The sequence below is a fragment of the Neodiprion lecontei genome, chromosome 1 (assembly GCF_021901455.1).
Source record: "Neodiprion lecontei isolate iyNeoLeco1 chromosome 1, iyNeoLeco1.1, whole genome shotgun sequence".
Classification (NCBI taxonomy): Eukaryota; Metazoa; Arthropoda; class Insecta; order Hymenoptera; family Diprionidae; genus Neodiprion; species Neodiprion lecontei.
In genome coordinates, this window is record NC_060260.1 from 22,999,409 (window position 1) to 23,142,272 (window position 142,864).

The following is a 142,864-nucleotide window of genomic DNA, read 5'->3' on the forward strand; positions in this document are numbered from 1 at the left end:
TATGCTTGTAGCAAAAAATTCGAAATTTCAAAAATATGAGGCATTCAGAGCCAGTTTATACGATATTGATAGAAAGTATTATAAAAAATCGTATAAAAGGAATAAAATAACGCTGTAGTAAATAATTTTATGAAAAAAAGAATATCAATGATAAAATATTTTGATCATACTTGATCAATTGAATTGGTTTGTTCAGTGATGAAGCGTATCGCAAAAATGACTAGTTTAGTAGCGCTGAAAATATGTATTCCTAGTTGAATGTACACACTGTGGGATACTTACAAATAGACGAACATCTGAGGAGGATCGCTAGTATGGTAGAGTTAGCGATAAAACAAATTTCTGGAACCACCTTTGACATAAAAAATCGGAATATCGAAAAACCCTTGGTACAGAAAAAACTTAAGTGAACATCGCTTTGTGTGTGTATACTTAGACCCAAGAGATCGAAAAAGAACGCAAAAGATTTTAGTGACCATTACAGATTTACCGGCGTGTCTATGCGGACCAGGATCTAGACTGCGGGGATAGATGCATGGGAAGCAAGGCGGAAACTTTGGGATGTAAAGGAAACAATTAGGGCTGAAAAAGGGCATAGGAACGTTACCAACTGCAGCGCGCGGTAAAGATAATAGGTGTTTGTACCTGGACGAGGGTTGCAGCGATGCTTACAAACAGTGAACGTCAGATTTCATTTTTATCTTCTCGGGGCATCTGCGGCCGTCTGCTAGCCGTCAGCCGCTTGTTCAAGATGTATCGTACGTAATCTCACCTAGGTATAGATATACTGCTTGGAGCGGGATAAAGCTGTTAATTTGTTTGTTGTGTCGTGCCCTTACTCCCTCTCCCTTTCGCCGTCGCGGCGCCATCCCTCTTCTTTTCGACCTTATACCTCTACGCGCCTGTGTCTCTTTTTTATTTCCTTATGTATTTGTCCTCGCTGCTGAAGAAGCGAACGCAAACGCGATCCCGGGAGCGTGCAGACGTTATGTGAGAAATCGAGCTGCTCGCGTATGGTATATATACATAAATAGATATATACACCTATATATACACCTATACGCTTGTGTATACCTGCGGACGTAGAGTGGCATCGTCGGCGGGGGAAGTTTTAGGGCTTCGGAAGCCCTGGTTTGAGTATCTTCGTCTTACCAGGCTAGTAATTCTGAGCAATTGTCACCTTAGATCGACCGCCTGCCACTTTCGGCAAATATCTTTATATGTGTAAGCGGAGACATTAGAGTGACTGTATACAGAAATAAAAGGCACCTCACATTTTATTTTTATATTTCAATATTCAATACCGTGACGCCTGTTTCATATTGAAATTTTCTTATTTCTTAGACATTAATTGAACATTTATTTGGGAGCAACATATATATATATCGATCAATACCATGGGACTACCTTTAATTTCTATAACTCTGTAGGCGCTTATTTAGTGATTGAAACTAACGGTTTTTAATCTTACACTTAAACATTGACAATTAATCATATTCACGTTCAATGTTAGAGTATTAACAAATCTTGTAGCTACATTGAAACTCGGTGAGATAAAATCCAGAAATGAATCAAGCCTTTCTTAAATATCAATGTCGTGAATTGAGACTTTTACTCGACTAAAAAATGACATTTCCAAGATCTTGATCATAGGTAAATCATGTATATAAGTGTAGAACGTTGATAAATGTGGCACAATTTTGTCCTTTTAATACCCAAATCGAACTGTTTTCTTCCGTTTCATTCCGGATTTTTTTCCTGGAAGACCTTTTATACCATTCTAGAATCGGAGCTCTAAATTGTCCTGTGATAATGTTAACGTTTGAATCTTAACAAATCTATATACCATTTCTTGACATCTTAACTAATACAAAACAATTTGAATCATTACTAATTAATAATGTTATGCACAGTTGGATCATGTGCAGTTAAGAATTTGGAACCAACTGTCGAGACTGAAACCATAAAAAAATTAGAACGTACTGATTCGAAATTGGTGAATTTTGAATTCGTTGACAGAACGTCATAATGGTATCGCTTATTGAGTTGAGAAAATAGTTGTCACTCGATGAAAAATAATAAAATTGATAGAGTCAAAAGATGCAAAAGATGAACAATGTTCTTAATGTAAACATTAGTAAATCTCATTATATTTGTAATGTATCACGAAACAGACATTGTACGTGACTTATATTAGTTTCTCTATACTAGCATAGCGTATAACCTTCAGCGAAGTAGATCCTTCCAGCCTCCCTAAATTAGACAATGCAGAAACGAGCTCCAGGCGTTTCACCTCCACCCAAAACCCACGAAAATGATACACAACTTCGTAAAAACAGACCCAAAAGCAATAGGAAGAATAAATATCTAATCCAATGTTTCGCATCGACTTGTTAGTTATGTTATGAATTCTAAACATTTTCCTTCGTATGACCAACCTTTTCTCCAAGTTGTCCAAATAGCAGGGTAATAATCAAATATAACGGCCACCTATAATGGCTTTGGAGAAGAAGCTGAAAGAGTGTAATATTTGTTAACAACTGGGCAAGCTATGAGGACGGTTGTGGTAACGTATCTATGTGTGCAGGTACCTACCTTATATCGATCGTGAATGGCCCGCCCACCTTGGGAGCTATCAGGGCCAGCTTTGCTAATGTGCAAAGAGGTAATTGCCTGCAGGGGTGCCAACTCTCCCGAGACCCTTTGTGCGAAGCCTACACGAATGAATTTCAGAATTACAAATGATAAAATACGCGTTATTAAACCTGCACCCGCGAACCTACGCCAATCGATGTGTTTGCGGCTGTAACATGTTACATGCACGGAGACAGAGCTCGCAATCGCTAGGACTTTGCAATTATCGTCGTATGAGGAAAGCATCTATTATACTTCGGATTTACGTATACCTAACAAACGCCGACATTCCTTACGACTCGATTTTCAAACTGCATCCTTTGAAGTGTCCCCGCGGGGGATGGAGTCTGCAAAAACGGAAGTATTAATCCGAGCTTTTTCCCCGCCAACGGCATAAGCCGCCCTCCGAATTCGAAACTCGGCTAAGAGGTTGAGAGAGGGAGTATTATGAGCCTGACCAAACCTGTGTCTCCAATTTCCCTCTTGAGACTCGCACTCCAGAATCCGAGTTTCAAAGAACCAAGTTTTCGCATGGCGAAGCTGCCGAAACGAGGACGCAACGGCCATTTGAACGATTAAAGAAACTTTATGTAATACGCGCAAGGCAAACGACCTGGCTACCCTAATGGACATGATTAAATTAATTACTTACCCTTCTGTGCTCGGCGTACAAAAGTTTCCAAATTGTACGGTGTAGACTCCGAGTTTATATACGTACATACCTGTGCAAAACGGTCGAAATCATCACCCCGCATCGTTTGCTCTTTGATGTCTTTCGTTATAACTCCGCGATTCCTCAGGCGTGAAATTAGACGCCGTCTACCGCCCAAAATGGCCGCCGCTACAGACGGTTGGCAACTCTGAATTCGGAATGAGACGCGAAAAAGACAAGACAGCTCTCGCCTGCGTAGCTGCTGACACCTAAATTGGAACCCATAGACGTGCAGAAGCTAAGCATGTCGCTTTCAGAATTTTTTGTCACCCGACGTGAGGGTCCTAGAAACCCAGGCATATTTCATACGCCAACCACAATAGACTCCCGAAATGTTACAAAATAAGAAAACTTGACTTTCAATAAACACGAATGAATTTATCGTTGTGATTACGAATTCATTTTACAGCCATTTAGGATGGATGCGTACTGCAGTGATCCATGTTTTAAAATTTAATGTCTAGTTGAGCAATTAACATGGTAAACCGATTGAGAACTTGGACTAAACTTCCGATAGTCCTTTCGTAATGACACTTGGGCATCGCGTGGCTTAATATTTTATTTCAGTTTTACCATTCAACCTTAGTTATAGCTAGTACCTTAAAAAAGATAATACTGCAAAGCTGCAGAATGTGCTGAAAAAGTATATTCGGAAAATAAGTATTATGTTTTGTTTCTTCCCTCCTTTTGTTTCCTCATTGATTGTTGTGTCTTTTTTGTCTGTTCTTCTCCATCTTTTCTAATAACCAAGTTTCTTCCTTCGAAAAGCCGCTCTGATCCGGTTACCGTCACCATTCTCGAAACGCTGCCAATTTAAGGCTTTCATAAAGCAATTAGCAGCTCGTTGATAGGTTTTCAAATAGTAATTCGGAAGCATTCAAAAAATCTGTGATTAGGATTAAAAAATTCACATCATGATGCATTGATAATCGAAACAACACTCAAGTAGTTCTGTCGAAACTAAACACGCCGTTCCAAGTACACCTTGACGTAATTTAAGGCCACCAACAAAGACCCTATACACTCAACGATTCTCATCCAATATGTAAGGTATTTTGTCTGGGTGGTAAATATCTCTAACACCTATAATCCGAAATTTACCATACCTGTGTACTTTTGCTCTGGGTATAAACCAGTCTAAAGGATCGGATAGAATTTTCTGTCTTCTCAGACGTCGTCGCGCTCTGTTAGAAACAATAAATCAGGATGTGCTACATTACACTTCCATATTTCAATTGTGCTCTTACCTCCTTGAGTAAACCCCTCTCGCGGAACCGAAACTTGAATACGCAGCTCCGATTAGAGAAAAGTTGTGAGCAGCTGGATCAGCGCTGGTTGCCTGAAATACAAGCATCGTGGAAATAATTGGCATCAAGGCTTGCTATAATTAAACCATTATCGTTTCAGACTGGGGATAATGTCTTCGTTGATAGCTGGCCGCTACCCCGTTGGAATCGGGAGTATTTTCTTCCCGTCGCCTCTCCAGCACCTCCATCAGCATCAGCATCACCCACGTTTAACCACGACGGGAACAAACGTGACTAGTAGTGGCCAGGAAGCCGCGGATGCTGAAAACATTCAAAGAATGCTACCCGCCAGCGGGGGTTGGCCTTTTCACTGGAGACCAAGCCACACGCTACAAACCCTCAACCACCACTCATCGAACGATGGAAATTCCCATCGGCAAAGTCCTTCGGCAACCTTTTTGCAGAGAGGTGAGCCCCTCCAAATACGCAGTCTCGATTAGATTTATCGCACCCCGACATCACCACGCCTCGCTGAGGAACGACCTCCGATATTTCAGAGCTGCACGCGGAGCTTTTATCGCACTTCGTGAGCCCCAAACCTGAGGACTGTTGGAAGCTAGTGAATAAATATTTGCAGTCGAGTTGACAAACCGCTTCTGGGTTTAGAAGGAAATTAAAGTAACGGTAGTCGTCGCATGTTGAAAGTTGACGGCGAAAGTAACTGCAAGGGACAATCAGCCAACCGGGCACTCGAGGATGACCCCTACCATTCCCCGAAGCTATGGCTTCCATGGCTTCCGCAGTGACAAGCCAGCGCCGATCGACTTAGCTATCAATCGCTTACCTATATACCCGCGTGTATACCGTACCCCGTTGTCTACTTAAGTTGAGAACAAGTTACCCCGAGCCCTGTTGTTTGCTCTCATCGGCCATGCCACTTTATTCAAGGGACTCGGACTCCGCACTACGACATCGAGCATACTTGCGTCACAATTGGCCGTTACGCCGCTCGCGGTTTTACCTGCGCCTGTGTGTGAAACTTTAGACGTGTACACTGAAACGTGTTACGTATCGATTCTGAGACTCGCTTATTGTTAACTATGCAACTGGGTACCCAGACCGAGTAGTCTCGAACTTTTAAGCTTGTATTCATTTCTTTATTCTGCAAAGTTTTTTTGCATTTCCCGAAAGAGACCTCAACCCGATAGTTTCTTCTTACGATTAAATTTTGGTTAGATCTTGTTTCTTTACTTTGCTCTCTGAAGATCTACTGAAATATCCGTAATATAAACAATTTTGACATATCGGTAGTGTTTGAGCTAATTTTTCGATAACATGAATTGTGAACTACCTTAACATACATCCTTTCAAGTTCGCATCCTTTAGATTAATTTTATGGTTCGTAATTCTTATTCGATTTTAATCTTACGCATCATTTGTACAACGGGATCACTGATTGAAAAAATAATTTCTGTGTATATGTCAATGATTTCATCAAGACCTCGCAAAAAGATACCCCATTCCTTAAATTTATACACAGTTTACTTCGAATTTTCAATTTTGAAATATGATGAAACTGCGAAGTGATTATTCATTTCCTACGCACACAAATTTGTTTTCAAACATAATAACGGAAGAGTTTGAGAAAATTTACAATCTTGATTTCATCGACATAAACAGCAACTGTTGTAAATCGTACAGAAATCACATCGACAATATGCGTATTCTATCTTTGGTGTACATTCAAAATCCCATATAAATCGTCAGGAGCTGATAATTGAACTAAAACCAAAACAAATAATATAAAGATTTTCTAGAAGACTCAAATGTTTCTCTGACTAGTAATTAATTTTATGTTTGTACAATTCAACAGTTTCCACGAGATCTCGAGAGACAGGATCGTTAAATCTCAACGGCTTTACAACGCCATGCCTCGATACTTTGTCAACTACACGTCGAGTTAATTTGAAATAACTAGTAGCACATAATGAAAGGAAACTGTCGACAATTCCAGTAAATTATATAAAATAATATATTGTTTAACCAAAACAACGCGCAAGCCTTTGAGATTACATACTGTTGGCTCGAATCGTTTTATACCATTTTATACCGATTTGACACTTTACACATGGTAGGGTCCCAACTTGAGAGACATTTACTGATCTCGCATATTGAACTTTCCCGCATTTCATTATCTCGGATTTATTGGTTGACAGACGATGAGGAGGAAGACCACGGAGTGACCATGGCTCGAGAACGGAGTCCATCCTCTGGTGACGACGGTCATGACGATCCGGTTGACGGGGACGGCGATGGCGACGGTGACGGTGACGGTAATTCCACGTTACACTCGTCAGGTAGCGGTCAAATGGGGGTCGGCGTCGACGGGAGGGATTCCGGGAGTATGAAGAGGAAGAAAAAGACACGGACCGTTTTCTCCCGATCGCAAGTTTTTCAGCTGGAAAGTACCTTTGACATGAAACGCTACCTATCGTCCTCGGAAAGAGCCAGCCTAGCAGCGTCTCTACGTTTGACTGAAACGCAGGTGAAAATATGGTTCCAAAATCGAAGAAACAAGTGGAAAAGACAGCTTGCCGCTGAGCTCGAGGCTGCAAACATGGCGCACGCTGCACAGAGGCTCGTCCGCGTGCCAATTCTCTATCACGAAGCCTCCGCAAGCTCGTCCGTGGCTTCTTCGTCGTCGTCAGCACATCCGTCGGGACAACCATCCCTCTCCCACTCTGTGGCGGCTTCCTGCAACCCGCCGCATCCCCAAAATCAGGCCATATTCTATGCCCATCACCACCACCATCATCATCCTGCTCATGTTCAGCACGCTTTGCTGCCGCACCAGGTGCACCCCCAACCCCCACCGCCGCCACCGCCCCCGCCGAATCCTCATCCGCCACCACCGCCACCGCAACCCTCTACGCAATAATACCTTGAATATAGCAAGGAGAGATATTACGATGAAGCATCCTTTTCCTTATCCCCGTCCCGAAAAAGCGAGAGAGAAAGAAAGAACGGAAGAACGAACGAACGAGCAGGAATGAAAAAGAAAACACCATCCCCTCTCTGTAGGTATCACTTACTCACAAAAACGTTCATTGTCTATCGCATACAAAAATTACTATTAACGAATAAAAAAAAATCTAATATATCTATATTACATTGTAAATGCTACATATAACGGAGGCTTTTTATTCCTTACCGCATATTCATACGAGCAAAGATGCTCAGCGTGGATGATACACTCCATCTTTACCCTTATACATACTGAGTCTGTGGCGTGATCCACCCACGCTGGTACCTGAGCCCTGAAGTGAGATACGTATGCTATATGCATGTGAATTGCATACATCTAGATCGGAATGGAACTGCTCGCTATGAACTCGAGGCCACGTGGGACTCGACTCTTGGTGACAATGCGATGCAGTCGGGACACGCGATGCACTTCAATCATCTCACTCGACCCTCTGATCTCTCAACCTTCCATTTAAGTATTGCTCTTGTCTTCTCAGCCTCTGCATATCACACTTTTGACACACATACACGCGTGTGCGCGACGTAAACTGTGTGATCTCTGAACTCCACCACTCCATTCGTCTTCGCGGTTCATCTCCCACACCGTATGCGGAGTACATCTTTGCGCCGCCTTTTTCCTGGATGCTCACTCTCGACGAATGTGCGTATTATTGTTAGTGCTTTATTTTCGTACATATATATATATATATACACATATATTTTTCTCTCCATCGCCTGCTCTTTTCCCTACTTTATATTACGTATGGCATACCGTATATTTTCTACGTGTATAAATCTGGGTATTCGTGACACCGAGTAAACCAACATCTCAACTTTGCACTCCCATTTTGAGCTGCTAGAAGTTTTAGTCACAAATTTCAAATTCCTTACTTGACTGGTTAAGCACGTAAAGGTTGTCCCCTGTGACTGTGGAAACCGAAAATACACTTTCTTTTCCCACCGCGTCTTTCGGGCTGTTCTTTGTCGTTCAAGTCCATCATTTAACAAATGTTTATCAATCTCTCCACATTCTCCTAGTATTCTACTTATAATTAGTTTGCTGAAGTATTCTTTCTTTTCGAATATTCAAACTGAATTACTTGGTTCAAAACCAACCCCATTCCCTAACCCTTTATACAAAAAGGCATTTATACGAACATCCGCGGAGATGCGATCTTGATAGAATATAACTTCTACCCATAATGTGACTACAAGTTCAAAATCATTATGTAGCATACAATATACAAGATCCTGTGGAAGGCTTGGTTTGGCCAAAAAAATGCGCACTGAAACGAAAGTCAATAAAATTGATCAACCGCATGTGAATTCGCTTTTCAGATGCCGGTATAATAACGGCATCAGGGATTTAATGTGTTGGATGTTTACTGTTGGGTATATAAAAACGTGGGTGTATATCACCGAAGTCCCACGTGACGTGTATGAATGGGCTGCAACCACTCCGCTGATGACATCTCAAGTCGGGTGAACAACAGGTGTTCTCCTGTTTTACTTCAGTCATCATCGATCGTTTCGCCCTTGCATTCCGTTTTATTTTTTTTTTTTTCTACTTTATTTTCCTTATGCCTTTGCTAATAAAAAAAGATCTTGTCAAAGGGTGTCATTATGAAGATACTCTAACCGCGACTGTGTAATACCTACAGCCATCTTACGCTTGATGTCCTCTGTGAACTCGGTGGCTAACGCCTATCTATATTCATCATCTACACCGCATTTAAAAGAGATTTATTCACGTGCCAAAATATTTTGTGTACATGTGTGAAGGAATTTCCTGATCAGATCGGTAGCGGATCGAATTTCAACGCCAGTTTGATCAACTCCAATAAGCGTGACAGATTTAAAAAAGCTAATTATTTTTGTGCTCTACTCGGGTTGCAGGAGCTGTTGGTACTCGGAATCATAAATATCCCGTAACTTGAAACATCGTCATTGATCAATGCTGGCTCATTTCAAGATCGTATACACAGGCGGAGCCACAAGATACTATCATAGTCAAATCAGAGCTACAATTCGTATTGCAGCCAACAACAGTTACGTCTTGACTTGTATTAGTGATGAAGTTACATATTACGTCAAGTCATTTACGAGCGATTAAAAACTGCCCCCCCCCCCCCCCCCCCATGGCGCAGAATTCAAACCTACGAGTTAAAAATCATATCTAAGTACATTTTTTGCTGGTCTTATCAAACGAATGCAGTGGTAGAAAAATCAATTTTAATAATTAAATATTCACGATCAGCTAAACATATCCAACCTTTACGAGCTTCTAACAATCAAGTTGGGGAAATTTTTTTACATAGAACAAAGATTTCCTCATCGAAGGAGCTTTCACAAGACACTTTGTTCATGATTGTCGGTAGGCAATGGCTGCACAGGGATGAAAAATCGAAACCAATTTTAAACCCAGCTTAAACGGCGAAGCCCGAAGCATCCAGTTTCAAGTTCTCGCCTTACGCTGTAGTAGAGCTGAAAAGCCTCTTCGTTGTCGCGTGTTACAATACACACACGTACGCAGACATGCGCATTGTTGAAACGCACGCACGAAAAATGTACTTCGTACATTTGTGGACTAGATGTATTCGCGTGCCCCGCTGAGGGGGTGAAGGGAGGGGGCAGTGCCCCGTTAAAAAGATTTAGTCGATTTGTAAGGGCGCGGCAGGTATTGAATTGACGACAGATTGAAAGTTTGTCGGTGTATTGTGCCGCGACACTCGGCGTCGAATTGCAGTCACCGCCTCCATGTTATTTTCTGCTTAACACCCCGCCCGGGGAAAAACCTACGGTACGAATGAGTGAATGCATCCAGTAATTTAACGCGCCTCCAACGAGGTAATGCCTCGCTGCGATTATTATAATAACAGACCCTGCCATAATACACCGTCTAAAAAATAGGTCCTACCTTAGTACGTACCAACCTTCACCGTATACCTATGTATATATATACATACATATATTACTATACGCCTATGGACATGTTTATCCGTATCCGTAGATACGAGCTGGTGTGACCACATGAACACACACACGCATACGTGCAGAGGAGCCGCTGTGAAACTCGACAGCTTCAACGGACTTCGCAGGGATATGCTTGCTGTATTGTAGATGCGCCTAAAGTTTATGAGGCGACTCACGGTACGGGACCATTGAGACGAGACGACCCTTACGACCCCAACAATTCGACCGCCCAACGAACGGTGCAACCAGAAACCATACATTCTTCTGATGCCCGCGTAGGGAACTCAGTTCTCTATTTCGCGGAGGAAATTACAAGGCATCGTGCTGTGCATCACTTTTCTTTTAGGCAGTACATCAGTACAGGTCAGAGTACCGTAGATCATATCTGTAATATGTATATTCATTAGGGTGGTCCTTGTTTAGGGTGTTGACGAATTTTTACCGCCCCATCACTGAAATCAATTTTAAATCATTTAAAAAGAGTCGCCAAATTTTTTCAGATTCTTACAGCAAGTCTGAGATAGCCCGCATTGTGATCGAAGTTTGTTATGGAAATGAGATGAGAAAAACTTTTTTTCGCACTATATATTTTATCGTGAAAGTAATAATGTTCCAAAAAATCTGTAACTGCGAGGTTTTAGTCGGCATTAGTGATAATATATGAAAAAAAAAATACACATCATCGTACGAGGCAATCTATACGAATTGCACTTTCTCTAAACAAAAAAAAAGTCAGGTTTCGAGGTTGTGCAATTCGTCTAGATTGCCTGGTACGATGGTGTGTATTTTTTCCCAGATAGTAGCACTAATTCTCACCAAAACCTCGCGGTTACAGATTATTTGGAACATTATTACTCTTGCAACAAAATATATACTGAGAAAAAGTTTTACCCATGTTAATTTCTATAAGAAACTTCGATCACAATGCGGACTATGTTAGATTCGATGTAAAAATCTGAAAAAATTAGACGAATGTTTTCGAATTATTTGAAGTTGATTTGGGGGATGGTCTGGCAACAATTCGTCAACACCCTGAATAAGGAACACCCTAATATTCATGTACCTACTTGAAGTTTCGATCGATCAAGCTTGATTGAAAATCAGCCGAATAACAAATGAACAGCTCGATACCATATTTCGATATAATCTCACCACTTCGTGTCCTTGGATAACTGGAATAATCAGGTTTTTTATCAGTTTTCCAAAATTTTTATCGTCGACACTTTATAACTATTAGTGACCAGAAGAACTTCGGGTACGCGTGAATATTCAGATTTTATTTTGATTTCTCATTCCACGCACTTTTTTCTGGCCTCTCGTATAAAATAAACGAAAAGTATTACTGATTAATACGATACCTCTAGCTTTGCCTGCAAGAGACCAAAAAGCTTACTGGTTCTTTGAATCTGAATTAGAATTATGAAAATTCTTAATCGAAATTTATACTGTAAACATCGAGAGAATAAATGCTTTTTTCTTGACCTACATACGTTTCAAGCTCTCATAATATTAATACAACAATTGTGAAAAACTGCCCGAAAAAGTATGGGTATTTTATTAAAAACTTGGAGTTTGTCATATTTTGAACAATGAATTAACAAAATGCCCTACTTTATTCATACGTTTATTGAGGGTTAATTACGAATTTTCTCGATCGATCCATAAACAAGAAACTATCAAAAACCAGCTTGTGAAATTGTGAAATTAAAATTTATTGTACCAGGTGATTTTGAAAAAGCACGAAAGGAGTGAACCTTTGAACGTAAACATTTTCCACATTCCAATTTTATTTTACCGTTCAGTTATTTATTTTCGATACAATCGCCAGGAGAATCGATTATTTCAATCCAGCGCAATCGCAAAGCTTGAGTAATTTAGGTAGATGATTTTTCACCTTGCCGAAAGGATCTATTGACTTGGTACTTCAGTCGAGTATTCGTATGGTGGATAAAATGAATCAGCAATGTTCAAAATAGTCGACAAGAAACCGACCTTGTTAAATAGAAAACCAGTTAACAGAGCATTTTTAAACTTCAAGAGCACCCCAATTTCTCAATTCCACTGACAATACATATCTAGTGTGTACCCCAACCGCATGCGAGCCATAAGTACGTACGAGACAAGATCTCGCCACACGCTAGAAATTTGTTGAAACAATTTGGTCGGTAGAGAGCCCATGGGAAGTAAAGAACACCATTTGGTTTAGTCACGATTAAATTTCAGAGCCGGACGAGCGAGGGGTTTTCGGTGAAATAGTATATTATAGGATATTTACACGCAATGGAGAAAAAGTCACGGGGTTGAGATACGAAGAGAGAGTGTAATCGTTGCGTTGGGTAAAATAAATACCTAATCAAATTATACCGAGTTAATTGTACCAGCTGGCGCCGTTTGTGCTTGGGTATAAAATGACTGTTCGTCTACTTGAACGCGGGTGAAAATAGGCGTCTCGACGCCGCAGATGACGCTGGGGCTGCTTAATTTATCGGAGTCGTTATCGGTGAACAGGATCGTGCCGATTATTACCTGCAAGTCGGTCCTCTTAATTAAATAATTACCTTAATGGAAAGCATCGTTGAATCTATCATGCACGGATGACAGAGCCACGCCCAGCAAATCCGCTCGTATTTCGAAGTACGTATACACCGCACGAATCGTCAGGTTATAAAGGAAGCACCCAGGCACCAGGGACCAAAGCGGCAAGCACCGAGAACCATGCATCGCAGGCTGTGGAGCCTAGGAATCGAGCATTTCTCTGACAAAGGGAACCATGGGGTAGCGAATCATCGGTAGATTAAAAAGAGGCTCCCTTTCGCTTGCTCTTTTGTATATTTTGCACCCCCCATATGCCCCATATATTCAACCACCCGCCGCAGCTATATCAACCCAACGATTGAGTGAGTGCCAACTTTAATCCGGCCATCACTCTCCGCTTATGCCTGCCATACACACTGTGGCTTTTCGGCTACGATCATGTCGATGACCAGCGATAGCCAGTCCGAAAACTTTGCAATAATTGATGCAGATATGCATTTAAATTTGTTCGCACTATTGGCTCGTGTGCTGATGACTAGGTAAGAATATTTGCCAAAATCTCAGATTCGAAATAATCGTTATCAAAGGATTCAAGATCAAGAGGGGAAAGTCAAAAGTATAGCATATAGTATACATGCGTAAGATAGGTATACACCGTGGAGTATACATATATATAGAAAACCTTAAGTAAACACGAAAGTGAATTTCAAGGGAAATGTTATTAGGTTTCAAGAAGATCAAGGCGAGGGTGAGGCTGGGGCTAAAGTCCGTTTAAGAGCTAATTCGCGTGATGAAAGGTAAATGGTCGATGCATGGTTTTTACGTTGGAATTTTGTTAATTCTGAAACCTCGAGAATATTATCTCACGCTTGAGGTAACTGCGCCTCGAGGAAAATAATCGTGATAAAATTCGTGAGGTATAAAAAATGAGTCTTATTATATAACTCCAAAGGTGTAGTACGAAGAAATGTTTAAATTCGGTTTTTCCTCAATCTTAAACGCAGTTATTTCATGTTCGTTACCTAAATACCTATTTGATGTCAATTCCTATACTTCATTTTGGAAATAGTATGACATAATGTTTATCACAATATATTACTCTTGCCATTGTAAAGTTTGTTCATTCCAAACCCAACCCGTATAGCGTAGACCCAGTTAATTCGGAATCGATCGTTATTAATCAGCCTCATTAAATTCAATATCCTCGAATGATGCACCGATGCCGTTAATTTTTCAGGTCATAGGCTACGTAGAACCGCGAGTAATTCCATACCCTAAACGCGCAAGCTTGTACAGAGCGCCATCACAGACTGATAAATGGAGGGTTTCAGGCATTCGCGCTTTGCCGTTGTATCGATACAAGCATCGCACATTACTCGGTGTGAGAAAAAGAATCTAGCACAGCCATCCAGAGAACGTAACTTCCAACTAACCGAGAACAAAGAGGAGAAAAAACGAGAACAACATCGCGGCACTCGATCAATTATTCAGGAGGACAGCAGCCCCTTCCCCCTTCACTGGGTTCACTTTTTCTCTAATTGAACGAGTTTGGGTGTTGCGAAATTATTCGTAATAGGTGCTCGGCCCTGTTTGCGCGAATTTGTCCCCCACATGCGCATGCATGGCGTTTACACAGGCGTACGTACACATTCGCGTAACTGCGTATAATACAGATACATATCGGCAGACGGTATGGTGGACGTGAGGTAAAAAGGGTGTTCGAGTTAGCTCATAGCTGTCAGATTAATTAACACAGTGCACGCCTGGGGGCTGCGAGAATGGCAAGGATTTGCGACTCCACAGTAATCCATATACTGTACAGCAATACCTGTGAATTTGATTTAGCCCACGTGGGATGTACACCTACGACATACGCATACCCTCTGGGTAACGCAACGCGAACCACCCTGCCTCGCTAAAAAGCCACAAATTATTCCTCACCAAAAGTTGCCCGTGCTCTTGAATTAGGCAGCTATCCCGAATTCTAAAATACAATTTGCAAGCTCCTTGCTACGAAGTCGGATCGGTTGAAAAATTTTCGATAACTTGCTTCAACGTGCGGTAAACAATCGCTTGATGCCTAGCAGATGGAATTTTATTTCTCATTTTCGTATGGAGACGACTTTTTGTGGCAGCAATTTGGCAAGCTTTGACTTTGACTTGAACAGAAGCTGGGCGAACGGTGAAGATCAGGGGTCGTCGGTCTTTGCCTGATTTCTCGAATACCTTGACTTGACTTTTAACGTTCAAGCATGTGAAAAAGTACAATTGAAAAAGACGCGACTGAGTTTTCCCCGTAATTCACACAACAAAGGAATATAAAAACGAAAAATGAAAGTCAGAGGATTATCCGAAGGTATGGAGACGCGTATTCTTATTCTTTCTTACATGTATTTTTAGGTACATAGACGTATTTACGTATAAAAATCTGCTCGTATCGGTGATCGCAAACAATGAATGAAAGAAAACCATCCACCCTCTTTTTGACATCTGCATACAATTTATTGTTAGTTGTTTCAAGAGAATGCTGTTCCTTTGTGTGTTCTTAAAAATTACAGTTTCCTCGAAATGCATTTTACCATGAGTTGATGAAATCATTTACAAATCTAATTTGTACATCACCATTCATTGATTACAAGCCTTGTAATGATCCAAATAGTAATAATGAGACGACGTAAATCTAATTAGGGGACCTTTTTACATCATGTTACGTGATCTGAAATCAATCGCTAAATATTTTCTACTCAAGCTTTGTGTTAAATCAATGTCGGCTAACAATAAGAGAATCGTCCGCCTTATTATTATTTCATCCATATTCTCAATTTTACCACAACTTTCCCTACTAGCCTATAACTTTTTACGAACACGTATAATACCACAGTATCGATATTAATTTTAGAGTGATCATAGAGTGTAAAATATTTTACAAAATTTTAAGATTTTGTTTTGAAAGATTGCGGCTTACGTTGGGAGAACTAGCTAATCAGAATAAACTTCAGTTCAAAAACCTGTATGAAATCAAAGAATCATGAATTCGTCCTAATAGTGTAACATCGTCAATTCGAACCATTATATCAAATCCAGGTATACGAATTAATCGGTACTTGGATAGAGATCCGAGAACCCTGAAAATGAGGTTCTACATCAATGCTAAGATTCGCATCCTCTTTTACGCCAACTGAGTTAACTTGACATAAATTCAGAAGCAAGTAGGGTTCAGCTCCCTAAGTGAGAGAAATTTCATTTGTTACATTCGTTAAAAGATTTTAGTAGAATCGGTATCGTTACAACAATTTTTTAAATATTGTTGGGATTAAAAGAAAACGAAGTACAAGTAACTATTTTGTACCTCACTACATTTTCTGGTAGTTGCAACGCAAAATCAGTTTTTTTTTTTTTGTTTTCTATACTTTTCTTAGTTAAATAAGGTTTTAACATCAATTTATTGTGGACAAACATCAAATTTTCAATACAATCACAAACAAAAGAACAGAAACAAATACCAGATTTTCTTGTAACAACTACAAAACTAATTTTTGTTTTGTAATTATCGTAAAAAAATGTCAATAATTAAGAACTGTGTAGTAACCGAAACTGAAAATTTCCCTCGGCGCTGCCACAGGTGTTGCTAAGAACAAATTGAAGAGAAAATAACATTTCAAGGTTTTGAATGGCTTTTGAAACTTTTGAAATGACTTTCGTATCGGGGACCATCTGAAACATTCATTTGCTTGACCCTTTCAGTCACGTAACTAAAAGGGTTAATTATTAATATCAAACAAGATTGATGAATATCCGCAAAATCCTATTGCATGCATCAAATACCTTATTGCCCAAACTGAACGGTAAACGAAATCTCGAAAAATGGGTTAGACCCCTCTTGACTGTGGCGGCATTCAGTGGGGGAAATAAATGGACTGCAAAACCCCGAAAGAGAAAGAGACAGAGAGAGAAAGAGAGAGAGAGAGAGAGAGAGAGAGAGAGAGAGAGAGAATTAAATAGCTGAGAGGAAGAGGGTAAGGGAGTAAGTAAGCGCGAGAGACGATCCTAGGCTACGGGCATGGAGGACCATGGGGAGTCGTAACTCGTAAGCGTGATTGATAGATACACGGGTAGATGCTGATGCCTGTGTAAGCCACGAAAAAGTACGAGATGGGGATGGAGGGTGTGACCCAGGCGACGTTTGGCCGAGCACCAGACTGACTCCTAATAGACTCGCGTCCTGCCCGTATAGACATATGAACTCCGCTCTAAACCCACTCCGCCTAAGCTGTGGGGGGTTCCCCTTGCAAACCCTGGCATGATAATTGACCGAAAATAACCCCTAGAGACAATTCGCGGACTCCCCCGACGCCCCTGCATCTGTTCGCCCATTCGTTTGTTCGCTTTACGTTCCCCCACCCCATCCCCTGGCCGCCCGAGGAAAGTCGTCATACGCCGCTTGCGTCCGCTGAGACCTCGTTTCCGAACCGCTGTCAATCGTTTCTAGTCAAAACAAGTGAACCGCGCAATCATTGAGTCATTATCGCCGCCACTCACTACAGCCTATAAATTTTACATACAACGGCGAGAGGAGACGCTTCAATTGAGAAGATTGCGCATGCGTGAGCTTCGTCGTCATTTCACGCAGGCTGACCACCTGAAGCTTCAACTGTCAACCACGGTCTATTGAGGTTGTGTAAGTGATGCGAATTGTTTTAGGTTAAGCACATCTCAAATACTTCACGTAGTAATTCGAAAAAGTTTGGCTAACTTTTATTGTTAATTTAGCGATGACTGACTGTTGGTGAACTGACTACTGCTAGAAATTAGAATAACACCAACTTCATTTCAATTCGCCACTTGACCGCGGTGGGGAGTTCGACATCTCGTACCTTATTTTCAGTAAGTTGGCAAAATGTTGCCGCGGTACGTTCTTCGTTACTCGGCCGTCTAACAATAAGTTTAGTATTTCTTCTCGGTAGACAAGAATTTATGAATAAAGCGAGAAAACATTAGACAATCGGTATACATATTAGGTGTGAGTAAACCAAATGCCGGTGATGTCATGTTTACCGTTAAAAACAATTATAGTGTATGTACAAAAGTTTTGTACAGGCTAATGAAGGTTGATTGAACCATAAGTTTAACAAAAACTCGTCAATTATTAATTACACAGTTAAAGTATCAACACATGTATAATTTTGCAAAATAAAACACTTATCACTGACAGTGAGTTTTCCTTGATAATAAGAATAGTGTATCTTTCAACACCGGCTAGGAAAGTTCGATTTTCAAAGCCTGTGAAAAGTGCGCAAAATGCCCCATGTCCGAACAGTGCGGGAAAACAACATTGGTGCATGCGCATAATTGAAAGGCTATATTTTACACCCTAGGGCTTTCTTTGGCGCATCTGCACTTTCGAATAACTCGATTTTACGCACTATGTCATTGAGCATAAATTATCTATCCTCGATTTTAAGCGCTGTCAGTGGCATGGCACCATAGAGCTTACAAATCAAACTCTCTTTCACAGGTATTGCAGAAAAATAGCGTATCTCACACGAGTGGATGAGCGATATCTGACTCGGTTGATTACCAAACTCCACACTCGTCAGAAATCGCCTACTTCTCGCACTTGTAACCCAATGGTGTTGGCCGTGTGTTATCATTTTAGTACACAATAAAGCTACATGATATATTTCTTACATGTTACAATAATAATTCATGTGTGCCACAGAGCCCTAACCGAACCTTTTGTGTTTCATTGAGCAAGCAGTCGAAATATTAACTTTACGTGCAATTTTCTCCATGCGTCAAATTACCGTAAGCCATTGTTCTATGCTGATACTACGCTGTGTGCCATTGTTCGCGCCTGGTGTGCTCTCTATAGCTTTCAAGGCCAAGCGCTATTTGATTAGTTTTTAATTATAGCACTCGCCGCGAGAGGGCAGGTCTGAAACCTTTTAATAACGACGAGCGCATACGATTAGATCAGATAAGTTTCGACAGCGAGCGAGCACGGACTGGTTCGTCATTAGTTCGCGGTCCATAATTCGCCACATCGTCCCTCGGATGATCCCTTCATTTGAGCCGCTCTCTATTAAGGTAATTCCTGTTATTTTGGCCTCTCTCTATTCTACTAAAATTAATAACGCTCCGACATTTCTAAACAAATAAAATTGTATAATATGAAACGGCGTAAAATCAACGTTTCCATTTCACCCTTTTCGTCCTTCAACAATAATCCGAATGAAAGGAATGGAAGTTAAATTAATCGCTGACCATGTTACATGTAATTTAATTAATGAATGAGGTTAAGGATTTTAGCGGAATCCCACGTAATTAAGGGCACCGCGGTGTCATTAATAACCGTAACCGTATACAAAACGATCGATGGAAGAGATAAAAGCGAGTGACTCTTACAAAGAGCATAAAAAATATAGCATATCCACGTAGCTGTTATTATACATCCACGCGTTACGTTTTACCGCACGAGTTTGAAATTTAAACTTTCCCAACCCCCCGACGATTCGTCGGGTCATCTTTAAACACAAATGTCGCGGCCCCATTAAATCAAACATATTTAACCATTTCGGGGCGCCGCGGGGATGCAAATGAACATATTATGCATATTGCATGACGACGGCCCAACGCTCCTCCTCTCTCCGCTCCGCTCATCTCTTCTTACCCCTGACCTCGTCGCCCTCCCGCGTTTGAGAATTACAGCCCCACAATGGCGTGTCGCGAATCTTCTCATCAATCTAATGACCTCTGTCCACTCGAACTCGCGTTTTACCACCCCTACGAAGAGGTGGAGAGGCTTACTGCTCGACGGTGTGCTTGTCGTGTACACATACACGCATCGTGCAGATACGAATTTCCAGGTGTTTGTGACTTGCATGTATACGTGGACGTGGATTTGTACTCACAGAAGAGATATAGATAAGTACTACAACACGATAGGATAGATAGTCACTCTCACTAATTTCTCTGACGAATAACTATTGGGTACACTTAACAACGAGTACGTGTATAAGTACGAGCCAGACTCGCAGATCAAAGGAAGATAATAAATTATCCCTCTCCACAAACTTATCTCAATGTACGTAGCGTGAAACCTTCATCAAGAGTTTCTTGCTGTGGTTTCTATACAGACCTTATACCTATTTTCATTTTTGACCATTTTCAACATTTTTGTAACTGTTGTGAAATTTCACCGATAAATTTAGCATTTGTAAGCTATGGAAAATATCCATTTCTCTAAAAGGTGGAAGGAGTCATTCGCATCTATCTTGATACAAAAGACATGAAATTTGGTAATGCAGTCACTTTTTTGACGCCACTCCAAGTAATGGTAATATTACCCAAAAAATTGCAACAGTGTAATAACTGCAATGTGCAATGCGCGTAAATCATTAAGAGAAACTTATACATTCGATTCTCGTCCGAAATAGAAAACATTTTTAAGTTTTGTCAAACTTTGAAGTTTTTTCCTACCAGTCTTGCCTTGCATCGCAATAAATTCCGTTTGGATGGTAGCACTAATTGAGAATCAACGATATGGAACAAGTTTTTCAACCGACCCTTGATTCTTTTAGGCGGACTGAAATATAGCTGGATAGCTCAAAAATTATGAAAATAATCATGCATGCGAAGTAAAATTCCAGGCGTGTAAAAAGCAGCTAGATTATGTTTTGAACCCGTTAAAGATGTTACTTCATAATCTGTCAATATTAACATTTAGTCAAGTGTAGTTGTATATTTGAATCTAAGAAATTATTATTGCGTGACAAATTTGAACTAACTTTCAAGAAATCAATTTACCCGACATGGAATGTAAAGTGACAATCTGAATTGGTATTTGCAGCTTTTAACGTTAGTCTCCCAAAAACGTAGAAACCTTAACAAATGACAATATTAGCAATCAATCTATGTAATCCTACTAAACATTGTCCCGAGAAGAATATCGGCAACATCTCGTCGCTCATCATTTCGTAAATACAATGCACTACATTATCAGATTTTGATTGTGCATGCTAACAAGTGTTAATACCACGTACCACATAAGTGAAGTGCTGGGCTAAATTTGTGCAAGGTTGTTTAAACTGGCAAATAGAAAAGTAATAGAAACCACTACTAACGGTGCATTGACTGCGAAGGGGTGGCCTGCAATTACAGATTTTGAGGGACAGATGCTCGCCCGGCAGTCAGAAGATTAAAACAAGTAATCAAAGCTCCGGTACGTAGCGTTTCCCCCTTTTCCCCATCGTCGGGAATCCCCACTCTCGGCACGTCAGTCCCTCCTCGTAGATTATACGACGTCGTTTTCGCTGCTTTCCAGCTACCCCGGCGAAGGATGAACCACCTCGAGAATCGGTCGAGGACGCGCCGCCAACCCTCGGAGAGGGGAAACGGGAACTCGATCAGTCAGTGGCCTTATCGTCTAAGCAGCTATCGCCTGGCCAATAATTAGACGGTCACTTCAGTGGAGCACTAAATTTTACTGTAGAATATTTTTAACGAAAATTCTCAATTGATGTGGTATTTAAAATGGGTTGGTTGAGACGTCATACTATCAGGTGTAGAAACTAATTTCTTGCTCTTTGCTTCCTCGGTCTGGAAAACCATTTTAAATGAGAACATCTACCTTTCTTTGTAATTTTCAAGTTGTCACATTTATCTTTTCAAAGCACTGTATGAATTAATGGAGCGAGTAACATAAGCTTCATATGCACGATGGCCATTAGAAGTATACTCGGCATTGCAAAATACTGCATTTTCTGCGCGTACCAGCTAAAACAGATGGCCCCTAAATTCGGCGAAATGGTTCGCTCTGCTTTTCGTAAAAGTTCAGTGATCGACTCATACGACTTGGAAAAAAAAGCATTGTTTTTTAGCTGGAATAACATGAAAGGAATACAATGCTAAATATGCTCGTCATCAGGGGCTATCATGCATACACCTGTTTTGGAGGTTACGTTACTCGCTGCTCACACAGTGTTTTGAAACCTATCCATCGGCACTTGAAAATCACAAAAGCATCCGTTGATTGTAATCCATAATGGTTTTCAAGATCGGCGAAAAAAAGGTAAACATTGATCCATACGTCTACATAATATATTGTCAAATAGCTATTGGAATGGTTAGGATCTGGATCTATAAGTATCACCGTTGCGGTGATCGAATTGTTATAGCTGATTGGATGAATCTGGGAGGAAGTAACCGTAGATACTCCTACTTTACTTTCGTGAATCTTGGGGTCGGGTGAACGTAGAACGCCTGAGAAAGTCGCATCTTCGCGACCCCACGTAAAAAGTCGAATAAGACGTGAAATAGCTGAGACGCGAGGGGGGCTACAAGGATAAGGATATAAGGATAAGATGAGCCGTTTATCCCTGGTGTCGCTTTTCCGTCCTCGCCTCATCCCCCGGCCATCAAACCAAGACTACCACCGGAGAACGAAAACCGCCTCTCTATTTAGCTCAAGCAAGCCGCCAACCCCATTTCAACTACCCTCGTTTTCTTCGATGTGTATACCTGTGTATCCGTATATAGGCTTTGTTTTTTAAGTTTATTATACGGATCTCGCGTTTAAGGTATGGCCCCAAACTGTCTACACATTCGTTCGTGTATATATAGGTAGGTGACAACGCCTGCAGGCATTGACTGGAAAGTCACATGTCGTATTGATCTTGTGGTTACAGAATCAACGCTGATAACTTTATGCACTTCGTGTATATTGCGAGGGTAAAATTTATATCCATTTCTTGTGAAGAAATGAAGCCAGAATTTGGAAAATTTCACAAAATGCAGGCTTCGCATTTCGACAGCGATGACGCGAAATTGTTTTAACGTTAAATTACGATCGGTCAATTTGCTAGAGCAGCAGTATATCTCTAGATCTATAAGGTCAAACTCGAGTACAGGAAACTGCTTGTATATTCTCGGCAAGCTTGGCGAAAGTATCGACGTGGGGCAATTTATTACGTAGCTTAAGGCGAAATTCCGTTCGACGTAAATCTCGAGAGCATTAAAAGCGCACCTTCTACAAACTAATTTGAAATAACGTTGGAGCCAATATCCTTCTTTTTTTCACGCTTACGTAGAATTGAAGACGACCCCACGTGGTATACATCTTACCCTAGGAATAACAACAATCATGTAAGATTATAATTAGTTTTCACATACAAAACTCCGTGAAACAAAACTCAATCTATTTAGTCTATGGACGACTTTGAAATCGGTAATTTATGAAGTACGATACTGACTTTGTGTTTCATAAGTGTTCGTGTAACAGTTACATTGTCACTCCAAAGACTCGGTATTATGTAAACTCGCACAAATTTCGATTTAAATAAATGAGTAAAAACTATTGTAATAAAATCCATAAGTAACGGAAAGTACTATCCGAAACGCAGATAAAAACAATTCAAGTTCACATTTAATATTTGAGAAAGGGACTTTCTATTTACGGGAACGGCCCAGAATATTATCAGGATAAATAGCAGATGGAATTTTCGAAGAAGCACATATAATAATAAGTTCCAGTAACGGTAAAGATAGACAGTTCGGAGTTGGCTGTAAATTTGCATCGGTGTAAAAAAAAAGCTTGGCGTATCTGAGCATCATCGCCCTTCGGACCACATAAAAGGTATGAAAGTAGCTGGGTGTATAAAAGATTGGGTCATTCGTTGTACTCTACGGGCAAGTAGTCCCTTATGTCGAAAATTTTGAAAATTTGTCTTTGTTAGTTTGAAGTTCATGCGGCGTTCATCTCGCTCGAAGGGGAGATACTGTTCAGGATATACATCTCGGAAGTCGATGGATCAAATCTAAAATTATTACTGATGTTCATAAGTAATAAATTCTGTTCTACCTACGCAAACTAAATCGCGAGATACGACCACCTTGCTCGCCCTGCGTGTCTCTCGGTTAAATAATCGACCCTGCATACACGCGTACGCGATGCCGACGTACGTGAAGAAATGGGCTAGCAAATGCTGCGAAGCCAAAAAATGCCAAGCATCAAAAATGAAGTCCTGCAAATGCCAAATCCTCGGAAGTACGTACGTATGTACATGTATCCAATCCATCCGTGCATTCATCTATCGTATCCATAGGACGACTCACAAACCCGTTGTCTTGTTGAAGCTGCTGCACAACGCACAGCCGAGAAAAGGACGAAACTGCAGTTCAAATAAATCTGGATAGAGACATTAAATTGAGACTGGGCGTTTAAACTCTTCGAATTTCTTCAGCTTTTGATGTCCTTGTAACTTATCAAGCGCTGTACAATCAAGATAATAAATGACGGTTAGATAATAAGTATACATAAGATGGTTTTGGATAACTGCAATTTTTTTTTCTTACTGGAACAAGGTCTAATCGTTATTTGTTACCAAATTGAAAATTCTTCCGCAGTATGGGATTTTTAACTCAAGTCTAAGACATGCCTCGTACCATATATGACTCTTTCCCATATGAATTTCGTGTGAAAAAATATACTCCTTCCAGTTTTAATTACGCTTTTTTATAGGTATAATCCTGTAGGTAATTAATTTATCTTGAAAAATAGTTTTCTTTTACATTGGAGTTACCGGAAATTAGATATTAACAAAATCAAGTCACTTTTATCTTTTGTTGTTTGAAAATGGTGAACTGAAGCCGATTTACATGTTATTTGACTAGGAGAAATTTACATGCTGTGATGCATGTCTTACACTTGAACTGAAAATCCTAATATGCTTCGGAAGTATGTTTTGTACGTTAAAAATTAACGTTCAGACCTTGTTCCAGCAAAGTAAAAAATTTTTCCCCAATTTGAAAGAGTTGTATATACGGCTGGCAGGTAGCGTACATCATATAGACATGTTACATGTAATTACGAAGTGGAAAGAGTGCAGATAATCCAGTCCGGACTCCAGTGACTAAATCCTCTATCGCTCCCATCACCATTCACCACAAAGAATCAAATCAACCGGCGAGAGATTGCTCTCTATTCAACCCATACTTCCCCGCCCTCCATCCCCATCCCCTTGCCCCCCCTGCGCCTGATTGAACCAAACGGGTCGCCCACCCCGCATCCTTCCCCTCATCCCTGCCCCTTTTTCTTCCACCCCCGCAAACCCGCTAGGTGGTCCCAACACGGCGGAACCCCTAAGCTAAGCATGCGTACGTAGGTCTGTACACTCTGTATGGACCTGCAGACATCCCGGGGATTCCGGACGTAATGGGAAGTTAAGCGACTCAAATCTCTGCTAATATGCGGTTGGTTAATGGATAGCGGCGATCGTTTGAAGTGTCAATTGGAGAAACGATGATCCGCCGACTTATCGAAGCCAGCTTCATTCGTTTTATATTATTTCAATTACAATTATAAAACATTATGTTTTATAAGTCGGGTATAAAAATAAAATCTGACTAAAGGGTCCAGTAGGGTGAGTATGCAAAAATTACCCCAAAAGCTTTTATGCCTGAAGTAGGAATAAAATGTTTGGCATCCAGAAAAAGAACATTTTCAAAAAGTTTCAAGCCCGAATTCACTTGACCCCAAGGTAAAATTTGGTGTTATTTAGATCTAATTTAATTTCTTGCATTGGAGCTGTCATATTGAAACGATCACACCAGTGAAATCACTTTGCGCTCATCATGCATACGTTTTTGTTTATTCTAGTCAAGCACCGTTTTTTCGTTTCGATTCGTTTCTTCAAAAAAAGGCGTCTTATACAAGGAGGGTCGGACAACAATGTATATTTCTTTAATTATACCATTCAATATTCGAATAGATCTTGAGGTTGCAAGGTTTGTTGTGTCCCTAACTGAAGACTTAAGCGTCCAACTATCCGCTTATCTTTAATCGCACCCCCAAGAGTTCAGTTAGGGACACAACAGATCCTTCAAGCTTCGGATCTATGTGAATAGTGAAGGTGTAATTTAAAAAAGATGCATTTTGTTTATTGCACTCAAAATGACAAAGAAAAATACGACAAATTTTTAGAGCCGAGATTCTCGAAAGTATCAGAGGCGAAAGGTGCTCACACTGCGAGAAAATTTTAGTTCCGGTTACCGCTCAGTCCTTAACTATTTTCATTTTTTACCACAATCGAAAAATATAGTTCTAGGTACAAAATGAAAATTATTTTTGTAGTTGTTACCAGAAAGTCTAGTATCTGTTACTATTCTTTCTCATTATGATCACTGTTGCTATATTTTCTTGTAAGTGTTGGGAAAATTTAATGCTTGTGTAACAATAAATTGATGTTAAAGCCTTGGTTAAACTAAAAAAGCAGAGTAACCGAACAAACTGATTTTGCATTGCAATTAACAAAAAAAGATCAACAATAGCGCAAAATGGTTACTTGAACCTCGTTTTTCATAATTCCAACAATAATTAAACAGTTTTTTTTTTTAACGAAACCTGTTTTACTGAATTTTTCTAGTTACCATAACAAATAAAATTTACGTCAACAAAATGAAGATATTTCACCAATAAAAAAAAACTGATACTTTATAAACCCAATTACAGCTTCCGTGCGATCCCGTTCGAAGCACCTAAAACTCTGTTATCACTCTTACTAACGTCGGAAAAAGGACGAGCTTTCAAATGGTGAGGTTAAATTGCAATAAAAGTTGGATCGACCGGAAACAAGCTTTTTCTGCGGAAAATCATGTTTGTTCATGGTTCGTGAGGATCTAGCCAAAAATGGACTCTCTAATTGGAAAGGTCAGACTTCTCTGACATCAAAAACATCTCAGACCACATTTGGTATCCGCGATCAGATTAAGATGAAAAATTTTATGTAAACATTAATGTGTTTGATGTTTAAAAATTGATCAGCACATTTTTCCGGAACCGTAAGACCTGGAGGTCTGAAACTTGCAGGATTTTTGCATCTTATCGTTAGTAGGTATACACTACAAGATATTATAGTTTATACATGAAAATTTTAATTCTGGCTTAAAATCATGTCAATAATTGGTGAATATACCCATTTACGCTTATTGCATAGCAATGAGTATGCCCAAAGCATTGAATTGTGTCAGTCAATACATGCTTTAATAACTTTTCATCTTCGAATAAATTCAATCTTTCAATTCTCCGATATTATTTTTCGACATTTTATATCCGTTAGATAACAATAACGGTTCATGCTGAGCCGCTTACTGGGAGGAGTTGACGCGCCTTCACGTTCAACAACCATTTTTTTTAATCCTAAATGAAAAAATACTCTCTATAACCTTTTTCTAGTGTTAACTTCAGAACATATTCTATGTAATAAAATGTAATCGGGAAACCAGGGGTCTTAAAAATAAATTTGAAACATTCAAATTTAGATAAAACAGAACCATTTTCGGGAAAATTTTTTTTGCCGATTTTCGATACACTAGCTTTAAGATTATTGGCCAAACACATTTGGCAGCTCAATTTAAACCATACATGTTAGCAATAAACCAAAATATTTCCCATGGAATTCATTGAATTTGTTAATTTCTATCGAACTTCATCGTTTCTTGTACGCAAATATTCGATTAACGCGATTCGAACCAATAAGAGTTGAGATCCGATTAGATGAAAGAATTTCTACATTGATTTTCAATAGACAACTTACAATTAAACCCTTCCTTAAGACTTTGCGGCACAGCGTCTCACATATGAGACACCTTTTTTGAATTGGTTATTCAAGATATACATTCAATTTTTGAGATATCGTTGTCATTTCTTTGCATACTTGGACTTCTGAGACCTCAATGTTGATGGTTTAATAATATATAATATATATAAATTAACGAATTGTTGGAAACGCCTGTTTTTACAGACTAAATCTAATTGTGGAAAGGCTATGGGGACTATAAAAGTGGAACGCGGTATTCTAGGTTTTTTGGGGTTGCTAAAAACGAATCGGACGTTAAAATTACAAAATTCGAAATAGCGGATGTAATATGGAGGACTGAAAATGTAAAACTTGATCCAATTTGCTCGTTTTAGATCCACCGTTCGGAATTTTGTAAATTTCCCAGATCTGACCCCATTTTTTAAATCAGCGACCACGAGAAACCTCATATACCCAGTTTCAAAGATTTGACTGCAAGGAAAAATGTATGCTTCAAAGGTTTGAGGAGCTTAATAATGCCAGAAGTGAGAACATTGAATATCTGGTATGTGTAGATCTCTTAATATTTATAACTTAAATTCGAAAGACGATTACAAAACGACATACTTGCGTGAAATTCAAATAACGGTTGATGAGGTCTAACTTACTTGTTATCAAACCACAAATAAAATAGGCGAATGTTGAGGATACAGCAAATTTTGTGGTAGGTACCTACATGATTAAAAAGTGTTCCGTGTTTTTTATCACGAAAGTATTATCTTGACTTAAACAGAAGCCGTGGAAGTCATTCAAAATTTGCCTAATTAATATCATCAACCTTGAAAACAGAAAAAAAGGGAAATATGTTGACAAAAAAGGAGTACTGAAATGCTGTGCTATGCTTGTATTTTATTCGTATTTCACAAGTGAGTATAAGAAAACCCAGAGCTCCGATTACCCAGCCATTAAAGTACCAAATGATATAGAAAAATAAATTGAAAATATTTTAAACATGGGGTATCTCTTACATTTTATATCAATTACCATCATTCTCATTTCAATTTAATTTTTTATACATAAATATTGTTTCTTACAGTTCCAATGTCTCAGAACACATATTGTGTGTAAATGCATCAGTTTTGCATTCTTACATGTTGCAAACAGTAATTTATCTGAAACGTAGGATCATCACTTACAACGAAAAATTCTGTCCTTCGGGGAAAAATAGACAAAGAAAAAAACAACCGAAGCCACTACGCAGTATTTCTTGCCATATTAGTCTGTTTCTGTAGTCTGCGTAAGTATGACAAAGTTGATTAATTAACGGATTCAAAGTACTGCTTGCTGTCTTTAGGATTAGGCTTGATAGTTTTCGAATCCGGTTGCCAATTGGCAGGGCAAACTTCTCCGTGTTTTTCAACAAACTGAAATGCTTTTATTAACCGCAGTGTTTCATCAACACTTCTGCCAACAGGTAAATCATTTATACTCAGTTGACGCAATACGCCTTCTTTGTCGATGATGAAGAGTCCTCGCAGGGCAACCCCAGCATCTTCGATGAGAACGTTATATTTTGCTGAAATTTGCTTGCTGAAATCGCTCAATAACGGATAACGAAGTCCGCCGAGCCCCCCCTGCTTTCTAGGAGTATTAATCCAGGCCAAATGACTAAAGTGGGAGTCAGTTGACACTCCGATAACTTCTGTATTGAGCGCTTCAAATTCACTCATTCGGTCGCTGAACGCAACTATTTCCGTTGGGCAAACAAACGTGCTGAAACATTGTGGTCGTACTTTCAGGTAAAAGATATTCTGTCTATATGTAAATACAAATACCGCACAGCGCGATAAAACTAATTTCTAGAGAAACAATGTAACAAATATTTGCATTATGGAAATTAGTTGCCATTAATATCAGCTAAATTCTAGCAAAAATGCCAATACATTATCTTCCTACTTGTAAATTATAAACTACTTACAAGTCCAATGGGTAAAAAAACAAGACGACGTATTTTCCTCGATAATCCTCTAGTTTTATGTCCTTGAAGTCTCCATTGATTACTGCGGTGCCAGTAAATGATGGGGCTGGCTTCTGGATCTGAGGTCCCGACGCATTTAGCAGCCTGGGGCCAACAGTAAAGCTACGGATATTTGCGTTTACTGCGGATTGTGCCAGTCCTTGTTTTACCTGCCAGAGAAAACGTTAGTTTTGACGACACCTTTTAATCACTGATGACTTAGAATAAAATCATTAAACTATACAACAGTATAAATCTAGGTAATTGTTTCCAATTTAACAGCGACTGAAGGATGTTAATATTGTGCAAATTCCCAAATTTGCACAAATCCAAATAACATTTCTCTGAAGTATGACCAACAATTACCAGAAATTAGTTAGCGGTAAGAAATTGAGGCTCCAAAATAAGATGGGACTCTCTAGATGCTTGAAGCAACAATAACGTTTGAAAATTAAAAAAATTTGAAACAAGTGTTAATAGTAGTACAATAAATAGTTGAGCCATGGTCCTTCTTACCAAGTGCTTAGCTTGAAGTGAAAGATTTCTGATTAGTCCAGACATCATGAGATTGTTCTTTGATTTACGCTAACGACGACGTCGATACCGCACGGCAGATTGAAAAGTAACGCATAGGCTGATTGACTAATTTTACTGATCGCACGACCGTCGAAATGAGTTAGCGGTTACCGAAGAGGTTATGTAACCAAATTCATACACATTTTAAGATCGGTCTTACTTCCTTAGGCTGACGTCCTATCCATACAGTAGAAAATGACTGAATTTCTTACAAGCTAGTCATAAATTTGCTCGTATGGTGAGCACGGCATCTCTCCTACTTTTTTACATTCTTAACTTATAATCTGGTTTTGTTGCGTTTCATATTCTAATGCCGCGCCGGCCGAGTCATGGTTGGTAGAGGTGTGCCTTACCAGACGGACGGTACTCAATGAATATCACAATGTCACCAAAGAATTTATAGTTTGTCGATAGGGAAGGAAACTAGGGTAGCCACTGTATTATTTGTTATCGACATCCCAGCAGTGTTCCCTATGCTACCGACGGTATTACGTAAATCAAAGATTCGACGTGTAAATACCGTGGTAAATACCTAAATCTGTTTCTTCAAAAACTAAGTAAGTACATGCTTTTGGCGTCAACATAAGGTAGCGCTGCAGAAGCATCAGTGTTATTGTTTCCCAACATCATTACGACAAACCTGACATAGACAACAAAACTTAAGGAATAAATCATTCGTCTACGTTTGGAATTGATCGTTATTAAGTGCTCACGACTTTTATATCCATTAAGTATTTCACGTTTATGAGGGTACGTAAAGAATTTTTCTTTTTGAAAATAATGCTCGCCCACTGTTCCCGAGTAATTCAGTGTTGATGTTCATAGTCCAAACAATTTATAACCTTACATTCGGGACGGTGATTTGCTGCAATGCCATAGGGCTGGATTTAATTTATTGCACAAAATAGTGAGACAGTAAATAACTTTACAATTTTGTTTGTCAATGTGGAATTTATGTAGAGTAATGCCATAACTGTGGTCTGATTTACAAATCATTGTATTAAAGTTTGCAACGTCAACATTAGCTAAAAAATTTGAGGAAATGGAGCAAACAATTTATAATTAACATAAGTTTGATATTTGTGATTAAAAGTTATCAGTATTAAAATGTAATTATGCCTGCCTTCGTCTGTGATTGAAGTCGTCAAATTTTCACCATACCTTTCATAAACTCTTATTCTATACATAAACTCAGTATTTCACACAAAGTGTATTAACGCATACTATACAACTATTTTCAAACAACGCAGCTATTCTCAAAATGTTATTAAAAAATATGCAATGTTAATATAATGGTTGCTGATTCGTTTCCCCTTTTGCTCCGCACAGGCATTTGTGCCTCCTGGAGACATACCCTATCGGCGGGTGCTGGCAGTAATTATTATTATATTAAGCAGAATTTGGGTTAGTTCCTAGTTTATCTAATGTCGAATAAAAATATCAATACCTTTTAGCCATGTCTCAAAGAAACCATAATACACGCAGTACCGCACAAAGCACTCAGAGTTCTACTAGAAATACCTCATCAGTTAAACGATCTACTAGAAACGCCTCGCAAGCCAGTAAAACAAATACCAAAAACACTTCACCAACCAGCCAGAGAACCCAGCAAAATGATGACGATGAATACATGACACAGTCTCAAGCAACTCAAAGCAAAGATCTGACTGCTGAAGAAGAAAATCAGCTAGTCGGAAGCGTGATAAGATATTTATTAGCAGTTGACAGAACTAAGCATGTCATACAAAGACCACAATTGGTTAAAAATGTTTTTGGAACATATAATAAACATTATCGCAAGATTATGACCATAGTTAAAGCCACTTTGACTCAAGTAAGAATGGAAAGAAAAATTCAACAAGTAATTCAATACAGAATTTAGATATGTTTTGGTGAACATTTTTTTATTCTTGTTCTCATTTTTCTAGGTGTTTGGTTTTAATCTGGTAGAATTTGAAACTGGCAAATACATTTTGACAAATGCTATTACAATGAATCCTCCACATCTTTCGTGTCCGGAGAGCGAAAAACCCTGTCGAATTTTGCTGATTTTGGTTCTTGCTCATATTTTTATGTTGGATGGCATATGCAAGGAAGGTTTGTTTTTACTTGCTTGTTAACGTTACTTTCATTGAGCAATTTAATATAGTCAAATGTGGATCAGTCTGTGTGATAATCATACGCGATCTGTGTGTTTACTGTAATTGATGTTTTAGAATTGTTATGGGACTTTTTAAGAAAATTGACAATAATTCCTGCAGACGGTTTTAAGACTCAGATGTTTGGTGATGTACACAAAATAATCACTGTGGTAAGTATAAGTAATAAAAATAATGAAAAAAAATTTTATTCAACTTCTTATACCAATACCAAAGATTCATTTGAAAGGTGTATAATATGTTTATGCATATCCTCAGAAAGTTTTATCTTATTAGCGGTAATGATATACATTATCTCCATCTAAAGATTATAGTATTTTAAACATTTTTTCCGTCAACTAACTTTTATTCTTCTTCTTTATCTAATGTAAATATTATTTCTATTCAGGAATTTGTGAAACAACAGTATTTAAAAATGCCCAAGATAGGATCATCGGATCCACCTGCATATGAGTTTCATTGGGGTGTGCGTGCCGAGGAAGAGGTTTCGAAACGTCATTTGTTAGAATTCGTTTCAAAGGTAAATTTAAAGACGCCAAAACACAAAAATATACTCGATTTATTTCTAATATTTGTAAAAAGTCTATTGAAGCTTTATGCATATTTAATATTTATATAACATTAGAAGTATTTATTCTAACATTAGACTACGTTTAGTGATGTGAAGATGATTTCATATTTAATTTCGATTTCTAGATGTATAACGATCGCCCGATCAAAAGCTGGCCTAAACAATTCAATGCCTTGAATGAGTCCGAATGCCAAAGCATAGAGAGTGAAGACGATAACTAAGGTGAACCTATTGCAAAGAGTTTAATAAACTGACATGAAAATTAGGAAATAATGAAGCACTGTACTATTTTTGTAACAAGACTTTTAACCGTGTCCGTCTAATTATTTCTGTATTTTATACTACATACATTAGTGTGCTAAATTTTATGTATTATGGACTTTTTTTTTATTAAACATCTATTGAAACTTTTTGTAACATTAATTTCATGCATCATTATATTCACAATCTTAAATATTGAGTAAAACATTCACATAGATGAAAATTATTATCGGCCAATGAATGTTTCCAATATAAAGTATTTCACTTTCAGAACTCAATCTCAGACAACAGAACATATTTAAAGTTTTTAGACGAATACATGCAGCTGATTCTAACATGTGAGAAAAAAGTGGTTGAGATAAAATTCTAATACTTGTATGGAATACTTTGTGCCTTAAAATGTTTATCGCGAGACAGAAACAAAATTTGTGTTTTAAAGAAAACTTAACCACTCATTTTTAACATTTTACAGCACATTTTTTGGTGTATAAAGCAGTGTTGATTATTTTCTGAATATTTGAAAACTAGCTTTATAATTTACTATAAATAAATATCCGTTTGCGGCTGAAACGGATGAACACACTACGTATTCATTATATCTGCAAAAAAATATTTTCTCATTATTATATGCAATTATAATAGATTCGATGGTCTTGCATCGAAATATAGTAATAAAAAGTATGTACCACGTATACTTTTCATATAATGTTTTTTTTTAGTAAAACGCTATTTTTGCTTACTCGTTATAATCAAACACTAATGATAGCAACAATATTTACAAAAGTTATAGATTTTAAAAGTTTAAACATTAAAATCGTCAAAGAATCTATCTTCTAGTATAATTCTCGTTATTTTTTAGTATTCTTTCTTTTTATATCATAGATTGGAGTTTCACAGCGAACGTCTTCTCTTAATTTCTCTTTTCTAACTTCTTTTAATTCACTTTCTATCAGTTCGAACTGGTTTTGTACGTACAGATACTATTTAAATAGATTAAAGTAGTGTAATTGCAAAAACAAAACACAAATTCTGAATTTAAAAAAAAAAAATATGAAATATATACGTGACAGCAAAATATAGAAAGCAGATATATAATCGGCATATTTTTTTAAAGGAGGATTTCGTTGCAGACCTGTGTTACTGAAGTAACAAACAAAAAAGCCTACCACATTTTATCGCATCCAAAGTTCTTGAATATGTAACATGCTGCTCTTTCGTAATACTTTGATACCGATGAGGATATTATTAAAAATTCCCAGCTACCTCGCTAGAAGTCAATATCAAATCAAATATCATCGCAAATTCCAATTTCCGTTGGATAGTTACAGGAATTAAATGAATCTGAGAATTCAGAAGGAGACTCTTATGGTACGTATTTCGAAATTTTCATGTATATTTATGACAAAACTGTACTAATTTAATTTCAAACAGCATATAGGTACATTATATGAAAAAATACTTGATATATATTGAAATGTTAGTGCATGCAATTGTTCGTTTCATTAATCACCACAGAAATAATTACATTTGAAGTCCGATAAACACGGTGCTAAGAAAATGATCGAAAAACGCAAGAAATTAACAGCCGTTAGAGATCCGAAAAATACTCGTCACCCCAATTGATGTTTCTTTTTTGGCAAAATCCTTTGTGCTTTTTCGTATCTCCGAAAAGAAAACAACGTGACTCGCAGAAGCCGTGGGATTAGGCATCCGTGCATGCAGGTGAGATTACCTACGGGACGAAGAAGTATGGTCAAATTTCTCGCAGAGGTCATACGGAACGGGTACGACTAGGAGAGAAGTCTACGACCACGCGGATGACCCAGTTATATTATTAATGCGTCGACTCCAATCTCCCGTTTCAACCGACGTACATTGTGCATACATATGCCGTGAATGGTACATAACATTGAGTCTACGGTAGTCGTAGACAGACGTACATGTGTACTTCTGTACTCGAATCGGAGTGCAAGCTCGCAACAGTAACAAAATGGGAGTGAAATAAGGTATTCTAGGTTTAATTCCGCAGGTGAGCTTGATGCACGAAAAAAATGTCTGTGCATTATTTGACTGCAGCACAAATTACTGTTACATACCCAAATTTGAAACCTGGATTGGATTTATTACGTAATTCATGTGAACTAAAAAGAAACTGACACGATTATCTGAAATTCTTACATTTTAATTTGAAATATGTCGTTTCTTCTTCAAGATGACTTATTGTCCTTTTAATCCAAAATGTCAGAAGTAGATGAATAATGAATTCATTTTCGATTCCAGAGATGTGTATCATGAACGTCATTCAGGTTCAAACAACACAAGTCTGTAGCAGCTAATTGTGGCATAAATTTACGTAGGATTCTCCGCTTATTGTCAGAGTGATCAAAAAATCGAAAATTGTTTCGGTCGTAGAGCCGTAATCGCTATGAGAACCTGAGGAGTGTTATAAATTCGAAAAATGAAATATGAACGTATACTGAACGGATATTCCATTTTGTTAGTACATACACGCTATTGAAAACTCAAAAATTACCCAGTGACGGCATTTTGCAACTATATATCGTTATTTTCAAATCTGTTCTTGTGCGATCTACTTTGATATATTAAGTCTCTCCGAACAGATCCGAAATTATAAGTATTTTTCTTCTCAAGTAGCTTTGGAACAAAAAACATGTTCTCCTTAAAGTACGTAAATGCATTTTTTTTTTAATTATTTCTCAAAAGGATATATTCAACACTGTTGAACCAAACTTGTATAATTTCGCGACAATCAAGCGGCAAGACATTCAAACTATTGAACTGCAGTAGAACCTGGAAAATTGCCTCAGGAAATTTTTTTTTTTTTTTCAATTCCTCCCTAAACATATACGGGAAAATTTGTCGATCAGTGCATACGGCATGCTAAAACTTCTTCAGCTCAGCACCTTGTGGCAGCATAATTTCCTTTAAAACTATTATCATCATCACCACCTGCGACGATTCACCAAAGGTTTTCATGTAGATTTCAAAATAAGTTTGGTACAGTTTAAAAATCTTCGCAAAACTTTTCGAAAAAGCTGTCGAAAGGGATTCCAGAGCTTATTAACAATCCTATTCAAGAATACCAAATAATTACCCATTCGCGTAATGAAACTTGAAAAAATTAACAATTTCAACACCGGTACACGCAACTCTACACCGATCATACTCATATGTGCATGTAAACGATTTGGGTGGAGTTAAAAAACCAGAATAGCTGATCGACAGACGGACCAAAATATCGAATTTGCAAAGACGCGAAAATCTAATTCGTAGAATTATCATAATGTAGAAAGTTCAAGTATAGAAAGTTGAAAATATAGAAACGAGAAGCACAGAAAGACAAAATATAGAAAGTTTAAAACGTGGAACGGCAGAATCTAAAATCTGTATACGGTTCTATATTATCGAAACGAATTCTGACGACTCTACATTTAACATTCTTTATTCTGACCTTTCTATTTTTTCACTATTCGATACCACGAGTTTCCATATCTCTAAATTACACCGAATAACATTTTCGCTTCTTGAAAAATTCGCTATCGCGGCCCTTCCAATTCTCGATCTACCTATATTTTAACCCCCACCCAGCTATTTTCTTTGTCTCTAAACCGCGTGAGGTCAAAGGTCTGCAGCCCCTCGCGTATTTAAGCCGCCAGCGTTACCTTACTTTCAGGCGGGATCGTACAGAAAGGACCTAACACGGCTTCGGAAAGTCCCTTAATCCCGACAAGGAGACAGCTAGCCGCTAGACCGGTGCCGCCAGCTGCTCACTGTTCCACTTTGCAATTGTCGTTTAACGAGCCTGCATGCTGCACCACTCGTAACCCATCTACTTGTTCCCGCAACGGACAGCTTTGAGCTTTCGGTTTGATTCAGATTGGTCCCGGATACCGCGCTGCGGGCCGCAACCACCGGCTGGTAACGCGCCGCCCGCATCCCCCATTCCACCCCCAGCCTCGCCCAGCTCTGCCCTCTGCCCCCGGGGCAGCGAGCCCCTCGCCGAGTGAATCTATGTCACAGTCAGTGCATCCCTCGCGCTCGCTCTGCAAGCTCTGCAAGCTCTGCAGGCTCTGCAAGCTTTGCAGTCCGCCGCCGCCGCCGCCGCCACCCTCCCGGCCTTCCGCTCATTACTTCCGAGCATCTTGTCCCGCCAAGATTTGTCCTCGAGGGCTCCGAGTCGCGTCAGCGATGAAAGTTAACGCTAGTGCAGATAAATCACGAACCTGCACCTTTGCCGAGAATCGTTACTTTGCAAAGTAGAATTTTTTTCATCTCTCGTCAATCATTTCTACCATTTTTAGTAAACAAGTAAGTATAATATTCCTTTGGCGTGCGCTTTTGTTACAAATTTTATACTAATTATAAGTATACGTAATGCTTGAATCATTTTTTCAACTTTGTAGTAATTTTTTTTTTTTCTTCTTGTGAGTACGTATGAATATATTTTTATGTTATCTCACCCTTGCATGTAAATAATACACGTTGAACAAGCGTGAAGGAATTTTTTTCCCAGCAGCAGGTATTTTCCAAGTAAGATCAGTCACGGATATTTGAAATTGGGAAACTCGACCTTCTTTATACCTGTCAAATTCTTGCTATCTGCATCTGTGCTCAATACTTTTCCTACTGGTTTAGAAAATCTTGCGTTCCATTCACCAATTTTATAAATTTATAGCTGAACAATCGTTTCACACCGTGCGCGATTTGAGTGAAACTCAAAATGTACCGAAAACGTTTACTTGTAACCTTTCTTTATATTCATGTGAATCATTACTGTATACAAATATCAAATGAAGTCTCGAGGTATGCCATAAAAATTCTCTGGATAGTTCTCGATATTTTATTCGATCACCCGAGTGCAGGGTAACTAAAAAAAAAATTTAGCTCTTCAAAGTTTAAAGTTAAATGATATCAACTTATGTTGGCCAGTAGGAGAACATGAAAAAATCAACTGTTAAATTATGTTTTGTGGAATTTCACGTATAGCTTTTTGATGATCAGATGTCATTCGGAAATCTCTTGACAAAATTGACATGATTGTACGGTCTAGATTCATAGCTGTGAATAATAGCTTTGACAAGACTGCGTACGCGAAAAAAAACGGACAGTATCAGTAATGCTGATGATCAGCTGATTTTGTTATTCTCAATAGATTTGACACGCATGAACGCGGTATTTAAATTGTAATTATGACCTCTCTTAGTGACATAATTATCTATTCCTTCATTTGTCGTTTATTTTGTCATTAAGTACATATTTTTTATGATTGTATGTTTAACGTTCGTACCTCAACGCAGCGAAATATTTCGCTCAACGCTTGAAAAAATCTTCATAGTCACAATTTACATATCCTGGTACGGTTTTTAATTATCATCTTTATGAGGAAATTACATGTCGGTGCATGTTGTTCTGTTATTGCGGATATTTTTATGGTCCAGCCTAGGTGGTATCCCAGATAACAATTAGGGCAAAAAATATATCAGGGACATCGAAAAATTTATGTTTTTGTAAATGACTTTTTAAACTGAAAGTCTAGTCATTCGAAGTAAATTACAGATTACATAAGCTCAAAGATTTCTATTGCTCTATAACTTGTAATAATTTTGAGACATTGGTCTTTCTTTATACGATTTTTGGTTTACGATTAATTGTTGCCTGAGATTCGGTTTAGGCTTAACGATATAATACTATTGATTATAATTGCTTCTGAGCAAAAAGAGCTAAGTGCTAAGTGCTAAGTGCTACTCAAGTATCGTTCTTTTGTCGAGTGCAACACAATATTCTTTACTTAATACTACGCTTCGCCAAAGATATATTTTTCCGATGTCACAGACTTGGGACCAAATTCGCCGGGTGAAAATGTTCAACTTATATCAAAATATGAACCGGCGAGAAGAGGGTGAAAATCGTCGTGAACCGGATATGACCGGACACGATCGTTTCTGTCAAGTACGGCCAAAGTCACGGCGTAAACGACGGCAAGTAACTCGACGGGCCCAAAGTGCAATCGAATTGGACACTGAGGCTATGCTCTCTGCCAGAGGAGTTCTTGATCGGCGTGGACGAAGCGCAAGCATCGAGGACGACGAAAGTGAAGAAGAAAAAGGCTACCAGCTGACTAACAAAATTGATAGTCTTGCCAAGATTTTATTCAACCGAGTTACAGCAGCGCGTAACAGAGAACAGAATGACATTAGGTAAGTCATTTTTTATTATTTATTCATTCGCACTTGTTGTTGTTCGAATTGTTTCTTTACACCGTTTCAAGTATTTCATAAGCTTGAGAGAAACGAAAGAGAGCTAGAAAAATCGAGCATTGTAATATGCGATAGAGAAATTTTATGCTATAAATTTTGTCTTGATTTATCGAACATATTCACGAATTTTCATTGCAGTACCTAAATATTTAAAAGACGCGAGAAGCTCGCCCTTTATCGTGTTAAATCAAAAATCGATGGGACCACTCGATGGCACTAAAATTTATAAGGAAAGTATTGCTCAAGTGAGAATTCAAAAAAGTTCAAATTTGGATTGAAATGAACTAGAGATATAAAAAAATCAAAAAAACAATTTTCACAAAAAATACAGTAGTAGGGAAAAAGTGTGTTGAAAATATCTACTCTGCGATAAGCAATGATCATTGACAACAGATTGCAAATAGCAAATATAGTGCTTGTTGCAGTCTGAAGAATATACCTAATTTACAATAAGATTCATTGCAAACATATAATTCTAATTTTTATCAGTTTAATACGTGCTGAAGAGCTTAAAACAATTGAATAATTATGTTAGTTTGATTTTACGCTAATACCTATACATATAAATGAGATAAGCCTATAACGATGTCACGTATGAACATGTAAAATAATTCATTTCGTCGAATTACAAATATAATTTAAGGAAACGAGGCACGACGGACTTCGCAAGAAATTTTGACAAATTTTTTTTTTAATATCGAGATATTATTAGACGTTTGTTTAATATGTATTGAGTTAGAGTATGCAACATTCTTTTGAGATAAAAGAAATTGTTTTAAATATTTTTTAAGAATAATATTTTAAATAAAGGCCTTTTGCTCCGAAATATACATTTTTCTTGTCATACATATTGGTAGATAATTAATCAATGATTTTTTTAGTACAGGTAGAGTTAAAGGATGCGGAGTTATTTAAGATGAAGAAATGATTGTCAAATTTTTGGCGAGGCTCCGTCGTGCCCTAGAAATTATTATTATTTTTTTTTTTTAATCATGGCAAAATGATAATGAAAAAAAATTTAGGTCTTCCCTAAACAGGAAATCTTCCAATTATACTACCAATGAAAACGCTGTATCCAATCCATGTGTACCGGTCACCAAAATTGGTGCTGGAAGGTGAAATGAGCAAAGTTCACGAGCACTGTACAATATGTCCTAATTTGTGAGTTATGGTTAATCGTAATTGCTGACATCCGTCGAATTACAGCTTGAGTATCGCCAACTGTAACCGCAAGAACCTAAACTGAACGACAAACAAACTGTACATGTATATCGTATCACAGTGCGGGTGAAGTGAACGTGAAAACCAGACGTATTATGTACGAAAAGACGAATTTACGCATCGATCATTTTTTAATCGTGTATTGATCTATCGCAGTTATAAGAGTTCGGAGTAGTTATTTAAACTCAAGGGATTCGTGATACAAATTCACGCCGTAAATTTACTCGAGAACAAAGCGAGTATACATTTTCTTTTTTTTTTTTTACATGAATGCAATTAGGCCCAGAACCAGACGACCGCAAAGGTACAATAAATCCGAGTTTACAATTCACATTTAATTGCTAAATCTGATGTTATTTGCAAGCATTTGAGTACCCTTTTAAAAGCCTTTGAAATAATTTGTATTCTAACGACGTCACGTTTCATCGCCACGGTGCTCGAGACAATAATTTCAAAGAGCAAATTTGCGTAATTATTTTTACTTGGCTTTGAGAATACGTTTCCTGAAGTGAATTCAATGTTCCGACTCTTAGGAATAAGAATAAAATTACGTATTTCGGTATGATTTTCTGGCATGCCTTTGAATATGTCTCTTCAGTTTGGTAAAAATACGTACATGCAGAGAAACTTGTGTAATATTTACCTTCGAATGTCGTTATTCCTGCTAAGAATAAGGTGGTTAACCAGATTGCAATAATATTATTATGACTGTTGTTTGTTTTTATTGGATGAAACCTTTGCAGTCGTTCGGAATTGTGGCATAATAACAATGATAATGACGATAATCTTCGGGCAACGAAATGTAATCCTTGCTTCTCGCGGTTGGTCCGGTGTTGGTCTCCGCGTTCCACATCTCCTGATCATCATTTAATTAGGCGAAATGTATGCGGTTTACACATGCGTACGAATTATTTAGGTCAAATCAGGTACGAATTACGCAACGCATATACACGTTCCACATACACCTCAAGTGCAATACACTACAATTCGACCCGCAATCAATAACACAGGTCGACACGAATTTTAACTTTGATAAGAAGGCATGAAATTTCGATAGATTTATCGACAGTTAGACGAAAAAAATATATATGCCCTGAATACGTTTGCGTTTGTATTCAGGAGAATGGTTGAACAGTGTTTTAGAAAATCCATAGTTAAAACTTTTTATTTATTGATAACTCAAAACAAATATATTTATATGTAATTTTTTTCAACTTTTACTATCATATCAAATTACAAAATAGTGGAAAAAAGTTTAAAAGTGAACCCTACCACTTTTTCTTTCATGTTCATAAGTACTTTCTCTCACTAAATCCCAAATGTAGTCCCCTATCATATTTTCGTTGTATTGGCCCTGATAACGTTGTTCGAAGTTCATTATATGTTGATGAAAACGTTCTCCTTGTTTTTCTGAGTACGCCCCCATGTTGTTTTCAAATTTATCTAAATGAGCATGCGGCATATGTACTCTTAGAGACACTCTGCAACCCATGGTTTTAAAGTATTTTAACATGTTTTCAACTAGCTGTTGGTAATTTTTAACTTTGTTGTTCCCTAACAATCCAGGGACGACCGCTTTAAAACTATTCAAACTTGTTTTTTCGCGGTATTTTTAATTATACCAGAAATATTTAATATTTCTACGATAACTCGAAAAAATTTATTATTATCAAAACTGTTACAAAGGCAAACTTTATATGGAATATGGGTACTTTTCCTTCATTTTGGAGCATAATGAATAGAAAAATCATGAATTAAATTTCATGACAAAGGGAAAAAAATTTGCTGCATAGTTGTGTAATCGACTAACAATAAGATAAATCTTTATAATTACGAATCTCGCGTCTAAGTATGATGGTATATTTCTTTGGTCTATATTTGCATACATTAATATTCCGTGTAACAAGCAGACGAGTAAATGGTTACAGATTGGAACTCCTGTATATGTATTTAATTGGATAAATTCTAATGTGGATTATAACGCAAAAATCTGCTCAACTTAAAAATTTTTCTTTTCATACGTACCCGAAAACTTTTCGTCCTGCTATTATCGCCATGCAAGGTCATAAAATTAGTCTAAATTTCTAAATACAGAAATTAAGTTCTTTCACTCCTTGACACTCGTTTTGTTTTTTAGTTCTGTTATTTATTTGTCATTAAAAATAAATAAATTATACGAGACTCTGTTTGATAATCACGACGACGCTCTGTGGTCGGACAAAGGAGATGTTGACACTCCGAATTTTCCATTACCATCCAAAAGAAATGATGTATGAAAATAAGAGTAAACATTTTTGTTATTGATTTTAACGTGTTATACCTATAAATGTTATCGCGAAATGTATATACATAGGTACAACATATTTTATGCCTTCATGCATCTATCGTTCAATTAAAAAATACAATCAAGACTCGAAACAAAACCTTCAAATTCAAGATCCTTCGTTGTAGCTGCTAAAGTCAGGTACCTATGTTAAAAACGGTCCCTTTATAGTTGAGGATAAATGGGACCACCTGGATAAAAATTTGGGAAGAGAGTCATGAATTCCATTTAAGAAGTCTCCAGTAATATTATTTGCAATAATGATATCGAACATTCTTCCTATTATCGAAATAAATCTGAGGAAATTCGAATAACACAAGCTAATACAAGATATCAACGATTTGAAAAAAGTTTTTATTCTCGAGTCAACGATAATGTTTACTTTTTTGACCTGACAAATGGGAGAAAAGTAGCATAAAGTTCTCTCACGTACCTTTTCCCTCATCTACGGGGAAAAAATAGCACTATTATTAGTATTGTGAACTTTCAATAATATTCTAGTTTTCAGACCAATAAAATGATTACACTTACACGTAAAAGGTAAAATTACAAGAGTTTTTTTATACAAAAATACTTTTATTCGTTTTTTTTTTTTTCATTAGTTACAATAATTTTTTATCGAAAAATTTCAGTGAAGTTTCCAAATTCAATTGTGGGAATATCAATTGATTATTTACTATTGCGATTTCGTAAAATCCATATTAAAATCCATTTATTTATGCGTCAAATGAAAATGCATTGGAGTGTTTTTGTTCAAAATTGCGTTTAGAATGGGGCTGTTGAGCCCTTTTTCGCGTATCTGATCAGCAAGCAAAATGAACACAAAAACGTTAGCATCGGATCGAAAGTACCAAATTTCAGGTATTTTGAACGTTGAAATTACGAAATCTTGTCTGAAATGATTGACACTTAATTATCTTCTGATACCGGCATGTTCTCAAATTCATTTCTTTTCCAAAGAAGTACGATTCTGCAGCGACAAGACTTTTCAATTTCGGCAGGTACATAGTTGGAATGTCTGTGTTTGAAATTTTTTATTTTTTTTTTATAACGTATCCCATTCACGTGTCATAGAAACGGACGGCATCAGTACACTGCTCTGGATTGCTACGGACCATCCGCTTGTGAGGATGTCGGCGAATGTATGGAGATGGAGAAAAGATCTAGGATTCAAGCACTAACGATTTGCCAATCTCATCTTAAAGGATCAACACGGTACAGTCTGACAAAACAACTAAACAACGTTGGTAAGTTGCAAAGAGTTCCGAGAGTCGTCACTAATTATACCCGATGTTACAAGCAATGCGTACTATTTTCAAATTCAACGACAGGATCTCGCGTCGACAAACATTGGTTTGCGGTGAGAGATACAACGCTGAAAGCCGACAGGCTCTTAACGCTTGCACCGTTGAGCAGAAACTGCCCAATAAACATCTGTTCGTCCATACGAGAGACGCTGAATCATTTATTTCTTGCGTTGCAACACCCATATATTTGCCCTGTGCTTGATCTCGACTTCAAGGAATTCAAAGGGCAGAATTATGTGATTCTTGTGCAACCCATCAATCAAGGAAGTTTGAAGGACCTCATATATGGGGTACGGCTCTTATTATATATTTACTTATTTATCTTATATATTTATCTTATATTTACTAAGAATAAATTGACCATAATTTGGGTTACCGTACGAAGTTACCAAAATCTACAATATATTGTGTCCACAGTGACGGTAGAATATTCAATTTACGAACGGTAGATTTACACGTGCTTAAAAAAAGCGGTACTGTTTTTTACTGGAAAAGTTTGGACCTCTGAATTATTGTAACGTTTCAATTTCTGCTGACAACCTGACACTAATTTTACCACAAAAACCTCGTACACATTTAAAAGTAACAGCCCGATGGGTGAAAATATCCCGTTTATAAAACTTGTTTCATACAATTCTTCATTTTATTTTAAAAGCGTTTACCAAGAAACCTCGAAGTGACATTTTATTAGGAACGCTCTAAATAAACAATTTGACCTTCTTATTGTTAGTCATTCATCTTGAAGTTTAATTAACCGGAAACATAACTTCCCAAAACTTAATACTGGACTAAACAAAACACACGATACACATTACAAAGGTCGGGCAAATAATACAGATTTTCTAAACACTTTGATAAGCATTTTGAAAGATTGTACGAATATGAAGCAAAAAAAACTCTTCTTCAGATCGAAAGGAATTGTTGGAATGAAGATTGGAGTCAAAAATACGTGACTCGTGGCAAGGGTCTACCGCTACCACAGGTGCAGCGATTAGGTCGTCAAATTTTAGAAGCATTGTTATTTCTGAAAGAGCGTGGCTTCCCAACAGTGACACACTTACATTCTGGCAATGTGATTGTTCAAAACGGAGTCGCTCGTTTAGCAGGTTTAGAAAATACTCTGCTCGGTTTCACAAGCCGTATCTATCCCGTTGTCACTTCCCGATCGTCGCATTTAAACTTTATCGACACGATATGTTTCGGTAAGGAGTCTGCTAATTTTATCGAATCTTTCTGCTCTACCAGAACTCATCCATCCCAAATGACATGAATTTAAAATTTACAGTATCTGAATAAAATTCTCATCTTTTATTTCCAGGCCATGTGTTATTCGAGATGTGCGCAGGGTATGAATTGTGTTCATTTAAACCAACAGAAACGCAACTGTCCGATATCAACAAGTACCCTCAGGTTTGTTGATTACTCGATATTAATTGTTCTTTAAATTATTGACTATATTGCGGTAAAAGTTTTCGCGACGATTTCCTTCGATAAAATATAAATCGATTCATCATTCATGTTAGTTATTTATAGTGACATTTGAATAATCTCAATTTCTCATTCATCTAGATTCTTGAAATTTTGGAGCTTATATTTGAACAGCCAGATGCTCGCTATCCCAGCGTGGAGGAGCTGCTGTTACATGATTTATTCCGCAATATTGATCTTCGCGAAATGCGAAGTGCGCCGGTAACGGTAAAAATTTTCTGTAAAATAATTTATAAACAAAGAGATATCTATAACTGTAACATGGATGTGGGGCCACAATTCGGTAAATTTTTCAGCCTATGATCTTAAAAAATTTCTGGAGATTCAGATTATAAAAAATCTAATTAGAAGTGTAAAAAAGACTTGCAAAATTATTTAGAATATACCTAGCGGAATACAGTCTCAACCTATACTTGTTACAGATGTTCCGTCCAACTTTATCACCTCCCGTGGTTAACTTACTAGATGGAATTAAACGAAAACATATCAACAAGAGGTAACCTGGCTATTTTCAAAATGTAACCGTTGTACTAATTTTTATCGCGATTTACAGTTAGTAGTTACTTCCTGCCTAAGTTTTGCTTATTCAGACCACGATGAGCAGAAATACAAGTTTTGTAGCTAAACACTTCAATTCAAGTGAATGAATATTTAGATTGAAAAATAGAAGAAACTAATTGTGGTGTGAATAAATGCGAATTTATTTTTAATTGTAGTCAATTTTGGAATGCTGAGTATTGATTTTTGAATTATTTTAATTCCATTTGCATGCTAGCAGACACAGATCTCATTCCGCAGGCGATGTGCCAGCCGCGAGAAGAATCTACTGGTAATGTGTGAATATTCACATGCTAATCTCAAATGCTATCAGTACAATTTGATTTGCCCTACAGACTGGAGAGTATTGATAGTGAGGACGTTGTATCGCTTGACAATCCTGCACCAGAACATAGAGAAGAAATTGAGGAGTCTTCACTTCTTGCTGAGATATACGACGAGCTTTCGACTACAACTATTTAAAATCCAGACTAGGAGCGATTTAATTGAGTAATTTTTTTTTTTTTTTGTATTTATCAGGGTTTATTTTAATTTTATCGCGTTAAACAATGTTTCTTTATTGCGTTTGAAAAAACAACCATTGTAGATTTTTGTTAGTCACTTATACGATACTGTATACCCACGTATACCTCGTAAATATAAACAGAAAATGAATCAACACTCCAATCAACTTTTCACTGTTTTACTATCAAAAACAATAATTAACGCTGAGAAACTACTCGTACGAGTATGCTCATGCAAACGAACTTTGAACTAATGATATTCCTGAGATACTAAAGACTATGATGAGAATAAATCAAACACCTAATACAAATATAATATAATCGCGGTATTAGAATAGATAATGAAACACAAAATGATTACGTTATTATTTCATTTTAAATTTTCTAGATGAAAAATTTAAACTTCCCGCCAACGGTTACGTACATTATGATGAATTACCAACAATCATAAATCATGTAATCAAAGTTTTTAATCAACACAATAACATAACTCATTACACATTTTTTGTTGCCAGGATACCTTGTAAAACTTTGACAACAGACAAACAGTAGATCTGATATAAAAAACAGTTCAATTCAGATTCTGATCCAGATGACATGACACTGGTACATATAATAGATTGTGAGTTTTGTGAAATTATTTATGTTTATTCATTAATTAATGTCTTAGAAGAATATTTTCACTCGTAGAAAAAGTAATAATGTCAATTCGCTCAGTGATAATATTTATAATTAAGTAAGAGATGACCCATTGAACACATAATTTGCATGAAGTGATTATTCTTACTATCTTTGTATCCATCCGGATTTGTCGATAACCAACAATTTCAATTTTTTGACTTACATATGTTGTGGGCACACATAGAAATTCTTGTTATTCCATAACTGTTGAAAATTACATTTTAGTATGCTCCTAAAACTCTCTGCTCTATGTCGAAAAAAAAAAAACGTGAGAAATTTGGGTATATGTATTACAATATTACAAAGAGATTTTTAGGTATATGAAGACAATTTAACGATCAACATAAATGAACTTGAACAAGAGACATTTTCATCTTACTAATGACATACTAATAAATTCTCTGTATGTGCCCGAAATAAAATGATTGTTAACTGCAGTCAGCCTCATGTGTCCAAGGGATCAACTCGCGTGATCAACAGAACGCTGTACAAAAGTAAAGATAAACGTGGAATAACCTGACTTTAACAAGGATATCTACAAATACCCTGCTTGTTCAGCTCAAAGTGATTTTTCCGAAATCTCGTAAGTAACGTTCAACCAAATGATAAACACCTTATGCAATAAAACTTGTGAAATATGACGATGAACCATTATTATTTGGTACAAGAAGATTAGGTATAAACCATTAGTAATAAATTACTTGCAACAAATTATGACGCTCCACCCTCAAGCTCACTTGCAGGCGTATCTGGTTCTTCGTCATTGTAAATGTTCTCAGCCATTTGCCAAACTTGCATTATGTTGTCTTCTGACACAGAACAAATAACCCATGGCTCATTGGGGTTCCAAGAGAAGTCACTTATTTTGGCTGTATGTCCACCATGAATGAACTAAAACAAAAATATTACGTGATTTTCCAATGGTAATAAAAAAAATTACTTTTTACAAACCCAAGTTTCTACATCTGTTGTTCACTCTCTCTAACCACAAAATACAATAAGGAAATAAAAACAATAAAAGTGATTCTTCTTTTACCAGTGTTATAATAGTACCTAACATACAGAACAACAACGAAACGAGTCAAAATTGGCTGCAAACTGTAGAATTCAGTGAATATTACCAGTAATTCGGGTGGTCCATCTTCAGCATCTTCAGTGGACTGTTCTTCTCCGATCTTACTCAGATCCCAAACATGTAAGCGTCTGTCGGTTCCGCTGCTAGCCAAAATTGTCTCATTGTGCGGTGACCATTGTACTTGGAAAATTTCGTCTTTATGGGACTCGAATGAGTGAAGCTTCAACTTCAAATTTCTCAGATCCCACAGAGCTACCGTCTTGTCAGCACTGCCTGTGGCTAATATAAATTCCGAGTAAGGGTTGAAACTCAGACAGTTTACTTCTGCTGTATGAGCATCCACAGTATGGCTCGGCTTACTTGTGTTATTACATCTGTCCGCAAGCATAAAAACACATTAGAAAAACTCCGGTTATTCAATATATTATTTGAACTAGTTCAGTGTTAGTGAAATGTTTGTAATAGCTAATAATCAGAAAGAAATAAGTGGTAATTAGTAATATTTGTAATTGAAAATTGTCTCAGTAACTATTTTAAAAAAATCAGTGGTCCAAATAGCTTTAACAATAATAATAATTATTATTTTTTAATCACAATTATATTTGCAATCGATGGGAGGAAGTAAGGAGTATAGCAGGGATTTGTGGCAGTTGTAGTAGAAACACCCGCATTTGCACAAGGGACAAGGGAAACTGCCGAAAAGCTTGTTCAGGTGTAGCTGGACCCAAGTCCAAACCATCGACCAGTAATCCGGCACCTGAACGGCGTGAGCATCTTCCATTTTTGCAAATTGCCGTTCAGGACCAAATTGACAAGCCAGGTATTTGAACCAGAGTCCTCCTGCTCCTCAGCCATGAGTGCTAGCACCTGAGCTACTATGGTCGGTGGGTAACTTTATAGAACGCCGGTATATACTCGAATTACCATGCTAGTAAAATGAAAGATAATTTGCTTACATATTCAAATGGCCTAAAGCCTTTAGTATGAGAAATGAATTAAAGCATGAAAAAAGTTGGATTCGTAACACAGCATTATACCTTGTATCCCAAATCATAAGTTTTTGGTCATCAGCTACTGATCCAAACAAGGACTCGTGGAGCAAATGCCAAGCGACATCTTCCACCACAGCTGTGTGACCAGTAAATATAGTCTTGGCATCGATTACTCTATGCTCTTTAGGTGTTGCATTGATGTCCCACAAGCATATAGTGTGATCGTCAGATGCGCTCAACAAGTAGCCGTTCAGGTTTGGATTCCACGACAAGCCGTATCCTTCTTTTTGATGTCCACGCAACCTACGAAAGTGTGATGCATATAATATTGTTATGCAAGGAATTTGACAATGAACGTAATAATTATTCATATTTTTTACCTGAGATCTGGATGGCATTCACCGTTTGGATCGGGTTTGCTGGGATGCTTGGTATAGTCAAATACTAGTACGTCACTGGAGGGAGTTTTTGTAGCAATGACGCATGGATTTTGCGGCATGTAACGTGCCCTGTTGACTTCACCTTCGTGATTGATTTTTATCTCGATTTCAATTTTTCCACTGACAGATCCAAATCCTCCAAACTCTCCTTTCTCATTGTCGTAATGAGAAGCATCGAACTGTGCATCCTCATTGGGTAACTGTACGCTGGCAATTAGCAAGTGGTTTTGTTCATCGGAAGTATGAGTACCCAAAATAAGACGGTGCACAGAATAATCTTTCCCTTCTGGTCTTGTAACATCAGGCAACCATTGAGCTGTAAGGGAGGGCCACTCCAGGGCATGAGTCATTACAAGATCGTACAGAAAGGGAGTATTTTTCTTCCATATTTTGTACTCTTCATTGATGACACGTTCCTCAACCGCATCGTCAAATGTTTCTGAAAAATATTCCTTCATTCGTCAAATGATCGCATAACCAATATGAGGAAATTAATTTTTTATTGTCAACACGAATGACTCGCAAGAAGACTACGCGTTCATATAATGCAATTTTTCCATTGATGATACAAGTTTTGAGCAAATATTTTCTCTGGAGTAAATTTAGCACTACAGATGGTGTAAACATGTCACTGTTCACAACCAAGTTGTCCAGCAACCAAATAAAATTAATTCCTATTCGAAACTCAATGCCGATTGCCGTCGCGGAATCCTTATTTTGTAACTTGTGACCATTACTCTACATCCTACATGTCACCGATAACGTTTATTTGGCGAAATAAGCATCAGGCATGATTGTGTAACAACAGGTAGATTTCTTGCTCATTGACTGCAGTTTGTATTTGAAGTGCGTGAAAGTAAGTTTTCTAGTTTAATCTATGCAATATTTACATTTTTTAAACATTGTCGGAACATGACTGCTGAAAATTTGCAAAAACAAATAACTACCCAAAAAAACTTCTATTCTGTATGAATTTAACACCTTTTAATAATCACTAAACATGGATAGAAAAACTTGTTTGCAATGATTACAAAATAACGAAATAGAATACTCTGATATTTTTTGGCAAGATATAAATATAACTACACATCATACCATGGGTAGCGTCCGGTGTTGGACAACTGTACAAAGTCTTAGTAAATGCAACATTTAAAATTCTTTTTTGTAATACCTGTACCAAAAGCGCTCTTCTATGCACCATCCACAGGTACTTGAAGGAGTCTTTTAGGCACCAGTGCCAGAAAACTTTCTCAAACCGCTAGCGGCCAATAGAGTTGCAGGCAAGTGTTCTTGTACCGCTAGCAGATTAAAAAAAAAATTGTCTCGTGCCCAGGTTTAAAAGACTTCTTCAATGCGGGTGGACGGTGCATAAAAAAATAAAACCAGAATTTTCGTTGCAGATGTAATAAAAAAGTAGCATGGGATACACGATCAAAAGGTGGCGATGTTGAGCTCGTGCTATGCCTTTGCACTCGCTGTGCGGTATTGCTACCTTTACATTCTTGTATCAAAAAATACTGCTAGATTTCCTATGCTTTATCTGAATTTTTCAAGTTTCGACATCAAATCAACAGGTTTCAATAAATCAAACCTGATCAAATATTATGAACAATTCTTCCAACTAATTCTTTAGCCTCATAGTGACATTATTGTAAATCACATTATAATGTTGAGTAAGAGAATAAACACAATAAAACTTTATTTAGACGTTTTTTAAACAGTATGAAAATTATGATCTATAAGTGAGAATAATGTTAAAACGAAAATCCATGATTTCTTATTTAATGCGTTTTACTTGAATTTATGATTTTAAATGGCTTCGGAGTTGGCGTTTTATCATATTATTTACAGTAAACTGAACCAATACCATTGAATAAATATAGGATGCGAGATAAGTAATAAACTTTATGCAGTAATTATTCATTGCAAATTGGTTGCATACATAGTACGGAAAGCTTTAACAATTATACTGATGATGTTTATTTGAAAATCTAGGTGATTGTCAATTCAATGTAATTGTCGTTGATATAGAGAAATGGTGCTAGGGACCAGAATAAATAACACATAAGTGAAAAAGACATATACAAAAATGATATAATGTATAACTGAAATGTTTCAGCATGGTATGTATGCAAAACTACTGGACCAGAAAAAATTGAAAGTATAATGAAAAATAATGCACATGTGCAAAATATAAAATAATGTTTTCCCACGTTAAGGAATTATTTTTCATTGCTTTACATGTATTTTGTCTATGTTATAAAACATTTTTCATGTTAATTGATCTTCTCAAGAATATTATAAACGAAATATACATCCATTTCATCTTAGTTTAAATGAGTGTATGTAAGACTTTTTGGATCAGCCCTTTCCCTACTTTCTATTTTCAAATCCGCATGAGCATTTCCAATGTTTCCAATGTTTAATATAATAAACTACAAACTACAGGTTTGAATGCAAATTTGTAATTCTCTCAATTCGAAAAAATATATATATTTCCAGCTTTTCCTAACTTTTCATGTGGCAAATAGAATTCTATGGGGTTCTAATGCTCAGTTCTCTCTAGCAACTAGACGCCAAGGACTAGTAACGAGTATATTTATCACAGTTAGCGAGCAAAGGGTTTTAAACGTGTAATTTCATTTCGATATAATGACTTTGAAATTTTTAAAGGTTTCCTCACTATTACAACATTCCCAGACCATATGACTATGATCATGTTTCGTTGGGTGAGGCTGCATCTTCGGAAACTCGATTAAAGATTGTTCAGTATCTATAAACATGAAGCAATTGCTTTGTCTAAAGTGGATGTAATGTATGAATTTCTATAGGGTACTTGTGGCATTGGGTTACATTAAAATAATTCAGTAGTTTACTTCATGTTTCAAATCAGCTGATAACCTCATCCATTCAAACAGAAGATGCGAACAATGAAAAATGAGCAAATAGAATTCATAATGGCTCGAACTCAGTGCTATTATCAAATCGCTCAAAGTTGGCATAAAAATGTACGTATGCTCAAAAATATTATCTTATACTGTTATATTGCAGTAAAAAATTACCGGCCTCTACAAATAACTAGTCGAAGAGGGACTCGAACGTTGCGCTCGACTTTGTGCAAAAGTAGATGCTGTGTATGTTCTGAAATATTTGAGAGATGCGTAGAATCGCGATTGCCTAGGAGCTGCGAAATTATAATCTTGCAAATCCGCGGTGTATGTAATACAGGAATAAATTTATTACGCGAGCTGTGAATGCGATTCGGAATGTGAAGCGCGTAAGCTAGTAAAAATACAAGTCTTTCACAAGGGATTTGGGATGTATCAATAACAACTTTAAATTGCTTAAGTGCGTAGAGATAGAAGAAATAATGTTTGATTATGGCTTAAAGTATCGCTCAGCACGCTCACCTCCGTCTTTGTCTCCCATTTGTGTTTGGTTTGAAATAGATATTCTGTACAACCAGCTAGTTTTAGGCTACCTCCAAACACTGCGCCCGCCAAAAAGACGCGAATGCTCCGAAACCGGGAACCGTCAAAGGCCTCAGCCATACATCGTTGAGGACATAGATGATGTACTCACTATAAATTAGAAGCACCTCTAGAGTGTTAGATAAAACGACAAATTTCATAGTGTTTTCTGGTGGCTGCTGTGACGTTGAACAACACTCCACGAAATTTCTTGAATGCTATACACTAGAAACTATCGTATAGGGGCTCTATTCTCGAGTTAAAGACCCTAGATATCGTATGCGAGATGTATGAGGGCAGCCCCCTGACACTCACCACTGCTCGTATACTAAAAAATTGTACGCGTCTTGTCCCCGTTTTTTAATTCCTCTACGTGGCGCTAGTAGACTCCAGGTAGACTTCCGACACGCTTGCTGCCCTCGCTGACCGCGCGCAAGCTCGTCAGGTAACTACTGGCGCCACTAGTGGTGGAACTTGGCGGCAGAATCGAGGGACATTTGGCGAACCACTTTTAGCAGCATGTGTCAGGGGGCTGTCTGAGGGTGTATTCCGACCTCCGTGAAGTTGGCCCCCCGAAGTTGTTATTTTTAAATCTAATTAATGCAATTCGTTTGAGAATCGTTTGAGAGGGTTTGAGAGTATAGAAAAATCGTTTGAGAGTTAATAGTTTTTCCGGAAAATTGATTTTAATTTTGGGTGTGAAGTTGGTGCATTAATTAGATTTAAAGATAATAACTCCGGGGGGCCAACTTCACGGAGGTATATCAATTAAAATATTAACTATCTAACAGTTTTTTTCTACTCTCAAATCCTCTCAAACGATTCTCAAACGATTAAAAAAAAAATTAAACGTCTAAGTCTATTTTTTGAGGAGATAGAAAATATGGGGGCCAACTTCACACCCAAAATTAGGATCAGGTTTCCGAAAAAACTATTAACTCTCAAACGATTTTTCTTTACTCTCAAACCCTCTCAAACGATTCTCAAACGAATTGCATTAATTAGATTTAAAAATAACAACTTCGGGGGGCCAACTTCACGGAGGTTTCCTTTACTCTCTTCTTTACTCTCCATGGTCTGAAATGTCCATAGACTTATAAAGTCTATAGAAATATCGAATTCGATATTATGTAGCTGTATTCGTGAGCTTCCGTTAGGTAATCGTGTACGATAATTATCGTCCACTGTTTATCGACTGCGTAAGACCGTGCAATACTGCAAATCGTATACGACAAAAAACCGATAATTTGAATTATCTTTTGTTTCGAATATAAAAGTTGTAATATGGTTGTTATTAAATGAATAATTAAACGAGGTTGTATATTTCATCTCATTCCATTTATTCATAATCAAATTACAAATGTACCATTAAAATCAGAAGTTTGTTTATCGGCAATAATATTATTTCTGAAGTTACGAAGTAAGTAGCTTATAATTCAGTTATAAATAATTTCAACCTTACATTGGTATCGCATTATAACATTCCAGACTGTAAACCAATAATTGTACCCACTGGAAATTTATTTTTGATCGTATTTATGGTAGGTTGAAGCTAATATAATGGATCTGTCGGACGCTTCACGCTTCCTTGCGATGCGTTGTTGGAAAGAACCGAAGAATAAACGAAGAATCGTTGACTAAAGTATATAAAGACAGTTGCCGTTAATGGGCTTTGGTGTGACAACCGAAAATCGCCGTGCGCTTGCGCTTCTTGAGATGTTCCAACGGTAGAGTTAAGAACTTATTGCAGAACATCAGAGAGTTACCGATTACGACATGATACTGGGTGCATTCACATTCCGAGTAAGGGGCCATTCATTAATTACGTAAAGGTCCCGAGGGGCAGGGGGGGTTAAAAAAATCTCTACATGTCCATATCTTAGGGGAGGGGATGAAACTTATTCTTACGTAATATTTTATATGTCGGAATTAATCATCAGAAATCTACTTCCATTTCGATGCCGACTGGCCTTTTTTCCTTCTATGATATACAATTGGATTTACACCTTATTTTAAAAATTTTTAGTGCTTAATAAAATTTTAAATTCTGAAATGTGTTCATTTTTATCCATTTTCAATCTTGTAAATGAAAATTATAACACATTCTTCCCGTTTATTGATATTATTTTAATTATTCTGAAAAACTAGATAGAATCTTACGTAAGACGGAGGGCGGGGGGGGGGGGGGAGAGTTCGAGAAATCTTATGTGCCCTTACATGAGGGTAGGGGGGGTCAAACATTGCCAAAATCGTCCTTACGTAATTAATGAATAACCCCTAACACAGTCTTCACAATGGTAAGCCCAAGCCAGTACTTAGCTTGTGTGTACTTACCGATTTGTCGGCGATACAAGAAATTGATAATGAGAATAAATTTCTTCCAAATTTCGTAGCAAAACAATGATTCAATTAAAGTATAGGTACCCGAGAGAAGAATTTATACATAGATCGTGAATAATAATAGATCAGATGTAATAATGATGCAGATACCAAGGAGTATTATGCGGTTCACGTACGATATCAATATACGAGTATATGATCTATTTACGATTAATACGTGATGCATACCACAAATTTTATAATTTTCCAGGTGACAAACTAGATTATCTACAATAATACGCCTATAATATGAAAAAAGAAGAAGTATTCATTTCGATATGGGATTCTATTCGATACGCGCTCGATGTATTCCATAACATTAGTATTCATAATTATTCCAACAACTTTTCATTTGCTCTCTCGATCTTGAATTTTCGTAGGCATAGAATCGAAACGCTGATTTAGCTAGTCGCAAGTGAAGTATCTACGTTGGGTAGAGAAGCAGAATTGTTTTTCGAACTGTTCGTATGGCAAAAAATTCAGAGTAACTGTAATACATCACGGATATGCTAATTTTGATCGAGATGAAATGGATGCTCCGTATATGAGACAGTATTTAATGCAGTGTAGTGATTTGAAGACCTATAAAGGTGATAGGGAGAGAAAGAACGGATCTTCTTAAAACTTCGAGTGTATTTTAACAAACATTTGAAAGGTACGAGCAAAATTTTTTATCATCCAACTATCGCAGAACATCAGCGTTATTAGCTGACCCGTTAACTGAAGAATGTATCTTTTGTCAACGGCTAACTATCGAAGGGCCTGGCCGCCTGAGTCTGGAATCGGCAGAAAGGATAAAGTGCGTATTTCTTGTACAAAATGTGAAAACTAAAATCATTATACATCATATCATATCATCATACATCATACATCATACATCATACATCATACATCATACATCATCATGCATAGTATTAAAGGTCGAAACCAAAGTTTGGATGTCGGATGTTCAGAAAGTGACGTCACCAATCGAAAATCAGCTAGCCGAATTCCTCAGTCTGGAAACAACCGCGCAGTAGAGCGGACGGATGAGAGTCGCGCTCCGCAAATTTCGAGTACCGGGTTCTCAACCTCTCGGATCCCGCGCTTCGGGTCCGCTACGTATTTCGAGTACCGGGTTCTCAACCTCCCGGATCCCGCGCTTCGGGTCCGCTACGCGGTGAAACTCGACTTCCAGGATAAGCGCTCCGTGGTTCCTGGTTCACGTTGACAATAAATTATTTCAATTCGTTTTTCGCGCAACCCCAAATTCAGTAGCTGTCACTGCGCTAATAAAATTTCTCGACTTCCAGGATAAGCGCTCCGTGGTTCCTGGTTCACGTTGACAATAAATTATTTCAATTCGTTTTTCGCGCAACCCCAAATTCAGTAGCTGTCACTGCGCTAATAAAATTTCTCGACTTCCAGGATAAGCGCTCCGTGGTTCCTGGTTCACGTTTACAATAAATTATTTCAATTCGTTTTTCGCGCAACCCCAAATTCAGTAGCTGTCACTGCGCTAATAAAATTTCTCGACTTCCAGGATAAGCGCTCCGTGGTTCCTGGTTCACGTTTACAATAAATTATTTCAATTCGTTTTTCGCGCGACCCCAAATTCAGTAGCTGTCACTGCGCTAATAAAATTTCTCGACTTCCAGGATAAGCGCTCCGTGGTTCCTGGTACACGTTTACAATAAATTATTTCAATTCGTTTTTCGCGCGACCCCAAATTCAGTAGCTGTCACTGCGCTAATAAAATTTCTCGACTTCCAGGATAAGCGCTCCGTGGTTCCTGGTTCACGTTTACAATAAATTATTTCAATTCGTTTTTCGCGCAACCCCAAATTCAGTAGCTGTCACTGCGCTAATAAAATTTCTCGACTTCCAGGATAAGCGCTCCGTGGTTCCTGGTTCACGTTTACAATAAATTATTTCAATTCGTTTTTCGCGCGACCCCAAATTCAGTAGCTGTCACTGCGCTAATAAAATTTCTCGACTTCCAGGATAAGCGCTCCGTGGTTCCTGGTTCACGTTTACAATAAATTATTTCAATTCGTTTTTCGCGTAACCCCAAATTCAGTAGCTGTCACTGCGCTAATAAAATTTCTCGACTTCCAGGATAAGCGCTCCGTGGTTCCTGGTTCACGTTTACAATAAATTATTTCAATTCGTTTTTCGCGCAACCCCAAATTCAGTAGCTGTCACTGCGCTACTAAAATTTCTCGACTTCCAGGATAAGCGCTCCGTGGTTCCTGGTTCACGTTTACAATAAATTATTTCAATTCGTTTTTCGCGCGACCCCAAATTCAGTAGCTGTCACTGCGCTACTAAAATTTCTCGACTTCCAGGATAAGCGCTCCGTGGTTCCTGGTTCACGTTTACAATAAATTATTTCAATTCGTTTTTCGCGCAACCCCAAATTCAGTAGCTGTCACTGCGCTAATAAAATTTCTCGACTTCCAGGATAAGCGCTCCGTGGTTCCTGGTTCACGTTTACAATAAATTATTTCAATTCGTTTTTCGCGCAACCCCAAATTCAGTAGCTGTCACTGCGCTAATAAAATTTCTCGACTTCCAGGATAAGCGCTCCGTGGTTCCTGGTTCACGTTTACAATAAATTATTTCAATTCGTTTTTCGCGCAACCCCAAATTCAGTAGCTGTCACTGCGCTAATAAAATTTCTCGACTTCCAGGATAAGCGCTCCGTGGTTCCTGGTTCACGTTTACAATAAATTATTTCAATTCGTTTTTCGCGCAACCCCAAATTCAGTAGCTGTCATTGCGCTAATAAAATTTCTCGACTTCCAGGATAAGCGCTCCGTGGTTCCTGGTTCACGTTTACAATAAATTATTTCAATTCGTTTTTCGCGCAACCCCAAATTCAGTAGCTGTCATTGCGCTAATAAAATTTCTCGACTTCCAGGATAAGCGCTCCGTGGTTCCTGGTTCACGTTTACAATAAATTATTTCAATTCGTTTTTCGCGCAACCCCAAATTCAGTAGCTGTCATTGCGCTAATAAAATTTCTCGACTTCCAGGATAAGCGCTCCGTGGTTCCTGGTTCACGTTTACAATAAATTATTTCAATTCGTTTTTCGCGCAACCCCAAATTCAGTAGCTGTCATTGCGCTAATAAAATTTCTCGACTTCCAGGATAAGCGCTCCGTGGTTCCTGGTTCACGTTTACAATAAATTATTTCAATTCGCTTTTCGCGCAAGCCGAAATTCACTAGCTGTCAGTACGCTAATAAAATTTCTATAACTTTATAATCTTCTCATAATCTTTTTGGTAAAATATGTCGATAAAAAAATTATATTAAACCTTACACATTGTCTTTGATTTGTTCTCATGCTGAAAATATTTATTAGTATTCGAGGTATAACTCGAGGTGGTTGGCGGTGGTCGTTGGGGGTGGTTAGGGGTGGTTGCGGGTAATCAAGGTGATTCCGGAGAAGGGGAACGAGTATTTGTGCTCGGTGAGTTTAACGTTTTTATAATATTCGATGGCAATTGTAATTATATTTCATCTAATCTTTTTCAAACTTGTCATCTTTACGATAAATTATTTCAATTCATTCTTCGCGCAAGCACAAATTCAGTAGCTATGAATGCGCTAGTGAAATTTATTCTACTATCAATTAATTAATTAATTATATTAATTCTTACACAATATTTTTGATGTGTTCTTATACTGAAAATCTTTATTATTATGGCAGGTATACCCGTGGTGGTTATCGGTGGTTGTTGGAGGTGATTGGCGGTGGTTGAAGGTGTTCGGAGTTGGACGAGGAGGAGGACGAGGAAGACAAGGAGGTGAAGGTGGACGAGGATTTGTGCTCGGTGAGTAAAACACTTTTATAATATTTGATGGCAATTGTAATTATATTTTATCTAAAATGTTTCAAACTAGTCATGTTTACATTAAATTGTTTCAATTCATTTTTCGCGCAAGCACATATTCAGTAGCTATGAATAAGCTTGTACAATTTATTATATTATTGAATAATTAATTAATTATATTAATCCTTATACAATATTTTTAATGTGTTCCTATACTGAAAATATTTACATTAAATGATTTCAATTCATCTTTCGCGCAAGCACATATTCAGTAGCTATGAATGAGCTTATACAATTTATTATATTATTGAATAATTATTTAATTATATTAATCCTTATACAATATTTTTGATGTGTTCCTATACTGAAAATATTTACATTAAATTATTTCAATTCATTTTTCGCGCAAGCACATATTCAGTAGCTATGAATAAGCTTATACAATTTATTATATTATTGAATAATTAATTAATTATATTAATCCTTATACAATATCTTTGATGTGTTCCTATACTGAAAATATTGACATTAAATTATTTCAATTCATTTTTCGCGCAAGCACATATTCAGTAGCTATGAATAAGCTTATGCAATTTATTATATTATTAAATCATTAATTAATTATATTAATCATTACACAATATTTTTGATGTGTTCTCATACTGAAAATATTTATTACCATTCCAGGTATAACCCGAGGTGGTTGGCGGTGGTTGGAGGTGGTCGGAGGTGGACAAGGTGGACCAGGAGGAGGACGAGGACCAGGAGGAGGACGAGGTGGACGAGGAGGAGGCGGGGTGGGTCGTGGGAGAGGAGGGGCGGGGGAGGTGGTCGGAAGGGGCAGAGGTGGGCGGGGAAGGGGGAGAGGTGGACAGGGAGGGGAAGGGAAGGGGCGGGGAAGGGGCCGGGAAGCGGAGGGGGAGGGGGAGGGGGAGGGCGGAGCGGGGGGGGGGGAGGGGGCGGGGGAGGGCGGTTGGGAGGGGGGAGGGAAGGGCGGGAGGGAGGGTGGGAGGGAGGGAAGGGCGGGAAGGGCGGGGAGGGGGGAGTGGAGGACGGATGTCAGTGCGAGCCCGTTGGAGTTAATAGAGCAGATCCGTCCCCCCACACGCCCGCCCTTCCCTCCCTCCCCGCCCTTCCCGCCCCTCCCTCCCTCCCGCCCTTCCCTCCCCCCTCCCCGCCCTTCCCGCCCTTCCCTCCCTCCCTCCCTCCCTCCCGCCCTTCCCTCCCCCCTCCCAACCGCCCTCCCCCTCCCCCTCCCCCCCCCCCCCGCTCCGCCCTCCCCCTCCCCCTCCCCCTCCGCTTCCCGGCCCCTTCCCCGCCCCTTCCCTTCCCCTCCCTGTCCACCTCTCCCCCTTCCCCGCCCACCTCTGCCCCTTCCGACCACCTCCCCCGCCCCTCCTCTCCCACGACCCACCCCGCCTCCTCCTCGTCCACCTCGTCCTCCTCCTGGTCCTCGTCCTCCTCCTGGTCCACCTTGTCCACCTCCGACCACCTCCAACCACCGCCAACCACCTCGGGTTATACCTGGAATGGTAATAAATATTTTCAGTATGAGAACACATCAAAAATATTGTGTAATGATTAATATAATTAATTAATGATTTAATAATATAATAAATTGCATAAGCTTATTCATAGCTACTGAATATGTGCTTGCGCGAAAAATGAATTGAAATAATTTAATGTCAATATTTTCAGTATAGGAACACATCAAAGATATTGTATAAGGATTAATATAATTAATTAATTATTCAATAATATAATAAATTGTATAAGCTTATTCATAGCTACTGAATATGTGCTTGCGCGAAAAATGAATTGAAATAATTTAATGTAAATATTTTCAGTATAGGAACACATCAAAAATATTGTATAAGGATTAATATAATTAAATAATTATTCAATAATATAATAAATTGTATAAGCTCATTCATAGCTACTGAATATGTGCTTGCGCGAAAGATGAATTGAAATCATTTAATGTAAATATTTTCAGTATAGGAACACATTAAAAATATTGTATAAGGATTAATATAATTAATTAATTATTCAATAATATAATAAATTGTACAAGCTTATTCATAGCTACTGAATATGTGCTTGCGCGAAAAATGAATTGAAACAATTTAATGTAAACATGACTAGTTTGAAACATTTTAGATAAAATATAATTACAATTGCCATCAAATATTATAAAAGTGTTTTACTCACCGAGCACAAATCCTCGTCCACCTTCACCTCCTTGTCTTCCTCGTCCTCCTCCTCGTCCAACTCCGAACACCTTCAACCACCGCCAATCACCTCCAACAACCACCGATAACCACCACGGGTATACCTGCCATAATAATAAAGATTTTCAGTATAAGAACACATCAAAAATATTGTGTAAGAATTAATATAATTAATTAATTAATTGATAGTAGAATAAATTTCACTAGCGCATTCATAGCTACTGAATTTGTGCTTGCGCGAAGAATGAATTGAAATAATTTATCGTAAAGATGACAAGTTTGAAAAAGATTAGATGAAATATAATTACAATTGCCATCGAATATTATAAAAACGTTAAACTCACCGAGCACAAATACTCGTTCCCCTTCTCCGGAATCACCTTGATTACCCGCAACCACCCCTAACCACCCCCAACGACCACCGCCAACCACCTCGAGTTATACCTCGAATACTAATAAATATTTTCAGCATGAGAACAAATCAAAGACAATGTGTAAGGTTTAATATAATTTTTTTATCGACATATTTTACCAAAAAGATTATGAGAAGATTATAAAGTTATAGAAATTTTATTAGCGTACTGACAGCTAGTGAATTTCGGCTTGCGCGAAAAGCGAATTGAAATAATTTATTGTAAACGTGAACCAGGAACCACGGAGCGCTTATCCTGGAAGTCGAGAAATTTTATTAGCGCAATGACAGCTACTGAATTTGGGGTTGCGCGAAAAACGAATTGAAATAATTTATTGTAAACGTGAACCAGGAACCACGGAGCGCTTATCCTGGAAGTCGAGAAATTTTATTAGCGCAATGACAGCTACTGAATTTGGGGTTGCGCGAAAAACGAATTGAAATAATTTATTGTAAACGTGAACCAGGAACCACGGAGCGCTTATCCTGGAAGTCGAGAAATTTTATTAGCGCAATGACAGCTACTGAATTTGGGGTTGCGCGAAAAACGAATTGAAATAATTTATTGTAAACGTGAACCAGGAACCACGGAGCGCTTATCCTGGAAGTCGAGAAATTTTATTAGCGCAATGACAGCTACTGAATTTGGGGTTGCGCGAAAAACGAATTGAAATAATTTATTGTAAACGTGAACCAGGAACCACGGAGCGCTTATCCTGGAAGTCGAGAAATTTTATTAGCGCAGTGACAGCTACTGAATTTGGGGTTGCGCGAAAAACGAATTCAAATAATTTATTGTAAACGTGAACCAGGAACCACGGAGCGCTTATCCTGGAAGTCGAGAAATTTTATTAGCGCAGTGACAGCTACTGAATTTGGGGTTGCGCGAAAAACGAATTGAAATAATTTATTGTAAACGTGAACCAGGAACCACGGAGCGCTTATCCTGGAAGTCGAGAAATTTTATTAGCGCAATGACAGCTACTGAATTTGGGGTTGCGCGAAAAACGAATTGAAATAATTTATTGTAAACGTGAACCAGGAACCACGGAGCGCTTATCCTGGAAGTCGAGAAATTTTATTAGCGCAATGACAGCTACTGAATTTGGGGTTGCGCGAAAAACGAATTGAAATAATTTATTGTAAACGTGAACCAGGAACCACGGAGCGCTTATCCTGGAAGTCGAGAAATTTTATTAGCGCAGTGACAGCTACTGAATTTGGGGTTGCGCGAAAAACGAATTGAAATAATTTATTGTAAACGTGAACCAGGAACCACGGAGCGCTTATCCTGGAAGTCGAGAAATTTTATTAGCGCAGTGACAGCTACTGAATTTGGGGTTGCGCGAAAAACGAATTGAAATAATTTATTGTAAACGTGAACCAGGAACCACGGAGCGCTTATCCTGGAAGTCGAGAAATTTTATTAGCGCAGTGACAGCTACTGAATTTGGGGTTGCGCGAAAAACGAATTGAAATAATTTATTGTAAACGTGAACCAGGAACCACGGAGCGCTTATCCTGGAAGTCGAGAAATTTTATTAGCGCAGTGACAGCTACTGAATTTGGGGTTGCGCGAAAAACGAATTGAAATAATTTATTGTAAACGTGAACCAGGAACCACGGAGCGCTTATCCTGGAAGTCGAGAAATTTTATTAGCGCAGTGACAGCTACTGAATTTGGGGTTGCGCGAAAAACGAATTGAAATAATTTATTGTAAACGTGAACCAGGAACCACGGAGCGCTTATCCTGGAAGTCGAGAAATTTTAGTAGCGCAGTGACAGCTACTGAATTTGGGGTCGCGCGAAAAACGAATTGAAATAATTTATTGTAAACGTGAACCAGGAACCACGGAGCGCTTATCCTGGAAGTCGAGAAATTTTATTAGCGCAGTGACAGCTACTGAATTTGGGGTTGCGCGAAAAACGAATTGAAATAATTTATTGTAAACGTGAACCAGGAACCACGGAGCGCTTATCCTGGAAGTCGAGAAATTTTATTAGCGCAATGACAGCTACTGAATTTGGGGTTGCGCGAAAAACGAATTGAAATAATTTATTGTAAACGTGAACCAGGAACCACGGAGCGCTTATCCTGGAAGTCGAGAAATTTTATTAGCGCAATGACAGCTACTGAATTTGGGGTTGCGCGAAAAACGAATTGAAATAATTTATTGTAAACGTGAACCAGGAACCACGGAGCGCTTATCCTGGAAGTCGAGAAATTTTAGTAGCGCAGTGACAGCTACTGAATTTGGGGTTGCGCGAAAAACGAATTGAAATAATTTATTGTAAACGTGAACCAGGAACCACGGAGCGCTTATCCTGGAAGTCGAGAAATTTTATTAGCGCAGTGACAGCTACTGAATTTGGGGTCGCGCGAAAAACGAATTGAAATAATTTATTGTAAACGTGAACCAGGAACCACGGAGCGCTTATCCTGGAAGTCGAGAAATTTTATTAGCGCAGTGACAGCTACTGAATTTGGGGTTGCGCGAAAAACGAATTGAAATAATTTATTGTAAACGTGAACCAGGAACCACGGAGCGCTTATCCTGGAAGTCGAGAAATTTTAGTAGCGCAGTGACAGCTACTGAATTTGGGGTCGCGCGAAAAACGAATTGAAATAATTTATTGTAAACGTGAACCAGGAACCACGGAGCGCTCATCCTGGAAGTCGAGAAATTTTATTAGCGCAGTGACAGCTACTGAATTTGGGGTTGCGCGAAAAACGAATTGAAATAATTTATTGTAAACGTGAACCAGGAACCACGGAGCGCTTATCCTGGAAGTCGAGAAATTTTATTAGCGCAATGACAGCTACTGAATTTGGGGTTGCGCGAAAAACGAATTGAAATAATTTATTGTAAACGTGAACCAGGAACCACGGAGCGCTTATCCTGGAAGTCGAGAAATTTTATTAGCGCAGTGACAGCTACTGAATTTGGGGTTGCGCGAAAAACGAATTGAAATAATTTATTGTAAACGTGAACCAGGAACCACGGAGCGCTTATCCTGGAAGTCGAGAAATTTTATTAGCGCAGTGACAGCTACTGAATTTGGGGTTGCGCGAAAAACGAATTGAAATAATTTATTGTAAACGTGAACCAGGAACCACGGAGCGCTTATCCTGGAAGTCGAGAAATTTTAGTAGCGCAGTGACAGCTACTGAATTTGGGGTCGCGCGAAAAACGAATTGAAATAATTTATTGTAAACGTGAACCAGGAACCACGGAGCGCTTATCCTGGAAGTCGAGTTTCACCGCGTAGCGGACCCGAAGCGCGGGATCCGGGAGGTTGAGAACCCGGTACTCGAAATACGTAGCGGACCCGAAGCGCGGGATCCGAGAGGTTGAGAACCCGGTACTCGAAATTTGCGGAGCGCGACTCTCATCCGTCCGCTCTACTGCGCGGTTGTTTCCAGACTGAGGAATTCGGCTAGCTGATTTTCGATTGGTGACGTCACTTTCTGAACATCCGACATCCAAACTTTGGTTTCGACCTTTAATACTATGCATGATGATGTATGATGTATGATGTATGATGTATGATGTATGATGTATGATGATATGATATGATGTATAATGATTTTAGTTTTCACATTTTGTACAAGAAATACGCACTTTATCCTTTCTGCCGATTCCAGACTCAGGCGGCCAGGCCCTTCGATAGTTAGCCGTTGACAAAAGATACATTCTTCAGTTAACGGGTCAGCTAATAACGCTGATGTTCTGCGATAGTTGGATGATAAAAAATTTTGCTCGTACCTTTCAAATGTTTGTTAAAATACACTCGAAGTTTTAAGAAGATCCGTTCTTTCTCTCCCTATCACCTTTATAGGTCTTCAAATCACTACACTGCATTAAATACTGTCTCATATACGGAGCATCCATTTCATCTCGATCAAAATTAGCATATCCGTGATGTATTACAGTTACTCTGAATTTTTTGCCATACGAACAGTTCGAAAAACAATTCTGCTTCTCTACCCAACGTAGATACTTCACTTGCGACTAGCTAAATCAGCGTTTCGATTCTATGCCTACGAAAATTCAAGATCGAGAGAGCAAATGAAAAGTTGTTGGAATAATTATGAATACTAATGTTATGGAATACATCGAGCGCGTATCGAATAGAATCCCATATCGAAATGAATACTTCTTCTTTTTTCATATTATAGGCGTATTATTGTAGATAATCTAGTTTGTCACCTGGAAAATTATAAAATTTGTGGTATGCATCACGTATTAATCGTAAATAGATCATATACTCGTATATTGATATCGTACGTGAACCGCATAATACTCCTTGGTATCTGCATCATTATTACATCTGATCTATTATTATTCACGATCTATGTATAAATTCTTCTCTCGGGTACCTATACTTTAATTGAATCATTGTTTTGCTACGAAATTTGGAAGAAATTTATTCTCATTATCAATTTCTTGTATCGCCGACAAATCGGTAAGTACGCACCGGCCAAGTACTGGCTTCGCCTCACCATTGCGAAGACCGTGTTACTCGGAAGGTGAATGTAGCCAGCATCATTTCGGAATCGGTTACTCTCTGATGCTCTGTAATAAGTTCTCAACTCCACCATTGGTAGATCTCAGGGAGCGCAAGCGCACGACGATATTCGCTTGTCACACCAAAGCCGATTGGGGCAACCGTCTTTATATTCTTCAGTCAACGTAGGAGGTGTTTGGCGGTGCATGGCGGTGATCGGTGCAGGTTGAGGAAGACGTGGTCACCGAAGATGACGACGGCGCGGAGGAGCAGGAGGGAGACGAGGCTGTCGAGGTGGACGGCGGTGCTCGGCGGTAGTTGGCGTGGTCGGCGGTGGACGCGGCGGTCGTTGGTGGCGGTTGGCGGACGGCTTTGTTAGGCGTCTTCTCAGGGGAATGATCGAGCTGATCGACATTTCTAAGTCGCGGTCGACAAGTAGTTTTAAGTACTTTGTACCGACTTAACCTCAAGCTTCCATACCGACACTACTTTGGCCGCTACGAATGTCGGTGCGAGCCCGATCGGTACAGTCGATAGAGTAGAACCCTCTTACGCACCCAGGCCCACCTGGGCACATGTGCCCGTCGAAAACTGGTCACAAAAATTTACCCAGGGGTATTCGTCTATATATTCTTCAGTCAACGACAACAATAACATGCCCTGAGCAATTCCCGTCACTTACCTGTACAAAGCACTAGTGAAATTGTAAGCCAGCGGATCAATTTGAAAATTGTTATGTTAATGTTTTATCACATAAGTAATTTTCAGAGCATATTATCAGTGGGATAAATTAATAGAATGCCAAATTTTGGAAGTCATCAAACAGTATTCGAAATTCGTATGAAGACGTTGTCGAGTTAATAAAAATTCGGGAATACGAGGCATCGCCAAAATCGAATTTGATTTGCATTGAAGCTGAGACTCCCTATGCTCAAAACTGATTATTCGTCATTTGCAACATAAGTGTAAACAATGATAGTGGACCATTTTTAAATAACAATAATTGACATGTACTTCATTTTGTTGTATTTTATTAATTTTTCCACTGTAGTCTCTCTATCTAATAAAAAAGTCCTGTTCCGCGTGAACAAATGAAAAAGAAGATTTTAATAGCAACAGGTAAAAAAGATTATAATAACAATAGTATACGCATGAAGTTGGCGGTGGGGTAAGATGCCGAAAACAAAAAGCATCTAGAAAACAAAACTTCCTATTTTCATAACAAGATGTGCGCTGAGAAGTCGAACGTGGAGTATTTTCAAATAAACTCATTTAATAATAAAGTTGCTGTTGCTATGAAGTTAGTGTCAAGTGATTGACAGCTGTCATCGGCTGTTTATGACAGTCTTTGACAAATATCTTTATAGTTATCTGTTTCTGACTCACAAAAAATAAATATGCAAATGAGAATTATTAAGATGATTCCCGACGGGAATTGTCGTTTTCGCGCGCTGGCGTATTGTGTACACGGCACTCAAGATCGACACGCAGAGGTGAGACAGAGTATCGTTTCGAATACAGTTGATGATTGGTCTACATTTGCGGCTTTTATTACAGGTAATGACTCAAACGGTGCCGTGATTATGTCACCTGGTCACAAATCACACATGAATAAAAATGGAATTTACGGGGGAGAAGCAGAATTAGCTGCAGCTGCGGACATTTTTAAGACATGTTTAATCGTGTATCGCGGAAAACAAATTAATCCACACCAAATCGGATCCCAAGATGAAAGACAATTCTCGCCACTCTTCACCGGCGACGGAGACAGTGGACAAAACCAGTACAAATCAGCATAAATGAATTCACCTGTCTAATAGACAATGTATAAGGAAATAGTGGGGCGCGAAGCGCGCAGGGGCGAAGCCCCTAGTATACAATAAAAATGTACATATAAATTAATTGAAACATGAAAGCTATCCATTTGTATAACTAAGAACTTATACGACATTTTATGAAACAGTTTATTTAATTTTTAATACTATTCTCATTCTTTGTTGTCACGGAATGACGATTTTACTATAAAAATCATTTCGGAGAATTATTCACACCTGAGCTCCACATTATTCTAAACTTATATTATAATACATCACAATTACTTTTGTTATCGAATATCAAAGAATACGAAACATTTCTACAAACTGAACTTCGAATCATTATTATTATTATTATTATTATTATTATTATTATCTTTCGCTGAGTGAAAACTGTTTATAAACGAAAAAAAGTATTTTATAAAACAAATTGATGTTTTCGTGACCGCCTTTAGGGATCTGTTTTATGCCATTACAAAATCGATGAATGGAAAAAATAAGAGACAGGAATGACAGACATCATATTAACGTATTTAACAGGAACTAGTTGCAACTAGATACAAAGCTGATTGCAATTATTTTCGTACTCCTCTTAAAGTACGCTTCAATTATTAAAATGACGTTCTACTATAGTCTGTATACATTTCATTCTTCGGCTTTAACGAGTTCGTGTGACCGATGATGGAATACAAAGGATATGCCACTAGCCCAGCACTGCCGAAGTGGCAGATCGGGTAAATGACGAGGATTGTTGGCATGTCTCCAATCCGACAAGTCAGAATTGCAGTCTGTTCCTTCGGGTGGGCCGCGAACCTCCACTCCATTTACGCACCTCTTGCACTTGAATCTACATAAACAATAAAAATGAATATAAATCATAATATCGTGACAACAGTGCTTGTCTTTATACTTTGGGATTATAAGAAATCGAGCATGGTCAATGATAATGTTGATAATGGTGAAAGTTTAATACGAACTTTGAATGGGTATCAGATGTGGTGTTTTCTTCCAACGTGAATAGATCGCGCAAGTCGCTTAAAGTAAAGTGCCTCGCCACATCATCTTCTTGGTCAACTACAGTCGAACTTAATGCTTTCTTGTGGGCCTGTCTTTGGAATATCTTTTCTTCTATTGTACCAGTCTGAAAATTCAAATATTGTATTTGTTTGCAAATAATTAAGACTAAAAAGGCTAATATTCCATCACTGTGAGAATGTATTATTATTTACACAAAGCAAGCGATAAATGAAGCAAGGCTTTTTTTGTCCGTCTCTCCAAACTCTGGCCATAGCTTGGTCATCGTTGGCGGGATTCCAGTCAGGATCAAACATAACTAGTCGGTTTGCGCCAATCAAATTAAGCCCACATCCGCCTGCCTTAGAACTCAGCATGAATATAAAATCGCCGCTGTTTGGATCATTGAAACTATCTACGACTTTGGATCTCTTTTTTATAGTCATCGATCCATCAAGCCTAACATAACGATATGTACGCTTTCGACATAACTTTTCAAATAAGTCCAAGGTCTGTGTATAATTTGATACCAACACAACCTTATCCGTTGTAGTTGACTTTACCAACGCCAGTAAACAATCCAAGACCATCAATTTACCAGACAGCTCTGGCAAGACATCTCTGAAAGTTAAATAAAAATGGTAATGCACAAGCATACAAGATAGCCGCAAGTAATAATTAACAAACATTTTACAAAACACTACTGTATTTACTTTAAACTATAGTTTGGAGGTAGAAGTTCTGCAGCATTTTCGAATCCTTCAGACTTTTCCAGAATTTTTTCGTACACCAGATCAGGATGATTACAAAGTTTTTTGAGTAGTGTAATAGCGGACAATGCTGAAAGACTACCTTTCTTGCCAGTGCCAAATTCATCACCTAAGTAATAAAATTTTGATAGTAAAGAGACTTAGAAAAAAGAAACAATATTATTCAGTGTAATTAGCACGAAACAGGTTGCTGAACAATTAAAAGAACATAAAACATACAGAAGTGGCTGACAGCAGATATAATGATTTGCACCTTCTACTTGCCTTGCATAGATTTTCTGATACTGTCGCTTTTGATGAAATTTTGATACAACTGAGTTTGCAATTTGTTAAGTTTAACGCAAATGACCATTTCATGTTTCACAGGTAAATACTTTGACAATAGCGCACTTGTACGTCTTATCAAGCATTTGTTTACTATTGTTACCAGCTCTTGAAGACATTCTTGCGCTCTTTGGCGCTCCGAGTCAGTTGCTCCAGCATCTTGACCTTTCAGGATCGGGATTTCAAATTTCCGACGGAATTCCTAAATAAAAATTCATGTAACCTAGTAAAGAAATAACATTTTTTGCCAAGTCTATTGGGTCTTCAATTCATACTCATTATAAGAAATATATTATGCCTGTGCTAAGTTTTAACAAATTAGCTCTTGAGTTTACCAACTAAAAGTAAAACTGACGTGTTTGATGTGAAGATAGTAAAATGTATCAGTGTACCTGGGCAGTTCCAAGAAGTCCTTGATTCACAAAATGAACCAGTGAGAAGTACTCGAGTAGGTCATTTTGAATGGGTGTTCCACTGAGTAATACACGTCTTTTTGCTTTTAAACCCATAAGTGCCTGATAAGTTTGATTTTCACTGTTTTTCAAACGATGACCTTCATCACACAATACTAAACCAACGTCATCCTGATGTAAAACGTGAGCGTGCAAACGAAACGTTTCATAGCTGATTATCAAAATTGGGTTTGCACATCTGTATAGAATGAGTTCAAATTTTCATTTTAGATATTCATAAAAAAAAATTTGTCACAAGTTTCGAAGTAGTTCTTTGACCAATCACAAAATTAAAATGTGTTAGCATTGAGTGAAGGACAAAAATACTTTTAACAATTACAATACGAACTTGATTTAATAATTTGAGGGCGTTTTTTAAATAAAAGAAAAGTTTGTATAAGCATACCTACGTCCATAGGTCTTCATAAATCCTTTTAATTTGTTGTCAATGTCTGTTTTACTCCCACCATCAATGGCCAAGGGATTCACTCGTCTGCCAAGCCACTTATGTATTTCGTTATACCAATTTTTTACTAGAGAACTAGGCGCCACTATCACAGCTTTTTCAATAAGTGGTTTAGCTTCTGGTCCTTCAAAAATATAAATACTTTGTGCAGTTCATGGTGCTTACATGTACCAAAGTGGTAATTTTCTAACTGATATTGTTATACCTTGTTTCAGCAAAGTCCACAACAATGTAATACACTGCAGAGTCTTACCAAGACCCATTTCATCAGCCATTATACAGCCATAAGCATTTTCGATCCGTTTCCCGGTTACACACTCATACATAAATTTAACACCTTCTCTTTGATGAGGTCGCAATATATTACACAGAGCTGGGTCAACTACTACGTGAACAAGTTGTTTGGTCCTGCATGGCAAAACAGAAAATTAACTACGTTTTATTAATTCAACTCGAATATGGTAGTTATTTCCAAGAAGTATGTGTATGGAGTAGTATACTAACAATCATCCATATAAAAATAAAACAAAGTATGTTCAAATGAACTCACACATTAATTTGCTTGTCACGCTAATTACTGACTTGATGTAATACATCAACTAGTATTTGTTTAGATGGTCCAAAGATATGACAATATAACTTCAGTTTTAAAAACCAGACATAATTTGAATTAAACAATACTTCTCAACCTGAGTTATTTAATAAATGTACCAATTGAGGTGGTATAAATGCAAAACAAATTGCATACGTGTCTAGTTTCAGTTTGTCGTGTTCAGATAATTCAGGTGGTGTGTAAACAACCAATGCATTAGCCTCATCAGGATCGTGGAGCGGTGTTCGAGGTCCCAACATACGCATACCAAGAGATCTGTTAGAGAGTTGATAACCAGGAATTGGAATTTTAAACGGCCGGTTCAATAACTTTCGTATTCTCTCCTCCTGTAAATACAAATATATTTGGTCCGTCGCTCTTAACACAAGCATTATAAATTCCATGTAACAATCATAATTTTGATTAAGGTAACTTCAATGCGGGAAAATTTATAGATTGAAATAGGTTTCATTCCAAAACTTAAATGAATTTAGCTTACATGTTCGGATAATGATTCTGGAGTAACGGCAATTGACAGTTGTACGAGTGGCTTACGTGAGATTTTAATTTCTTTCAACTCGGTCTTCAACCGTTTCTCTCTTTGTGGTATGGTGGAGCGTGGCTGGAGAGGAGAAAACTCTCCAGGTCGTTTGCCTTTTTGGCTTGGAGCGCTTGATCTCATCTTTAATATAAATCCTACATTTAATTCACTATATCTTTGAACATAGTGATAGAGAATAACTCAATCATACAAGATACTAATTATTTGCAAATAGAAAATGGTAAACATAAATTGCATGATTGTTGAATGTCTGGAGTCACAGATACAAAATAAGCAAATCCATATTATATAATCGTAGAAATTTTGGCATTGACATCTTCAACTAGGAAAAAAATGTTCACAATTTTCCACTTTATACACCTAACACATCACATTTGAATTTTGTTCAATCTTGTTGAGAAAGCGACAGCATACCCACAACAAAATTTTCAGAGCTTATAGAACATACTCGTGAGTATTCTACGAGTTTCTTCTAATGTATAAAAAAGAATTTTATTTTTCATTTCATTTCTTTCATGAGAAGTTGAAAACAGCCTAGACTTGATGAGATTTTTTTCTAACAACCTGTGAGAATTGGCAATTTATTTTTGACCTTATACACTTGCATCTGTCGATTATATGTAACCAGAGTTGTGAACATGCAGACAAATTTTTACATTCATAAACTTTAATTTGGAAATGTTCAAAGATTAACATGAAAAAAATTGAGGTTAGATTTTTGGAAAGCAAATTATCGTATGTTTACCAAAGTGAAAAACCGTCTTTCTTCTGAAAAACTTATTATAAGATTATTGCTGTCACTCACCATTTTTCTTGATTTTTATATCACTCGAGCATTGTAAAGTACCAATCAGAAATACAATTACAATTATAGGACAGCCACAATTCGAATATGTATTTATATTTGAAATTCTACAAATTGGCGCGACCATAAACACAAACTTATGAACATCAACCACGGTCTTACACACAGGTTTGGTAACTCCGGCACTTTTGAGTGGTAGGGGGTGTCACCGTTAGTGAGGCACGCGGTCTTGTTTCCTATCTACCCGCTAGGGGCGCCATTGGCCCGGGGTATGATACATATAGATATATACCGATAGTTTTGAGACAGTTTGACACACACTTTACACCGAGTTATGAACTCTCAAAAACTTCGATGAGCAGGTAATCTTACCGGTAATACCGATGTCGTGTATACAGGTCTAGGCATGGTCGTGTATACAGGTCTGGGAACTCCGTCCAAAAACCTGTGCCTCTAACTGAGGCCGATATTTCCAAATTTCGCCACGTCGATAGTGACGGAGGGGCATGCGCGCACTACAGCCCCGCTAATCACACACGTGCCCCCGAGATTGCAGCGCTCCGCACTTTTGCGGCTAATGTCGGAAACATGTGTCTCAGATAGAGGCACACTGTGGGGTATACGAAATATATGGGAGTGCCCAGACCTGTATACACGACCGTGAACCAGAGCGAGAGCACGAGATCTTATTGTTAGAGGTTATACGAATGATAGCGACGAGAGGCTGTCGTCGTGGTTTCTCAGCTTCTCCTGTCGACTGCTTCGCCGGCTATTGGTACATAAAATACGAGTAGAAAGGAAACAAAAGTCGAAAAAATAAAGTTAGCCACGGTGCATGCATCAATGGACATTACTTTACGTACTACGGCCTTTATCAAAAGATACTCATAGTTATAATCTACTGTTATTCCGCATCAAAGGAAGTTGAAGCATGTATAGTTAGACCTTGCACCGTTACACATTCATTTAATTTTGAAAAGTGAGCATTGACAATATTATTGTTACGTTTCCGAAAGGTGGAGTTGAAAATGTTGAAGAGGTTGTTCGAAAAGAGATACGTGATTTGTAGCTACCTACAATAAAAAGAGTACCGAAAACGGTAATCGAAGATAGTGTAGCAAGAAGATAACTCGAGAATTTCCATGCGCGTATTTATAATTAAACATGCAGATCACTGTGCCACAAACCATAATCATCCTTATCATATGAAAATATTTTTTTGGAATATTTAGCGTTACAAGTGCGCATCATAGATTTTTATTATTGTTAAGTGAAAGGCGTGTTAGCCCAAAAAGTACAGACACGCGGCATTAGGCGTTGATATACGTGTCAAAAAAAGTAGATGATTGGTTGCAAAATCTGCCAAAAGCATAAAGACGAAGTGCTATATACATAACCTTAGGCCGAATATGAAATATGTTATATTAGATAGTTATTATTGTACGTCGTAATGGGGTTTATAAGCTCTGGCCTGCATGCACGTGCAATAGCCCACTGCAGGAAGCGATACCTATAGTACAATATTATATTGTTATTATCTGATGTAACCATTATTGAAATAAATCAATGAACAAATTGATTCTTTCGTATTTTCTCCGTATCTTCTGAGCTGTTTGTGTTACGATCTCTGATCTCCTTTTTTTTGGTATGCTCGGGGTTTAATTGGTGGGTCATTAGAATCGATTTAAAGGAAAATGTTTTTTACCCCAAGATGAAAGAAATAACAACACCAACAGCAGCAGCAGCAGCAGCAGCACTAGCTACTACTAGCTACACTAGCTACTACTAGCTACTACTAGCCGGACCCGAATCCAAAGCACTTACCAGCAATGCAGCACCTGAACGGCGTGACCCGTCCTACATTTTTGCAAGTTGCCGTGCAGGACCGAATTAACGGGCAGAGGATTTGAACTCGAGTCTCCTCCCGCCCCGCAGTCACGAATGCTAACCACCAGTGCTAACCACTGAACCATGGAGCCTAGTGAACTCTAATATAACTGGAAGGCTTGATGCGGTGGTGGGGGTTCAGCCGAGAGAGATAGCTCAAATGTACTTAAATGTACCAGCCTATCTCTTTCTATTAGGTACTGCGCATGCGTTGCACCGTCGAAGCAAAAATGTTATCCCACCGCGATATCTTAGTCCTACTAAACCACGTTGAACTCTGATGGGTGCTTTTCCCTCTTACTTCGTGCTTTCCATTTATTGACTCAAATCGACTTTTATTTTTCCTAATTTTATTATTACGAATTCTCGATACAATATATCAATATCATATGAAAAAAAAAAACAGTAAACTTTTACTAAACGTAAAATAATGCAAGAGTGGTGCTAACACCTGAACTACTACGGTCGGTAAAAAAGGCAAATGCTTTGGATTTTTCTTGATAATTGTGACGATTTTAAATAATGCTGAAATCAATACTTTGATGCACTACATCGACGTAATTTTATGAGAGGAATTGATTCCGTACAGATCGATTACGTTCGGAGCAACCGATCAAAACTTACTGCCGAAAAATGAAAGATCTTCGTAAATTCTCTGGTGTTGGTTCTATGCTCTTTTTCATGTTTTTTCTGCGTTCCTGGGGGTCTAATTAGTCCGGACATGGTTCTGCAAATCGGTTTTGGAACAAAAAGAGTTTTGCACGAAAAAAATAGTGAAACTTTGGATTTTCGATGGTAGATATCACATTTATCAAAAATATCGTCTCAAGAAAGACAGCGAACAATTGACGAAATAGGTTAAATAGCTTTGACTCAACATGATTCCACCATGTTGGAAATCGCTAAAACCAAAAATTTTACGCATAATATATTATAATTAAGGGCAATATAGGACTGTGTCTAAAGGAATGAATGAGTTCTTTGTGCGTAACGAGCAAATGCCGAGTCAAAGAAATCTTACAGCAAAGAATAATATGTGAAGAACAGCATATATGTTAAATCGAAGTGCTCCTCTTAAAATCTGGAGACTGACTGTTTGTCATATTAATAATTGTCGGCCGAGTAATCGTACATTTGTAGACAACTGATTGAAAATTTGATACTAGAATATTAAATCGGTATCAGCCGTGCCAGGGTGTATAAGGGGTGTGAACACAAGTTTATTACAGTATGTAAATTCTACGTGGCTTCATGGTACTGATCCTTGTGTCAAACTATATGCTGAAAATTACGGTTTGTTCATATATGCCTATTTGAAGCCTACAGGATTTGTTGGGGACCGAACGCCCTTTAGCAGGTTGATGACACGTAACAAAATGTAATAACAATGATGACAATCCTTGAGAATTTGATAATCTGATGCTGAATAACTTTTTGTAGTTGTAAAATAACTTTCGAGTTTTACTATAATATATTTTTTTTTTTTCATGACAATACATTCGTTATTCATTTTATATCCTTTTCTAGAGTATTTATTTATTTTTCTATTTATTCACTCGTTTTTATTTATGAGATAAAAGAAATTCGAAAGATAATGTAATATTATTTATACATATATTATTATTTTGTTATGCATTTTTATATTATTAATTGATATTTTATGATTTACTTCGAAAAATATTCTTGACAGTAGAGTTGTCTTTTTAATCGTAGACGGAAAAGAGCATGCGTACTCTCACTCGGTAGCTGCTTCCTCTATTGGATAGAGTAATATGTTCAGTGCTTCTCTGTTGCACTTCGCTTGCTTACTCAAATATTCAAACTTTAAAACGTGTGAACCGCGAGTCTGGATCAATTTTGCTGAGTCAATTTAATACTACCGTGTTCGCAATAAAATTATCTTTATTTTGATATATATTTCAATGAAGTAATAGATGAGTGTAAATTGATAATTCCAACTGACCTGTTTATAATTGTCAAACCGGTGTTGTATGCATGTATTATATTTGATAGAAAATATCTTTCATTAGTTAAACGGATGAGTGAAGGTCGATTTTTGTGAGAATCTTAGATTACTATAAACGATAATCAAGGAACAAGTGAAGAGCTAGTTTTACTAATTTCTGTATCGAATTCTACGTAACAGAGTTCACTTCTACACGTACCTTCTTTCAAAGTATCCCGTTTTGTCCTCATGGAAGGACATCTGCAACAGTTTTCAGTATAAAATAACCTACATAATAACAATACGGTTTTCTAGAAAGATAATACAAAAACGAACCCATTCGTGATGGATAATATTACCACTCAATTTACATGCGTCAAATTTGGACTCCAGGGAATTCGTCAGTACGGGAGAATTGAACGCAGCCAATTTTCACAGCCGCTCGTGTATACATATTAACGTGTCATGCGACTTTGAAGCGTCAGAACAATCGCAATACTAGAACAGTTAACTTTGACAAGTCAAGTTACAGTGTCCAGTGTAAATTTTGTCTCAAATTAAACTTATAGTATTTTTGCACTTCAATGAATATCTGTGTCTCGTATAATTAATTATCAGAGTTGTCGGACACCTGAAATATCTGCAAGGGGCAAATCGCGATCAAGTATGAGCCAAACTACGAGGAGACAAGAGAGAAGAGTAATTAATTTTGTGAACGAACAATCGGACAATTTCAGAAGAATGTCGGAACTTTTACAGAACATATCTGCGGATATTGAGCTCCTCCAGAACGATACCGGTTCTAAATCAGCGAGTAGCGCAGATGAATTCGTGTGCTTACAAGGTATATCGATAATTATTCACTCAACTGATCTATAAATCACAAATATTATTGCACTGAAACATAAAAATTATTTAAGAGGTCTTCAACGTGGTTTGGTTTTGTTAGAATCTGTAACTTTGACTTGGCCTAATACTGTCGGCATAAATGTGGTGAATAATATAATTTTTTCGATTTTTTCTTTTAAAGATTTGTGCTCTTCTCCTGACTTCTTGGAAGAGCAGCGAGCAATACTGCGAGATTTCGAAATGGCCAAGCCTAGAACTGCGGAAAAGAATGGAAGTCCACAATCAGAGCGTCGAGAAAATCACGGATGTTCACGTCGTAGCAGCATTGGAGTGAAACTCAGCTGTCCTGTCTGTCTCGAGAACTTGTCGTCCGTGAAATGCTGCAACATAAAAATGGTGACAGAGTGCGGACATATATTTTGCAAGTGTTGTATCGAGGATATATGCGCGAGTGATGAGGCAAAAGGGCTGGAACCTTTGTGCCCCGTTTGTCGTGAAGAAATTGGCGATTTGCGGAAAATTTATTTTTAACGCGGACAAGTGTATAACTTATAATCTTGTGGCATTTTAAACAGATCAAAATTTTAGAGTCACACTGTAAAACAATAAGGAACTTTGTAGTTTTATTATTATTGTATTAGACATATAAATCTCACTTCGTTCCGTACACATACAAATAAGATATAACGTGTACCAATCAAACTAGTGAAATAAAGAATAATTTTTTATTGTTACACTCTTAATCCACATGCCTCGTGGATCCCCTCCTTCATTATCAGAATACATTACAGATATCAGAAACTAGGCGAGCATTTCCAGTTTCTAGCTTACCGCACAATTAATTAAATTTGTCTGTTGTTCGCTTATTGACACTTGCGATTGAAATAATTTATTATCAAATATATTATTCAAGTCTGAGTACAGAGAGATATTATATTGTTATGAGACACTAAACGCGAGAACTTTGAAGAACTGAACTGCTCGATAGAAAAAAAAGAATACCTACCAGTATTTTTGACGCACTTATTCAATCTTTAGTAAATATTTAAAGTATCCCTGTGGCGCACGCGTGCATGGCAGGTGGCTTACCTAGATTACTGTTCAGATTACTTTGTTTTATAATGAAGGAAGAACAAGGATAAACCATGCCAGCGGTTGAAGAAAATAAAACAAAATTGCATGATATAAAGAAAATGTATGAAACAATTTAGAATGTACCTAATATACAATAGCAGAGGATATTGGGGATGTGACGATGTGTGAGTTACATGTATATAATTAGCTACGTATCAACATGTAAATTCGCAGCACGAAACCATAACGTTATTATTCGCAGGCACACTTGACAGATCTCAAGTTTTCGTTAAGTTCATGTATGTACACATCAGCATAATATCTCTACAAGCCTGATTTCTGTAAGGAACGTTTGTCAGTTTGCTTTCCGTTGATCGCACAGTCAGACGTTAACTTCTTACACCAATTATTAAACGATTATTAATACGACTGATTACAGTATCTGATAATTATCATCGAAAGGTGCAACAATTATTTAATTTTGACGAGATCGTGATAGTAAATTTTGTGGTCAATAGTAACTCAACCTCTACATAAATTCAAAAAAATGACCGGGCTGTTCTCCGGTATCATCGGCAGTCTTGTAGGATCCGGAATCCAGGCTGCAGTCGGTGGGATTCCGATACCGGAAGATGCATCGAAGGCCTTAGACGTGCTACGTGTTGGCGGATTGCCGATACCCCCTGCAAATTGGTTTTCGACAAATGCAACATCGTCGAACAAACAAAACCCACAGCTGCACGATTGCGACAATATTGAACATCACATCGCCGGAGCCTTGCAGGTCATTGGTCAGGGGATGCAGGTTGCTAAGGTTCTGGGAGACGTTCTTAGTCCTCGAAGTGAAGCTGCACAAGCCAAAGGTCACTATAATTGCAACATATTATAAAATGTCAAGTTTGTGAGAATTCATTTTTCATAGTTTAATTGCAATCGTTTGATCCATAGCTTGGACTCCTCGTGATGATCTGCTTCGAGCCAATCCATCGTTCCACACATCGGCACATGTTAATCACCATTTGCTAGGGCCGGCAGTCAAACTGCCAAAAAAAGATTGTGGGTGTCAATGTCTGCGGGCTTGTGTTAATACGCCGTCAACATCAGGCCTTCGCACTTCTTCTACCACTAAGCTGAGAGAGAACGTTTGTTTTCCTCCAAAGCCAACGGATAACAAGAGAACGAGGAAGGTAGAGAACTTTGGTAATTCATTGTCTCATTGCCAGAAAAATGCGGACATTTATAGCGCGGGAAGAGAGAATATTCGTCAAACAGCGAATAGGAATGGAAGTAAGCGTTTGGCGACAGCCGGTAAAATGTTGCCGAAAGGCCAACTCGAAAGGCAAACAAGGTCGACTCTTACCAAACAGTCTCAGTTACCTAATTCGCAAAAAAAGACAACCAATATTCAACACAAGACTTGCGAGTCAGGTGTTAAGAAATGTTTGTATTGTCAAGTTCAGATTAAGAAAATAAACAAATCGGGGTTGATGCCCTGCGGACATGCTTTTTGCCAGAGATGCTTGACGAGTCAAAGACCTCTGAAATGTCCAAAATGTGACCTCAAATACGAAGTAATTTAATCCTCAAAGTTGAAAATATTTACAGGATCGTTGTTTAATTTGAATTACCAAATTTAATTTTTATTTACTCATGAAAATGATAGTAGAAATTTATATATAATAGAGTTCATCAAACGAGGTTTACTATTGTAGTGTTTTAATATACGACCGGATACCTTTTTAACATTTCTGTGACTTACTTCATGCCGTCAGGTTAAACGGCATGATTAGTAAATGACAGAGTGATATGAGAGATTTAAATTTTGATTTACATATTAGGTACACGTAGATTAATGCAACTTTAATTAGCAGAATGCATATTTATAAAATATTTAACATATGAAATACGATGTAATATAATTGAATATCACTAGACTAATCTGGGTACTAAATTCGATAACAGACTTCAGGCCTCTGCATGTTCAAAATGCAACCTGAAATATGAAGCAGTTTAAGCCTCAAAATTTAAAATATTTATTGGATCTTTGTTCAATTTGAATTACCAAATTTAATTTTTACTTATAAATGTTAATGAAAGCATGTTATAATTTTATTTGTTTTTGCGCAGCAATTTTTCAAATGGTTATTTGTGTAACTTTTGTATTGTCGCTGTATTGATTTAATTACTCATGAAAATGATAGTAGAAATTTATGTATAATATAGTCTATCAAACGAGGTTTACCATTGTGGTGTTTTAATGTGTGACCGGAAACGTTTATATCATGTTTGTGAATTACCTTATGCAGTCAGGTTAAACGGCATGATCAGTAAATGTCAGGTTGAAATTAAAGATTAGAATATTGGATTACATATTAAGTACATCTAGATTAATGCACCTCTCATTATCAGTATATATATTTCTAAAAATTTTAACCTATGAAATACGACGTAATATAATTAAATATCACCAGACTACTCTAGGTACTAAATTCAATAATAGCTGTGTAACGGATAGTGATTTTTAGATCAGACTAAATTTTTGTTTGAATACGTATAACTCACGACAGAAGAATTTTTTATTCGTATTAAGTTATGATAAATTATGACCAACATTTTTTTAAACTTACGATATCCACGTACATGTCCTTGATATTTATAATAACAATATCCATTGTTGTTGATAACAAAATGATTTGTACTGATATATGCTTAAAAAAGACTATTATGTATCTTTTCTGTATATTCCCTTATTTTTAATACCTACTGGATCTAAATTGTTTTTATTATCACACAAATATCTCTTAGATTACATAGATTGTATTTCTTATACATTTTATTTGTTCAACAATATTATATGCATTCCATCTTTGAAGTCAATATCAACCGTGATCTTTGTTTTTATTTAAAGTATGAACTTACCCTAAAACTTACCTTAAAAAATAGACCAATATACCCAATTTTTCAAATGGAATGAAAATCCGAAAATCAATGACGCGAGTAGACTAAGTTATACGAAATAAAATAGGATAATTTAAACATTCAATCATTCATAAGATGTACCAAATATTCGCAAAGTTGATAGCGGAATATTAAACTAGATTTTGAAATAGGTGCTCAACTGACTACCGTTGTCTCAAACAGCGATACCGGGAACGGTTCTCCGTTCAACGAGAGAACAGCCTAAGAATTGAGCGAAAATTCGTCCGTTTCGGTCAGGTCTCCGCCCACAGAATGGTCATCTATCCCCTCCACACCGGAATCGGATCCGACGTTCAACCAGGAGCGGCAGCGGAGCCCCGGCATTTGAAACGTAACGGTTACTGTTAATAGTCCAGAGTTAAGCTCAAACGATAGTTATTTAAAAAGTGATTCGTATTGGAAATAAAAAGTGATTAGTGATAGATAGAATGGCAGAAGCTCGATACGAAGAAAGACCGTTATCTCCCGTGAAGAAAAATAAAAACGGTCAGGTAAATACAGATAAACAAAGAGTAGTATTTCACTACATACTGTTTGCTACCGTTTAATTTCATTATCTACTCTGTTTCGGCAAAGTAGCTATGCATAAGTTTAAACAAAAGTATTTCGCCTTCATCACGTTCTCATTTCACTCGCTGTTTGAAATCATCCTCACGTATGTACTCACTCTCGCGCGCATTATTTACCTGTCCGTTTCTACCTCAAATTTAGCCGCTTTCCCGTGTTGCGACTCAAAACAAATCAGCGCTGTATCTTATGTCCTATTATCTACTGTTGCAAAATCATGTCTGTGTATCATCTATGTGTATTCTCACCTTGTAACACCTCAGTTGTCGTTCTGTTCACTCGCGGTATATATCGTATTACTTTCGTATCCTCATCAAACAATAAAGTATCCTCTATTGATAGTTGAACAGAATATATTTTTAATTATAATCCCGCTTCCTCGCTACAGTCAGTCATCAATAATCCGCGGGTCCCACGTCAACAATCCAATTTCTATTGTCATCTCTACATACATACTCTTTACTATCATTTAATGCTTTTGTTTTTCGTTGTTATGGTTTCAGATAATCCATGAAAATCAGAAAGTTATTCTAATGAATGTTTACAAAACATTAAACCAAGACTATCCACATACGTCGCTGGAACAGAAGATAGAGAAACTAAGCCGAATGACGGGATTCGGAAAAAGTAGCATCAGGCAGATTGTAGTAGAGTACATCAGAACTGGTCGAGTGTTAAAATCAAATTTCAAAGAACATGCCCGTTGGATAGAAGATAAGACCAACGAGTGCGATAAAAATGCGATACGGCGAATGATTCATGATTTCTATCGAAATAACGAAATGCCAACAGTGGATAAAGTTCTAGACGCCGTGAATGACGACAAAGACCTTCAGGAATTCAGGCAGCCGGGCTTCTGCAAGTTATTGCAGAAATTGAATTTTTATAGTATCAAACGACGTGGCAGTAGCGTCCTGATAGAGAATGAAGACCTCATCGTGTGGCGAAGAAACTATCTAAGAACAATTACACAGTACCGGATGGAGGGTCGGTCGATTTATTATCTGGACGAAATGTTGGTCAAAGTAGGTGATGTTCAAAACAAGTTTGCGTTTAACGATACAACAAGCGTAATTCTTCAACATATCGGCAGTACAGCGGGTTTTGTACCTGGTGCGCTATTATGCACCGAATCGAAGAAATATCCAGATTACTACCGCGAATTGTACGAATTTACGTTCCTGAATTGGTTTAAACGTGTTTTACCGTTGCTTGACGAAAACTGTGTGATTGTTATGGACAATGATCCACCGCATTGCATGAAACAAGAGTTGCTACCAGACACTTTGTGGACGAAAGAAGCCATCATAGGGTGGTTAAAAAGTAAAGGGGCAGTAGTAGACTATACAATGGCGAAGGCTGAACTCCTGCATATCGTCGGACTCAGAAAGGAAAAATTCAATAGATACGCGATTGAAGAACTGGCAAATAAAGCTAATAAAACTGTGCTCAGACTTCCGCCGTATCACTGTGAGCTCAATCCGATCCAAATGGCATGGTCGATGATGAATGTATACGTAAAAACCGTTGATACCTCCGTCATATTTAAAGACATGAAGGCATTTCTCGAACAAGGAGTTGCTCAAATAACGGCCCAACACTGGAACAATTTTGTTAAACAAGCAATAAATGAAGAAAACAAATTATGGGAGATAGACGACATCGCAGACAGAGTCCATGATAAAATTCCACTGTTCTCAACTAACGTGAACGCTGAAACAGATTTCTGGACCGAAGGTAGCGCTTAATACCATGCATTACTTGCCAATGTTTTCCTTCTTTGGTGTAATTATTTGTACATATTATTTATCCTGTAAATGACCTCAAAATTTGAATACTAATAAACAAATTTTATATAACATTACAAGCATTAAGATTGCGTATTATATTGTGCTCAAATTATTCCATCTATCTTATTTCCTACATAAAAATAATGCACGAGGCCCAAACTGCACGTATACGTTACTGGGGAGCGCGCTACGCATTTCCCGCTCTCTATCTCCACTTCACCCTCCGATGAGCGAAGTAAGTCTATTCTCTCATTGGACGGGAGTCATTTGATTCAAAAGTAAAAATATGAACAGTGCTTTTATTTAATAACGTAAGTATAACGCGTACTCAATTTCGTCGGTAGAAACCCTTCACTCGTGCTTCAACACATCAGTTTTATCCTTTTGTACTGCGATAATTGACGTCAAATATTTCTTGTAATATGTTTCATTCTTCGGTTAAGTGAGTTTATTTTACGGCATGCTTGATTTGCCATTGCTTTTTTCATTTGCCATTCGTGTTGAAGCCGGTATTTTCATTCCGATTATCACTTAAATATGGACTTAACATAATTAAATACTTATCTTAGGAATATATTTGATAATTTGACACTTCAACAGCGTTATTTAGTGAAGATCGCTTGTATCATTAAATTATTTGACGGTTTGCTGTGCATAATATACCGTGCATTCATGAGAAAAGTGCGCACCTTATGCGCGTGCGTTAAGCCGTTCGAATTTTATTGGCTGACAGTTACCACCTGATTGTGCAGCCGAGGCAATACCAATCGCAACTGTCAGAAAATGTCCCTAGAAGCCCACCGTTACCTGTGGGCAACTGCTGTCGGTGTTGTTTTACGAAAAACAGTTGGTCGATGCACAGCTAATCCGAATTAAAATAAATGAGACACATGTTAATCATGTCAATCGAATCGTAGGATTCCTTTGACGGTCAATTTATTACTGTAATCCGGAAATCATTATTAACAAAATACTTTACCAAAACTTCGCGCCTCTCTTGCGAACTCGGAAGAGGTTATATTCGGACATAATTAGGCTCCTAGCGACATTTTAACCTGCTACTGACCTGGGTTTACCCTGCCTCATGGACTCATTAAGCGGTGTAACAGAACCGATTAGTTGCCCCATCTACTGCGAAGCATTGACTACCAAGCGTGAGCGCATGGTTACTCGATGTGGGCACATATTTTGCACCGTGTGCTTGGCAGTTTCTTTGCAAAAGCATGGTGCTGACTCAAATGATAGTCTGCTAAAATAATATCCAAATGTTTTCGTGTTTATTTGTAATATTACTTAAGAGGCATGAGGAAGTCAACCTCTGCCATCCAAAAGCTAATTTAAATTTAATATCATTGTATAGTCCTAACATAATTTTCTAAAAATTACATAATTTAGCTGTTCTCTTTTTCATTCCTGCCGTGTGTAATGCAGTGATTATTATTGTTATCATCATATTATTATCATTTTTGCTATTATTATTCTTACCATTTTATCAATTCATCAATAAGAAGAATAATTTGAGGTAAAACTCACAATTATTAATATGATTTAACAAACACGGACTAACATTTTGCGAGATCCATTACGAGCCAAATCAGCTTGTCCATAATTTCATATCTTACTACTGTATTCTCTAATTTTCAGAGCTCACGTGAAGTGAAAATTCATGATACAAAATGGTTTCTTTTAGATTTCATCGTCTTCAATACCAAAAACTTTGGCTGATCAGTCAAGAACAGTATTGTAAAGTCACAGTAGATCTTGTGTAATAAATTATTCTGTTATTTTAATGAAAGTTACTGAATTATAAATGAAGAGTTCACAGTACAAATATAACAAAAAATACACAAACCGCATGTATGAATCTGTTTACTTTCAATGATGAAATCATGTCCGTTGCAGTTATTCTTATTCCCTTCCTTGATTGCTTTTTTACATGTTCCAAACTGACAGTAAATATGGATCAATACACCATATAACTTTTGATAATATAAATTTCAAAAATTGTATTTGACACAAAAATTGCTTAAACATGCCTGTTTGCCAAGTGCGCTTCATTAAACGCAAGCTAACAATCACAAAGAAATGAGTGAAACATCGCTATGGGCGTAATCAGTGAGTAAAATTGTTATTGTTAATTAGAATATGTGTCTGGTGAGGCACAATTTTAAAAATTAAAAAAACAACAAACCTTAGTGGAGTCATTTAATTCGTTACAATTGCTTTATTCATTTGGTAATAAAATCAAAGTTAATAATATAAGAACTGGGACTTGAAGGTAAGCAAGCGTCTTTTGAATCTCATTAAAGAGATGTTGTCTCGGGATGTGTAAATTCACGTTAGCAAGGTTTAGAAAATTACAGGCTTACTTCCAAGAACCTCATCGTTCCGTGACCACTATTAACGAATCCTCGTAGTAGCCTGCAAAAATAATCGTTTCCAGTTAAGAGCCCATCGTTGCACCCTAATCGTAATTAGTCCCCACTTCTGGCAGTACCGACTTCAACACATCAACACTTCGTGCTCACCCACCACTGACCTGAACCGTTCTAACGACCCAACGTCTCACTGTCTCTCGAAGATCTGGTCTGTTCGGACGTTTTCGTAAGGAATATAAGATGTGGATTGTATTTGTGGTGGTTATTGCTACAACAACAAGTGGTAATTATATAAAAAATTCATTCCGAGTTTAGCTCGACTTTGTCAGAATTTCTTTAAAAGTGATGAATACGTTGATAAATTTCGATTATAAATCTAACTAATTCATTCTCATAACAAACGTGCCGAATACGTTTGATTTTGATCTGTATAATGTAAACACTATTCATGTTGTAGATACTGCGATGGTTGTCGCATAACAGTTACAAAATTCAATTATCTGAGTTGAAAGGGTCCGTAAATTTTGACGGTTTTCAACTGCCAGTCATACGGCAAATCGCTATTAACTTGTGGATGAAATGTCAGAATATTTTACCGAATATTGTCCGTTTAACGTTTGATTCTCTGTTTCATACAGTTCGATACTCACTGATGTCACATAAGCGTAGGTGATTTTTGAAAATTTTGCAAAACTCGAAAAATTGTATTTCAGTAGTGGGAATCACTTGTTATTGCGAAAGCTACTGCCCCGATGGCAGAGAGAACGGGACTTGCGAAGAGCAGGTCGGGGGTTACTGCTTCAGTGCGGTCGAGGACGTCTGGGACCCAAAAATAAAAGAATACATTCCTGAGTGGTCATTCGGGTGTCTCCCCCCCGTTGAGCAGAGCCTGATGCAGTGCAAAGGAGATCTAGCGCCACTTTTGAATCAGAGGAGTATAACGTGCTGCAACGACAGGGACTTGTGCAACAAGATGTCCCTCCCGGTATACAAGCCGTGGACCTCAAGGCAACCCGATTCATTTCCCTCAGCAGAAACGATCGTCACAATGGCGGCTTCAGCCTCGGCGTCGATAATCCTGATGATCGTTATCGTCGCCGGCTTCATCGTCTTGCAGCGTCTCCGTAAATCGAAACGCCGAAGGTCCATCATACAGAAGTCATTTCGAAGCAATCTGGAGGAACTCATAGACAAAAGCAGCGGGTCAGGATCCGGTCTTCCCTTACTGGTCCAGAGGACGATAGCTAGGCAGCTGTCGTTATCCAGATGCGTTGGAAAAGGAAGATACGGCGAGGTCTGGCTTGCTACTTGGCGAGGCGAGAGAGTCGCCGTCAAGGTATTTTTCACTCTGGAGGAAGCCTCCTGGTTTCGGGAGACCGAGATCTATCAGACGGTCCTCATGAGACACGAGAACATCCTCGGATTCATCGCGGCCGATATCAAGGGCACCGGGACATGGACTCAGATGCTGTTGATTACCGATTACCACGAACGGGGTTCACTTCATGATTACTTGCAGACCACGGTTCTCGACCACTCGGCCCTGCTGACTATCTGCTTCTCAATTGCCTCCGGGATGTCCCATCTTCACATGGAAATTTTTGGTACTAGAGGAAAGCCGGCCATTGCACATCGCGACGTCAAGAGCAGGAACATCCTCGTCAAGTTGAACGGAGAGTGTGTTCTTGCTGACTTTGGAATGGCCGTACGATTTATGAGGTGAGTAACCGTCGATTACCTCGGTTAAAAAATTAGAAATTTGGTTTAGTGCCTGGGTTACGAATGTTAGCTTGCTGATGTTTCACGTACAGAAAAAAGATAGGGTATCCAGACTTTGCCTGAAATTTGTTTTTGTGATCTGAACGCAGATATTACGTTGATACGTAAAGGTAACTTATTGTTAGTTAATTGCCGTGAAACGAAAAGCAAGTCAAGAAAAAGAAAAATACTGTACACTTTCAACTATCAACATAAGATGGCTGATTTCGAGGGAATTTGTCAAAATAGACCGCAAGGAATATGTAACGTGCACTTTTATAGACGGTAATTTTGTACGGCTTAAACCTGTTTTACAGTGAATAAATGTCTTCCTAGGAAACGATCGCCAGCAGCCGGTTTAATTTTGCTTATATTGGTGAAGATTGCTCTTTTGAAAACAAAAACAAGTTTTTTTGTAGAATGATAATAACGTTCATCAGTTTTGAGGCGAAAGAAACGATGTAAGGTGTTCATTACATTTTCATTCAGGAAAATCTTGGTGAATACCGATAAATGTGCCTTTTGTTTTCAATTCCCATAGCGATAAGGGCACCGTCGAAATTCCGCCGAACACCAGAGTTGGTACAAAGAGGTACATGGCTCCTGAGATTCTCGAGGAACGTGTAAGCACGAATTTGTTCGAGTCGTTCAAAATGGCTGATATGTACTCCGTCGGTTTGGTTTTCTGGGAAGTCTGCAGACGATGTGGCACTCCTGAAGATGTCTCTTCTTCGCAATCGGCAGAAGCGTATGCTCTGCCGTATCACGATGTTGTACCCGGAGATCCTTCCTTCGAAGACATGAGGCTTGCGATATGCGTGAAAAAATTGCGCCCACAAATACCATCGAGGTGGAAAAGTGATTCGGTATGTATTACTGTAGACTATGTATTTAGAATAAAAATAATGCTCACTTCTGATGTTCTTACGCTTGATCAATTGTCTACCAGCATAAATGGATCTGAAACTGAAAGAGGATTATCTGGATTACATATAAAACATATATCAAACACATCGATTTTTTCTCACAGATTTTGGCACCCCTCAGCAAGGTTATGGCTGAATGTTGGCACGAAAATCCGGCTGTAAGGCTGACGGCGCTCAGAGTTAAAAAAACTCTTGCAATGCTGCGTAGCAATATCATGATTAAAGACGATTTAGTTTAAGACCTTAGTAAAATATCGAATTTTTGATATTATTATCTTTTGTTGCATAGAACTCTTGTTAAATGATATATATTTTCATATCACCAAGCTCAAATTTTATGATTCCAACTGAGATGAACAATTTTCAGTACAAAGAGTGTCAAGAAATTCGTTTCACGTTATTCTTCATTGTTCAGTACCACAAAACTGTGTTGTGTGCGAGTAGAATTTATGATTAGCTTATGGAGAAAATATATCGGTCAAAGTAAACGATTGCTCGAAAAAGATAGGACTTGTAAAAAGAAACATTTTTTGACGAGATCAATACGTCTCTTGTAACTATTGATTTGATATAAATTAGAGTTCGGTACAGTAATTGAAGTACTGAATTTAAGAAAATTTATACATATTATACAATAATAACTGTCAATAAATTACTATTAATTATTACACATCGACATATATATATATATATATATATATATATATATATATATATATATATATATATATATATATGTATGTATACACACAATATATTTGAATGTAATATAAGTCGTAGTTTTATTAATACTTATAGTTTTATACAAAAATTACATATAATTAATTGACTGGAATATAGAAAATAGTGAAAATACACAACGTTTCTTGCGAATTGAAGGCTTTCTGTGGAAAAGTGTTCCTTTAAAAATTTAGTTGCCAAAAACGGTAAAGTTGAAAGGCTGTCTGCATTTGCAGTATTTACCACAGAAATTGTTCAACGAACCAAGAATCTTTCGTCATCCTAGTCTAGTTACATCACGTTAAAATGGCACTGTCGTTATTGGACGGATTACTTGGTAATTTAATAACTCATGAGATGGTTTAGTTCATTCTCAATTAACAAATGCAGTTCCGCGCTAATGTCCTTAGAGCTTGACCTACACTTTAGAATAGTTACGCCTTAATTGGATCGAAATCAGTTATTGCTGCCCCAATTATTGTACAGTATGAACTATGTGCAGTTTTAGAATTGAAGGATAACATAAGTTAACATGGTTAGCATTATTTTTTTAAATATGGTAATAGACGAATAACAAACGGTTTGGACACCATAAATGAGAAATACTTTTACATATAGGTTTCAAAAACGATATTACCTTGTGCAGTGAATGTATAATATTAGTTTATAGATAAAATAAGGCGCAGTCAAATTTGTGGTATAATAAATATGTACAAATGTATAAAATAGCGAATAATGTAATAAATCGATTGCTTCACGAATAAATACTTGCGTACGCATTTTCTCATATTGAAATGAAAAAATTCTTACACCAATGTCTAATCGAGTCTATTACACCAATTGGATCATATTAAAATAATTGTACTTCTCTTATAACGTAGGGCTAAGCAAAATTTGCCTACACAGTTTTTCAAATTTCATGCTTAGCGTATCTCACGACGTAAAACCTTTGATAATACTTTATGACAGACGTAATTGCTTGATTTTACGGAGAGACGTGTAGAATTAATAAAATAGTATAATTAGTTATTGTATAGCGGACCGAAGCGAGTAAATTTTCACAACACATTGACCGATAGTATATTCACAGTTCCGACGATAAAGAATGTTATGTATGATACAAGTATAAAAATTGCGATTTAGTTACCACAGAGACACGAGTATTAAAATAGGCGAAATGAATCGAACTTCAATTGTAGATACACAATACTGTGTGTATCTGAAAAATAAAATGCAACGCTAGGTCTCGAGAACTTTGCATTAGTTTTATCACTCGAATGGTTGCCATTTGGTGATTTGCTGGCCAGGTTTAGCCAACGCTTGTTTCCACTGTTCACCATAGGTTCCTCCTCCATCCGGTCCTATCACGAAATGTCCAATTGCGGTTTTCTTACCTGTGATAAAGAGTCAAATGGATGTTGAATTGTTTTTGTAAAGATTAGTTCGTACAATCAGAGTATGGGAATAGAGAGAAAACAATCGATTTCATTAAAAGTTTTGACAAGCATTTCAGTTCAGTTTAACTATATCTATGAATAAATGTTCTTCACTTTATACAATTGAATTTTGGGGCGGAACAAAACTATTTCAACAGGTTTGATCGTAAGAAAAGATTCATTACCCATTTTATTTTTGGAGACAAATTTCACCACAAAACTGACATCGCCCTGGGGATTCTTTGCGATAACCCTTGCATTGTCAGGTGAAAAGCTGGTCGAGATAGTCGGCGTGAATCTATCGCTTTTCCAAAAATGCGTGACTATGCCGTTGTCAACTACGGACATCTTTATATACAGTTGTCCCTTCAGAGCCTCGTGTTCGTGCATCGTATGTAAGGAGCATCTCAGCTTGCTCAATGACAATACCAAGTTGCCTCCACTTTCTCCGTCCTTGTCCCCCTTCTCCTGGCATAATGATATCTCCACCTGGCCTTTCTTGCTCTCCCGCTGTAAGAAATCAAATTTTTATTGTTGTTGAAATTGTTTGACTTTGAAAGGAATAGAATTCACGACATGTTTTAATTACGTATATTAACTTATTCACCAACTTGCAACCAGCTTTTTAACGTACAAATTCTTATCTTCGGAACCGCAATTCGGATATGTTGAAGTGTATACTAACAATAAGATATGTAATACTTTCGATTTTCACGCCCTTAGGCCTTATCCTTTTTGGGAAACATTTGGTTTAAATATTTTAGGAACCTCGAACTTTTTTAATATATTTACAAAAACGACTGAAAAAACTAAGTGAAGAAATTTTGGATTGTATTTTGAAATTTTTAGAGTGGGTCGAAAATGGGATCATATTCACGGTGAATTGTTACAAATATTCCAGAGATCTCAACTTTTCTGAACATATTCCGTGCCTCTGGAATATTTATAACGATTTAATTATGATCCAGTTTTCATCTCATTATAAAAACTTCAGGATAAACTACAGAATGTCTACTTTTTAATACAAACGAATAAAAACGATTTATTTCTTGGGCCTTTGCATGTAGAGAACTGACAATGTCAAAAAGTGCTTTTTTTTGGGGTGAAGTCCTGAAGATCTACCTAAAAATGGATGTCGTATTTATCAAAAAAATAGTATTTTTGTCGACGTCAGGAAGTGCTAAAAGTTCGGAAACAAAGGTTCAATTAAAAAACATGATAAATTTGTTCAACGTATTCCTGTAAACGATGAGCTCTAAAAATTGGAGAATTTTCGCTTCTTCGTGTGCATTGTAACACATCCAAATTGTATCGAAATCGAAAATTGCACCATGATCAGCTGGCCGAAAATTGGTGGATTGGTCGATAGATTGCTCACCCTTTCATCGGCTCCGGAGATTCCGCTGCTGATCGGTTTCAGTGGCCACCAAGTTTCTCCGGTGGAAACGTCGCTCGCATGCTTTGGTTTGGCGGGTTTTGTAACGAAGACTCCTGGGTCCAATTTAACAGTAGCGGCTCCCAGGGTTCGTCTCTTATCGAAGATCCGGTCCCTGGCGCTCCTCTGAGGTACGCTTGTCTTTTCCTTATCACTTTGTTTGCCAAAGAATTGGGTCAGCACATTGGCCTTGGATGAATCCGAGGTCGAGGCCATACTCTTGAAGGCTGAAGTATCCTTCTTTCCTTTCTTGGAAGATTCACCCTTGGCTTTGTCATTCTCCGATTCCTTTTTTTCGGTGGCTATCAGTGGCTTGTCCTCTAGAACAGCGTAGACTGTGGCCACGACGAATTTCGACCCACTGATTTCCTCTTCGGTTACTTTAGTCTTCCCGAATTTTGATTTCGTCTCTTTCGTCAGCGGAAAGGTGAACTCCTCGTTCCAACTCGGCCAGGACTCGTTCTTTGGGGTTGTTTCGAACTTTTCCTTCCCTGGCAGAAGTTTCACCTGAGTGATTAACGGGATTGTTAAAATGACTCTGATCACAACGAGCCTAAGCCCATTTCTTGAGCATTAAAACACTCTGCGTGCGGGTAATTATACTTATATCGATTACGTGTAACTCTCGAGTACCACTAGCCTATCCCTTTTTGATTATGAACTGTAACCATGTCAACGTTGGGTCGATACATACTTGTGCTTGCAATTAGAATAGCCACTTCAAGTTTGCTTAATCACCTATTTAGGTAGCAATACTTGCAATATTTGAAAAATTACTCCCACGTATCTCGCTTATCGCATTTTAAGTGAACAAAAAATAAATACATATGTATGTTAGGGTATTTCACATTTAACAAATGCTTGCATTTGGTCTAAAAGGAAACCTCTAAGAAACTGAGCACTGTAGACCCAGTTTTAGGATGTACGAAAACGATTTTTAGGATGACAAAAAATCTCATAATTAAATATACAAAATTTTTTTTTGACCTTTCTATATTAACACTTCTCTGTAGTAATGCCCTCTAGGTAATCTTTTTGGGTCATAATGCATTTTTTGGTAAAATATAAAAGAACTAATACATGTTAAGGGGGTGCTAATTTCGATTCTTCACTTTTTTTTAGAAAAATTGATTTTGTACTCCCCAAACCTGGAGCTACAGTGCTCAATCTTTTGGAGGCTTTTTTTAGACCGGAAGAAAGCATGCACCTATGGAAGAATTGAAAATTTTTTAAATATCAAATACCCGGATGTACATATGTCGATAAAGGAAAAGTTCAATATACAAAGTTCTCACCTTAACAACATAACTGTTCACTCTGGTAAAGCCAAAGTTCTGAGGTAAGTGTCTTGCGCCTATAACAGTGACGTATAAAGCCTTCGCCGCCGGGGAATGGACAATTTTTATTCCCACTTCCGGTTCTAGATTGGTCGTTCGATTCAGCGAGCTGCTCTTCAAGCCACTGTCAATGAAGGATTTAATCCGAGCTATAGCCATTTTGATAACTCGTTGTTGACTTTGATTTTGAACAATCGTCACTGCTGCTCAGCGTAAATCAATAACTTACATCGTCACTATACGACGATGCGGATCATAACTTCACTGCATCAAGAAATCCCTTTGAGAAATGTGAATCTAAAAGAAAATTTATCAGTGTAACCATAAGGCAGTGTAGATTTCCGCAAGCTTTCACAACGAAATGGATTTCCATAGTCACATTTGCCCATTTACGTCTCGAGTTGTACGTATGTAATGTTGTACGATTTTGTCGTTGAGTGTTGTAATTGCATAAGAGCGTTAAGTGCTTCGTTAAGATTCAATGAATAATTGCTAATTTGGTCACGTACGTAGGCCAGGACCATATCGGCGCACGAATTACCGACTCTTATCTTGGCAAAAAGTCAAAGTTTGTTATCCGTTACAGCATTTTACAGCAAAAGGAATAAACCACACAGTGATAAAGATCTGTCAAAATTCTAAAGCAACAGAAACATGCGGTCTCGGCACAATATTACTGGAACAAACGCTTGACTTCGATAAGAGGTGTCCAGAAAAGTTTATGGGTTGTATTTTAACGAGCCAAAAAATGGCTGGACAAATCATCGTGCGAGCACATCTGTTTAAACTATAGTTGCGCAATACCTAAAAGACGCTTTACCGATTCGAAGTCTTTTATTTAGCTTTTATTCTATAGCACATTCCGCCGAGTTTCAGACTACTGTCATCTCACTTGAATCTGTTGCATTAGAAAGAGTAGCGATCAATCCGGTTTTGCAGTATGATCAGTGGTTACCGAGTCGAAAGATCACACCTGACATTCTTTTATTTAGTATTTGGTCAGCGGACGTTTGGTCAGAAGAGTGCAAAGTAAAACTGATCGATTGTATCGGATCCGAAGTATCGAATTAAACAGGTCGAGTAGTCATTGTAACACTGACACTGAAGATGGTTTGTTTTTAAAATATTCGTGTTGGAGCAGAGACATATTTCCCTATACTGCGCAGAATCGAGAATTATTTATACATGGTCGCACGTGTTTGTATCGAGCAAATAGAAGTATAATAAGACTTTGGCATAGCAGCACGTATTCCGGATAATAGTATCAATATCAGAATGAGGTAACGCATTTCAGCCGAATAGATTTTGCGGTTATAAAACTCTCACAGTTCTATTCGTAACACGCGGGTGCCAAACCTGTCAATTTTCTAAGCTAGTTCCAATCATACGAATTAGAAATTGTTCATTGCCATTTCTACACTGCTGAATATAAGAAAAAAAAAAGTGAAATAGTCGGCGAGTATATTCAACTTCATGCATGTATTCTTAAAGTGCCTAGTGAGTTAGGCAAGTAATTACATCATGATGTAGAAACTAATTATCTACGACACACCCAATTAATTCTCCATACGACGTCTAATAGCTCGTGATCCTTCAGCAACTTAGGTGCAGAAAACCTGCACGTAACACTGACGGTATGATAAATATAACAAAGTAAATTAACCGCGCTGTTTCACACTTGAATGTTATCTCCGTAAGAATTCAAATTCCATTCACCTGTAGATGGAAAAGCGACTGTAGTCCGTGCCTAAAGATAACGACTCGAAGCGTAGATTGTTATCAACACGAAAGACATCGAAGCGGCGATATTCTTATTATACGTTTACAAAACATGTTTCAAACTTTTCCGTTACCGTACATTCGGCGCGTTTTCAAAACAAGATTTGATATTATTTCCTTCTTTCGTATTTCACATAATTTCACAGTAATTTTCGTCACTAGCCGGAGACACGTAATAACAATCACTAAGTTTTCAGCCGGGATTAGAGCAATTGACTCGTTGTTGCCGCTACGATCACGGGCAAGGTATGCAATGCGTTTGGAACGTGGGCAGAACTTATAACGAATGACGGCTGCCACACATTGCCGACGATCTGCGCGCGCGCACTGGAGCCCGGACTGAACAGCTTCGCCTTACAGCTTGTTTTCAGTTGAGCACGATGTCATGTACCGGGTGACCTTAATTGTTTCGAACGAAATGAAAGCGTGGTCTGTGCTCCGTGCTAGTGAGAAAAAAATGTCGTTAAATCATTCTATGACTTACCATTTCACAAGTTGTATAAAAAAAAATTCTGTTTTCAACAATGTTCTCGACTGATTCCTCTCACATAATAAAGTGTTTTGAACTGATTTGCGTTACATGATCAGAGTCTCACTTCCGGTTCCTGTACGCGGTTGGTCAATCGTATTTTCAAGGACGGCAATCTGTTGTTAGGTGGGCCAAAAACCTGTCAGTCTACAATTATTACAGATAATTGGATGGGTATGGCACATTTTGCGGTGCAGAGCTAAGAGTAGTTCATCTACTGTGTATTAAAATTGTGTGAAATTAATTTGACGGAGTTTCGTTAACTTATCAAATTATACGCCGTGTAAAGAATTTGCTGTACACCACAACTTCATCGATATACATACGATTAATTAATTATTCATATTGGTATAATTGTGATCATAGTTGTCATAGATATGGTTCTGTGATCTTGAGTATGAATGCATTAATACACTCAACATTATTAACTTTATACTTGATAAAGTCGAAGATCCTTGCCATTGAGCATTCCATAGTGATCATCGTTCGCTCATCGTTTAGAATACGTGATTACTTTTGTTTTATGCTTCCGATATCGATTGCATTCTTCATAAATTGTGCGCATGTCATTATTATAATTATAAATAAACTTTTGCTATCGCACCATATTGTACGTACAATACCAATTTATTTCTCAGATTCTTATACTTCGTGCAGATTGCACTATTTTATTTCTGGTCACGTGGACAGGCCACCCGACTCTTCTACGAGCCCCTCGAACAGCAGCTGCTTCAAAAACTTTTGAAACGTGTAACAAAGGCTGTATTTCGGATGCTGTGCCCCTGAGGTGTTTTTGTTCAAGGCACTGCTTCTCGTGGTGTGTAAAAATTTCATTCCTCCTACCGAATATTATACGTTACGAGGCTGGAGCAAATTTCGGGCGCATCGCTCCAGTTAATTAACTGACCGCGTCGTTGAAGCGTCGTTGTTGGAGTAAAAAACATATCAACGTGTAATAGACGGATGTAAGACTCCCGCAGGAAAAAAGGGCAAGGTCAACTAACACCATCTTAAGCTCTTCTAGACTTCGGTGTAAAACATATTCCCAACGGCCCAAGTTCTGACGTTTTAGAATACGCCGTTAAAAATCACACATTCAATTTCACCAAAAATGTGATAATTCTTCTTCCCGAAGTCTCATAGTTTGACATTGAAAGTTTTTTTATTTTATTGAAGCAGGGAAAATAATGTGATGATTCGTGACCGAATTTGATTGACACCTGGAAGCATACATCGCTGTCCATCAAACTTGCAAAAACGGCGCGTTCCGGCAGATCGTATCCACGTGGAGACACGTGAAGGACAATGCAATCTGTGAAGATTAAAATTGACGGCACATGGGGATGAGGCATGCCGTGTAACGCGGTATCACCCTTGCATATGTTGAGCTTTCGAAGGTGGAACCTAACCAACTTCTCATAAGGTGTAGAGTAGTTTTTCATTCAATCAACATCCAGGAATGCAGAGCACTCATACTGCATTGACAATGAATTGAAGAGTTGATTTAAATGCGTCGTAATGTAATCGTCTTGCATTCTATGAACACTGCCGATTCTATTGCGTTCGAGGCAGTTGCTAAGCTGCTAATGCAGAAGTGAGCTATGAGTGATAATTAGTACCTGGCAGATTCCCCATCGCGATAAAGCCGTATTTCAGATTATGTTGACACTTTGGTGTGTGCAGTCGATACTTCCCGATTGAGCATGAAATCCTTAATTAACTTTATGGAAATGGAAAAAATGAATATAGTAATAGTCATAATACAATGTTTTTGATAGCGTATCTATAACTATAACGTTAATTATGAGTATATTACAAGTATTCGAATGTATAGACTAGGTAATAAAATTATCATATCTATTCTTATATACTAACTTAACGCATCAAAATGATTTTGATTATGCATAATATCTTTGGGGTAGTCAATCAAAGTCTGGCAACTTCGATTTCTTCAACGGTGCTGCTGAATGCCACTGATTTTCTTTTCGTAAGATTAGGTGAGGTACTGAAATGTGAGGTATAAAAAATAAATGAGTAACTGGAATAATTCAAAATGCCGTAACGAAATGTACCTGAAATTTCGATCGCTCACGCTTGAACAAAATCTTCAACAATCACCAATACCGAGTTCCAATAATCAACAAATCAGTTACCAGCTTTAAGTACATCATTTCATGCTTACCAGGTTTCAGCGACCTATACAGAACTGCTTACTGAAACTCAGTATCAGTGATAATTTGAGTTTTCGATCGAAACTTCAGATACATATAACGTAGACGTCATTGGTTCTTGATAAATAACATAAAAGAAAGAATATGGAAACAGTTAGTATATGAAAAACAAGGATTGTACTGTGTTGTTCCTTATTTAGTAAATTAGAAGTACGATTGTGGTTACTTGAATATTTTCGAAGAATCGAAGGTTTGTGTTGATTTACATCGCGGAAACATTGCATGTTCGCTGTGTAATGTTGAACAAGTTTTTAAAGCCAACTATATTATTCTATTGTTGATAGAAAATTGCACTAAAATATGTGCATCCGACTAAACTGCAAGTTTATTTGCCTTGAGTATAAAAAATTCGTATATTCAGCGGATGGACTTGTACTGAACATATCAGTTAATACCGTTAATTGAATATTAATTTGCAGTAGTTAATATAAGTGTCAGAATTAAATTTTTGGTTTTGTCCTATTCCAACCAAAGTTTAGCTAAACAGGCAAATTATTCCCGTTGTTTCAGAATGATCAAATTGTAAAAAATAATCATATGTACAAAACTAAGCAAATTGAGGTGAGTGAAACTATGGACGAAGATTATGAGAGTATTATAAGAATTTCTGTAATCATCAGTTGTGTTGATTTGTATGAAACCTTATTTCTATTTGGCTGAATAATACCATGATAGAAACAAACGCTACTCCCAGCCACCGAGATTGTCTGCGACACTTGTTATAAAAACAGCGAAACGGACGAAGAACATTTTTAGGCAAATGAATGATGTGGAACAAACATTGATGAAAACCATTTGACGTTTGCGAGACATACTTCATTTCAATAGTATTTCAACTTACTCTTGTCTACTCTCGTTTCGTGTGACAAATGTAATATCGCCGTCATTACTTCCTTTCAGAGTACTGAATGAGCAGTTATTTTCGAAGAATAATTTGTCTGGTTTTGTCGTTTGATTCAAAACCCATTCAGCATTCGTTGAGTCTGTAGACTCCGATCTTCGTCAGGAATTGAAACGAATAGTTATTAAAAGAACAGTTGTTCCGTATTGTAAGATTTTAATCAAATTCAAATATACGATCTTGTGTATAACATTTGATATGAACAAATTATTTGAAGCAACAAAAAAGGATCTACTTCCTGTGTTTGCGAAATATATCTTGAAATATAAGCGTTGATTGCGATTTTTTTTTCAAAATCAATATTTTAATAGAAAATCAAGTTACTTTTGAACTCTGCAAGGCTGTTCCAAAAATATTTCAACTCTAAGAACTATTTTTGATTAATAATAGAAAACAGTTTGATACTTGGAACGATTTTTGAACATTCTTGAAGAATTGTAAGCTTTTGTAACCAACAAATACAAGCGGAACATAAAATAAACATGTACATATTAGGGTTTTGCTTACACATGATCCTGTGACTCGCTCAAGGTTACTGATTTCACGTAGTAACTTCTACAAGAATACGAAACAATATGTAATCAGATTACAGGCATTTTTTTCTAGCTTCATCTAGGACTAACTACTGCATCGGCTTATGTAGACTCTAGATTTCACAGTAAGGTACAATCTGCTTATATAACTGATTGATAGTAATTACTGTGATTATGTATATGAGCGCGCGTAATAATTCCCACGCTTAGCCTTGACTACTTGTACGAACACGAGTTTAACATATTTTTTTTTCATTGTAAAAGAATCACTCACAAAATAACGTGAAAACTAATTTCGCATACTTTCTAAAAATATACAACAGTCAATGCATCTTTTCTAAAAATACTTAGAAACATAAATTGCAAAATAACGATGAATCACTTTGTTCACCAATTATTATCAGTCAAGAATAGTAACAACGGTTTACTACAAAGCTCGATTTTCTAGGATTACACGTATAATTGTAAGGTTTTGTTTCTAGTGATAACTACCGTTGAGGCCATACTGCACGTACTCATTTGAAAAATGCAGGAAAAACAATACTCAGTAACTTACCCGTTACTTTGGTTTGATTGACGATTCTCAAAGTTCTCGTACGAGACATCGGATTCCACTGACGTGGATTTGTTGGGTCTAAAAATGTGATGAATGTATTCACAATGAGTAAGAGCAGGTTCGGTTCGAAGTTAGCTGATGTTTTTAGCTGTGGTTGTAAATTCAAAACATACCTGCAGAACAAGAAGTATACAACACCAGCGGTAATTATGAGTAATAACAAAAGCACTGATAGTACAATGATCGCCGCCCAATAACCGCGAGTATCGAATTCTGCCAACATGCCGGATTCCGAACTGTCAGCTAGAATGGATTCCAATGTCACCAAGTCGCTGATTCCCCAAGTGAAGTTAGTACTTTCGACGGTTCTGGAAAAGCAGAACAAATGTCTAAGTATGTGAACAACGTTATGCAATCGGCATATAGTCAAATACGATCGCGATGCATACGAGACTAGAATTTCGCTGGCCACAGGCTCCGTGATATTCAGTCCGTAGAGGACAAGTCGAAGAAGGGTATTGGTATCGGTGGCTCTTTTTGTCCAGCTGGCGAGTGACTTTGAGGAGGAGAAATTTGCAGCATCGCTTTCGGATATTACAGCCGAAGTGAGCGCTTGAACCCAATATCCTGTACTCGTGCTCAGCTCCTCTACGATGTAATCAACATCTTCTAAAAGGCCACCGCTGATGAATAGAACAGCTACATTGCTACTCGCGAGTGTTCTAACTGTCAGATCTGTTGATGTTTCGAAGGTGCCGTCGGTCGCGGTGACCGTGAATTGGTAACCGTCTTCGGTGTAGACTCCCTGCTGTATGTAGAGTGTTCCATCCGTGTTGTGGATGTAGAATACATCGTCGGAACCACTTCCTAGAGTGTACGTAACCATTGCATTATCATCAATGTCGGCGTCAGTTGCCTGAAATACGGATATTATAGAATAATTAAGAAATTTCTCATTAAAAGAATAATTATTAAAGATTGTTTGTGAATGACAGTCAAATGGTGATTTTCGATTACAGATCTGTTTTCTCAATATGATTGTCAGTGTGCTTGAAAAGTGATCAAGTTCAACTGGATGTCAAAAGGTGTTATGGCCAGTTAGCTTCACCGATGGGAAGAAGTGTGATCCTTTCTGCAGTAGAATTCTTATTAAATAAGTAACTATTTAGAAGCCATACTAACATCCTACCTTCTCTTAATATCTTGGAATGCGTGTACAATGAAAAAATTAGACCATTAAAAGCTAGACGGGGTAATGTCAAGAAAACGTTGACCACTCAGACTTACCCCAAGTTGATAGACGTAGGGAACGAGAATAAGTTGCGCCAGCTCGTATCCAGGGAACCCTATGTAGGTTGGTGTGTTTGAATTCCAAACAGGAGCATTGTCGTTTATGTCTGTGATAATGACAACCAAAATAGTTCTGGTGCGCTCATATGCGATGTTCTCGGTTAAGACTTCATATTCCGTGTCTCGTTTTGATCTGGTAGTCGTCGTGTTGTTCGTAGCATCTGTATCGTTCGGACAGCTCGCATCGATGATCACACGAACTTGAGCCACTGTCATGTTACTGAAGTATGAAGCCTCTCTGTCAATGGCGACCGTGTTGAGGTAGTTGCCGGTAATAGTAAATAAGTCTGGAACGGGAGATTGTCAGAGTATTTGGTAGGAAATGCCAAAAGGTATGCCCAGGTTAATAGAGGTCAACATCGTTTTTTTTTTAATGCAAGATTCATTAGTAATGATAAAATATATAACCGAGTGAAAGTTCACGGCATAGAGTGAATCGTAATAAAAATGATATGATTGAAGTAATACCTTGGCTAGGTGTTTGTGAATAAATAGTATAGTTGCACCCATTATCATCGAGTGGGAGTATATTTTCATGGGCTGACTCTTCTTCAAGTTCGATAATCTGGAGAGCATAACCAAATACGATGTCACCACTGCACTCGGTTAGCGTGCTGATTACAAGAATTACGGTTGCCGATGTACTTAGGCTCAAATCATCGATAGTCGCTAAAATTTGGAATGTGTAAACTCCCGGGCTGATTGCCGCTGTAACTTCTAATGCAGCAGTGTCGCTGTCTATAATGACCCTGGAGGAAAGATCGTCTGCAATATAAAAGTTCTGTTAATGATTCACGAGTGTGATTGCAAAAGTTGTTTGGAAGTGGTCTGCAAAGTTGAGAAGACGTTACCATCGTTAATAGACACAGAATACATAATGGTTCCTTCAGCATTAGTGGCCACTGCTGTTTGCGTCATAAGAACCCCAGTGAAGGTAGAGTCCTTGTCAAATCTGTAGGTACTACTCGAGAAACTCAAGCCAGGAGTAACAGTCGTGGTTGTCGTAACCGTAGTACCATCTTCGGTAGACAAAGTTGTGGTTTCATTTTCCGGTGATAGGGTTGTGGTTAAGCTATCAGTTGCTTCTGTGTTAGTTGTAGCCGAGTAGGATGTAGTCACCGTTGATTCAGTGCAGTCACATTCTTGAGTAACAGTTACAACCGGGCATTCGGTCGTTTCGACTAAAAACCGCAAATGGAATGATACCATCCCGATGTTAACGTAAAGATGTTCAGTATGTTCTTTCATTACCTGTAGTCGCGGCCGTTGCAACACTTTCCGTAGTATCAGTTACGCCATCACCGGTACTGGTAGTTGTTGAATTTTCACTTCCGTCAGTAGTCATCGTATAGGTGTTTTCGTATGCAGACGTAACTGTCGTGGAAGAATCGCAGACACATTCGTCCGTGGTGATCGTCGGGCATTCAGTGATTGTGGTAGTTGCTGTCGTTGCTGAATAAAGTAAGAATTTACTGCGTAACCTTATCGTTCATTATGTTCTCAAAAAATCGGTAGTACTATCATCATATAGGTATGAGACTCGGATATTTTTAAATGACAATAAAATTCGTCTGTGAGTAATTGGAATTCTTACATTCTGTTTCACTTGTCACTGCTGAAATAGTTGCTGTGGATCCCACCGTTGAAGTGATAATGGTCGTACTTTCTCCTGTTGTAGTTGAACTGCATTCCGTAGAAACAATTCCGGGTAAAGCAATGTGCAAAATGGTTATTCCTGTATCTGTGGCGCCAGTTCTTGTTGCCTGGAAATATATATGTTTTAAATTTCAAATAAGTGAGACTTTTTAACTTACGGAATAACGTTACTCTATACTCACAGTTAGAGTTAGGATGACGTAGTATTCAGCAAGAAATTCATCAGTCACATTCTGCAGAGTTATGCTAATGGTGGTGTAGTCTTCACTAACGGTAATCAGGAAATTGTCTTCGTAACCTGCGATTGTACGCTGTATTAGCTTTATCAGATTGCTATCTTCAACTGGTGACGTTGATGTTAATTTATTCATGGCGTTAATCAAATTATCGGTCCCGCAATGCGCATAGCATATTTCAGAGTAATGAGTATGACGAATCCACATTGAGTGCTGGATCCCGATGTGTTTATGATCCAGATTCGATAAGGTCGGAGACTTTCTTTCTTCATTTGGAAGATAACTTATCCATAATCTACATGGTTAATTTTTTTTTAATTCAACTTACTCCCTATATTGTCAACGATTGTGAACGACGTTGTATTACTGGCTCCTTGACTCAAGGTGATGTCGCCTTGATTGAAGACCACCGTTGTGCCATTTGCCTGAAAATTTTAAGATAAGTAACGATTGGAAGTACACGTGAACAAATAATGCGATTCAATTGATCAACGGTTGAGAAAAAACCTCAGAATCTTTGATCAAAATAATATTTTGAGTGTAAATGTAATAGCGTGAGTGCAATAGTGAACGAGAACATGAATGAACAATCCGGTGTTTCCAGTACCTCTTCGAAAGTGAGACCGGAGAGATCCGAGATGTAAATCGGATACGTGAATATTGGACTAGAGGGAGTACTGTTTTCTTCATCCACGCTGATAGTAATGTTCGTTTCAGAAGTCAAAGCAGGTGTACCGGTATCCTGCAATGAATCGAATTCATGTAAAACACGTCGAGCTGTTTGAGTGCGCCACATGTGAACAATCCAAATTAAAATATTAACAAGTATAAGTCTTTTCCATCTGATACTAAACGGAATCGAGGAGCAGCGTGCATTCCTTGGCCTGGGAAATTTCGATCGCTGCAATGTTTCTCATTCTTGCGTAACATAACAAAGGGTTAATGAATGCTAGATTTTTTTAGTGGATTACCGTTGCGTAAATCTTGAACGTTACATCTTCTTCGATATTTAGAAGAGCCGTAGTCAATAGCTGAGCATAATGTAGTTTGGTATCTGATGTATCTTGAGATAACCACGATGCAGAAAACCCATTAGCATTGGGATCAGAAGAGTTTAAAGTGAAACTGATATTCGTATTCGTGAGATCGATGTCCTTAGCAGAAATTGTGCCGAATAGTTGTACAGAGAATCCTGATGGGAAAGGCATTGGAAGCTCGTAAGTATAAGGAGCATCCTGGAACTCGGGATAGTTGTTGTTTGTGTCCGTTATCGGTTGATAGATTTCCTGACGGCAATTCGAGAAGAGATTTGTTAACGAGTTTCAAAGTGTGCCGTTGATAGAAAATCGGATACCGCATCATCGGACTTACTAGTGATCGGGTGTTGACTGAACATACGAATGTTATAGTGACGAGCATCGTCGTTGTGGACTAAAACATTGAGAATAAATAAAAAAGATTGGCAAGACGGACGGATATGAATTATATTGTAATGCTATGTTGTTCTCAAATTTGAGGATTGACTGCTACCTCGAGCTCTTCGTATTGTGAAAAGTAGTCGGTCAGGGTTACGATGAATTGTCCGTCTTCCAGAACCGGCTGCATGTAGAAGTACCCACTGTCACTATCAGCCACAATAGTGCTAATACTTGTAATCGAAGAAGCCGTCATATTAAGCAGAACCGTTCCTGATTCAGAGGTGTCATCTATAGGGTCCAGAACGAATCCAAAACTCCAATACGTATCCGACAGTTCCGTTCCATTTTCATATGACAGCGCACAAGCTGAAATAGTATCGGGTGATCGTCTCAATAACTTTTATGAGTATGAAAGATTTAAATCAAATAACGAAAACAGACTGAATTATTTTTCAAGTGTGCTTTCGTGAGCACATGACGCGTTACTTTATAATTAAGTGTGACTTCATCTGGTCGAAATGCGTAGGGATAAATTATCGACGAATCGTCGTATCAGCAATTTTCAAGCATGCATATCCATTTAAACGGATTAACAAAAATAAAAGTATACCCTAAAAGGCTTTATTTCGATTTAAATTTCACAAAACTTATATGTCTCACATTTGAATTCCTTATATTTATTAATCGATGAAAATATCTAACTCTCTCGCATGAAGAACTTTTAAAATTCCAACTTTGATTTAATCTACGACTGTGATTAAAATTGGTTCCGTATGAGATAAGTGAAACTGTGGTAATTATAGGAAGTATTTAGGGTGTTACATATAGTAACCCACATGAATTTCGATTTTCAGAATTTGCTGGCATCAGAGGGTACTGACTCAGGTGCGTGAGAAAAAAATTGTAGACGATAACAATGAATCTAAATTTTACTCATACTTCCGTTATGAGTTTATTAAATCTTATCTAATCATTTGTTAACTTGATAAGCAACTGTATTCTGAAACTGCTGAAAATAAACTCGTGATTTAAAATATGATGTCGAGTTGTATTTTTTCCGATTTACGAAGTAGAGTTCGTTGCGAGTAAGTTTGGATAATCCGTATAATCGGTATACACGTTCATTAATAGGTGTAATATTTTATCCAACACTGTAGCTTGCTTTGTCATCAGGGTTGACAGTCCGAAGGTCTAATCCGTTGACGTGATCCCTCGATATACATATTTACATCACAAAATATTGTAGGCTACGGATATAACTAGTAAGGAACAAGTAGATGAAGAACTGTCTTGTTCTACTTATTGTTAGTTGCTTGGTTGCATCCTTTTATATCCTCACGTTATACTCCACCAAGAGTTTCAGACAGGGATGCAACACAATGCACCGTAATTTGATAGAACTGATAATAATAGCATTCTTATAAAAATTCCTCCCCACTGTAAGACTGATTACACGAAGTATAGTTGACTACGATTAACAAAATTGCACAAGACATATTTTGCTTACTGGCCTGTCCACTAGCCGCGTAGATGAAACTGGCACATATCGCAATGACGGATATCCGATGAAGGATACTCATCGCGCTTCTTTGACATAAAACTGTCACTATAGTATTGTAAGAAAACCGTCGTCGTCGGTTTGCTTTGCCGAAGTGTAACGATTAGACTGATACACTGAGAGCTGACCACAAACAGCCATCTCCGTATCTAAGCATCGATAGTGATAAGGTCTTTGTCACGGGCGATAAAAATTAGACTCGATAATCGGTAGAGTAACATTGACTCTGTGTGTATACATATATAGACTAATTTTTACACCGCCTAATGTTGTCCCGGATTTAATTTTATTAAGTGCTTTTCCATCTCACTTTAATGGGTGGGTAATAACAGATATGCTTATCCTGTCTATGTACGATACTTTGAAGGTATCAAGATTCTAATTTTCGTGTTTCAGTTTCCAATTTTTTGTCAATTTTATTCGGATTATTAATGAGACGATTATAACGAATAAAAATGAACTTTCGTTATGAAGCAAATTGATTTTGAACTATGTTTAATTTTTTCATTCGCGACATAGTCCTACCTTTTTTGAATTTTCTTAACTTTTATATTGCTGCTTCGAGAGTACGTTGTACGTTGAACTTTTCGACGTTCAAAAATGTTAATTGACACATACTTGAAAGAAATATTTTCGACAAAATAATTTGTTGTCCCCTTTCTATCTTTCTTTTTAATACCAATTGCTTTCGATTTTCCTTGTTATCAAATTTCATTTCACCATGTTTTTCGAGTTTTGCATTTTTGTTCTCATTTCCAAATACTCGATCATCTTTATTTTTACGTAATAAATTCTTCAACATAATTTGCAATATATAATAATTCGTATTTCACAACGTAACGGTATCGGCGATTTTGCAAATTTACAACCTCCCATTCTCATGATATCTTTATCCAAACTATATTGAACATTAAAGGGACGAAAGATATTTATCATAGACATATAGAAACCATTCGTTAATGCTTTTTTTCTTGAAAGGATTTAAAAAATGAGGTAACTTTTATTTTTCACCCTACCATTACGTCACGCAATACAACCACACTGCACCGAAGACAGCGACTGCGGTTTCAAATACTGTGATAGATTTAACCGTCGAATCAGCAGAGTTGTGAGTGATTACGAGATTACTTCGCCAAATTTTAGTGGATTAGCCGTTATCTTCGTGCACTATCTCTTCACTAAATTAATAATAGAATACCAATAAAACGGACGTGAATTAATTATCGTAAATGAAGGCAAACCATATGTTCGCCTGGAATTTATCTGACGTTGATTAACTCACCTTCACGGTATTAGAGATACAGTTTCGTTTTGCAGCTCAAACAATATTCAATTTAGTATTTTCACAGTTCAAAGTTGAAATGTGCATTCTTAGAGGTGCAGCTTCGTTGGACAGCTGAAAGATATTCTACCAACAGATTACACCGAATACTGACAGAACGACTGACAGCTCTGCCAATACAACCAACGATCACGTTTTTACAATGCTTCAAAAACGACATTGGTACTTTATCTCACGATCACGGCACGAGCCAATCACTGTGGCTTTTAAAGTGCTTCAACAATTACACTCTGACCTCAAGTTTTGAGAATTCATGACTTTTTTATAAAAGGGATCATTCGTCTAACTTAAAATTCGATTATCGTGTCGTGATTCCATTATCCAACAATGTAAAGGGCCAAAATATTATTGTATGGTTTTTTGGATATAGTTAGCTAGTCGTAAAATTCCTACTAAGCATCGTCTCATCGGTGGCGAGGAGATTAGGAGTAAGGATTATTGTACAGAAAGCTTATCTCGTAGACTGTCAAGCCCACATAGATCATCCTCGTTCTAAGTTAACTTAGACCAATCTGTATAATATTCGGGTTCTTGATATGAACTTAACGGTGTCTTCGTTTTTCTGCTGTCTGAATGATAATTTGTCAAATTGTGAAGAAGGTTATTCAGACTTTTATCTACCGACATGAATGATGTATTTAAAGATGGGGAATTGATCTGCCAGAATTGTGGATAGTCAATGTGATGTATAATACATGTCAAATGTTCGGTATCTACTTTCTTTGTTATACAGCAATAAGTCGACTTACAATACGTGTAGACGAATTTTGTGGTATGGTTATACTCTTGGGCTCTTCGAATTGCAGCATGAGATTGCATGTTGGAGCTCGTCTGCGAGACCGTAATAAACCGTTAATATAAGCAAGGGGCCAAAAAGGATACGCCATGCAAGGCGTTAGCTAATTGTAAGACACGGACGTTCTATCGAATATCTCATGCGTTTTAACATAATATATTGTAATTGAAGGATATCACGTACAACTGTCTGAACTGCAAAATATGTTACAGATAACCATTGGAATATACTATCGGAGAACAAATTTGTTTTTAACAGATAGCTTAATTTCTAATGGATATCTTTTGCATCTGCAGTCAATAACGGATATTAATCACGCATGTGATTGATGCGATGATGCGCTATTTCATGGTTGTTCACGCGTAGAATCAGTTAGAAGTTCACTTTCGGGTTTGTACACGTGTAGAATATTGGGACAATTTATACATCGCCGTGACGCTACAGACGTATTGTTACAATAAGATGCATTAAATCATCGAGTGCTAATTGTAAGTGAGAAGAATATAATCGATCGCGGGCTAATCCACGTTGTCAGCACTTGCTTGAGACTTCAAACTGAATTTATTATTGCAGAATGTTATGATACGGTCGCGAGGCTTTGAACGTAGTTAAACGCAGTCTTTGTTTGGAATAATCAATGAGGAGAAGTGAATATGTTACAAAATTGTACGTGAAGCTCTTCGCGAAGCTCATCGTTTCATCTTCAGCTTTAATATTCAAACTAAATAATTCACAGTATTACAAACTCAGATGACTGGTGAATTAATAAAGCCCCACTTTCAATAGACTGGAATTTCAGGTGGAGTATGAGTTGATAATTCTGGATTGAAGTTCGGTGCAAGTTAACTAACACACGGTGATCCGTCTCGATATTTCTCGGGACGTTTAAATGTGCAGAACAACAATAGAGTATTGCCCGATTTGCATCGATAGCTTTAATAAATGATGTTTAGTACTTAGAATAATGTGTAACGTATATCAGAAAAAAATGATTTCCGGAAACGCAAAGTTTCGTGAAGGGGGGATCGGAGTGCTCAATTCGTATTTTACACTTCATTTATCTTTAGTAAAATGAAATCGGTTCAAACTTTGAGAAATAATAGTATTGGCAGTTGTGTTTGCGGATTTGCTCAAAAAAAGTTCGAAAATTGATGTAAAGATACGAACAACATCCGACTCAAGTGTTAGTAGCGTATTGCAACCTTAAGATCTTATTGGACGGATATTCCCAACCAAAAGTGAGCCGCGGTGAGAATATTGAATACTTTGCGATGAGATAACAATCTGAAAAAAATCAATCATAACCCAGTTGATAAGATAATTCGATTTGAATAATAACATGGCCAAAAAGTTGTTAGTTAATTGTTTAAACAAAAATTTGTTTAAAAAATCTCTAGTGTAATTTTTTTTATTTCACATAAAATGAATTCATTGATTTTTCTGAATGATTATGCATTTTTTTGGAATTTTCGGGGATTGTGTTCAATATTCTCACCGAGATTCAATTTTGGTTGGGAATATTCGTCCAATAACGCGTTAAAGCAAGTGAGATTTTGTTGTATGTTCAGTGTTTTCATCAATTATTCGCACTTTATCGAGCCAACCTACAAGCACAATCATAAGCTTTATCACAAGCAAAAGTTTTAAGAGATTTCAACTCCCAAAAAGAGTAAGAATTGTAAGATACTATTTAACATATTTTACGAATGTCTGACATGTTCTGGATAAAAATCATCACATATTTTTTCAGTGATCAATTGACTCGCCGAGTCAAACGTTTCAGTGAAATCCAGCGCTACTTCGTTACACGACTTTCAGCGCAGACTTCAATTATTGCACTGATTTTTAAAATAACAATTTGAGATTGTAGGTTATGTGACTAGGTTCGACTCTGCAGTTTAAATTTCACTGAAATGGCTTTCAACAGAAGTGCAAGATTCCTGAGTTCTGTAGGACAAACGCCCCCCGTTGTTGGACCAGGAACCTATGAGCCTCTTGAGCTTTTCAAAAAATCGAGAGACCCAGGTACGCGCAAATTACGAAATTTGATCCGAACATTGAAACCAGAGTCTGTGTTTCTGTGGTTGTTGGATCCAAAAATCATCCGTAGTTTCGATTTCAAGGCTTTTGTTTAGTCGTAGAAATGATCAATCCATGCAATCTATAAAAAGTTTTCAGAACAGGTCACCTGATTCTTCACAGAAGGCATCTATGCGTTTCTGTCAAGTGCAACGAGAAATACGTTATCTGTGACCAAAGACGCAATTTGTTTCCCTGGGCCAGGAGCTTATAACGTAAAAGAATTTCAGAAGCATGTACCAGTACGTTGATCAAATTCTAAATTCTCCTGAATCTTGCGTCGAGAGAAAAATATTCATTGATTCAAATAAATCAGTACCTGCTCCGTTACAAACAAGATATTTGTGATACTGATTCACGTAGATTCAGCTAGAGCAAATAAGCTGAGGTCGATTTCAGCATGTATTTCTAAATTGCTCTACCTTGTATTTATTCTTGTAAAATGAATATTCGATAGGTCAGGAGATGGTTGACGGTTTGTCCGATTCGATGACATATTTATCTCAGTCTGCATCGTCATTAACTTTCAGATTATTCCCGTCGCAATTAAATCATCCGATAATATCGCAATATCTCGTTTATTTGATACAATCTAATCCTGCTTGGACACAGAACAGTTTATCAATTCGAATCTTCGGCACATGAAACGAAATTTACTTGTAAAATTTGCTTTGGATGACAACAAAAAGTATTTGCCATGCTTACTTTAGGGTGGTTGTAGTATCGACTTTACCGACAGTCGGTCGAAGGATCAAGCCCAGGATGGCCCTGGGCCTGGCAACTATAGACTGCCGGATGATGTGTTCAAACGATTGCCTCCCAAGCAGCGGACTCATCCAGGAACATGGCGGGGTGCTCCTGGAGCGGTGAATACCAATTTCAGTTATCTTGGGACGGTAAAAACGGAGCCTGTACTAGTTTTTCAGTGTTCTTTCGCTGGTTTAAGCTGTACTTGGGACCACCACCACGATCAATCATGGCAAGCGCAGTGTCTGTACCAACGCATCGAGACGCGAACGGATACGATGTAAACAGCTTTGGTTGTTTGGTGAAAAATTTACCGGATGAAAACGAGCCTTCGCTCTTTTACGACATTCCCAGAGAGGTACGCGACTGAGATTCATGGTCGACAGTATGTCGTATTAATCATGAATGAATCTTGAGTAAAATACTGTTTGATTTAGGAACCTAATTTCACCACCCGGACATACAAGGGAAACTTTTGGAGCCGTATGACCGGTAGGGATGATAACTCCAGACTCTCTTGTGGTGCGGGACCTGGAACATACGATTTGCAGAAGCCTGAAAACCCTGGAAAACTACTGGCGGAAAAGCTGAGGGAGTCGAGGAGGAAGACTTGCAAACAAAAGCGATACATCGAAGCTGTGTTCACGAAAAACTTGCGCGAGGTCAAAGATTGGTTTCACTTCTGGTTTAGAATTGTTATCTCATCATTCTGCGATCGATTTCCAGGTCATCAGACATCGAATATCCTTCGATTGGCAACTTACCGACTCACCTTCATCCATCTTGAACCGTAGGGCCACCCAGCACCCAATGCATACGCCATCCCGAAAAGCCCGTTCGATACTCAAGAAATCTCCTGCGAGTGCCAAGAGTACATTTTTAAGCCACCTCCGTTTGGACAAGGTGCCAAGGTTTGCCTAAGTCAAGTTGCTGAAACATAAATTTTCCCGTTAAACGGGTTGGTTTTTAAAAATCGGAGGTGTTTTGCGAAAGAGAATATGTTCATGGTGGAGTCTTGTCGCAATAAATCACTACCACTCTTGGAATAATCACCAATTGCCATTCTTTTGGTATCACGTATCCTCTGGTCGTACACCTAAAACAATTTCTTGAATTACTTATCGTTGCATTTGCAGAGGTTCGTGAACGTTACCGACGAGAATCCAGCCCCTGGTTCGTACAATCCAATGAAAAGAAAATGCTGTCCTGGTTCGATAATATCCGCGCCATTTGGATCCCTGGCATCGCGTTTCAAGTCAGCTGACGGCACATTATCGCCAGGTAAAAGTCGTGTTTCTTTAGCGATTCTCTAGCTCTTGAAATAAATTTTCATTCATGTTTATCAGGGCCAGGAGAATATTTTTCACCAAACGATGGTCTGGCTTATGAAGCGTGCAAAAAGTGCCGGAGAAACTACGTCAAGGTGGGTTTTAACTCGTCGGTTAGCAGGACCTCAGCTCTCGTCGGTTCGGATGGTCCCGGACCGGACAAGTACCCAACGGATATGGACAGAAAAGTACCTCGAAAGTCGGTACATCACTCGGTATTCAAGTCAACCACGAAACGGTTCAAGTGTATACAAAAAGTCAGTAAAACAGGTGGAGTCTAGTACATATTAAATTACTTTGAATAACTTACCATGCTGGGATTGGTTTCCCACGGAGTGTGTATCGCCAGTAAGTAAGCGTTGAGTGATAAATTTGTGGAGGAGACCGAGGTTATCGACTCTCGGTAGCTTATCAGAACTCGCGAGAAAATGGAAAGAAGTTCTCGTGCAGCCAAGCCAGGTGTCTGGTAGTCTTTGAAACGGAAGCGCAAATGAAAAACAGGTGCATAATTACTATGTCACGAGTAGCTCTCGAGGCGCCCCTAATTACACGAGTCAAAGAGAGTGTAATTAACCGAAGTTTTGGACAGTCCAACTGAGCGAGGGTGCTTAACGTGTACCATCTGAAACCTCTTTATAAGCTACGTATAATTACAATTTAATTGCTGGGTATGGAGGTAGAACTGCATGGTTTGCGAATTTTATAATATGTCTTAGCATGTACACGAATTGATGTTGTCGGAAATAATTCTGCGGCTACACGGCAAAGGGTTGTAGCTTGGAATCAGTTAGTTTGGGATAGTTCCGGAGTTATGCCCTTGAAAATAATTTTGCAGCTTTAATTGGTCAAAGACGATTTACAATGTTTTGGCAATAATGCGACAATTTACTTGAAGTGTGATTTTATAAAAATTTTACAACTTCTTGGGATGAAGAAATTCTTGATTTTCACTATCCTGAAATGCTTGTATTGGCATTACATGTTGTTGCAAGTTGATTTTAAATTTTGTACTTATGTCGATTCTTTGACATATTCTTGAATGGCTTGCAAATTAAAACCAAGTATAGCCAACTTCACTATTTCAAAGACAAAAAAGTTGAATTCACGTTAATCTCCTTCGTCAATTCCGAACATCATGCGTTATGTTTGGATTCTTAGATGCCACTTTCGAAAATTGAAAAAATGTTACCATGTTTCGCAATTACAAACCTTGTATTATGGGCTGATTGAATAGTAATGTGGAACCAAGTTCCTTGGTCCCTTGCAATTGGTCTTATGGTTGGATTGACTGGTTTTCATATCCGGAGTTGGTTTCGTATAGAGCGTGTGCGTAATTCTTGCAATCGCAACGCAATTCCGCGAATCTTCGAGTTTCACTAAGGATTAATAATTATAACCGTAACATGGAGGGAGACCATCAATATTCGACTAATTAGGGTCAGTCTAGTGGTAATAAGTCAGGCGATGCATCTATCTGAGGTAGCCGATACCGGGATGCAATTTCGCCGTTAATTGAGAGGGCGCCGCACCGGCTTTCCCTCCATTCGATCGTCCGGACGGTGTCCATGGGCTATCGCTGGGCTAGCCTGCCCATATAAATGTTCCAACTAAACCTGCCGATAAGCGCTAATCGATAAACCGGCTATTCCACTATAATTGTGTCTTGTTAAATTAACGGTGTCGCATTTCTTCCCTGTCTGGATCAGGGCGCGGTATTCGAACATCGATACATATATACACGTCCACCTGATACATCTTAAACAAGGAGAAGCTTCCTCTGCACTTTTTCTAACGGTGACATCTGGGTTTGTCAGAATTTTGAACGATTTATTCCAATGCCAATTTTTATGTTTTTTATTTCTTCGTTTCGATTTTTATAGCCATGCTGTAGTGTTTTCACGTACTCAACACTCATATTTTCTAAGTAATACCAGATCATCGATGTTGTTAAAAAGTAAAGATTTCACAGTTGGATCTTGGGTCTAGGAGAGAAAAAAATCTTTGAGATGTTTAAAAAATATTTTTGAACTCGTATATTTGATCGAGTATTTGTAGGTACTCACCTGCAGTATACTGGTTGCTATACGCAATGCAGAGAGAAATATCTCGCCCATCGGCTGCAGGAATCGTGCGAATCACGTGCGAATGTAGGGAGGCAGAGAAAAACAGAGGTGGAGCGAATGGAATATAGGGTAGTGAAAGAGAGAGAGAGAGAGAGAGAGAGATAGACGAGTAGCAAGGGAGACATCGACACAGAGAATTGGCTCGAATTTCCGGATCGGTGAACTGGAAGTGATTTCTCTGCACGCGTACCTATATTGACGTGAAACTCACACTAGAATATGGAAATGACCTTAGCGCGTAGAACAGTATATATACCCACACATGCTGAACCGAAAACGCACAGAATGTCATTTCCGGGACTTTGAGTTATGAGCGTCGCGGTTGTCCGCGTTCGATTAACCGCCAAATGGAAGGCGGTGAACAATCGTGCCCACTTTTCGTCGGTTCGCATTAATTGTCTGCGATTCTTGCGTGAGCGCGAATATTTCGTTGGTTGAAACATTTTTCCCTCACGAGAGTATATCTAAAAACTTGGTTGACATTTGCACAGCTCTAAAATATTTAATGGAAAAGAGAATTGCTAAGTGCCAATTATTTGAAATAATAATTACATAGGTTTGCCTTAATTGCCTGCGATTCTTGCGTGAGCGCGAATATTTCGTTGGTTGAAACATTTTTTGTTCACGAGAATATATTTAAAAACTTGCTAGCCGATATTTGCGCCGCTCCGAAATATTTAATGGAGAAGAGAGTTGCTAAGTGCCAATTTTTAAAAATAAAAATTAGGTTATCCTATGAAAGTGTTACCTCATATGTCACATCGCTGATATAATTGATCTGTGAAAGGGGATATTCATATTTCCAGCAATTGGCACTTAGCCTCTTTCACATTTTCACTCTTTACTAGACCATCGTCGTTCATTTCCCAGCTTGAAAATGGAAAGAAAACGTTCATATAATTCAAGATTATGAGACAAGTAATAATGTTCCAAAATTCCAAGATTCTTTGTTCACTTGTTCCTTCAGCCGAACATTCATTTTTTTCAGAAGTATATGATTACATTTAAAAATATTTATCTTCAAGCTTTGACTATTTAGTATATTGCCCAAGACGTAGAGATGCTGTCGTGTTAAGTCAATCGACTGTTTCCAGGTTGTTATTTGCAGAAATTAAAAAAAAAAAAAAAATTGAAATACTCATGATTACAATAGTATTGCAAGGAATAATTTTAATTTGGGTACTAATTAGAATTGTTAAATATCTTAAATATCTTTTTAATGAACAGGAGTCAGTGGCACCAAATGCTTACGATGTAGCAACGGCGTACAATGCGTGTCACAAGCCTTGCGAATTTCTGAAATGTCCTGATGATGCGCCATTTAATTCGAAGCAAATTCGTATGCCGGATGTACCGAACTGGATGGACATAAACGTCCCTGGTAAGAAACTTATCTACGCATATTAGGAAAAAAAAATAGATGGTGAATCTGGCTGTTCTTAATAAGCCAGCACAACTTCTGGACTCGTTCAGATGCGAATTTTTCATTTTTAGTGAGAACCCAACGTTTCATTTTTGGGATATTATAATAACTTGCCTTATTTTCCTTTTTTCTTTGCGGAAGAAGGAGTAAGAGGTTGAAATTTATAACACTTTCAGCATAAATTTCATGCGAATACTGTTATATGACGAATATGAAAAAAGTGCGGTTGATAATAATCAAATATTGTATGGAATCTAACATCTATACTCACGCGATGGAGGGTGATTCCCTTTGACTGACGTAGCTTTTACGATCTCGTATCGAGATATCGAGCAAATTTTAACCGTATGTATCGAGTAATAGGTCCGGGTTTGACCAACATGAGGGGAGATATATCCAAGAATGTGAAGGGTGGTTCGATTGCCCACGGGCGAAGATTCAGGAAGGCGGTTACGGAAACGGGTCCAGGACCACAGGATTACTGTGTAAGTCAAAATTCGTAAAGTTCCACCGCTGTCTTCCTTATCCTATTTCAATCAGCGCGCATTAAATTCTAGTTATGATAAATATGCGCATCACACGTGTCGCCCACACATGCCAACCACATTTTCTGTGTTTAGCTTCATCCGTATTCGGCGTCTTCAATTCTGCAGAGACACTTTAACGTCACTCTTGGTAAGCCAAAAGTGCTGAAGGATTTACAACCACCCGAAATCCCCTGGGTACGTCGACTGAGGACGAAAAAAATTCTCCGTTCATTCAGCAAAGCCGTTGCAGAGAAGAACCACGCATTTTGCAACTCGCACAGACATTAGTGCCTCCCTTTTTCTACACATACGATTTGATCATTTCTTTTTTTACATTTTTCTTTCGCCGAAGTGCTTTTTTTAACAATGACATTACGAAATATTTGTATAATTCAATTGTTGATAAAATAAATCAATTTACAACTTCACTTTGATTTTGAATCGATTGCAGACATAGAATTATACTGTTACGCTTGATCAAAATTTGATGCATTGCCAGATGATCCAGATGCCGGAACTTTTGAAAAACTCGAACTTTCGGATAGAGTGAAAAGAGAAAAAAATTGCCTAACGAGTACAGCCCCAAATTTCTTACTTTATGGCTGCAGTAAAGGTCCCCCTCCCGAGTGGGGCAATTTAATTAACAAAAAACGCACCAGGGAACGAGACAGTGTGGGACAAGGAACGGCTGATAACGTCAGTCAGGAGCTACTCAATATGGGGTGTGATTCACCCCGTGATAGCGCGTACGGGCGCGATCCCCCCCCCCCCCCCCCTGCGGATGAAGATGCCCATTGTGCCTCTTCAAGAAAGAAGGCACTCGATCAATACTGGACAAAAGTTGAAGTATCTGCCAGTTACCCTAGCCCGCAACCCGATTCATACTGAAATCAAAATCGGTGTCCTTTGTATAGCACTTTAAACTAGGGTTGTCACAGGCTTGAAGCTGCGTCACTGGTCGTTGCTGAAATGCATATTGAATATCAAGGACAGGTGAGTGTTGAACAAAACATCCAATTAACCGAAAACGTTTTTCAGTATTTCTCAACCAGACGATTGTGTACTCGATATACGATGTAACGTAAATTTGTTCAGGCGAGAGAGAGGGCGTCATTATTGAAAGGTTGAAGGATTAAACAGAAAAGCTCGTTGGAGACCCACCGGCCCTTATACTTGTTACACATATTAGAAGGGGGACTAGTCCACAGGATAAAGAGGATTAACCCTACTGCCGTGATTTCACCCTGACACCGCAAAATATAATAGATTCCTGGTAAGTCTAATAACAAGATATCGATGGTCATAACGAGCGAGAACAGGCAAGCTTTAGACAGTTGGCGGTAATTGGGTTAAACAGCTAATATGGTATTGCACCACTCTACTTTGGATATCAGTTTTTATCGACATCGTGCTGCTCCTTGATTCGGAGGAATCAAGGTCATCGAAATGATCTGAGAGGTCAATAAATCATTGCGACCAGCAATCTCGCAGGGAATCCCCCGATGAGCATCGTACATTCTCTTGTATTCCAGACCATTGTAAGTATACCGTAGCGGCAGACGGATGATTGCTGTAATTACTTCCTCAAAGCATCAATGTCGATCAGTGTTTATAAATTTGCACTCATCAACATTCGTGATCGTGGTTAAAAAGAAGAAAGGAGTATTAGTTATTGAACAAATTCCAAATATATTACATACCTGCATCATAACTATTGCAGAGAATACCAGTAGATGATTTATCGGTATTGATTTGTGTTTAAAGTTCAGCATCTGTCTTCTACAAGTATGGATGACTCGTGCATTCGTGCGCCTTATTGCACAAGGTTAGCCCGCCATAGGATTAAATGCAGTTCAAGCACGAGAGTGCAGCCGAGCATGAAACCACAAGCCAGATCATGGGGACGTTAACGTCGTAGAAATTTCATATCACTCATCCGTAGTAGTAATGAATCGTGCAATGATTTCATATACGTCGTATCTGCGTTCTGCTTCGTATCTTCCTTGGTTCCGCTGGTCTCCCTGGCGTTCAGCAGTCTTACAACAGGCCCTGAACCTCCAGATAGGTTTCTCCACGTCGGAGATTGCCATATTGCTTGGCATTGCAATATAACCAGACGAGATTTACATTCCTTACCAGAAACGTTGCACGTGCTGCTGAGAGTTGGGCTATTATATTTGAGTCCCACTCGACAGACGTCACTAAACTTAATAACTTGCGACGTGATGGACGCATGGTATTTGTGGCAAACAGCACATAGTCAATTGCCTCTCCTATTCTTGGAACTGTGAGGTTACAGGCATTAATTGTCCACTGGCAGCAGAGATCTCTGCGAGTCTTGCGAACTCATTCTGACCTCGGGAATGGCGACTGACCAATAGTTAGTCTGCAGTTGCTTTTGCACTTGGAAAAATAACGGTGGGCAATAACTTTCGTCGAGGTACTCTCGACTCTTGCAGGCGTATTTCAAACTCGTTGCACACTGTCCTCCTCTCGTGAAGTAAGAACTGTCTCACGCAGAGACTTCTAGGTACAAGTCGATAGTAGGCGTGGATATCGTCGGGGTAGATAATAGTCAAGAAATTTCGTTACTACGTGAAGAGAGAACATAATGCTGATCAGCTTTAATATGTTTTCAGAGAGTGTTGAGCATGGTCTCATTATTATCGGAATAGAATAATTAGTTCGTTCATGCGTGACAAATTATACATTATCACTTCGTCATTGTTTGCGATTATTCAAATGTTCGAATTGGTCTCTCTATCACGTGCCGTCGTGCCAAAATTAGACTAATTAAACGTGTCTGTATATATGTGCGAGTGTTAATTATTCGTAGCGCGAGGCGCTTGCTTATGGTCAAACACGCGATTTAACCTATCGGAGGTTATTCGACCGGTATTATTCCTAATTATCTAATTTGTCATTGGGAATAGTTGGATGGGTCTATATTTGGTATATAGAAAAATACAGCGCACACGACGATTGGCTTTAATTATAAACCAGAGCATCGAATACGTGCCTGTGGAGCGTTGGCGGGCCGTAACAACGATAAATACACAGTCCAGTGAACCCAATTAAAATAAATTAATTCTTCGAACTTTATTTATTAGACCAAAATATGAGCCGGTTCTTTATCTGCTCCGTTCGATTTATGTGATTCGTTATCTTTTATTTTAATCAGCTCTCAATCTATGAAAGAATCTATCTCGCATTCTTCACTGTCGATTTATTATTATCGTCACTGCCATAGTTACATTCTAGCGCAGGATGCTAAAGTCTAAGATTCACAATGGAGGACTTGACGGAGCTGTAAGATGGATAAATCATAACTTACTCACGCCTAACGAAAAACTGTTTATCCTTGCGCAAAGTCATGAAACTAATGTTCATGAATTGTCGTGTTCAAGTGATAACCAACATGTGATCTGATGACAGTATACAGAAAATATGTGTTCATGTATTAGCGATAATGTGTTTTCATGGTGAAACGGAGATGTTCATTCCCATGTACATACATCGTTCCACATCCTTTCCTTAATTGCTCTAAACGCAGTCGTAAGTGAATTCTCATTCCTGGACACGTTCCTATGGGAGTTTTGACCCGGAGTTGCGTACGTTCGCATACCAGATTAAGTAGGGTAGTAAATTAGTTACGTTACTTTAGCTATGCTTCGGTTTTTTTGTACGGTAGGGCGATTCGATGAATTTTAGGTTGGTAGTGTCGTCTCTCTGGAAAAAAGTAATTGAATGCTCTGTAATTTTATTAAGCAGATTGATAAATTAGCGCAATTAACTCGATGACGATTTTTCTGAGCTTCAGTTTGTATAGAGCCTTATTTGAAAGTATCGTCAATTTTGAGACTCAGTTTGCATTTTTCTGCAGTCATGGCGAATTAGGAATTTACTTTACGTGAATTCTTCAAGTTGCTAATTTCAAATTCAAGGTTGAACGTTGAATACTGACCGAATTGGAAATGACAAGTTCAATAACGACTACATTATTTTTTAGTTTCAGTATCAGGGACCCGAAGGCCCTCAGAATAAAATTGTCACTGGTGTCAAGTTCGTACAGTTCAACGTAGACAGCTATTAAAAACACTCGGTTTACAATTAGTTTAAATCCTGAACATGATTTTTTTTTACTCTTCGTTAATTACACAGCTCACTATGTCGAAGACAATGTTATGATTACTAAACTGTTGTACATGAATTAGATTTCTATAGTGAATCCCATGTCATTCATCTAGTTTACATTATTACAAGCCTAGATCGTAAAATGGATTAAAAAAAAAAAAAAAAACGACAGAAACATTAAATCGAGATAACATTCTCTATAAGTAATACATCGTGTTTCAAGGGATTAAGATTGTGAGTTGTAACCCTAACATGTTTCTGAATACCAAGATCGAATATGGTGACTGTAAGTGCTATCCGGCATTTTTTCTTCCTATACAGAATCTTGGGCAGCCAGTGACAGATGTACCGAGCGTGTTTATTGAGATGTTGTAATAGTTAATTGTCTCTGATACCGAGTTAGTGGCAGAGAACTATTGTTGATATAGCGGATAATGTGAAGAGATGATCTACGCCCCGAAGAAGTTGCAACGACAGACGTCTGGTATGGTATTCGCTCGTAAAGAAGCAAACTGCGGGCTGTGCACTGCAGCTAGTTGGTTGGGTGGTTGGCTGGCTGGCTGGTCGACTGGCTTACAATATACCCACGTAGGTATGACCGACGCAGGGTTGGTTATAACCAATAACCCACAATTTGCATACTGATTATACCTGCGAGGGCAAGCCTCGCGTACCTGTGATGCGCCTTGGCATTAGTAAGATCACTGTGAGGTCAGGTACCCTGTTGTACGTACGTGGCCAGTGAATATTTAGTTACCACAGATCGATGGAGCATGAAAAAAATAGTCTGACTTCTTTGTTCGGAAAGTGATTCAAAATTGTGATTATTTAATCAGAGAACGCAGATTTTCTCTCAAGACCAAAAAGGATCGCGTGTAAGATGATTTGTTTTCGATTATATCCAAGAGACTGGGATGAGTCTCGAAGAGGGATCAAAGTTTGAAAACTGTCGCAAAAAGTGCCGCAAAACCGAAACCGGTTCTTTTGGTTTCATCTTTTTTCTGAACTCCGATTGGCAATCATTGCTCATTTGTTTCGAGGCCGTAGCTGCTTCCTGAGTTCATTCCAGAGACAAGACACTGAAACTGCTCACACCAACAGTTTGAAATAAATACGCGCTTTTTTTCATTTAAGGTATCGTTATTGAAATGGTTTCACGAGGAGTATAAGACAGAATGTATGTAATTAGTCTTTGATTATCGTTAATACTTGCTGTATCGACGTATGAGGTACATCTCATGTAGGCGCCCTGAACCATGTCACCACCGCGTCGCGTCTAATTTGGAGGTTGGTGGAGGCGCTGATGCATGCAAGGAGCAATTCCTGAGATTCCTGAGTAGCCTGGAATGTCTCTTTGATGCGGCTGACATCTGCGGTACAAGGGACAGGAGATACGCGAACCCGGGATGCCAGCGAAGTTTGAGTCTTTGCGGCTGGCTGATGTCTGTCTCGTTCAAGCATCGCCTTTGCGCGTCTCTTCCTCGGTGTTGTCAGAACTAATAAAAAGCGACGTCATTCTGAAGGTGATACTACACTATATCTTACTTCCCAGGACTCGCGTATGGCTTCCCGTTTCCTATTACAATACTCGCTATTTCACGAGTGCGAAACAACCCGACTTGAAATCGAATTGCCTCAACTAGAAGGAAGCTTGTTCCTATTCATGCGCTGCGGACATGAATGTGATCGACATTATAAGTAGCGTGGAGGTGCACTGATTTTTGTAAGTGATCTATGCGTTCTGCTTATAACAGTGCTGAGTAGTTGAATTACCCAATTCCTGATCATGCAAAGTTTCGACTACTCAAGATGTATCAAAGCACAAAATGCAGACTTCAAACCATACAACCATTGATTCGATCAGGAATTGGTACACGATGAGTTCAAACAACTGTCTTCGGTGATAATGAAGAGGGCAAAGTGAAGAAGTCAGTAGCCACAGATCTTCATCTGCTGGTGGAAAGCTTGAACAAATATTTGGATATAGTATACTTTTAGAAACACGGGCGTGAATGAATGTGAAAACAAATCAGGGGGTCGAATCGGTCTTCGATTGTATGAGTTTTTGCCGAAGAGATTTGTTCCACGGCTTGTCGTTTATATTTCGCAGGATCGCGATAGCGGTAGCGGGGTATCCAGAACGCGAATTGCACGACGTGGGGCCAAGGGGCCGAGGGTATCAATCAGAGATGGGTACATGGAAGGGGCGGCCCCTGCAGTTCGGCTCGTATAGTACGCGATGTCCTACGCACGGCATTGTCTGCCTTGGACAGAGAGACAGACGGATGGAACTAGCGCCGGTTTGTTCTCCTGTACGTACCATGCGTCGACTTTTAACGGGGTTCCGAAACGCGGTACAAATTGAAAATGGTCCTCTCTCCGTCTCTCTCTCTCTCTCTCTCTCTCTTCTCTTGCTCTGCAGTCTCCTCGATTCACCTAGCAGCGATAACACTCCGTGTTTTACCGGCGTTAACTAACCATGAGAACGACTCCTTTCCGATGGTCAAAGTGCCCGGTGAAGAGAGAGGATCAGTAGGGGGTAAAATTCCTGCTCGGGCAGACGGTTCTCAGACTTCTGGAAAGACAGGGATGGGGGTACGATAGGAATGTTTCTGATTGAGAAATACCTCTTTCCATCCGAAGGGGCTTTCGGTAGTCGCTTTGTTCGCAATTCAAACATGTCTGCCAGAGTGCAGTATCGCGGTGAAGGTTCGACTGAAATTCGACGGTTAAAGACCCGAACAATGTACCGGAGCTCAGAAAACGCCCCAGGTTTATCATTTCAAGTTTACCAGCGAGAAATACATCCCTTCCGCCTTTGTTCCGGGACCAGTTTAAGTGCTCTGGCGTTATCTGGTTATTTTCACAGTTCTATTGTAACGAGTAAATTGCCGAGAATCAACGAAATTACTCCAACATCTCGATAATGCCTTCATTGCACCCCAAGAACTCGGTGGAGTTTAGTTTTTTGGCACCAAAAGGCGCTTCCGGATCCCTCAGGATCAATCCCCCTCCCCGCGATTAGGGACAAAAACAGATATACCTCAAGTAGCTCTGCACTCGCAGTAAAAGGGTTGCTGAGGACGTAATCTGCCATTGAACATAATTGGTACCACAACCTTATCGCGATTTGCGCCTCCCCCGTCATCCAGGCTGCATGGGAAAGGTCGCAGTTTATTCAGAGAGATGTTGCGGCATATCTGTAGATTCGTCGCGTTAAGAGACCCCGATTTACTTGACCCTGCAGCGCCATTGTCCCTGACTTGCAAACTCTCCGCGTTTCATGCTAGGCAAGACAGCGTGTCAAGCACGTCATAAGTCCGTCAGGGGCACGAAAAGCGAGAGAAAAGCGTAACGAAATAGCAGCGGAACCGGGAGTCGGACGTACTTTCGGCTCTTTCAGAGCTAGGGAGAGTAACGACAAAGTAACCGGAAGTTCTTTCTTGCGTGGTAATGTTAGGGCGTCGAGAAGCCGCAGCGATGAGGACAGCATCCCGGTACATTCGTGGAGAAACAAAGCGCGGCGCATTTACTTTTCATTTTTTATTCCTCGCTTCTTTTTCTTTTTCCATAGGTACATAAAAAACCCTGAGAATCTCCGGGTTTCTTGAGAGGAAGTTAAGAGGAGCTGTAGCCGCCGCTTCGCGGTCATTCCGATACGGTCAAAATGGCCGCGGTGATTCCGCAACCGCTCGAATACTGTCGCTTCTTCTCACCGAATAACCGTCCGATGCTTACGGAACTTGACTCTTCACAAGCGCACATCGTTATGAGAGATGATGCCAGCTGGTGACACCGATTGGTTTATTCCTCGAGCGCGAATAGAGTTGTACGCAAGGAGTTTGACAGTTTTGTTGACGTCGGTAGCCATGCGCATGAACATGCACAAGAACATCGTAAGCAGCAGGATCGGTGACGCGCGGCACTCGACAAAACTATCTATGTGTGCATATGATCTCCTATATATACGTAGATACGTGTATACGTATGTGCATTTATATACATACTCAACGGTGACTTTTATGAGGCAATGAAACTGTCGCTGCTGTCGCGAGGTTATCAAACCTCGTAAACTCCCGCTTTACAGGCACGAGACAACCAGAACCCACGTGTGGACTATCCGCATAAAAGTTAACGCGTTGATATAACAGATTTGTCTGAATCGTCGATTGGATTTCGGCCAGTCCCGACCAGCGCTCGAATCCGGCTGCATAGCTTTGTGCACATCGTGCGTAAACGACACTTAATACTGTCAGCTCGATCTGTGTTCCATTGCAGTCTTGCAGACAATGGATAAAGACCATCCTTGGTCTTGTCGTCTTACTTTGCAGCATTGAGATATCGTGTAGCAATGACTAGTCACTGTAGTTTGGTTTAGGATTTTTCAGTTTGAGATGGTTGTGGCTGCTGAATATTTCTCGATTTGTCCATTTGTCTTTTATTACTTTAGAAAAAAAAAACACAGTTGAGCACTGAATAAAAGTGAGTAATTCAATCGTGGCTAGAAAATGTAGTAAACCTGACGATTTTGCTCGCCCGACGTTATACGATAAAATCATAGTCAGACTTTGTCTAGTTGGAAAAAAATAGACTCGAATTAATAAACCACCGGATATTGGTTATATCAGACAATTTGTTCCGCACGATTTGCAGTCATTCGAAGAATATTTGCACACAATTATAACAAACGCCATTTCATTTTAGTTTTCTAGAAACTGCATAGAACTAAAATATGTCTCTTGGTGCGAAGTTACTAGAATCCATCAGGTACTAGGTATAATATTTATAAGAAAAAATGTTCATACCAGAACCGCTTGTGAACTACAATTGATTAGATATACGAAGAATCGTGGAAAAATGCAGAACATATTCTAGACAAGGAAAATAACTTGAAAAACATTGCCTGGAGGGACGAACACAAGACGAGGGATTGCAATTTTTCCAGTTGAGACACTAAGGCGAGCGCATGGATCTTGAGTAAAAATCGGTGCTCGTGAGTCATTCGCGACCTTGGATATCCCCTCGACGAACAGCCGAGAAAGAGTCGTCTCGAGCCACGATATGGGGGAATGTATACATGTAGCCGAGATCCCATAACTCTTGTCCCATTGAATTCAATGCCACAACTATTTCTTAACGTCATCCCGCAGCTCCTGCTCCTGCAGGATCGTTTGCAGAGAGGGGCTTGCGAAGGAATCTTCCTTCCCTCTCTGGAGCGACAGCGGAGATCCAGACGTTTGCGAGGAAGTTAATGAATCGTGCCGGGAATCGTACGCCGGTGTAAGTATCGTATGGTATATCCGATCCTGGGGGTGGTGACTCGACAAAAGTCACGTCGTAAACTCTCCTTCGGCCATTGCACTTCGAGATCCTGTTCTCGAATAAGAATTGCACCAATAATAATGACGCTCTGACCCACTGCCGATGCATACGTATATTGGCTTTCCTTTCAACTTTCGGTATTTTATTTGTCGCGGAAGGTTCTTCAAGTCTCGGATTCTTTTTCATAGAAGTACGGTAATAATGAAAATAATAGGTTAAGGAATCCATTAAATTCATGAAACTGGATCTCAGGCTTGCAAAGTGAACTCGCAAGTCATTGAAATGGTTTTGTAAGCGGAAAATACGTTTGATGTGAGAATTGATTATTCATTTTTACTGTGAGAAAAGGCAGGGATAATTTGAACTGATGTAAGCGATACACTTTAAGCCTAGATACACAATCGATCGAAAATAGAGTTAGATCAATTATTCTTCACTGATTTCATTTGTTCGTTCATAAAAACTTTGATTAAATGTTTGTGGTAGCAAGCAATTACGGCCAACGTCAATGGATTCAACTAGAATTCAGATACTGCCGCAAGAATTCATGTTTACGTGCATTCCAATTTTCAAGGTAAATTAAATTCTTCTGTTTCCCATTTTGGTTGGCTGGGAGCTTGATCGACGTACCGAATCTTTTCGTCAAAAAGTTTCGTTTACATCGACGGCAAGTACCATGGGAAAAAGTTTGCTAGCTCGAGTTAATGGGCCAACCGAGTAAAGTAACTTTTTTCTTCACCTTCTTATACTTGTTACTAACTGAACATTGGGCATTAATAAATTAAATTTCAGGCAGGTTAGTACCGAGAATGGACGGGATTTACAGAGCAGAAAGAAGGCTCGTTCTCAGTAATGTTTATTCGGGCCCTGACGATGAGTTCGTTAACGCGAATAGCCGTGCGAGCTGGAGTAACGTAACGGTTTAAATATAAATCTCTACTCGTTAACGTTGCATATAGACGATAGTTCAACTAGACAGGAACCGATCAGACCTTCGGTTCGAAAATTTTAATCGGCAACGACCGGTCTACTGTATTTACGATCAATCAGTGAGCCCTGCGTAACTGTTCACCCCGATTGCATGCTCTTTAATTACCAAATATTACTGATTGACAGTGTCGTGTGTGTGCAGAGAGGCTTCAGTCTTGCAATGGTTGCACCACTCTGAAAATAGGGGGAATAAAAACAAACGAAAAACCCAACCGATGCGAAACCGGAGGAAAGAGCTTTGTGGTATAAATAATGGCTTTAGCTTTCTTTCCGTGCAAGTTTCTCTTTGATTTTTCTTCACAGTATTACTCATATAAAAATGATGACGGTAATGCAATTGCAGCCGCTTTAAGAGGAATTATATTGGACAAATTGTATATATATATATATATGACGAAAAAATAATAAAAAAGTTTATTGTGTGATATTTGCCATTAGCTGGAGTGGAAGTTGCGAATTTATTGCCGATCTTATCCTTCGGGGATGAGACAGAGAAACGTATAAGAGGACTGTCTTACATTCATTTCGATAGCCTCGCGACATGAGTCACGAAGCTGACCCCAACTGCAGACCAAAAACCAGCCCTGCGAATTCTTCTGATATGTTATAGGCTGCGTATACATGTAGACGTGGTATGAAGCAAGATGTCAGCTCCGAGAACCTCTTTGTACAACGTTAATTGCTTTCCTGAACTCCAGGCTACAAATGCAGGCGTTCAAGACGTGTACCTACAATTAACCGCATTCGAAAGCAATATACGTCGGGATTTTAATGAGCAATTTGCGAACGGTTTGCTAGTGACAACTGATCGCAAAATAAGTGAACAAAGAAAAAAAAAAAGAAAAAAAAATCAGAAAGATCGAAGGATATTTTGGGCACTAGAAGTCGAATGTTGCTGTAACTTTATCTCGTGACTGACATGAAATGTTTAACTTTTGGTTGAGAGTCAGTTGTGCATTTACTCGACGATTTTAAATCTTCGAGATCATTTGGCATCGATTATAGCGATGAAGGCTTCGCACAGTTCTAATCGATGCAAATTTAATTTAGAAAGGCTGATTGATTTTTATTAAGTAATTTGTGCGATACCATTTGAAACGGACGTGACCAGAACAAAGTAGAGACAATTGAAGGCATCCCGGCTGTCCGGGAGCATATATAATACGTGACGGCTGTCAATCTCAATGAAAAGAATGTCAAGTGCCTAACCTCCCGAAATCCCTAAATGGAGCCACGTCGGTATTAGACGGGAACCTGAGCCTGGAGAGTAGCGTTGGCCACTAACAATAAGCTAAAAATAATCGATGCGTCAATTAATCGCGTCCAAGAGAAAAAAAAAAAATAAAAAATTAAACACGAATCGATTGAATCGTTAAAAATTAATTGATTGTTTCGTATTTTTTTAAGCCGATGTGTACACGAACCCAAAATTACGTAAATTTCGGTATGTCGTTTTCATAACGGAAAAGTTTTTTGATAATTTATAGTTTCATTTAAAATATTTCTCAATTTCAAGGGAAAATATTCATTTGTCTGTTACTTATTACATCAAACAGGTATTTAGTAAGTAAGACAATGATAATAATTCATACTTTAATCACATGAATTGATATTGCATTGCATCGTTCATGGGAGTAAAAAGCAAGAACCGATTGTGAGGAAAATTAATGAAATCGGTCGTTCGATCGATTTTAAAAAGTAATCGATTGTATTCGATTACATTCGATTAATCGGGAAAAAATAATCGATTTAATTGAAAATTTATTACTTTTGGTTATTCTTACTGTAGAGCGTCGCAGAGCCACGGACAATTTTTTCGGATCATCGCAAGTAGGGACAAAAAAAGAACAAAAAAAGAAAAAAGAAGAAACAGGAAAATTAGGGACGAAAGGTGTGGCGAAAATTACGAAGACATTAATTATCTTAATTAGAAGCCACCGTGGGCACGTAATTGTAAACACGCTTTGCCGTCCCGCGTGACCTTTGGCCTCCCCAACATCCGCTGAAACGCTCCTACGGGACTCTCGAGGATGTCAGGGGTTATAGGATCGGGCCGTTACACGTTACCGCTCATGCAGGAGCGGAATGTGTAAAAATAAACTGAAGAGAGGTTAGAACGTGCGTCGAAATGCGCGGGAAATGAAAAGCAGAGGCACACATGCGGTAATTGCGGAAGGGCGCCTGCGATTCCTTTTTTTTTTTTATTTCGCTTTTTAGTTTCCCTTTTTTTCGCCGGCCTTTCGTACCGTTCCGTGAAACTTTTAAGGAACTTGGCGCACTGACACGCGATTTCCAGGTTCTTTCTCACTACATCATAAATATATATGTATTTATATATATATACCTATGTTATGATGCGTGCCGTGTGGAGCGTGAGAAAAGCGGCATCAGCGTCATTGTTTTTCTTCGAATTACTATCAACGGCCGAAGAACTCGAATGCGGTACTTTTTTTTTTTTCTTGTTCCATTTTTTCCCTTTGTTCGCGCAAAATGTCACATTAAATATGGAACAGTAGTCCAGCCCTGCGCTCCTGGATTTTAATATTTTATCGTCGTTACATGCGCTGCGAGATCGGTTGCGTGTCGTTCCGTCGATAAAGACGGTTTCTACCCGCTGAAGAACGCAGCTTCTTGTCCGCATTCGATAAGCCTCGAATTATTGACAGCGCTGATCGCTATTGTAACCGGATACAATTAATCGGACAACGGACGACTGGAACCAGCCTTACATTAACGAGTCGGGTCTCCGTCATAAGTTGTAACCAGAGGAGCGACTCTCTCGTGTGGGCGAGGTGAGAGCCAGAGAGGCGACGATCCTTGGCCGTGAATTTCCCTCGAAGCATATCATTCATGACGATTTACGTAATTATTATATTACGGTAACAAAATATCCACGGAAAGTTGCGTTGACCTGCCGACGCCTATGCAATCCTCATTTGGTCAGATTTATAACCGGATTTATTGCTAGCCGTAATCGTTGAGGATTTTTCTGACCTTTGCTTGGGTGAGATTCTTAAATCTTGGCTTAACCGACTGAGACGAATTATGTTGGTACGGCGAAACGCGTGGAGATCCAATTTTCTCCGCTGACTGAATAAATAATGCCGACGACAATGAGATTCGTTCGTTTAGTCGGGAGATAAATTTATTCCATGCCATATTATGCAGTAGTTTTCTTGGTTGAAAATAAAATTTTCCACAATGTACTTAATATCTTTATACGAATCTGTTATATTCAAAGTAAGCTTTACTTTAACTGATTATAATGCTTGATTGAATTAAGTAAATAAAATAAGGTTGCCTGATTATACATTCTTTTAACTGCTAACTGGATATTCTTTAACCCTTACGCTGCACACCGGGGTCAACACGACCCCACGATATGTTTACCGTCCTCTTACGCTCTTGTTTTTCACATGTTTTATGATTTCTTTTTTCATATTCAAAATTTAATTTTGCTTAAAATAACTAATTTGCCTTGAAACGAAATAATTCAAGAGTATTCGAGAATTTTTTCAAGTTATTAGAATCGATACCTTCGTTTCTATGCAGTGATATTTGATGTGGGGTCTCCAGCGACTCCGATGTGATACCAGTGTTATACACAGGAGGTGCATCGCATAGGTTAAACTGGGAAAGAACAAAGTTCTTAGAAAACTTAATTATTACCCAAACGTGGCTTTACCGAATCAGATAAAAGCATCGATGTAAAAAATGTATCGTGTATTTTCAATTTGTAATTGCGATTTATTTAAGTAAAAGTTAAACAAATACACGTGTTTCCGAGAATCAGAAGTGAATAATCATAGATTTCTGTTGCAATTTGTCTGTTAGTGTGGAACGGAATGATAATAACGAAAGGAACGTGTGAAACTGACATTTCTTCATAGACTCCAAGAAAGCTAATTCACTATAATCGAATTAAATCGAATAGTCTTGATAACTGATATCAAACAGTTAAAAAATTTACACTGTTACAAAAAATAAAAGCAAAATAAAAATTCTATATTAAATAACATCGCTTTACCACAAAACGGAAAAAAAGGACAACCGATGAGCCGGTTCATTTCGCTGCTTCAAAAGTGGCACTAGTCTTGTAAAATTTTCGAAAAATTCACTCAGTCCCTAGTGTCCACTTTGTGTAATTTTCTCCACGCGGTAGATAGCCGTGAGTTTAATTTCTATCGTTGAAAATCCCGGGTCATCCGCTCTCGGCACTGGATTTGGCCACACGGTTGCCCTTCGCGGTAGATTGGTTCTCTTATCGGAGTGTGTGGGCATTTAAAATGCAGATTAGGACGGACAGGGTGAACGGGACGAAAACGGGAAAGGGGTACGAAACTGGAAGGCGTAACGAACGAACGAACGAACGAACGAACGAACGACGAGCGTAAGCGCGAACGCAAGTGTTTTATCGAGGCGGCTTCCGCTCTCCAGTGGCTAGCGATTTTAGCCCGTAGATAAAACCACCCCGAGCTTAACTGTCTGCTAATTTATTGATCCTTGATTTATATGACATGTGGGCCCCGCCGCATGGCACCGAAGCCATACTCACCGTCCCGTTTTAATTGCAGGAAGGGTTTGACGGATTTTACAATGTCTATTGCGTGCGGTAGTTATTTTCCTGCATGGGTATACCTACCGATCCTTATCGATACAAGATCTCTATCGACAAGCCGGTCTCTATTCCTAATCCCCGATCCTTTGCATATGTATTTCGTTAGTAGTTCAAGGACCGTGGCAGTGACGTCATTTGTATTATTTTTTTTTTCGTTTTCGAAATCACGACGCAAACGCCCAACGAAGTCGGGTTTTTTGAATTTTGGGATACGGATATTCATTACCACGAAACTGCCAGGTACGATTTCAAATTTAATTAGTATTTGTGGTATGAATAAGAAAGTTAAGAAAAAGATTTGATGTAACAAAGGTCTGGTTTCAATTTCACTTTTGAAAGAAGCGCAACTCCTTACCAATTATCCATGTATTTTTCTGTAGAATGCATAATTATTTTTTTTATCCTTTCCTAACTGATTGTGAGGCGAGTTTTCAGCTTCATTTTCTCAATGATTATAGAGAATCTCTACTTCTGCAACTATAACATTTCCTTTCTCAATGAATCGTAGTTCTGTGTACTAGGTTTTTGTTTTTACAATACAGCCAACGAATTTTGAATTACGCAATAGGCTTACCCTCGACAAATTGTACGCGTGCATTATTGACGCGTTTCCCCAAAGTACACCTATACAAGTGTAGGAGAACAGAGCGGCAATAACTTATTCCCGCAAGCTACGATCGATCGATTTCGTTTGGTTATGAAGTTCAAGAAAGTTTCGGTGGACTTGGCAGAGGGGGATCTAAATTATCAAGTGATCGGGCGAAACCTCAACTCCGAAGTTGGGGTGTACCGAGATGGTTGTGAGGGAGCCCTGGATCCGCCAACTATTAAATTAAGGAAGCCTCGGCGAAGCTAGGGGTTCGATATCGCACGTTTACAAGATACTGTTCGTGTGTTTGCATCGACGTGCTCTCTTCGCTTGCACAAACACCTTACGCGTATTTCACGTCATTGTGGAATCACACATCCCTAATTGCGATGGGATTATTATCGTCGACGATCGATTCGAAGAGAAGATTACGCCCATATTATATCCGCGAATTGGATTATCTATCACCCAGCGATTCCAACTTTCGAGATTATCATCCCTGTCTAATGGACCTGCGTAAACGGAACACCAGTTTGAGACTCTACCTGCGCTGTTTTATCTCACCTGATAAACTAGAAATCAGTCCCGGATTTTAATCATTATGACTCTCTTTCCTACTTCACAGAAGTAATTAAATATTGGTATGATTGTGTACAACGTACATGAAGTTTTGAAAAGCAACATTATTGTACGGTTCTATCATTGAAGTTTCATACTGTTATCTTCATTATTGGAATATTCCTTGAAATTGATTAGTCTTGTCTACCGAAGTTAAACTTCTTTTCCTGCATTTGAAGGTAATGTTAGTTTATAGTTGTAGTGCATGTTGATTCTTCCAAGTTGCTGAAGAATGAAAATTTCGTTTAACTTAAATACGGATATTCATATTAACAATAAATCATTATATAGACACAATATCTACTTGTTTCATTTGAAATTTCAATACGTTGTCGGGTTAAATCAGCAGCTTGGATTCAACGCTGCAGCACAAGGTTTGTTTATCAATATACGTACGCGCGATCTATAAATGTGCACGTGTTGTACAAGATAGCGGACACTAGATATTCGCTGGAAAATCGCACCAGCTACAATTTCTATTTGGTAATCAGATGTGTTAATCATCCTCTGAAGTCATGAATCAATATTAGGATTTACCACTATGCGATTATGCAAAGCGCCCTTCAATGGGGCTTGGTTTCACTGGTTTTACCCAAACCCGCACAACGTCCGGGAGAACAACGACGATAACAACAACAATGGGATGACGGGAACGAGAGAGAGAGAGAGAGAGAGAGAGAGAGAGAGAGAGAGCCAGAGAGACAGAGATAGAGCGCCACGGTCACGGTTCTCGTAAATTAAAGGACAATTGACCCGAGGTCACTCCCCATTATTCCTGCAGATTCGCGGCGCCGTTTCAACGATATTTCACCGATTGAATAGATTCGCGCAGGCGCGGTGCATCTGCCTTTTTACGTTTAGATAATACAAATGACGTATAAAAATTCATCAATTCCAAACTAGGGCAGTATTTTTTAGGGTTTTTTGCTGGAATAAGGTCTAGGTGCTAGTTTTTTTTTAATAAAAACATACTTATTCCAATTTATTCCCAGAATATTTCAAAATAATCGACCATTTTTATGGATATAATTAGGTGGAGAGTTAAATTATATTAAAAATTGATAATAATTTTTTTTTTCACGTTGGATAAAGCAAAAATCATCCACTGCCAAATCAGGACCAATTGTTCCTCGTATCCAAAATAGTGAACTGAACGAGACCTTTCAAGGTCTACGAAAACAGAGGTATGTTATTATTTATATTAGAACTATGCCACTTCGACTGTTAATCTCGTAATACACGATTAATTTGAAGAATTTTTTGATGAAACTGGAATGAGTTATTTGAATGGGAACCTATTTGACTTGAGTTAAACAATTTATATTTCGGCAGGATCTTATTCTGTTTCGGCGAATAACGTTTACATCATGTTTCAACAGAAAATAAATATCGCCCCAACCTAAAACGTTACAATAGATGTAAGTTATAGATTTTCACGAGCACTGACAATTGTAAAGCAAGTATGAAACAATTTTTATACCGTCTTTCAACGTCCAAGTTTTTTATGCGATGTGGATCACTTTTCAACAAATTTAATCGCTTCGACAAAGCTTCACGTACGAGAAAATGTAAAATCCATATTCCGTATGAAGAAAATAACATTGCTTGTTTGAACGATGCCAATTTTTTAAAAAACACACACAAAACAAAAGAAACGAATTTCTAACCATAGTTCCAATGCGAAATATGTAGCAAAAAATTCAGACAGTGCGTAAGTGCAAATAAATTACAATATTTATAACTGTGTGAACCCGGTTCAGAATACAAGGATTGAGCGCAAAAAGTAAAACAGACTGCAGAATTGAGCGATCTGCAGATGTGAACTGATACAACAGCATTTTTGGTTTACCGTGCAAATTGCAAATCTGCGGAAGAGAGATTGCGTCACGTCACGTCGCGGTATCGTCAGCTTTTGAAATATCGGGGTCTGGTCAGCCTGCAGGAGGGATATGTGACCAGGCCGTAAATATCACAATTGCAAACGGATTACACCGATTGTTGAATAGAAAAAAAGTAAACAAATAAAAAAACAAAGGAACAATAAAAACAAAAACCGAGCAGGAAAAACAGAGAGAGAGAGAGAGAGAGAGAGAGAGAGAGAGAGAGAGGCGGTGAAAAATTGGCACGGCGAGGAAACCGATAGAAAAAAAAGTAACTCGAAAACGGGGTGAACGTTAAGCGCCGTTCAATCTCTCGGCGGACCGCCAGACTTTATCGCATCAATCCTCGGTATTGTAATTTGCAAAAACGGACATCCAAACGGGAGTGAAAGGTCACGGTGGCCCAATGTAGGTAGTACGTATGTACATATGGGGTATTTCACGTCGATTCGACTAGATTCTGGCCCTAGGATTTGATCTACTATTTTTTATATAACTGTTCCAAATTTAAAAAGCATTACGAATTTTTTTCAGATTTTTCAAACCCCCCTGACGCCCCCAGAGCTCTACAAATGATAATATTTTGAGAGTTATTGCGACATTTTGGAAAATCATGAAAAAAATTTCGTTAATTGTGCAGCCAAAATCAAAAATATCCCAATCAAAATCTAAGCGGGCAGGTAAAACGGTAATTTTTTTATAAATTTTTTGATCAATTAATAATTTTAATTTTTACTTTTTTTCCAATATTCAGCGTTCAATGTAGCAATTATATTCCACGTCAACTCGTCTTGGGTCTCACCCTTGACTTCTCTGATTTAATTCACGATTTTTGTAAGGATTGTTTTGACCCTCAATGACATTCGCCTTATTTATTTTTTTTTTGAATTCTTTCGAATCGATTTGAATTATCTACAATTGTTGACAACCAACACATTGATCGACACAATTTGAAGAACTGAAATAATTGTGAAAAATGGTGTGTAATAGGTTTATACAAATTTTCAAACCTTGAGCCTGAATTCCCTTTTCATTTTTGCCAAGTTGTTAAAAAGAAATTCAAATTACAAGGAAAAGTCAGTCCAATCAAGTTCAAGAGCTTGAAATTTTTTGTATGTATATAAGACAGGATTTTTCAAAATTAATCCAAATTTGGAAATTGTGTTGACCCGTATGTTAGTTTCTAAAAATTGTAGATAACTAAAATCGATTCAGACAGTTTCGAAAAAAACCCGAGTACTTTCGCGATTCAAAACAGTTGTATGAAAAATCGCTGATCAAATCCGAAAACTTGAGGGTCAGACCCAGGTTGAGTTGGCACGGAATGCCCCATACCCAGTGAACGAAATCACTTCACTGTGAAATATGGTGTCCCATTCCGATGGGGCTTCACGGAGAGAGGGACTCTTAATACGAGCGTGTTCATCAACGCTTATGGAAGCGTGTAGAACAGTGCGAGATGCTCCTATCCAGGGTCTCGTTTGCGTCCCGAGGAACAATTGGAGCTCTCATATTATACACAGAGTTATTCGCGGTGTTCTGCTCGTGCTGAATCGTAGTAGAAGGTCCGTACATCATAGCGGTGCCCTGCCATCCCTTCGCATGGAACAGAAAATGTATCGCACGTGACAGAGCGCAAACAAAGGGTCGACATATCCTCGGCCCTCTTTTCGACCCCTGCTTTCCGGGCCGGGCCCGAAACTCCGTTACGGCAACCATCGACCCTCTCACATTAGCACGACAAATACCCGCTCCTGCTATCAAAGGATTACGTTGATCTGTGATCCTCTTTGTACGCGCACCTACCTACGCCTTGTCGCATTTCACACGATCCGTTGTCTCGCAGACGGGATCTGACTGCCGTCCGAAACCCGGGAGATGCACTTGCAAGCTCCTTAAGAGGATGCTACACGTTCATCTTTACCGACCGAGTGAAATTTCACTCGTTTTGAATACCATTAAGGCCTACATGAAAAAATACTGAAGAACTTTTTTATTCGAGTAAGAATGAGACCGGATCATGTATTTCTACGATACGTGGTAATTAGATCACAGGAATACACTTCTCGGCATTACTGGCGCGTAAAATAAAACCCTTTTTGGATATTTTTATTTGACATTGCATGTAGAATTGCGTTGACTACGGCATATTTTCACATTGGTGTAACTGAACAAACAGATTTAATGTTGCAGTGATCAGAAGATGTAGCACTGACAATTAAAATGAATCTAAATGGTTATTTTCGTCAGATTGTTTTGTAATTCCAGCAAAATTGCAACCGTACTATCCATTCGAATAGAAGTTTTTAGAGTACCTGACATAAAATATGACATTTTTTTCTCCGTGTACCCTCGACGCTATATGCTTGACGATAAAATTTCGTTTTTGACGAACCGTAAGATCCAAGGATAAAAAAAATTCGGACGGTATTTTCTCACCTTTTTCTGGTCGGATGTGCCCAGCGAGAGAAGTCTAGACTATCAGAAAGTCAAGGAGCTGGGCCAGAGGTCAGGTTTAGTCAGCAGATAAAGTAGATTGCCAGGATTCGCTTGCGTCGCAGAAACTTCAAGTTCACAGAAAGAAACTAAGAAAAATTTAGCAGTTTTGCAATCGAGAAAGAAAAGACTTGTTAAAAAGTTTCCAAAACTAGAAATGCCAGTTGAATTCTCCGAGTTTCTTTTCCTCTTTCTGCTCCTTGTTTGCTCGGCTCCTTCCGACAAGACCCACGTCGTCTTAGATAACGTTTTTCTTTTCTCCCATTTTTTTTATCTAGTGTTTTCTAATCGCGGAACGTATCGCAAGACTTTTGTCCATCCACTCACTACGACTTCGTTCACGATTGGTCAAGGTAGAAGAGATTCGAGAAACTTTGCTCATCGATTCCAATGCCACTTTCTCAGATTGTCAGTTTGATTTTGGGATTTATGTTGTATTTAAACATATCACCGAATTCTTTCGCAATTCCAACTTTTATACATTATTTATTATCCAGCATTTCGCAAGTCTTATTTTAACCGAACAATTTATCGATGGCATCGATAACAACGCTTTTTATGGTTCAGTTGAACTGATTTCCATGCTGTAATAACTTTTCACTCGGTATCTGCGGCTGGTTTGACGTTCTGGTACTAGCCTGGCAGAATCCCATATGCCGAAGCGACGTTTACATTGATTACACCATAAATCGAATCTTAGGCAACCGCACGCTCGCGAATAGGGATTATATGAAATTCCTACGTAACATACCACGATTCGATATATCTTGTTTGCTTCTGTGCTTTGCGTCACTGCAGGCTGCAGCTGATTGTGAGTGAGAGCACTGTTATTGTATTCTGTACTGAAAACTCGATGCAGTTTCCCTCACAATCAGTCGGAGATCACGTGTAGAGAAAGAATAGAGGATTGTTAAAATCGGTTCACTCGGGATGGGGAGGCTGGTTGATTGAAAACCGATACTTTATATTAATATTATTACGAGGTAATCGTACATGGCGTATTTATCAAATTATTGTGTTCGTAAGCTACGAATATCTCTTACAGATGCGAAGAAAGAAAATACTGGAATTACAAACAAATTCTTATACATATATCGGTGTCTGTTTTCCCACTGCTTTGAAATGATTGAAAATCTAGATTGTTCGTTCGACTTCAATTTGCGACGGTTCATTTTATTCAGATAAATATATTTTCTACAAATTCACTGGAAACTTTTTTTACATCACGTTGACATCGTTGAATATCTATTTTTGCAACATTGCACCCAATATTGAGTATTATCAACATTTGGCAGTATTGAATGGATAATTGTTGATAGAAAAGAAAAATTTGTTTTGCAGCCGGTGATCTTGCATAAGTCAGTCTGCCGAATAAAATGAACCGTCGCGGAGGGAAATCGAAGAAATGTAGAAAATTGTTAACAATTTTTAAGTGATTCGAAATGAAACACCCTTTTATTTATAATTCCATAAAATTTTAACTCTGCATTTCAGAAGAGATTTTTGCACCTTGTAAATCTAACAATTCGATAAATTATACCTAATGTACGACTATTTCGTAATGAAATGAATAAAAAGGTATAGATTTTTCACCAAAAAAATGCCACAAGCTCTGTTAGTTTCAACAAGCTAGTATTTTTGGTTCAGAACCATACATTATAAGCTTCAAGTAACGCAACGGTGAATTTGTTGCGTAGTTATTGGTTTCGGGGAGGATGGAAATTGTGGGGTGAGTCAGGTCTGGCTCCTCAAAACGCGCTGCCGTGCTTTTGACGTGTTCACGATACGAGTTGGCTCTGCGCAACACAGCTTTACGCCACAAATATCACGCCGCACGTATCAAATAGTTGCATTAACCTGCGTACGGCTTCTGGGGGTTTGCGAAACTCGGGTTCGGGGTTTCCCACCCCTCGGTTAAGGGTGTTGTAATTGTTTGATCGACTGGCTTGCCGATAGGGCAACGCGCACATTGCCAGCAGCCGACTACTCCACCTTGCCTCAACGTATGTTGTACGTCTTATGTCTAGATCTGAGTTCAGCTCCATTCTATTATGCTCAAACGAGACATAATTAATTGCTTTCCAGCATACTAAGGGAGTAATTAATTTCGGAAGGAGCAAAAAATTGGGTGACGTGGGACGAGCGTCACGTGTCTTACAGGCTACGAGATATGTTTTACGGAGGATTAATATCTAATTTTATACACTGACTGATTGTGACAGAAATTTATAGTTCTGGTAACTTGTATACTCAGTCGTTATGATAGATTTAAATTTTTTACTATAACCATAACCAAAGAATATAATTTTGGGTACCTATGCTCAGAAAAAAAATGTCATTGTAATGACCAAAATTTTGTGTTAGTAACGAAATTTCAGGGTTTATATGTATATATCCGAGTAAACGTTATTTTCGCACGATCAAAAAGTTTAGTTGATTTTATAGTCCGCAGAAAACAAAATGTTTTAATTAATGTTTAAGAAAAGGTTTGGCATCACATTCCGAAAGATTCTGTTCATAGATCGTAGATCATTTTGTAAGGATTGAAAAATGATTGTTTAATTATTGTTACTGAAAAAAAAAATTTGTTTGGTTATAATTTTTGCTACATGAATCTAGTACCACATCCAACAATGATAAAGAAATACGAGTATTTCGTTATAAACTGATAGGTTGATTCAATGGTATTAGATCACAAATGATTTAGTTCTGCTGTTTATACCGAACATCGGTAGTCTCTCCTAATAACTGTTCATCTTACTTCTTTAACGAGAAAGGATTTTTAATGCGTTATAGAGAGTATTTTGCCACTGCAACGAAAAATTTTATAAACTTACGATGTTTGAACATATTATTTGATAGCGGTAATCAATTAGTAGCTCTCACGTTTCGTAAACTCTACTAATCTTCATCCACCGAATTCTAGGTTTAGTGAACTGTACGAAGCGATTTAGTTAAATCTACCAGAGCGTATTTATAATACTATAAAAAAAGTATTTTTTCATTAAACTGATCAAATTAAAGTCGAGACTTCGTGTTTGACATAAGTATACATCTTATTCAGTAAAACTTTTTTACAAATTTGAAATAATTATTTCATTAATTTTGGTATTTATAACAAAACATTGTCTTCCCACTGTTACGGGGCGGATAATTGAGATCATGACGAGCGGATATCGATAACTTAATACATTCAAGCCATGGTGTTATTACGAACTATTTAGGGTTCCTGACCCGTCGAACCACGCGCACGTACGAAAGATAAGAGGAAATGACAGGAACTTGCATCGAGGAGTTGAATGTTTGAGTATACAACTGATTCATTGTCAAAGATATGGAGAGTGCGTTGAGAAGATGTGGAGGAGAAAAAAGGGGAGAGAAGTGAATTTAGATTTTGGCCGAATGAAAGATGACTTGACAGTGTGTATGTATGGGGGGAAGGATGCAAGGGACTGGCTAATTGCATAGAATACAGGGTATAAAGTGAATGTAAGAGTGTGGCAACAGAAAATTTTCGACAAAATGCATCTACAAATTGATTTTTTTGAATAAGCAAAAAGTTTTCTTTGAGTGTACAAAATGAAAATGTGTTTTGCATCCGTAAGTAGAAAATCTAGTATGCGGTGGCATTTTTTATTTAATTGTTGCGATGATTCGATGTTAAGAAATGTAGATAATTAAAGAAACCGATTTAATGTTGGAATTCCTAAAAAATATAATATTGACAACTACGATCACATTAAGTGTAGTTATTTCTGCCACTATTTTCTTATAATTTCAACAATACTCAAACCGGTATTGAATAAACGGAACCGATCGTACTGGTAATTATGAGAAATGTATTTTTTTCAGAGAAAAAGGATAATGTTGTATGCATTGTGAAAAGTTTTCGACCTCGAAATTATGCGAATGATGAGATTCCGAGTGTTTTCAAATATATGCAAATTGATTGTGCGGATTCTGTGCGTGAAGCGAGTTTTCGGGAAAACGTGCAGCCGGATATATACGCGACTCGAGGTAATGATTTTATACCGCCCGAAAAGTTTTCACCGAAAGTTTTTCTCGACGACGACGTTTTTATACCCCTCTGTTTATACGCTTGCAGTAATATTACAGGGGTTTGAGAGAAGAAGCGATTTGAGGAAAAAGACGAAACATAAAAAAGTAAAATAATGGGGATTGCTATCGCGTTAAAGGTGGGAAAGAAACGGAGGAAAAAAAATAACGATGAGAATTCGATTCACGGGACGCGGAG

General features: G+C 38.2%; 13 protein-coding genes across 32 annotated transcripts in view; 8 read left to right on the top strand and 5 right to left on the bottom strand.

The window, feature by feature from the left end:
• The window catches only part of LOC107222691 (homeobox protein Hmx), a 19,798-nt gene extending 8,779 nt beyond the window's left edge, over nt 1-11,019 (top strand). The window contains exons 2-4 of the mRNA XM_015662156.2: nt 4,754-5,061; nt 6,810-8,278; nt 10,628-11,019. Coding sequence (XP_015517642.1) covers nt 4,754-5,061; nt 6,810-7,531 — 1,030 coding nt within the window. The 3' untranslated portion in view covers nt 7,532-8,278; nt 10,628-11,019. The remainder of the gene's footprint in view (nt 1-4,753; nt 5,062-6,809; nt 8,279-10,627) is intronic.
• Nucleotides 11,020-28,587: 17,568 nt separating this feature from the next.
• LOC107222694 (peroxiredoxin) lies at nt 28,588-30,610 on the bottom strand. Its single transcript, XM_015662165.2, has 3 exons — nt 30,232-30,610; nt 29,677-29,885; nt 28,588-29,471 (listed from the first exon to the last, which is right to left on the bottom strand). Exons 1-3 carry the CDS (start codon nt 30,277-30,279, stop codon nt 29,015-29,017), a joined length of 714 nt encoding a protein of 237 aa, XP_015517651.2. The 5' UTR covers nt 30,280-30,610; the 3' UTR covers nt 28,588-29,014.
• A 283-nt stretch (nt 30,611-30,893) lies between these two features.
• On the top strand, nt 30,894-33,433 carry LOC107222689 (non-structural maintenance of chromosomes element 3 homolog). 3 transcript variants are annotated; one of them, XM_046746424.1, is made up of 7 exons: nt 30,895-31,041; nt 31,621-31,665; nt 31,746-32,125; nt 32,220-32,388; nt 32,508-32,602; nt 32,839-32,970; nt 33,147-33,433. In XM_046746424.1, the coding sequence occupies exons 3-7, from the start codon at nt 31,748-31,750 to the stop codon at nt 33,240-33,242; spliced, it is 870 nt and encodes a 289-aa protein (XP_046602380.1). In that variant the 5' UTR covers nt 30,895-31,041; nt 31,621-31,665; nt 31,746-31,747; the 3' UTR covers nt 33,243-33,433. The 3 variants fall into 3 exon arrangements, with proteins under 3 accessions (XP_046602373.1, XP_046602387.1, XP_046602380.1); XM_046746417.1 differs by lacking the exon at nt 31,621-31,665 and having other exon boundaries at nt 30,894-31,041; XM_046746431.1 differs by lacking the exon at nt 31,621-31,665 and having other exon boundaries at nt 30,894-31,041; nt 32,553-32,602.
• Nucleotides 33,434-34,395: 962 nt separating this feature from the next.
• On the top strand, nt 34,396-47,963 carry LOC107222692 (slowpoke-binding protein). 13 transcript variants are annotated; one of them, XM_046746371.1, is made up of 10 exons: nt 34,396-34,650; nt 39,136-39,500; nt 44,179-44,351; nt 44,436-44,701; nt 45,319-45,613; nt 45,730-45,821; nt 45,981-46,106; nt 46,322-46,395; nt 46,675-46,728; nt 46,793-46,929. In XM_046746371.1, coding segments are annotated over exons 1-10 (1,479 nt in total). In that variant the 5' UTR covers nt 34,396-34,617; the 3' UTR covers nt 46,794-46,929. The 13 variants fall into 13 exon arrangements, with proteins under 13 accessions (XP_046602327.1, XP_046602342.1, XP_046602355.1 ...); XM_046746386.1 differs by having other exon boundaries at nt 46,678-46,728; XM_046746399.1 differs by having other exon boundaries at nt 34,397-34,650; nt 45,981-46,100; nt 46,678-46,728.
• LOC107222693 (chromatin assembly factor 1 p55 subunit) lies at nt 47,808-53,697 on the bottom strand. The gene is made up of 5 exons (XM_015662164.2): nt 53,559-53,697; nt 50,089-50,587; nt 49,754-50,011; nt 48,763-49,090; nt 47,808-48,532 (listed from the first exon to the last, which is right to left on the bottom strand). Exons 1-5 carry the CDS (start codon nt 53,575-53,577, stop codon nt 48,353-48,355), a joined length of 1,284 nt encoding a protein of 427 aa, XP_015517650.1. The 5' UTR covers nt 53,578-53,697; the 3' UTR covers nt 47,808-48,352.
• Nucleotides 53,698-68,645: 14,948 nt separating this feature from the next.
• On the bottom strand, nt 68,646-73,892 carry LOC107218261 (DNA repair and recombination protein RAD54-like). Of its 2 annotated transcripts, none has more exons than XM_046742398.1 (11): nt 73,770-73,892; nt 72,902-73,084; nt 72,559-72,749; nt 72,016-72,218; nt 71,751-71,934; nt 71,285-71,543; nt 70,833-71,094; nt 70,512-70,677; nt 70,014-70,419; nt 69,762-69,925; nt 68,646-69,631 (listed from the first exon to the last, which is right to left on the bottom strand). In XM_046742398.1, the coding sequence occupies exons 1-11, from the start codon at nt 73,770-73,772 to the stop codon at nt 69,430-69,432; spliced, it is 2,223 nt and encodes a 740-aa protein (XP_046598354.1). In that variant the 5' UTR covers nt 73,773-73,892; the 3' UTR covers nt 68,646-69,429. The 2 variants fall into 2 exon arrangements, with proteins under 2 accessions (XP_046598354.1, XP_015511570.1); XM_015656084.2 differs by lacking the exon at nt 73,770-73,892 and adding an exon at nt 73,379-73,401.
• Nucleotides 73,893-78,060: 4,168 nt separating this feature from the next.
• LOC107218265 (E3 ubiquitin-protein ligase complex slx8-rfp subunit slx8) lies at nt 78,061-79,173 on the top strand. Its single transcript, XM_015656087.2, has 2 exons — nt 78,061-78,445; nt 78,632-79,173. The coding sequence occupies exons 1-2, from the start codon at nt 78,268-78,270 to the stop codon at nt 78,979-78,981; spliced, it is 528 nt and encodes a 175-aa protein (XP_015511573.1). The 5' UTR covers nt 78,061-78,267; the 3' UTR covers nt 78,982-79,173.
• A 665-nt stretch (nt 79,174-79,838) lies between these two features.
• On the top strand, nt 79,839-82,368 carry LOC107218263. Its single transcript, XM_015656086.2, has 2 exons — nt 79,839-80,387; nt 80,473-82,368. The coding sequence occupies exons 1-2, from the start codon at nt 80,072-80,074 to the stop codon at nt 81,102-81,104; spliced, it is 948 nt and encodes a 315-aa protein (XP_015511572.1). The 5' UTR covers nt 79,839-80,071; the 3' UTR covers nt 81,105-82,368.
• A 352-nt stretch (nt 82,369-82,720) lies between these two features.
• Nucleotides 82,721-84,924, top strand: LOC107218262. 2 transcript variants are annotated; one of them, XM_046742666.1, is made up of 2 exons: nt 82,721-82,994; nt 83,652-84,924. In XM_046742666.1, the coding sequence occupies exons 1-2, from the start codon at nt 82,932-82,934 to the stop codon at nt 84,816-84,818; spliced, it is 1,230 nt and encodes a 409-aa protein (XP_046598622.1). In that variant the 5' UTR covers nt 82,721-82,931; the 3' UTR covers nt 84,819-84,924. The 2 variants fall into 2 exon arrangements, with proteins under 2 accessions (XP_046598622.1, XP_015511571.2); XM_015656085.2 differs by having other exon boundaries at nt 82,723-82,994; nt 83,574-84,924.
• A 2,347-nt stretch (nt 84,925-87,271) lies between these two features.
• LOC107218268 (bone morphogenetic protein receptor type-1B) lies at nt 87,272-90,410 on the top strand. The gene is made up of 4 exons (XM_015656093.2): nt 87,272-87,521; nt 87,952-88,957; nt 89,538-89,862; nt 90,027-90,410. The coding sequence occupies exons 1-4, from the start codon at nt 87,479-87,481 to the stop codon at nt 90,159-90,161; spliced, it is 1,509 nt and encodes a 502-aa protein (XP_015511579.2). The 5' UTR covers nt 87,272-87,478; the 3' UTR covers nt 90,162-90,410.
• A 269-nt stretch (nt 90,411-90,679) lies between these two features.
• On the bottom strand, nt 90,680-96,943 carry LOC107218266. Of its 2 annotated transcripts, none has more exons than XM_046735342.1 (5): nt 96,704-96,943; nt 94,809-95,147; nt 93,457-94,020; nt 92,264-92,588; nt 90,680-92,036 (listed from the first exon to the last, which is right to left on the bottom strand). In XM_046735342.1, exons 2-5 carry the CDS (start codon nt 95,007-95,009, stop codon nt 91,912-91,914), a joined length of 1,215 nt encoding a protein of 404 aa, XP_046591298.1. In that variant the 5' UTR covers nt 95,010-95,147; nt 96,704-96,943; the 3' UTR covers nt 90,680-91,911. The 2 variants fall into 2 exon arrangements, with proteins under 2 accessions (XP_046591298.1, XP_015511574.1); XM_015656088.2 differs by having other exon boundaries at nt 96,567-96,943.
• A 1,967-nt stretch (nt 96,944-98,910) lies between these two features.
• LOC107218260 (protocadherin Fat 3) lies at nt 98,911-107,687 on the bottom strand. Of its 3 annotated transcripts, XM_015656083.2 has the most exons (18): nt 107,547-107,687; nt 106,152-106,405; nt 105,993-106,052; nt 105,593-105,907; nt 105,229-105,363; nt 104,950-105,046; nt 104,568-104,683; nt 104,324-104,492; nt 103,981-104,181; nt 103,581-103,910; nt 103,198-103,494; nt 102,667-103,016; nt 101,829-102,295; nt 101,553-101,747; nt 101,380-101,457; nt 100,798-100,845; nt 100,231-100,386; nt 98,911-99,163 (listed from the first exon to the last, which is right to left on the bottom strand). In XM_015656083.2, the coding sequence occupies exons 1-18, from the start codon at nt 107,617-107,619 to the stop codon at nt 99,085-99,087; spliced, it is 3,420 nt and encodes a 1,139-aa protein (XP_015511569.2). In that variant the 5' UTR covers nt 107,620-107,687; the 3' UTR covers nt 98,911-99,084. The 3 variants fall into 3 exon arrangements, with proteins under 3 accessions (XP_015511569.2, XP_046591282.1, XP_046591288.1); XM_046735326.1 differs by lacking the exon at nt 100,231-100,386; XM_046735332.1 differs by lacking the exons at nt 100,231-100,386; nt 100,798-100,845.
• A 5,081-nt stretch (nt 107,688-112,768) lies between these two features.
• Nucleotides 112,769-118,275, top strand: LOC107218259 (sperm-tail PG-rich repeat-containing protein 2-like). Its single transcript, XM_046734503.1, has 8 exons — nt 112,769-112,919; nt 112,999-113,223; nt 113,356-113,472; nt 113,698-113,842; nt 113,908-114,146; nt 117,240-117,393; nt 117,799-117,920; nt 118,056-118,275. Exons 1-8 carry the CDS (start codon nt 112,791-112,793, stop codon nt 118,248-118,250), a joined length of 1,326 nt encoding a protein of 441 aa, XP_046590459.1. The 5' UTR covers nt 112,769-112,790; the 3' UTR covers nt 118,251-118,275.
• The last annotated feature ends 24,589 nt before the right edge of the window (nt 118,276-142,864 follow it).

Bases quoted from the DNA above. Each gene is read 5' to 3' on its own strand.
- LOC107218261 (XM_046742398.1), bottom strand. The intron at 72,219-72,558 runs GTATGCAATTTG...TTTGCCATGCAG, and splicing joins GACAAACTGAAACTAGACAC to GACCAAACAACTTGTTCACG. The intron at 70,420-70,511 runs GTAAATACAGTA...TTTAACTTTCAG, and splicing joins CCTCCAAACTATAGTTTAAA to AGATGTCTTGCCAGAGCTGT.
- LOC107218259 (XM_046734503.1), top strand. From the start codon at position 112,791: ATGGCAAGCGCAGTGTCTGTACCAACGCATCGAGACGCGAACGGATAC. The intron at 113,473-113,697 runs GTTTGCCTAAGT...TTGCATTTGCAG, and splicing joins CGTTTGGACAAGGTGCCAAG to AGGTTCGTGAACGTTACCGA. The intron at 117,394-117,798 runs GTAAGAAACTTA...ATCGAGTAATAG, and splicing joins GATGGACATAAACGTCCCTG to GTCCGGGTTTGACCAACATG.
- LOC107222692 (XM_046746314.1), top strand. From the start codon at position 34,618: ATGAATCTGAGAATTCAGAAGGAGACTCTTATG. The intron at 44,352-44,435 runs GTAAGTTGCAAA...ATTCAACGACAG, and splicing joins AAAACAACTAAACAACGTTG to GATCTCGCGTCGACAAACAT. The intron at 45,614-45,729 runs GTAAGGAGTCTG...TTTTATTTCCAG, and splicing joins TATCGACACGATATGTTTCG to GCCATGTGTTATTCGAGATG.
- LOC107218266 (XM_046735342.1), bottom strand. From the start codon at position 95,009: ATGGCTATAGCTCGGATTAAATCCTTCATTGACAGTGGCTTGAAGAGC. The intron at 94,021-94,808 runs GTGAGAACTTTG...TTAATCACTCAG, and splicing joins TGAACAGTTATGTTGTTAAG to GTGAAACTTCTGCCAGGGAA. The intron at 92,037-92,263 runs GTAATGAATCTT...TCTTTATCACAG, and splicing joins TGTCTCCAAAAATAAAATGG to GTAAGAAAACCGCAATTGGA.
- LOC107218263 (XM_015656086.2), top strand. From the start codon at position 80,072: ATGACCGGGCTGTTCTCCGGTATCATCGGCAGTCTTGTAGGATCCGGA. The intron at 80,388-80,472 runs GTCACTATAATT...TTTGATCCATAG, and splicing joins TGAAGCTGCACAAGCCAAAG to CTTGGACTCCTCGTGATGAT.
- LOC107222689 (XM_046746417.1), top strand. From the start codon at position 31,748: ATGTCTCAAAGAAACCATAATACACGCAGTACCGCACAAAGCACTCAG. The intron at 32,126-32,219 runs GTAAGAATGGAA...TCATTTTTCTAG, and splicing joins TTAAAGCCACTTTGACTCAA to GTGTTTGGTTTTAATCTGGT. The intron at 32,603-32,838 runs GTAAGTATAAGT...ATTTCTATTCAG, and splicing joins TACACAAAATAATCACTGTG to GAATTTGTGAAACAACAGTA.
- LOC107218265 (XM_015656087.2), top strand. From the start codon at position 78,268: ATGAGCCAAACTACGAGGAGACAAGAGAGAAGAGTAATTAATTTTGTG. The intron at 78,446-78,631 runs GTATATCGATAA...TTTCTTTTAAAG, and splicing joins TGAATTCGTGTGCTTACAAG to ATTTGTGCTCTTCTCCTGAC.
- LOC107218268 (XM_015656093.2), top strand. From the start codon at position 87,479: ATGTGGATTGTATTTGTGGTGGTTATTGCTACAACAACAAGTG. The intron at 87,522-87,951 runs GTAATTATATAA...ATTGTATTTCAG, and splicing joins TATTGCTACAACAACAAGTG to TAGTGGGAATCACTTGTTAT. The intron at 89,863-90,026 runs GTATGTATTACT...TTTTTCTCACAG, and splicing joins CGAGGTGGAAAAGTGATTCG to ATTTTGGCACCCCTCAGCAA.
- LOC107218260 (XM_015656083.2), bottom strand. From the start codon at position 107,619: ATGAGTATCCTTCATCGGATATCCGTCATTGCGATATGTGCCAGTTTC. The intron at 106,053-106,151 runs GTAGCAGTCAAT...TCAATGTTTTAG, and splicing joins CACAATACGAAGAGCTCGAG to TCCACAACGACGATGCTCGT. The intron at 104,684-104,949 runs GTAAGTTGAATT...GTACAATCGCAG, and splicing joins AATCGTTGACAATATAGGGA to GTTACGAAGACAATTTCCTG.
- LOC107222694 (XM_015662165.2), bottom strand. From the start codon at position 30,279: ATGATGTCTGGACTAATCAGAAATCTTTCACTTCAAGCTAAGCACTTG. The intron at 29,886-30,231 runs GTAAGAAGGACC...TTTCTCTGGCAG, and splicing joins CACTTCAAGCTAAGCACTTG to GTAAAACAAGGACTGGCACA. The intron at 29,472-29,676 runs GTAAGTAGTTTA...ACAATGTTTCAG, and splicing joins TTTTTTTACCCATTGGACTT to CACGTTTGTTTGCCCAACGG.
- LOC107222693 (XM_015662164.2), bottom strand. The intron at 50,012-50,088 runs GTAAAAAATATG...ACACTTTCGTAG, and splicing joins GAATGCCATCCAGATCTCAG to GTTGCGTGGACATCAAAAAG. The intron at 48,533-48,762 runs GTAATATTCACT...TTTTTGTTTTAG, and splicing joins ATGGACCACCCGAATTACTG to TTCATTCATGGTGGACATAC.
- LOC107218262 (XM_015656085.2), top strand. From the start codon at position 82,932: ATGGCAGAAGCTCGATACGAAGAAAGACCGTTATCTCCCGTGAAGAAA. The intron at 82,995-83,573 runs GTAAATACAGAT...TTATGGTTTCAG, and splicing joins AGAAAAATAAAAACGGTCAG to ATAATCCATGAAAATCAGAA.